This window comes from Haliaeetus leucocephalus, unplaced genomic scaffold (genome assembly GCF_000737465.1).
Source record: "Haliaeetus leucocephalus isolate CR32 unplaced genomic scaffold, Haliaeetus_leucocephalus-4.0 Scaffold830, whole genome shotgun sequence".
Classification (NCBI taxonomy): Eukaryota; Metazoa; Chordata; class Aves; order Accipitriformes; family Accipitridae; genus Haliaeetus; species Haliaeetus leucocephalus.
Window position 1 is genome coordinate 3,768,628 of NW_010973266.1, and position 144,179 is coordinate 3,912,806.

At 38.1% G+C, this 144,179-nt stretch overlaps 5 protein-coding genes across 16 annotated transcripts; 3 read left to right on the top strand and 2 right to left on the bottom strand.

The window, feature by feature from the left end:
- Positions 1 to 13,328: 13,328 nt before the first annotated feature.
- Positions 13,329 to 42,567, top strand: DHX32 (DEAH (Asp-Glu-Ala-His) box polypeptide 32). The gene is made up of 14 exons (XM_010582016.1): positions 13,329 to 13,534; positions 13,680 to 13,779; positions 14,354 to 14,396; positions 15,980 to 16,206; positions 18,976 to 19,169; positions 20,629 to 21,001; positions 23,710 to 23,955; positions 26,215 to 26,314; positions 26,423 to 26,581; positions 36,572 to 36,763; positions 38,446 to 38,595; positions 39,693 to 39,883; positions 40,754 to 40,935; positions 42,236 to 42,567. The coding sequence occupies exons 1-14, from the start codon at positions 13,329 to 13,331 to the stop codon at positions 42,426 to 42,428; spliced, it is 2,556 nt and encodes an 851-aa protein (XP_010580318.1). The 3' UTR covers positions 42,429 to 42,567.
- A 90-nt stretch (positions 42,568 to 42,657) lies between these two features.
- On the bottom strand, positions 42,658 to 54,376 carry BCCIP (BRCA2 and CDKN1A interacting protein). The gene is made up of 7 exons (XM_010581962.1): positions 54,207 to 54,376; positions 50,871 to 50,945; positions 50,101 to 50,181; positions 48,878 to 48,970; positions 48,152 to 48,339; positions 46,626 to 46,803; positions 42,658 to 43,071 (listed from the first exon to the last, which is right to left on the bottom strand). The coding sequence occupies exons 1-7, from the start codon at positions 54,345 to 54,347 to the stop codon at positions 42,901 to 42,903; spliced, it is 927 nt and encodes a 308-aa protein (XP_010580264.1). The 5' UTR covers positions 54,348 to 54,376; the 3' UTR covers positions 42,658 to 42,900.
- Positions 54,377 to 54,444: 68 nt separating this feature from the next.
- UROS (uroporphyrinogen III synthase) lies at positions 54,445 to 76,017 on the top strand. 6 transcript variants are annotated; one of them, XM_010581973.1, is made up of 11 exons: positions 54,447 to 54,462; positions 54,889 to 54,950; positions 60,201 to 60,290; positions 61,007 to 61,090; positions 62,079 to 62,175; positions 63,933 to 64,007; positions 65,252 to 65,326; positions 69,559 to 69,642; positions 70,122 to 70,207; positions 72,174 to 72,272; positions 72,902 to 73,410. In XM_010581973.1, the coding sequence occupies exons 3-11, from the start codon at positions 60,228 to 60,230 to the stop codon at positions 73,046 to 73,048; spliced, it is 810 nt and encodes a 269-aa protein (XP_010580275.1). In that variant the 5' UTR covers positions 54,447 to 54,462; positions 54,889 to 54,950; positions 60,201 to 60,227; the 3' UTR covers positions 73,049 to 73,410. The 6 variants fall into 6 exon arrangements, with proteins under 6 accessions (XP_010580276.1, XP_010580275.1, XP_010580274.1 ...); XM_010581972.1 differs by lacking the exon at positions 54,447 to 54,462 and adding an exon at positions 74,325 to 76,017 and having other exon boundaries at positions 54,820 to 54,950; positions 72,902 to 73,069; XM_010581974.1 differs by lacking the exon at positions 54,889 to 54,950 and having other exon boundaries at positions 54,445 to 54,462.
- EDRF1 (erythroid differentiation regulatory factor 1) lies at positions 63,020 to 104,704 on the bottom strand. Of its 7 annotated transcripts, XM_010581964.1 has the most exons (27): positions 104,584 to 104,704; positions 103,514 to 103,722; positions 101,347 to 101,413; positions 100,296 to 100,421; positions 99,641 to 99,765; positions 99,009 to 99,168; positions 97,632 to 97,733; positions 97,219 to 97,340; positions 96,132 to 96,243; positions 95,275 to 95,422; positions 95,092 to 95,200; positions 94,632 to 94,743; positions 93,277 to 93,537; positions 91,697 to 91,768; positions 91,434 to 91,584; positions 88,990 to 89,178; positions 87,733 to 87,933; positions 87,129 to 87,347; positions 85,089 to 85,312; positions 84,539 to 84,697; positions 84,102 to 84,251; positions 83,277 to 83,430; positions 82,887 to 83,002; positions 81,949 to 82,112; positions 78,861 to 78,966; positions 76,914 to 78,518; positions 63,020 to 63,030 (listed from the first exon to the last, which is right to left on the bottom strand). In XM_010581964.1, the coding sequence occupies exons 1-26, from the start codon at positions 104,647 to 104,649 to the stop codon at positions 78,495 to 78,497; spliced, it is 3,648 nt and encodes a 1,215-aa protein (XP_010580266.1). In that variant the 5' UTR covers positions 104,650 to 104,704; the 3' UTR covers positions 63,020 to 63,030; positions 76,914 to 78,494. The 7 variants fall into 7 exon arrangements, with proteins under 7 accessions (XP_010580266.1, XP_010580265.1, XP_010580267.1 ...); XM_010581963.1 differs by having other exon boundaries at positions 76,914 to 78,966; XM_010581965.1 differs by lacking the exon at positions 97,632 to 97,733 and having other exon boundaries at positions 76,914 to 78,966.
- Positions 104,705 to 108,665: 3,961 nt separating this feature from the next.
- On the top strand, positions 108,666 to 113,913 carry TEX36 (testis expressed 36). The gene is made up of 4 exons (XM_010582017.1): positions 108,666 to 108,716; positions 109,527 to 109,658; positions 112,260 to 112,340; positions 113,665 to 113,913. Exons 1-4 carry the CDS (start codon positions 108,666 to 108,668, stop codon positions 113,911 to 113,913), a joined length of 513 nt encoding a protein of 170 aa, XP_010580319.1.
- Positions 113,914 to 144,179: the final 30,266 nt, after the last annotated feature.

Sequence of the window (144,179 nt, forward strand, 5' to 3'; positions counted from 1 at the left end):
CAGTCATATCGCATGGTGATAACACCTTTATGTACAGAATTTACCAAAAGCAGTGAATAAATGACAAGTCCATTGGTGACGACGTTCACCAATTAACAAGCAGCAGCTGCTTGTCATCTTTTCTTAGGGTACAATTGATTAAAATTGCACGCTTCATTTAAGCAGAATTCTCTTGTACTTTACCAAAGGGGGAGAGAAAACTTCTTTCAAATAGAGCAGTTTATTTTCTGATTTATTGAACATCTTTCCAGCCGAATACAAATTAAAAATCTATTTTGTTTTGTTGTGTGTAATATGCAGACACTATTTGAAAAATCAGAGTTAAAATACTTTGAATATTAAACAAATAAACTGTAACAAAAACCAGCTGGTGCAACAAGTTATTTCAGGCTTAAACTATACGTCCTTTTCTATTTAGTCCACCTGTATATGTACGCAGATACACACACAAACACACATATGTATGTTATATATATGTGTATTAGATAGTATGAACTGACATGTTAGTATTAAGACTTTCTGGATGTTAGATCAAGCTGAGGGCTGCTTGAACCAGCACTGTCTAATCTGCAACGCAACCAACCTGCAGCAAAATTACTTAAAGAGATTTCTGCTTTGTGCGGTTATGTAATGTAAAAGCTTGAATGCAGTTAGAAAGTATCTAAAACCCATGATGACATCTCAGCTCTTCAACGTAGTAGGCAAAGGCAGACTAAGATGCATCGACTGGAGCCTGAAACTAAGGAAGTATACACCAGAAACAAGGTGTACCTTTTTAACAGGGGTAATTAATCTCTGGAACAATTTATGTACTACTGTAGTGGATTCTCCACAGTTATTCCAGTTCAGCCATGAGCAAGAATTTGAAAAAAAAAAATCCTGTTGCAGATGTTATGCCAGATATGAGATGCTGCCTCTAATGATCTGGGCAACTTGCACAATAACACTTTTCAACTAAAAAAACTATTTTAAGGAAGTTCTGATTACTTAAAAAGCTGAAGCTTTGTTATAAATGCATGAAGAAATGTCTCAGCTTTGGAAGAAGTGCTTCCAAACAAATGAAGATGCAGTAAACTTAAGCAGATAAGTCTCTCAAATATTCTATATAACAATTCTTAAACACTACCAGTTTTAAACATCAAAAGCATCCATAAAAACACATGTTCACATTTTAGGGGTGCTCTCCTTCACTGTGGAAAAAAACTTCTGCAATGCCAACTTGGAGACTTAATGAAAAAGGCTCATGGTAAAAAACTAATTCCTGAAGTAATTTCAGGTGTTATCTAAAAATATGCAAAAATAGAACTTCTGAAAAACTTGCAAATGAGTTGCCTGATTCCAAGTAGACATTATTTAAGCCTGAGAATGTTTATTAGAAAAAAAGTATTTACTATTTTTATCGTTAATGATTTTTATCGTTAATGATTTTTATATTATTCTCATGATAGCTGAACATCTGCCAGTTACAGAAGGTAGTCTTGACTCTGTGTGCTTAAGAACACCCTTTATGTAGTTGGTCTCATCCCCCTGGACACCTCCAACAGCAATTTTTAACAACTTTAGAGGCACAACATGTTCAAGGCAAGGTATTCACTGACCAAGGTCTCAGACACCTGAAATGTCACTTATATTCTCAATAAAAAATGTTAAGTAAGTCACAGGAAAGAGCATGCATGTCTACACTTTCATTGATAGAATCATTTCTGGTATCACAATCATATTTTTCCTAAATCCAGCGGACATGAGATAGGCTATGTAAAAATTACGCAACTGCTTTTCCTCCGGCTTACCGTGAATGACTGTTACTTGGCTAAGGAAAAAAGATTTTCAATTTTTTAATTTATTTTTTTTTAAAAGGAGGAAGGAAATCAAGTAACCTTTTATTCTTCATTTTTAAAATTATGTTAGAGAACACTCTAGAGACTATTATAACTACAATTTAATCTACAGAATAACTTTAGTCTATATTAGTTAATCTGAGTGTTAAAGTAAAATTATATGATTTTCCTAATGTCTGCTCAGAAAACACATTTTTTTAAGCATTCCTTTTTTTTTTTTTTTTGGTAAATCTGTCTAAGGAGTCCTTGAATTAGTCACTTCATTATAATTTAAAATCTGTACTACTTTCTAGTAGGGAACACAGAGATAACTGGACTATAAGCAAAAGCTCCTTTAGGACTAGTGACCTTTAATCAATATCTGTAGGACATTCTTGGCTCACAGCCACCTACGACATGCTGTGTAGCACATCCTCTAAAAAGAAAAGAAAGTCTCATATGTTCCTTCAAATATTCCAAACACTTTCCAAACATTTCAGCACACAGCAAGTAATCAGAGATGTTTCTACAATGTTTTCAAAACATATGTATTATCCCTCAAAATAAAATGTCCTCAAGTTCTGCATCACTGCTCCCATACTGATGCATCTGTCAAATCTAGGCACCAAGATATAATCTATATTGAAACAAAATGATTTTTTTCAATATAACCTAAGTCATAAATTAAGACGAGGATACAAGTGCTATAATGACTGTTTTTCCAATTACAGCACAGCTTTTTCAGTTTTGCTTGTGTCCCCAACTAAAGAGATTTAAAATTGTCGCCCACAGGAAAATCCTACTTTGTAAGTAACCCTAACTGTGCCTGTGAATTAGCTGTTCTCATATGAAAAATGGCATTTAGAGACAAGAAGAGACATCTGCACATATAAGTACCTCAGCTGCACGTGTAGTTAAAGCAGTATCTGAATATTATACACCTCTGGCAAGCACCAAAGGGCAACATGTTTTCATTTACAGATCTTCTACAAATTTGAATACTAACATACTTCTAAAATGTGGGAGTGAAGATTTCAGAAAAGCAGTTTTTATCACAAATCCAAAGCGAAGTATTAAACAAATATTTACAACAATTCTGAAGTCCAGCATATTATACCTGCTATTTTAAAAAAAAACCTCCTTCAAAAGAGCTTCATTTATTAGAATTTATTGTAACATTTAGATATTTTTGAATGCTGGGTATAGTCAAAGAGGTATTTATGGAATAGAAAGAAGCCAACTGGACAAATCATAAAAAATGTTAGTACTAATACAGTCTAATTCTGCCACCTAGTGACAAATTCTCCTACGTAAATTTTCGAAGGACATTATGTGTCACTAGAAAACAGTCATCTGTAGGAAATGGACAACAGCATGCAGACTTTATAACCAAACCAGCTAACACGAATTTTACTACCACCAGCTCTTTCTATTTAGTTCAGAGGAAAGGGAAAAAGAAAGACTCAGTACTCATTTGTGACTACCTAAAAAGTGAATATGTTATCTAAGCATATGGAAAGTATTGTTTTGTTACAGGTGACTCCAGAATTGTCAAGAGCTTATTTGGGAGATACCTAACACACAAGCAAGGTGAAAAAACCCAACATCCCCACTGAAGTCAATAGAAGTTGTGCATGTTATCCCCCCATGGACTGACTCTCTCTACGTAAGAAATCACACCATGATAGATCAGAAGAAGGAAGACATGCCAGATTACTAGGTATGGAATAGCTCTGAAATTATTCAGGACTTGCAATGTCCCCTTCTGAAAAAAATCCACACGCAGCAGAGTAGAAAAATGTTCCATACTAATATTTACAGTAAAAATGATATTATTTCAGATATGTATTAATGAATTACTTTAAATGTTAATAATATAATGCAAAATTCTAATTTTACATTTTACTTTTGCAAGATACATTTACAGCACATATTCAGCATTTCAATCACTCTCAGCTTCAAAATGCTTTACAAATTTGAAGACAGTACCACATTAACTTTGCACCTACGTATATATGACTCCGTAAGCATGAAGCATTGGATCTCCTTTCTTCAACTGAATGTTATAACCATCATCCTTATGATCCTCTTCCATCTCCTGCTTTTTCTGGGGCCCAAAGGAACTGCATATAGTGGTGTGTCACTTCTGTAACTGGAGGATGTGGTTTATTGATGGTTCTTTTTCCTAAAAATGAATAAATATTTCAAAACATTACTTTTACAATATAGTTTGTAGAAATACTTTCACATATGAGAAAATGGATTTTGGACATTCAATCATAAATTATGTTATCGTTTGATTTAGCACTTGTACCTATAATAGGTGCTTGGAGAACCACAAGTACACAAAAACTATGCACAAATTTTGCATCTATATCTAAGTAACAGAGTCAACTTTTCAATTCACTATTTGATGGAGAAATAATATCTAAAGTTATTGCATTGGATTACTTTGGAAATCTGGCATGGTTGTCATATTAGCATACTAAGCCTATGCATTCAGTTTTAATGCAGTCTCTACTTCTCACTATAAACCCTTCTATACACACAGAGCTCCTCTTACTGAATTTCTTTTCTACAAATCTGAGATACCACATGTTTGCAGGAAGGCTTTGAGCTACTGTATATCAACATGCAGCTCAAGTCACAAAGCAAGCAAATCTAGGAAGCAAAAAAAGACCAAAAATTTGGAATAACAATTCAGAAGTTCCCCTCTATTTTTCTATTTAAAAAAAAAAAAAAGGCACATATATATACATAATCTGGACAAAAGAAACTTATTCGTAGTGTAATATATAATGTTAAAAAATGATGTAAATCATCATGCACATATGGTCTACAAAGAGCTGCTTAATTAACCAATAAGTGCTCAACCTCAGATACTGAGTTTCTTGGCTGTATAAAAGGAAAATCTCTATTTTCGTGACAACAACAAAAAGCAGAGATGGTCACCCTCCTGCATTTATAGCCTGGATGATGAAATACATGGTGCCCTATACTTGCAAAGCACTGCTTTACAAACACACACCCAAAAAGTGAGGACAACAAAAATCTGTATGCAGGAATTTTAAATTAGGCAAGACATATTCAGTTAAGGTAAGCAATTTTAAAACCCAACCAGCATTTTCATTTCTGGTTAAACTGCTTCCAATAACAACAATCAGGATATAAGAAAGATAATTTTGAAAACAAAACGTGAGTCTTGGTAAGCATCAATATAATGAGAAAAATACATAAATGAGAAAAATATCTGTGCGAAGGGTGAAGAGACAAGGAATGTTGTCATTATACATCTTCAGGGAATACAAGATCCCATAAAAATGGCAGAAGAGTGAAAGATGCATTTCCAATGCTAACAAGAGGAAAACCTCTGATTTTGCAAATTATTAGGATGTCTGACAGTCAGGCTGGCAAGAAAGTACTTCTCAAAAAGCAAGCAGGTGAAAGAGTCAAACTCTGAAAACACCCCCACACCCCTGAGAAGCTGGGATGCCCAATGATATCAACACTTGCAGCTGACTCTAAAAAATGCCATTTTTACATAAATTTGCTTTCATAAAGGGAAAAAAGCAAACTCTAAAGGTGTCAGTATGATAAATATTACCTGAACTCCATAAAAATATTGCTAGGTTTCCTTAAGAAGTTGCCATTTACAGAGGCTGCGAATGGAGTAACCTTAAAAAATTTAAATTGCTCTTCAGTTATGTTTCAAAACATTGCAAGATATACTTACCTGTTTGAAACTACTGTGAGAAAGCCAGTAGTGTTTTCTGTGAGCTATACTACACTGTACCAAAACAGTATGAATACTGTATTTTTTTTAAGCCAATGACTAACATAAGTCCTGTTGCATTTAACAAAAACCACTCATTATTTATTCTCCCTCTGATTCACACTATTCTGCACTCATTCCATTTAAGCCTATGTAAGCTAAATGTCAACTCAACTACTTCTCTTATGACAAAAATACCTTACAAATATATTCTTAACATGTTATTAGTTAATTATACCCCTCGGCTGTAAAACTTCTATCACTTTTGTACAACATGGTAACCACCAAAAGCGCTGGGCTTAGATAGAAAGTAACTAGGTTCAGCAGCATCCATACAGCATAACTAACGGATTTAATGTTCTCCACCCAGGTGGTATAAATGCTTCGAGCAAGTTTTTACATCCTCTCCGTGCAAGACATCCATTTTTCAGGGCACATTCCCTTTCAACACACAGTCTGAATTATTACAGTGTCTAAATTTCCCCTTGTTAGAAGGGCCTGAGCTATCGTGGCAGGTGCCTGCTCTTTTGATAAAACGGTTTCATTTCCCTGAAGAAAAGTTGTCTCTCATTGCAAAGCCATGAAGCAGCATTTAATTTGAAGGAAAGTCCTCTAAGCTTCCTGTTCCCATTATACTTTTACACATTGTCAACTACAATTTGCATAGTTTCCAGACGCGTGCAATAGAGAATGGTATATTAGCAAACACAAGCCTTTAAGACTTACTACCACCTTCAGAAATCCTAAAAACCAGAAAAGGAGCAACCTCATACTAGATGAACGGAGCTCTCCATCCAGCTAAGTTCTTTGGCCAAAGCAGCCTTCAGAAAGAGCTGGGGATCACATAATCCAACCCCTGTTTTATGGTTACATTTCTGCTGCCAACCTCTCGAGGTAACTAGGTCCTACTCAAAGGAACTTAAAAATTCAAACATTTCATGAATGATTTTCAAATCCCTTCTTCCCTCTGTTTATTTTTGGAGCACAGAGAAACAGTATAAACTGTTTTATCAGAATTAGAAAAAATCTTGTCATTTGAATCAAGGAAATAACATTTTCTATAGATGATGAGTGTCTCAGAATTTTCTACACTTTAAACCCACTGAATAATAGTAAGTGCAGGAGAAATAAGTCAATTTTAGTCCATTTTGGGCACTCTCTCTTCAGCAGCCTCTGTGAGCACAATTTGCATTTTGGCCCTAGGCACAGAGCAAAGCAAGCTGGATGCAACACCATTGCTCCTGCTCTGGAGATCAGAAATCATACATTAAGGTGGGGAGAGGGGTTGAAGGATGAGTGTGTGGTTTGGGTTTTTTTACCTCATATTATTCCATAATCTGGTCACTGGATTCCCAACCTAAGAAATCAAAGCATATCTGCACACAGATTTCAATGAGTATGATTTTAGTGCTTTAACTATTCTGAGAAGCTTTACCCCACCACCACTTAAGTTGAATCACATTTGTCTCACTTCACTGTCGCTTCATCAAACATGCATTGCTCTTCATTAAGCCGGAAAGCATATACAACACAGTACTTAGCATTAGATATATTTTACCTACAGGAGAAAGAAACAGACAAAAACCCCTCCTTTATACCTTGCTAGAGCCAAGACTGTGATATATTGCCCCACTTGTATAAGATTGTTTTTAATGATTTATTCAATGAGGGCCATGACTGAAAGTAACTGAAAAGCAAGAGTGCAGAAATAATGAGTAGGTGAATTTCAATACTCAACAGTTCATTCAAAGCTCAGGGAAACATGTGTAGTTCTTGAAAATAAACAATACCATTTAGTCCATCCAACTATACTCTGATGTGTAAACCAAAATACTACCTTTACACTCCTACAAAAAGCAAAGATAATACATTTGCCTCCTGTTTCAGAGGCTCTAATTTTTTTTTTTAATCTAAATATTTATTATTATAAGAGATACCAGATTTCATTACCATGACCATAGAGCCCTTCCTAACATATTGCAGAAAGGTTCTGGTGCTGCAGTTTACTTTAGCACTATCAAAGGAAAAAGTCAAAGCTATCTTTCTGGAAACTTTCGAAGTTAAGATGACATAAAAGGTGAAACTTTTGCAGAAGGAGCAACATAGTTACTGAGAATGAAGAAAAAATAATAAAGCAGGTGTTTTGCTTAATCTACATGTAAAATTATATTTTCTTTCTTCTACAGAGGTAAACAGAAATTCAAGATCAAGGGATCACTCATTATCTAACATTTACTTTTTTGCTTGCATCTGAAAGCTATAATGAAGTTTGACCTCACATAAAGGGTTACTCTACCTTGAGAAAATAAGCTACATTTCCATAATTCTTTTAATCACACATGTCTCTCAGATACATTAACAACATTTTCTGGAAGAAAATTTGGCTTGATTTATATCAATGGCAAAATTCCCATTAAATTCAAAGGCCAAAAATTTAGTTCTGCATCTGTAATGAAGCAGACATTCACACTAAATATTATCTGCATATACAACAACAAGAAGGACTTGATTTGGCAGAGTATAGCCATGCCAATTCACATTGACTTCCCTAATATTTTGGCTTGAATAATGACTGTAGGGTAAAAGCCGAAGAAGGAAGACTGACTCCATTTATGTCTGCAACAAAACTCCTACTGACCTGATTAGGCTTGGAACTTTGTAACACCTCAGGCAAAATCAATGCAAAATGGTGGCCAAAGCAATGACGTGGGAATTTCTGGGTCTCGAGTTGACGATCAGGGCGTTACGACAGCTCTGTAATGAAACCCAACAGTGACAGTGACCAAAAGCAGCTGAGAGGCACTGAGCCAGGGCAGTGTCACATGAAAACAATCTCCTAACATTAAAACAAAACAAACTTTTATTTTAGAGCACATTGATCCTTGCCAGTTCCCAGTGACAGTAACTGTGTGACCAGAGGAAAACAGCCATGTCAACTTCAGCTCAGTTCAAACAGTAATGGAAAAAAAAAAAAACGTTCAACCGCAGCATGCAAAGTCAATCCTTCATGAAGGCCAAGTTCTCATCCTTTTGACTCAGTTTTTATTTGCAGTACTGCAGCATTGTGTTTTGCAGGAGCGCAGTATTCGCTTATCGGAAGACATCTGTAATGTGCAACATTTTCACATCTCATGCTTCATTAAATAAGTTATTAAGTTACAAGTTCCTTAGAAGTTAGTAAGGATAAACAAGTACTAATAAATGAAATCTTTTGGAACATGAAACAAATCAATAAAATTTGTACTTACAACAAAGTAGCCACAAAATACTTTTTTCTTTTTATATTAAGAAATAAACTAGACTAACTTTATGTATGCGTTTTCCATTCTGCGTGATCTAAAGCATTAGAAATCCATACCCACAGAGAAAGGAATAAACCTCAGTGTAGAGAAAGGCAGACACCTGCGACATAACAACACTTCGGGGGGCGTAATATATTTTATCGGGCAAATATAAAAAATGGCCACATCACTCAAATCCTAAAGAGGCAGTTGGAATATCTTAGAATACAGAAAATTAATTATGAAGAGACTTCTCATTCTATCATCCATCAGAGCAGCAATGACCACTCGGAAAGTTTCACGCCTGCTGCCAAAAGTTGTAAAGAAAACTGAAGCCATGAATTCACAAAACAACTGCTCAGCCACACTCTGCTGACACAGCAGGTCTGCTCCTCTCTGCAGTAACCTCTTCTACAGTTGGAAACATCTTCTAAATTTGAGGTAGGTAATCTGAATAGCCCACATAACTCCTTCTCAAATTCTTTGGGTTAAATCATGGCTCCTTTTCATTAAGTGCAAAAGCCTGCTGACTGCTGGGTGACTAAAGGTTTGCCTTCCACTTGATCCCTTGTCAGCTGCCTATAAATCTATCACCACCACTATTTACCACTATCTGTAAAGGCTTCACCTTGTTCATTTTCCATTACATCGCACAGCTTCCTCTTGCATTGCTGAACATCCCTTCTGTATGCTCCACTTTACCTCCCCAAAACCCAGAAATTCATATTCCAGGCCATGAAAATATTTCAGCCTTCTCATTCAAATTAAAATAGAACACCACCACTGATATTTTTACAAACATAGTTCCCAACTTGTTTCAAGAGACTTTCCAGAGAATATTTTTCATCAGCTTATAAAGCAAAAGCACTCTCTGACAAACAGCCTGGTGTTTCTCTATCCCCCGCACTGCTACAGCACTAGTTTTTGTTGCTGCCCCATCAGACATTTTGGCCCCTACCCAAACTTCTTGTCTGTAGTTCCCGTCATCTGGAACAAACTGTACTAATACTGTCTAGCTGACTCTTCATCTCATTTCAAATCTGAGTTCAAAATATCCTTTATTCTCTTCCCGATTAATTATCTCTATTTCTTCCTCCTCCTCCTGCTGTTCCAGCTCTGGAAAGCGTTAAGTCTACAGTATGTGTGAATGTTATTCTAATGAATTGAAAAGAGAATGCTGGTCTTGCTTTTTCTAAACAACATAAAGAGAATAGAAAACAGATGAAGACATCCCATTACATTAAAAAACCACTAATAAATTAGAATAAAATTCCATTTAGGCCTCCTATCATCTGTCTTCTTAAGATGTCTTGGTGTTTAAATAACACTTAAAGCCATTCTCTAAAACAGCTCAGGAAAAAAAGTACTTTCAAAAGATACATATAGCTACTAGTTTGCTTTTCATATCATCATTCAAATGAAGAGTAAACAAACAGATCTGATGCCTGGCTGACAGTTTTGTGGATAATGTCCTAATGCAGCTATGATACAGATAATGAGATAGCCAATGGTTTTATTAAGCAAATGGTGGTGATAAATATGGTAATATACAAGAAAAATTTGGTTTAAGCTGTCTTTTTTTTTTTTTTCTAATTATGAACGTTAAGGGCATTCAGCCTGTGCCTCATACCAAGCTGGTCCATCCTGCAGTCCTTTCCTGGAGATGATCTGGGGACAGAGGGTTCTGGCAGTAACGTCCCCCAGCCTCCTTCCTCACCACCATCTCCTCTTCCCAGTTCCCACCACCAAAACGAACGTGCTTATCAGACTCAGCAAAATCCCAGCAGTTCTAGGTTTGCTCAGCACGTGTGATAATTGCAGTACTAGTGGGAACCTAACACCTGTTACTCTACATGGATGAAATGTCAGGTCTTTCCAGAGGTACTGTTTTGGTTTAAATGGTACATAAATTAATCTTATGTATCCTTATCTACAAAAGGATACCAGATCTCACTAGTGAAAATCATTAAAATTGCTCATGCTACTGATTTGGGATGGGCAGGATACTGAACAATTAATAAAATACTGAATTGTATATTTAATTTACTTTTTCTCCTTTTAAAAATAAAATTTACTTAAACTTCAGTTTATGACAAACTATATTAAGTCTTGAACTCACTGTAACCCACTGGTAGAAATAATACTCAAGCAGTTTACATTTCTTTCCAGTACTGAACTGAGCAAAGTCACTGCATTGTACCCAGAGCCTGCTGGAATGATAAAACAGCTTCTGACCATTAAAGACTCCACATGAAAAGAGAATATTTTCTTGATTTGAATCTTGTAGGATTATACTAATCTCAAACCATCCTCTCAAGTCACTAGCTATTAGGCCACACTTCCTTTTCTTAAAAAATCTGATAGGAATTTTAAAATATTATATTTTTGTTATTATTTTCAATATTATTGAATATGTAAAAAAATTACATTGTGATTTTAAGTGAATTCCAATTTCAATCCACAATTAGAAAACCACAAAAAAGCCCAAGAAGTGTCTTACATACTTTTACTTCACTTTCACATAAACGTGAAAATGAAGAATCTCAACAAGCAAGTATATTGCTTACACATGCACAATTTCAGCTCAAAACCCATAACATGCTCATTCAATACTGGGCAACCAGTGAGTTAAAACTAGATTTATTTGTTTTTATTTGCTGACTTGAAACACTTTGTTCTAAACCAATCTGTCACTGACTGACAGTACTTTTAAGAGCAGTAATGCAAAACTAATAATATTTTCCCGGCCAACAAAAACTTAAGTGGAAATTAAAACACAATAGAAGTGTGACTCATCTGTGCTGCTACAGTCTCTTTCATATGATGGAAATTTTCTATTTTAGTTTTACAGTTTGCTCAATAAACAGTAATATAGTTACAGTATAACCAAGGTTAAATGTTGCTATCAGTAGGCCAACAGAGAAGCTAACAGAGTCTTCAAATCAGGGGGGGGGGGGTTTCCACATTTGTTTGCTGTCAACAGACAGCAGGCACCAAGATTTCATATTCATAGCAGTATAAAAAGCAACCAGAAAAGAAAAAAAATCATGCAGAGACTATTAAAGTGTCATTTTTAGTAATAGGACTCCATAAATCATGGTGATGTTTTCACCTCCAGGTTCTACTCCTGCTTGGCACTGCCTCCCCCTGCCATCAGCTCCAGCGGGTTTATGCACACAGCTTTTATTATACACAAGACGACCCCCGTCCCCATCCCCTGTCCTACTTTTATCTTGGAAAAGCTCTTCAATGAGGATTTAACATGGGCCAACACCTAGCTATCGCCCAGCCCTCCTACTTGCAACACCTGCCTGGGTTGCAGGGGAATGCCGGCACCGCGGTATTGTGGATGGTGAGCGCAGGTCCAGGGGACAGCCTGGGCTTCTCCTCCTCTACACCTTCGCGGCCCTGGAGTCCGACAACTGAGGACACCCAGGGAATAAAGTTAAGCTATCTGGGTAGGTGAAACAGAAAGATGTCTACTTTTGGAGGCCATCGGTCTTCTGCACCGCGTTGGCTCTGCATAACCCTTGCCTGGTTTCGTTAGGAAAAATAATAAGTTCAAACAGATGACAGCTCCTGGTGTAAAGTGCAGGGGAGCAATCGGGAGTTGTACCAGGCACACAAATACAAATATGTTACTAGCATACATCTTTTTTTATGTTAAAAAGGAAGATTAGCAAAGCCTTCAGGACAAATGTAATTCAAGGTTAAGAAAGAGCCCCTCCACTTTCAGCTGCAAAGATGCAGTTCCATGTCCTGGTGGACATATGCAAATGCTGGAGGGATTTGGCATCAAAAGATTGTGTGCTGGAAAATAGGATGGACAGAAGAACTGTTCTTGACAGCATCTGCTGGTTCTCATCTAACAAGAACAAACTATAATTTTGCTTTTTAAAATGTGATATATTTCACATTCATATTTCATATGCTTCATTTGCTTCATTCTAAAGCAAATTTAATCTGAAACCCTCTATTTAAACAACATTCTTGGGGAAAAAAGAAGTGACACCCTTAAATTCCCATTGCTATTGCAAACTATCGCTGCCAAAATGGGGGAAGAAAAATGGAACAGAGAAGAAAGAATTTTGTAATGCCATTGATACTACAAATCCAAATTCTGTATAAATTACACACAGAAAATCCTCCTCCTCTGGAAGATTTAATAGCAAAGCTGCAAAGAGTACCTATATATTAACAAGGCTTTATTAAAGATACAGAATATGTTATGTGGTATTTACTGCTTTCCTACAGCACGTTACCACAAGCGCTTGCACAACAACGTACAATTTAAATTAATACCAAAGTTCTCATTGATATCTTTGAAAGCAGCTTATACCCTAATTTACTAAAAGCACTCATCTGCAGCTAGTGTTTCTGTTATTTATTAGAATTACTTAAATCCTTCTGTATTATGTTAAAAAATATATCTTGTAAATCCTTAAGGGCCTACCTATAATGACAGCAATCAGAAGAGATGATCAAGAAGCCTTATCAGAAAAGGGTGCAACACTCCAGAGGGAAGAAGAGATCTCGCTAAATAGCAAAGCCAAGAACAACTGCAGCGGCACTACAGGAGACAGAATGGTCAGAAGCCAGTGGAGTGACACGGACCAGGACAGAATAGACAGACATCATGAGGTCAAAATCAAGGACTATAGGAGGCAAGACCAGAAACCAGTACTCTGGAAGAATATGCCTCTAGCAAGGAGGCATATTGAGTAGCAAATTGCTACGGCCTGGATGTCTTAATTTGCAAAGGCAATGCTCAATCACGCTCCTAACCCAGTGTTTGGCTTTGTTCATTAGACTCCTCGACTGCCAGAGAAGCTGGCTGCGGAGAGCTGTTGGGCTGGTGCTCCAGGAAGAGGCTCAAAGTACTCAATCAGATACCTGGCTGAAGATCAGGGTAAAGCTTTTACATGGCCCATTTTAGCAAAGATAAATAATGTAAACCTGTTAACAACCTGTTCTGTTAAAACATTCATTATCACAAAAGGAGTATTAGTTTCATAATATTTGGTTTTCAAACAGTAAACATTCTTCTTGATTTGGTAACATTTAAACTTGCGTTCTTCCATTACAGGTACCAAAAAGGAAAAAACAAAAAAATTGCTGTGGTATGACCATTCAAATTTGTTCAATGAACCAGAAAATACTGCTGTCCAATCCTTAATGTTTTGAAGACAAGCCTATACTGGAATTGAGGAAAGCAGAGAGCACATACTGCTGCTGCAGCTAAGCATGTGAAAAACAAGTAAAATGCAGGGTAATAGCAATTCACTGTTTGCTTCATGTCATTTTGAGCTGAATTTCACAAAAAAAAAAAACCCTTCTGTAGGATTGTAGTTTCAGTCCTCTCATGACATTTATGCATTATTGAGTGATTTCAACCACATTTGAGAGAGGCAGAGATCTCAATGGTTGTGAGTTTGTAACCATAAATAGGGAAGGATGTAACACAAAATCAGATAAACCATTAGGTACCAAGCAATCCACCAAGGTCACAGGAGAAGTGGTTTCCAAGTTCACCTGAACATGAGCGTGAAAACTGGTCTCTTGTCATCTTCCCAGATATCACGGTAAGCCATCCTGTCATCTTCACAGGTATCAGGTACATCCTCACTGGTGGTTAGTCCAAAGCATGTTTTGCAGTACTGCAGTGCCAGAGGGGGGGGCAAATAAGTTACCTGGTCCTTTTGCTTTTCAGAGATGCTCCTCCAGAAGATCACGTTGGGTTTTGGCCCTCAAACTGGGCAGTCTGTCAGCCTTTGCTGCCAGCCACTCTAAGTGCCAATAATCAGCCTGTTTTGTGAGCAGCATATAATTGGCCTTATCTCATTTGGATTGAGATATTCAGACTGCTGAACAAAAGATTTTTCCCCTACTTCTCTTTGTTGGTTTTCTATGCTGCTGTCCTCAGAAAATGCATTAATAGCATTGTAGCCAATATGGTCCAAAGCTATGAAACAAGAAAAATTTGTAAGAAGAGGCAATAACTTTTATTATATTACTTAGTGCAGAAAAAAGCTTGATATAGAAAAAGCATACAAGCGTTGTGCTCAGTCTGTTCAAGACATTATCAGTATCATTGTTCAACAGGACATTTGCCTCTGGAACTAAAATAAAAAATGTTATTTAATATTTTTGTTACAGTACAGATCAGTCAAGATTAGGAGACTCTATTTTGTTACTTTTGAGGCCTAAGAGTTGGAGTTAGTTTACGTCAGTAATTTGTTCTTCCCCCATCTTTCAAGGCCACTGCTGGTGCCCTTGAAGGATTAGAATTGGCATCTCTCTGCTTTTTACAATGTATTAAGTACATCTTAGATTTTTAATTGTGGCAAAAAGCTGTTAAAGCCTTGCAAGATTTCCAAGTTAATACAGAGTACACAAAAAGACTCTTTGCTAGTCCGATTTTCTAAACCACTACAAATAACATAAAATAAAAACACTGCCTGTTCCTGACGGATGCTTTCACGCAGCAGTTACCTCCCATTAACCGCACGCTCGCAGCCCCTGCGCTGTTTTTGCTGCACCCATTTTTGGTGAACCCCATTGTGCCGGGATTAGCCGGCCACATGACAATCTCTGCAATCACAATAATCGCCCCGTAGCCTCCTATTCACGGCAGCCGGGGCACAGGCGAGAGTGATAAAGGTCAGGCTCAGCGTGCTTTTTCCCAATTATTCTCCAGCCCGGGCAAGCAGTAGCAGACAAGAGCAAATACACTGGCTGGTACTCACGGTCCGGCTTTAACGTGCTACTAAAGGGCAAAAGCTACTCGGCTTCTGGTTTAATCACTGCTATTTTGAAGAGTTTGGAGGATTTTTTTAAACATGTTTTGTCAAGGTTGTTGAACCACTTGAAGTGTGACAAACAGACCACAAAGGTGGCAGCTGGACCCCAAGACTGAACTTTTAAACTGAAGAGCTGGGAAATACTAATCCTGAAGCAAGCAGAAATGGATTTCCTCAGGTTTAGGGGGCCTGAATGATCAATCAGTACACAAAGGACCCCTTGCACTAATAATGTTTTTTTGCTGGGAATAATATATGTAAGAAAAATGGAGTTTTTAACCATTTCTCCAGAGATCCACTGCTTTTCAGAATTACTTGACTGCAGCGACGGTGATGAAGAGGAAATACTAGTATGCGGAGAAGATTTAGAGCTTAATCCTTTTGATGGTTTGCCTTACTCTTCCCGTTATTATAAACTTATGAAAGAACGAGAAGAACTTCCAGTATGGAAAGAGAAATATACTTTTATGGAAAGTTTGCTCCATAATCAAATTGTGATTGTGTCAGGAGAGGCTAAGACTGGCAAGAGCTCCCAGGTCAGTACAACATACTTGGTTGGGGGTTTTTTATTATTTTTAGAACATTTAATGTACACTTTTCAGAGTTACTATTTTACTAATAATACATATTTTAAAAACAGAAAAATCTTTTGCAATTTACTATTATTTAATATTTATTATATCTACTATTTACTATATATATATATTTACTGTTTTTTTTACTGTTCACTGCTGTTTCCCTTTACTTATGTTAAGCACATCAATATCCAGATTTATATTATACTAGTGTCCAGTTTCTGTCAGTAGTGGGCTATTGCTATGCCGAGTACTGTATGGTATTGCAATACAATAACATCCAGTTCTGAAGAGTTCAGCTGCAGTGTACACACACATAATTGTATTGAGTTTAGCAGTTCTCAGTGTAGAAACAGATGTGCAAGCATCTATTTTAATTTGAGGTGTTAAGGCCAGAGAGGGAAAGTGAAATACAGAAGGCGGCAGAAGACGAATGCAGTCAAATATAGATTTAAAATACGTATATATAAGCATACATTTAAATAACTTCTTCAAATACTCACAAACAATTGGCACTTACTTTACATTTGTCCATTACAAGATGTTTTTACATGGTTAATGATGTCTTTTGGGCTTCCGGGTAAATTGAGCACTGAACAGGAACACTTCTCAGACTGTGATTGTCTGACACAGCTTCATAAACAACTGAAAAATCTCAAACTACAACTTTTTATGTACTAAATACTAAATTTAAAAATATCAAGCCCTTTCTGAACACTGAAGACCACATGCATTAACTACTATAGTTTAAAATTCAGAACCAAATATACACATAACCTTAGAAAAAATCTGTATAAAATTTTCTTGTATCTATCAGTACGTGCACTGGAAATTATTGTTTTGTTTGTACATCTAAACACCACATCTCAACTTGTAAACCTATCAACTATATACTTTAATATGTATTACAGAATGTATCAGCTAAAATCCTTCCCTACTAAAATTACAGGTGTATTTCTACTGTCTTCAGAGAGGCCATGGCTAAGTGTAAAATACTTTAGGATTTATTTCAGATTGCGTTAGTATTTTATCAATAAATCATCCCTTCTACATTTGGCTGGCCACTATTTTGTACATTTGGAGAATTTTATTGCCTCCTCCTTAATAATGACTAAAGTTGTCATTTTATTCTCTTTTTGCCCATCATCACATTGAATGCCCAGTGGAAACAGTAAACTGTAATGCCTGCATTGGATTCAAGGCATATTCTTACTTCGAAAGTGTGTTTTGGTTCTGATTAGTGCTATAACAGGAAAAAAATACAGTGGATTTGCAGGCAGGTCATAAGAGAAGGTGAAAAAAGTTCTGAGGGAATGAAGGATTGAAATCAGTAGGACTGTTTCTCAGGGAGAAGTAACGGTCTTTCCCTCACTTCAGCCAACAGCAAATGCTTTTTCCAAGAATACACAATTACTTTACAGAACTCATATTAAAAGGCATCACTGAAGTCAAGATCTCAGTTGACTCTAAACACACAAATATCCCCTAGGACTATCAAATTCTTTTGTAATAATATATAACAACCGAAGTCTGTTACCGCAGCAAGCAGAGAAGAATTTTCAAGCAAGTGTTATAAGCCAAAAACATTATTGTTTATGATTCGGATCAGGCAAAAACTTTCCTGCAGGTAAAGCTGTAGGATAATTACTGTTGCAGGGCATCTCATATCTGCCAGAGACTTTCATGCTGGACACTGCTAGAGATCACATATGGAAGTAGAGACATCATACTTCTCATTGAAAATTCCTATGCTCCTATAAAAAGGATACACACCTACCTGGTGCCTGGAATATTTTTTGGAGTGCAAAGTCTTTAGCCCTTGTCACTGACTTTAATTTATACAAAACAAACTTTGCATAATAATAAACTACATGCTAAGATACGTTAGCTTTTTCAATTGCCCTTAAACAAATTTAATAAGATGCAACACATTGCTGGCTGTTTTTTAAACATTTTTAGAAACATAAATAATTATACAGGAATAAATTATATGTGGCTGATGCACCTGGTTTATATATGTTGATTAAGTAAAGGATTTGAAACCTAATACATCCACTAAAATAATATTTATAATGTAATTTTATTTTCTCATGACAATAACACATTAGTATTTTCTAATGTTGATTTTTCTACCGTAAATATATAAATTAGAGAGCTACTGCATAAGTTTCTGGAGCAGTTCAGTTTCATTTTTATTTGTTTACAGAGTAATCAATCTGAAATTACATATATTTACTATGGCATCTGTCAGTTTGAAATCCTCTTTTTCCTGGGACATGTTTCTCATGTCAAGCACCTGAATATGATATAGCATGGGCAGTTTTACTACTGAGCCAGCTGAGAAGCCCCTGACAACAACTGCACTAACATTGTTGGATCAATCAGGAGATGCTTAAGAATGATACTGCCAGTGTTACCTGCTCCCCAGAGGCCAATTCTGCCGCTTCTGCAATATATTCAAACTAATCTAAGTCCAGTTGAGAAATTCCCAGGTAAACCTTCCGGCCCATGTCACTCCAACTCTTGACTACTTAAGAGATTCTGGGTCTGGACATTTATCAAGGCAGATAATTTCTGTGTTAGGTGCAGCTCACCCATCAGTAGTCAGGCAGACGATAAGAGATGGGTGCTCAGGTTGATTTAGTTCTTCCACACTGTCTACTTCTTTTGCATTACAGTCTCTGCTAAGTGTGTTAAATACCAAATATGTCTGTTTTCTTATTTACTTAGATTCCTCAGTGGTGTGCTGAGTATTGCCTTTCTGTCCGCTATCAACATGGCGTAGTCGTATGCACCCAGGTCCACAAGCAGACAGCAGTGTGGCTGGCACTGCGTGTAGCTGATGAAATGGATGTCAACATTGGCCATGAAGTGGGCTATTTTGTCCCATTTGAAAGCTGCTGTACAACAGACACTATCCTGAGGTTTGTGTGTTTGGTTTTCAATGCCTTCAAGCTAATATGTAGCCTATAGTTCTCTGCAAGTGCAAAAGTTTGCAGCTGACAGCACTCCAGTCCCTAGCTCTTCATTGCACCACTCCACTAACATGGTCAGGACAGATAACCTAACAACCAGGGGGAAACATTGCTATAGTTGCAAAAGATTTTTGCATACAGTATGAAAACAAAAAAGCCCTAATCTGCTTTATGAAGTTGTGTATAATATTTTAAAAGGCAGATACTGGAGATTTTGTGATTGATCAATAAACTGTAAAAGGCTTGAAGGAGGTATTCTGTGCTAAATTGTAATAGAGATTTAAGTGGGCAAGGTTACCGTCTGTGCAAAACTTCATCAAGCGCCTCAGTAACCTCCATATCATTCCACTTTTTCTTTCTCTGTTTTCCAGTACAGGAGTGTTCATTACCATAAGAGAACATGGGATAATCCATCACAAAGTAAAGCTGGAATTTAAAAGCAATCAAAAATCATGGCTAGAAAACAGTATATTCAGTAACAAGAGAAAAAAGTGTTTAGGAGGATTTTTAAGAGATAAGAAATGCACTTAATGTATTAAATATAGGCAGGTGACAGCAGCAACACAGGGATTCAGATTTTGAGCCTCTCTGAAAGTGAGGAGAGTTATTTTCTCTGGTTCCTTAATATGGCAGGCACAAACTATAACATCTAGATCATAAGCCTTTTTCCCAGTCACTGATTTCCAGTGGAGAAGAGGATACTCTACTCACCACTTCTGATAATCAAGTTCAACCACTCTTCCTTTTGTGTGTCCTTTCTCTTTCACGGAGAACTCTGTAAGCCTCATCCTGCAGCACACCTTCCTGCAGCTGCTCGTGATGTGAAAGGGAGATGAATCCTACCCTCTCCCACATCGAAACTTGGTTCAAGAATTCAAGTCCTGCTGAGCAACACAGCAAAAAAAAATATCATTTAAAAAAACTTTCAGTAGCAGGAATAATAGGGATAAAAGTGAGGATGACTTTACGGTATGAATTAATCTCTCACCTTGGTTTTGGCACTGCCTCAAGTCCTCATGTACACCTTCTTTTCCTCATCTAAAAGTATTAGTTCCTAGCTTGAGAATTGGTTATGGCATGCAATATGCTTAGGTAGTTTGGAAGATGAAAGGCCATATAAGTTATGATTTTAGGGCAGATGTATTTCTTCTTTTGCCTAGAGCATCCTTTCAACCATAGTGCCACTTAGTGTCATTGAATTACATTGAGTTTCTAGCTACTTAAAGAAGGATTTAAACACATAGTTGAGACTGTGATACTGGCTACAAAATAGACCCTCTGTTCTTATCAAATCTTTCTTGTTAGAACAGAAAGAACCAAGCTGCCCCCAAGACCCTGAATTAATTTCTTACAATCAAATCTGAATATTCCAAGAAACTTTGTAGAGTTTTCTGTTTGTATGTTGCAGATACTGTACAGATGATATGCTACAAAGGGAAATGATGTCTACACCTCTTCTGAACTATTATGGCGTTATCATCTTGGATGATGTGCATGAAAGAACTGTTGCAACAGATGCATTAATTGGCCTTCTTAAAGATGTCTTGATATCAAGACCAGAACTGAGGCTGGTAATACTCACTGCGCCTCATATGTCCAGCAAACTGCAGAATTATTACGGCAGCATCCCCTTCATAAGAGTGGAAAACAAACACCATGCAGAGGTTGTATACTCTTGCAGCATTCAGAAAGACCACTTTCTGTCTGCACTAAGACTGCTCTTTGAGATACACCATGCAAAAGAGAAGGGTGATATTGTGATCTTTCTGGCATGTGAACAAGTAAGTTATTAACTGATTCCAACATTTCTGATTTTAATCAAGAAACAATTTACATCTGTGTTTTTATATGACCTATAAATATCTTGTTGCCAGTATCTAAGACACCAGACACTGCCAACAGTTTTTATCATTTCAGGTTTTTTTCTACAAAGAAGCTATGGTATACATAACACTATATTAAATATATATATAGCCTAAACCAATACAAGGAACTATCAGGCTTAAAGAAAGGCCATCATCCTTCTGTGTGATGCAAAAAGTAGCAAAGGCGGCACACAGGGACAAGGGCCATAGATGTAGGGAGTTAATACATCACAACCTATTCTGGCATTGGGTACACCACACTTTGTGTTATCACTGTTTTGCAAGAACGGACAGACGTCCAGTTTGCATAAATGTCCTACTTCCCATGCATGTTTTTGCCTTAAACCTGCCTAAAAGGCTCTTCTATTTGCATTCTCCTTTATGGCTGCAAACTTCCTAACCATTTGTGTACACAACAGCAGAAGGCAAATGTCAATCCGGAGGTGCTACAGATAATGCAGGAATCTGCATGGGCTTGGCCATTCTAAATAGTGGCATCTCTGAATCCCTGAAGACAGCAGTGATGCCCTAAATCCACTGCTGCCAGGACTGCATGATCAGGTCCTACTCCAAAAAATTTCACAGTACTTTATAACTGTCAAAGCAATTTGCCCATCAAATAAACATTCCAAGACTTGAAATTCTTATAAATTATTATTATTTATTTCCTGATAGTGATCTTCAACCTTCCACTTTGTATCATTAAATCTGCTTTAGTGCAACAAATGCACGTTAGTAGCTCCAGGAGATAATGACTTTTCACAAGCAAAGATAAATTGCCATAAACTACCCATGTAGAATTGCTTTTCACTGTAAAAAGCGATGGTCATGTAACACTTTCACTAATGCTAATTATCAGTTGTAAACTTTAGAGACACAAGCTTTACAAATGATGAATTAATGAACTCTCTGTATCATTTCCCATATTTACAATAAGTAATGAAAAGAGACAAAACACGTAGTCTTTCCATTTCGAAGGACTGGGAATAAAGTCTTATTTCTGCTAAAAAATATTTGATGGGCAAATCTGACACAATACTAAAATAATAATTTCTTTCTTGCCAAGAAGAGATTACTTAGTTCTCTCTCTCATGATGAGCAAAACACTCATTATGAACTGTTACCACACAGTTCACATCCCATGCATTCTTGCTTAACTGTGATTTAAAGTTTCATATTGCTAATGGCTCACTGTTCCCTAGCACTCAACTGTCTTTTAAGCTGAACAAAAATATGAATAAACTAAGAACATTAAGATTTATGAGTTGTCTTGGTGCCAGCCTTGCTATTAGATGCCACTGTCGTATCTTCATAAGAGTTTTTATAGAATACTTTCAACCTGTAACTACTATGAATGTAGTGACATTCTCAAATAGAAACTCAATCTGGTTTCTCAATTTTGAAAAGTGTTTGCTAATAAAAATGCTTTTGAAAAAAAAAAAAATCCCTTTCAAACTGAACACGTCTATGAATGATTTTTGTATGCCTTTAAAAAAAAAATCGTTGACAACACAAATGATTTTATATTTTAAAAAAAGACTAAAACAACAACAACAAAAAAACCTTTTACAATTTATATTCGACCCCTGAATTTGTGGACTGTTTTAAAGGTGATGTTCCATTAACACAGCTTAGAGACATTTTACTGACTTTATTAAGCCTTCATAGAGTTTATTAATCATTAGGAGAGACACCACCCCCCACCCCCCCAAACAAAAAAATCTTCACAATACTTATATGTTCTTAAACATAATGATTAAGGTAAAGTAGGGAGGTTTCTGCATACTTTTATCTTTTTATGTATTGTAGTTGGACTAAGAACATAATGGTAGTTTCCAAAGTGCCCCAAAGAGGGGCTCTGCCATTTTAGCCCTTCCAGTGATGGGGACAGTAGGGATTGGAGAAGGTTGGAGCAGTGATTTGCTGTGATCTGTTCTGACTCCAGGAGCATCCGTGCACGCGGCACCTTGGCCAGCAGTGCAGGTCACCCCATTGCCAGCCCGGGGGTGCACCGTGCACGTATAGTGCGCTATCTCCCAGAGGACACTGCCACTCAGGGCACCCCACGTGCATAACTTTGGTTCCAGCAAAAGAGAAAACATTTTGGGCACAGCAGTGGGGTACCTGAGTACCTGCTACAGCATTACCAGCCCTACACACATGACAAATTTGCACCAAACTCTCTGGCACTAAATCACTGATGTGGATGCATCTTACATGTCCTATATACATAAAGTTTAGTGACCTTTTTGTAATTTCTCAGCCTTGCTATTCCTATACTATATTTTTGGACAACTGTCTTCCCCTGGAGGTTGGTTTGGATATGATTAAAGACAGAAAAGACTATTTTGAAAATTGCAGAAGAGAAGACATTTCAAAAAACAGCCCAGCTTTTCCCTGGTCTATAGTTAGCGGATACAGTCAGTAAATTCTCATACATAGTTCTGTTCCCTTTTGTTTTCCTTTAATTATTAATCATGTAAGATTTAAATGTTGTTATACTTTGATACATAGTTAAAATTCATTTTAAAGTAAAAAAGTTGCTTTAAAATTAAATATTGATATTTGTTCTACATATTTGAGAGGGAGGGGAAAAAAAAAATAAATCTTTCTCCTGATTACAGGAAATTGAAAAAGCTTACCAAATGATCAGACAGGAACAGTCTAATTTAAATCCTGACCTTGGAGAACTCATCCCAGTTCCTTTATACCCCACAAGACAAGACGTAATTCCCAAACCAAATCAAGACAAACAGAAATGCTGCAAAAAATACAGAAGAAAAGTGCTACTCACCACAAGTCTTGGAGAATCTTTGATTTGGATTAAAAAAGTAACCTTTGTCATTGATGTCGGTGTTGAAAGAAGAAAGGTTAGTAAAGTTAACCAGAATCAGTATGCCAAAAAATGAACTATGCATAAGATTTTTTTCAGGGTGGGGTAAAGGGAAATGTGCAGCTCATAGATTGATGCAAATGGTTTCTAAAGGATCAAGTATTTTTATATTCTTTCATAAGTCAGATTCTATAATATTTTTAACATTCAAATTAACAAAATTTAAATACCTTTCATGGACATCTGATGTGAAAACCAAGCAAGAAAACACAATTACTTCCTAAATTCAGCCAGAAAAGAAAAGCTTCAAGTTTCTAAAGCCAGATTAACACTCCCAGCTGAAACTGCCATTTATTTGGGCATGAAACAATTGACATTTCACTTGCAAACTATCTCTCACTTTAGTTTGGGCCTATCAGTCATAATTATCTCTTCAGTATCTTATAGATAAAGCAAAATACAATCAGTTCTTGGCTACCTATTGGCAGATTACCTGGTTTAGTAGATTAACCTCATCCCTTGTTTAACAACTTTGTAATCAGTGTAGTGCCACAGATCATATAACGCCACAGGATGCTCACACAGGGAACCACTCCTTTTTAAAGCTGCTTGTGCTCCTTCCGGATACGTGCTTCCATCCAAGTACCTCAAAATGCTGCGATTTATCAAATTAATCTTGACCTTTTACATTTCATTCTATGTATGTCCTCGGTTCTTGTTTTCCACCCTATCCTGGGAAGGACTAGTGCAGCTGCAAACATGTATCTTTTGTTTCTTTCATTTATACAAATCTGATGTCCTAAAGAATGAGTGACTATGTAGGAATAAGTCATTACATGAATTGGAAAGCTGCACTACTACAGGCTTTGTAATGGTCCTACGTGTTTTGCTAGTCAAAATAAATATTGCAGGAATAAGCAAAAGAAACAATATAATACAGTTTCTTTATACAATCCAGAATGGAATCACCAAAATCAAAGTTAAGCGTTCCTGAAATTTTGGATCAGGGATCATTAACCCCGATTAGCCTTGAAAGTAGTTCAGGCAAAAGCTTGGGAACTGCCACTACCTTTCATTTGCAAAAAACTATGTCTAACACTATCATTTTTAAAGGTTCTCATATGGGAGTTTTAAACTAACTCAGCCTCAAGTCAAGGAAAAAAAAATAAAATTGTCATACTTTTGTGTGAAACTAACAAAAGCCTAAAAGCAGTTTTCAATTAGGCCATGCATAACAACTTATTTCTGGAACTACACTTGTCTTGGATGACGGAAATGAATCTCACTTCCACAGTAATCTGAAGCCCAAAGTAAAATTCAGTGCTTCCAGACTTCTGTGAAGCAGAAATATGAAGCAATGGGAACAAATCAGTTTCAACACAGTCCTGATGGCCATCAAATCACCTCTATTGGTTATGCAATTTTTACCCTTTAATTCAACTATTTTGTCCTAACAGCTAAAGTTTAGTCCTCTAATATTGATGCCACAGCAATTCAAATTCACATTCAGTCCACACGGCTAAAAGTCAATAGAACATAGAGGGAAGAGGCAAAATTTTGTGCAGAAAAAAATCCTGCATAAGTCTTGCAGTTGGGATATATAATAAATTTACCCAGAGGAAAAGAAATTTGTCCCCTGCACTGAAGCTCATTTTATCTTTTTTATTAAAGCCCTGCTTAAAGTAGACAAAGTTGATTCAGATGACATGATTAGAAAGTTGCCTTATCCAGATGTTTTATGTCTTGCCATATACTACAGAAGCTTAGGGACATCATCTGATGGTCAGAATAGTGAGTGAATTGGCTCCTCAGTTTAATCAAAATAAAGTACAATTAAGAAAAAAAATAAAATAGGGCATTGTACACCTTTGTTACAGTCCTTGTCTCCTGTACTGAAGTGACAGATTTCAGTATTAAGATAACAATCTGGAGTTATGGAACAAAATGCTATCAGACAATGTTGGGATTCTGTCATTGGAAGAAATAAATAATCTTTTTTGATGCTTTTCTCGATTATACCATAGGTATACATTTTGTGCTTTAGTAAGGTACATTTCTTCAGAAAAAGACATTTATCTTAGAGTATACTTACAGAGTTATTGCAAAACTTAAGTGTCTGTCAATTTATCAAAGTGCTGACTGCTCTCATTTCCAAGCTGGTGAAATATGTAGTATAAAAAGAAATGAAAATGTTACTACACTTTCTGTAAAATGACCTAGACAAAAATTCAATACAGACCATTAATATTTTTGTAGTCTTCACTTATCTGATGCTTAATATCTCTTTCATTTAAAGGTGTACAATCCTAGAATCAGAGCAGACTCTGTTATAACGCAGCCTATCAGCAAAAGTCAAGCAGAGATGCATAAACAAATTCTGGGCATGTCTTCATCAGGTAGAATTATTAGCTCAAAATTTAAATCCATTAGCTCAAAGTATTAATAGAATCAATGTGGTAATGAAAAAAAAAAAAAAAAAGTAATTTTCCTGAAATCTCTTCCAGGAAAACTCTTCTGCTTGTATCCTGAAGAATTTACATACAAAGAAATGAAATCACATCTACCAGCTAGAATACAGGAATCTAACCTAACTAGCATGGTTCTCTTCCTGAAGAGGATGGATATAGCAGGGTTCAGACACTGTGACTTCATAAGCAGGCCAGGTAATGATGATGCACCAATTTTCCATATTTTATTATTATTTTTGCAGTTATTTAAAGATTAATTTTGTCCTGTTATTCACAGTACTGTTTTTTATTGAAGTACTTGTAACAATATTGCTACTGCTTTTACCACTTATCTGCTAGAACCATGCAAAATGCAATAGTTGCACTTAGAAAAATGGTACCATGTATGAACTGTTTGCTCTGAAAAAGGCCATAGAGTATCTGAATGGAATTGGAATGAAAAAAATCAATATTCCAAATATCTTCTTATCTAGGTTTCATATTATTTTCCTGGAAACCACAAAGAAAATTTGTCCCCCATCGTACAAGGCATTGTACACATATCTAATAAAACATATTCCTTTAATCAAAAGTTTACAACCCAAATAAACTACTGTTGTCACCTAGGAGATATATTTGGAGGAAATCAGCTTTCTTCTTATCCTCCAGCATCTCCCACCTCAAATTTACAATAAGCTGTTACTTAAGGACAATATTATTTATAAAATAAAGCCAAATAAACTTTCAATACTAGACAGGGAATACTCTGAATTTTGAAGTAAAAGTGTGAAGAAAGTGGTTGCTTTTTTTTTTTTTTATTTTTCTGACTTCATATTTTAGGGCTTTTTCTATAGAATTATATTCTCCTTTGTTCTGACCTACCACAAAACCCAAGTACCACTGCAAATTCTGCTATTGATTTGAAGCCAATTAAACTGAGGGAAATAGTACTGATTTCACTGGTTTGGGGATCATGTGACCTACCGCTAGCTTCATTTATGATAATTTTCCAGTGTAAATAGGAAGAATTCCTATATTATCCTCCCTTTCCTCATGCACATACATAAAATTAGAACAATCACTTGTCTTCTACCTGTTGTGCACTGTAATTAATCAGTAATAAAGAGTTTAATTTCCACTGTTGCACGTTGTGATAGATTGTAAGTGGAATTTTTAAGTAGAATTTATTCCACTTTTCCCTTGACTGCCTGTTTAGCAGAAACATGCCTAAAAGAAATGTGAAAAAAGCATTGCCAGTCTGAGCAGTAACTCATTCAAGACTGATGAGAATTAGAGTATTTTGGCCCTATGAGTGTCACCTCTTGTGTCGAATCTAGGAAACCTTAATGGAAGATGGTTATAGAATACAGTTGGCTTCCACTCAAATTTAGGCAGTATTTTACCAAAAGAAAAAAAAATAATTCTAAAATGTATTGTTGCTTTTACTGAAGAGAGGTTGTGGATGCCCCATCCCTGGCAGTGTTCAAGGCCAGTTTGGATGGGGCTTTGAACAACCTGGTCTAGTGGAAGGTGTCCCTGCCCATGGCAGGGGGGCTGGAACTAGGTGATCTTTAAGGTCCCTTCCTACCCAAACCATTCTGTGATTCTATGATTTAAAGGCACAATGGAGACAGTTGGTATTCAGAGAGAACAAAATGCTAGAGGCATTTAAGGAATTCACAGACGTAGGAATTCTAAGTTTTGTCTGTATTTTTGAGGTAAGGCAGCTGAAGAAAGCATCTTGCTGATGTGTACAAAATTGTAAAGGCATTTGATGAATGCATCAGCTTTACTTGGATTGGCATCAAATATGAAAAAGTTTTTGCTAACTAGATCAAAAGCGCAAGGTCAAGGTATTGAAAAGTTTGAGGAACTACTGAAACAGCGTGAGGAATGTTAGACAAACTCTTTGACCAAAGAAAAAATCCCACAAACACTGTAGGGGGTCCACTGAAAGGAGATGAGAAAGTCTGCACAATTTCCTCGTCTCCTTCCTGTCTTAAGGCCCCACACAATTAAACATTTGAAACATTGCTTTAATTGTCTAGTACAACGCTTCCTTTATCCTAGGCTAGATCACACATTGGCTTTTTTTGCCTTGGAGCTTTCTTTTTCCAACTTCTGACTGGGCAACAAACCTCTTCCCTACTAATACTTAAGTTATATCCCTACCACAATTCTCCAGAGATGACTATATAGCTCACACTATCGGAATAAAGACAGTTTGAAGTATCCGGTTGGTCTGAAAGAAACAGAAATACTGAAGGAAGCAAATTTGTAAGGGGAGTTAGTTATTGTATTAGACCAACTTACAGAACTCAAAATATGTCAAGCTTTCAAGCACATAAAACCTTCTTTTGGGCCCTCCCAAAAGCTTTGGGTCAATGATCTTAGCCTGTGAAAGCCCAAGTTTTCTTATTCTGCGCTGAGATAGCCCCAACCTGCCGTACACACTCAATGCCACACAGGTCTCCAGTGGCTAAAGAAGCACGACCTCCTCCAGCAGAAGTAGAGACCGAATGTAAAGTCACACCACGGAGTCCTTGCTGCCCAGTTCCAAATACCTCTGGTATCCAGTTAAAGGGTAGCCCTGAAGCTTTTGAAGTGATTGCTATTCACTAAGGTCAAATAGATGTTACACCCTTCTGGATTATGTACTGCAGGAGAATGTTGCAGAGTAGGCAAAGAGAAGAGTTATCAGAGATGGAAAGCATCCTTTCTTGAGCAAGAGATTTTAGCTTCCCAAGAAGGTTTCATTATCTTTGCTGCAGCTGGTTTAGTTGCATAAGCTTTCTGTAACCTGAAGTGATGAAAAATGCTGAGGAAGAGGAGGAGGGCTCTCTGAGATGGTATACAGACCTAAGTGAAAAAGATGAGCAACAAAGCTCACAAAACAAGCAGTGTGGCTTTACTGACCCTAAGAAAACTCCTGGGCATATCAGTTCTTATTCACATCTACTGCCAATGCATACAAAGCCAATTTGCCCACCCTCAACCAAACATGCCACAAGATCAACTGGACCGAAAAAACCTCCCACAAACAAGCAAACAAAAAGACATGGCAGTATTTCTATATGCTCTCATTTGACCTGGCCAAATCATACAGATGCTAAAAACACAAACAGCCTTTCTATTTCTGCCCAGCACAGTTTGTCCTGGGCTTGGCTATTCCGTGTCTCTTCTCCTTGGACTTGATTTCCCTTTGAGTAAAGCAAGTAAACACATTGCAGCATCCCCCATGTGCCACACATGCCACAGGCTTTCCTATCCACCATTTCTGTTCAGCTAACATTCTCAAGTTTTCTTTGCAATTGAAACAGATGGAGCCTTTGGGTTCTTTTAACCCAAGGTGAATTTTTCCTAAACAAAATAATGTTTTCACTGAGATGACAGAGTAACGTATGGACATGAACTACTGAACAAACAAATCAAAAGTACACCGAAATTCATAGCAAGAATTCAAAGAGAAGTACTTCACAGTCCATTCCCTGTACATGAAGTAGAGAACATATAGCAGATAAGTAAAGAAACAAAAATTACATCAGTAAAACATTTTATTTCTGCTCAACAACAATGTGCATAAGGTTTTTTTCTGCTGCTCTTTGAGGAAAAATAAAAGCCTGGATTAACTCTGACTCATTACTGCATTGTGAAAGCAACAAACATGTCAGGCTTACAGCTGCTGCATTTAATTCACACTATAATCGAGATGAGCAAATGCAGTGGACTTGTTACCCTTTTTAGAATTCATGAGCCATATGAAAATGTATTTGGCACTGCAGCTCTGAAGTGCATTATTTGAATTCCTGTGCCACTATCATAGGGATGTGTTTACATTTTTATCAGTTAATCAGCTAGATCTTTACTGTGTTATATAATGGGACAAAAGAACTCCTTTCCCATAGATTGCGGCAGCATTATGTATTTTTGTAAATCACGGGAAAATCCTTATTTTATCCTTAATAAGGATAAAAGTGGATACAGAAGTGGATACAGTAGTGTCACCGAAGCTCACAGTTCTCCTTGTAAGAAGGACTCAGTCTTTGATTAGACAAAAGTGCTTACTCTTGTACTTGGCTTTGAGCATCTGGAGGGTCCCAGGGCCCATTCAGCAAAGTACTTACTTACATGCAAGGGATTAAATCTTGCTCTGTTGAAATCAACAGAAGTATGAGGATAAAAAATAAAATAAGGATAAAAAGGATAAAAGGATAAAATAAGGATAGAAGTATGCAAATCAGTATAAAGATGAAGCCATGTAAAATTTCCATAAGAAATCAAGGTGAAAGCAGTTTGCATATGCTGCATTCATGCAGAATTACCATAAACAATTTTCAGATTAAAATATTTGTTGATGGTCATGGATACCATGACTTTTGAGTGCTATGCTATTATTATAACCCCACTGAGAATATATTTCTAGAATATCCATAACAACAAGAGTTGTATAAATGCATATAATTTCAAACTGTTTCAGAAACAAAATTTGTTTGTGTATCTTTTCATTAGAAACAGACTGTCAAAGACAGAAACTCAATGCACCATGTAAAGTCTGCTCAACAGAGGTCACTTCATGGCAGATTCCTTATCTTAAGTTCACTTGTTGATTTTTGATGTCTTAATTTCTGCATTTCATCAATTAAATAGTATTATATATCTCTTAATGAAAAGCTTTCTGATAGCATAGACATGGCCACATACCTCATAGTCTTCATTGCACAAATCAGTGGAAAAGCATAAAAGGAATTGGAGGAGGTAAGGACCAGACAGCAAACACACACTGGAATCAAAGTATGGACTGGACAACCTGATGCTTAGCAGCAGTCCCATATCTATGGGATAAGAGGCATCAGGAATGACAGTCACTGCAGTATGTATAGCCCAATAACTGAGCACATACCACACTGAATGTAGACAATTGTTTAGAATAGGGAGCTGGTATCACAAAGGGCATCCCAAAAATGAGAAGGGGTAGCCCTCATTAGTAGGTTAAAGCTGGACTACTCTCATGCCACTTACTAGAGAGTAACAAAAGAAACCAAAGTGATTAAAAATATTTTTTATGACATTATAGAATATTCTTTAAATTATACTCTTTGTTGATATACATGTTGCACAGTCACGTACATGCTTTGAGGATGACACAAAGCAGACAGAAAACCAACTTCACTAAACAGTCAGTGCTATCGCTGGTGTGTGGATATTACTCAGTATATTTGTGTTAGAAAAATGCAGGTCAGCCTCTGTTCTGGCTGTCCCTGCTAGCAGAAAAGCACAGTAGGGACCATTACCAGCCAGCTTGGAGGAGTGAAGACACAACATAAGGGGGAATGGAAAGATTGTAAGGTATGAGTTTGGAAAAGTAATTTTTAATCATCAACTATAACTCTAATTTCAAAATAATAGTTATGGAATTGGTGACTTCAGAGCATGACAGACTCAAAAAATCCTACCTCAGAAGCTATAGGGGGGGAAAAAGAGAATCAAGATGAAACCTGCACACAGAAGCTTGTCCTTGCAGAAGAAAAATCTTTGCATAATTTGAAGAAAACTTGGCACTAGATTTCTCCATATCTTCAGTTTGCTATCCAAGGAGCAATGTTAAAAAACAGTAACAGAAAACGCCATTCCCCAGAACTGTTCTCCCTGCAGTAATTACTTTGGCAGTTCTTCATGCCGTTAAGCCTAACAGAAGCTGGAAAAACTTGTGGTTTGCCAGGCAGTGAATCAGCTCCTTAAAGACAACATCCCTTCACCTGAAATTCATGTCAGCTCTAACTTTATAACAGTTATTTCCGTGGAAAGAAAAGATCTGTCAAGGAAAAAGTATTTTACATACTCAACATTTTCACAGAGTAGGAAACCAGAACACAGGACCTGTAGATCCTCTAGATAAGCATGATACAGCAGTTAAATGGACTATTAAAAATCATGAAATTTACATTTCATTCCTATCTCTATCATTCACTTCTTACAGAACTTTGGGCAAATCACTAAATCACTTGCTTCCTTACACAACAAGAATAATACTTTTGTATTTATTTTATCACACCTTAAGCACTTCAATTTCATCCATGTCAGATGTGATACTGAAAAGATTAAAGGTGCAGCTACCTTTAGAAACATAACTTACTCTGTTCATGTCAAAGTGACAAAAAACTGTGAAACAACGAATATCACTTTAAATTAGCCTGAAACTCTCAGAGAAATGATTTCAGTGCTAACAATAACACTTAGTTAAGTATTTGCTTTACTAAGCCTAAGTATGATCAAGAGTAGGATCTGTATTTATAGAAAACTGGTCAGATTTCCTGAAACAAGTCCAGAGCAACCCAGTCTTAAGTAGCCAAAGAACACAGGCAAGGGAAAGAAAATATCAGATAAAGAAATACCTTTTAAACTTCCAGGGATGTGACAGTTTCTTGCTGAAAATACAGGACACATCTTGAGAGCTTCTTTTTAACTTTGCTCCTGTGAAAGCAGCAGTCAAGTCACAAAGCCTTGTGGTTTGCCTCGATGGCAGCAGTGGTTGGCGTTGGCAAGCAGCCCTAAAAATAATGACTCTTGCTAGAAATCATTGTAAGACAATGCAGATTTCTGTTCCTTAAAAAGAGCTTTCCATATCTAAACGCTTACACTACTTCTGTTTTATCATAGTTTTTATTTAAAAAGGAACCATACCATAAAGAACTCTCAAATGAGAGTTTGCTGTTCTTACAATGGCTTTTTATTGAGTTTGTGCCTCAAAATGCAGACCCATACCTGAAAGCCCTATTCTGTTTTTCTTTTTTTTTTTAATTGTTCCTTCACCTGCTGTAATCTACCTTTACTATCTTGTCTTTTCTAGCACAATAAAACCCCAGGAGTAGTCTTCATTTTCTTTTTTTTTCCCTTTTTTTTTTGTAACACTGATAGCAAAATCGGGAAGTAATTTGTGCTTATAAATCTCAAGGCAACTAACTCTAGGGCATAAAAATGCAAATTACTGATGCTACCAGGGGATTGAAAATGGCTGCCATATAACCATATATTTTGTGGGTTCTAGCACAAACTACTTTGTTGATTTCTGGAAATTAGCTTTCCATGATTTCCTAGTAATTACTATATGTCTGAATGACCATTTTACTCTCCCTGTATTTTCAATCACCGATACCTATTTCCTGCCACTGACTCTTATTCTTCATCAGCTGTTACTTTTCATTTCTTTAAACTTCCTAAGTATTTTCTTCTCAGATGCTTTAGCTATTGCAAGGGCTCATCTTTTATCCCATTAAACCTCATATGTCTGATAAGAAATGTTCTCTCTAGACAGAAACCCCTCATGTTATACAGGCAGAGATACGAACTCTAATACTGAAATGAAACAGGTCCACAGTTTAAACAGGAATTTACAGACTCATGAGAGAATTTCTCTAAAAACTAATAGTAAGTGTTTTAAAATTAAGTGAAGTCACAACACTAACAGATTCACAGGCTGGAAAAGTTCTGTAAAAGCTCACATAAGAGAAATTAATAAACTATTTTTTCCCTTCAAACATTAGTAAAAGAAAAGTTTTAAAACAAAAGGTGGTTGCTTGCTTCCCATTTTACCTTTTTCTTTACCTTATTATAACTAGTTAATTACAGTGATGGCAATAAACTAGCAGTTCACTGCTAACAAGTAAAAACCCAAACTCAAGATTTTCCTGCAGGAAGGCAAGGCACCTGAAATGCAGCGTTATGGCTAAACACGACATACCAGCTCCTTACAGGCTTGCTTTTTCTTTTAATCTTCGTGATGAAGAAGTAGCCTGCCAAAGACAGGTTCCCGTTCACACTGAATTCAAGCAAGAAATTATTTCTAGTCATCTACTAATGGAGATAAAAGAACAAATACACAACCTGCCTGTGTGGGTAGCTGCGGTTGTATTTTGTTTTTTTTTTTATTTAGAGATTTTTTTGACATTAATATGCAATGTGACAGCAGCCCACAGAAGCCTGAAAAGTTGCCGGTGCAGTCATTAATTTCCCAGTGCTGGGTATGCTCGGCTGGGGACAAGGCCAAGTCCTGCTGTAGTGGGATTTTTGCCACCAACTTCAATGGGACTAGAATTTAACTTGTTATCCATAAAACAGAGAGAAAATATCAAACAGTCCCTTAAACTGGAATAAGGAGAAAGTTGCTGCAGTGATAGGAGAGCAGTTATGAATTTAAATGAACTGGCGCTCATAAAAGATATTCACCATTACAGTAAGACCTCAAATAGAAAACTACCTTTGAAAAGAGCTGGGAGGAAATAGCCTTCACACTTCAAGAGTTCCCAAATTTCCACCAATGTCCTTCATGCTCTAGCAACTACTTTTTGGAGAATGTAGGCTTGACAACTTCCACTCAGCTTTCAGGTTCACTCTCTCTAGCTGCAGGACTGTAGCCACCGTGGCTGCACATAAAGCTCTTCTATGCTTGTTTTGCCAAAGGGACCTACTTGCATCAACAGCAGATTTCCTATAGACCTGCTTGAGTTCTCATTTTAGGTACCGATTTGCTTAATCCTGTCCTTTCAGACATGTTTTCTTATCACTGCAACTGTGAGGGTCTGAATTCCTTACACCATTCATTCAGCAGAACAAAATGTCACTGAGAAAACACTTAGACTAACTTTTTCAAAATCTGAAAAAAGTCAGAATAACGCTTCAGATTCTTCTGGCACCATCTATCAAAAGAAAAAAACAGTCAATAATAGTAAAAGGGTTAGGGTATACATAAGCTGATTCTGTCTTCCATTGCCTCAGATGCAGAAAAGCAAGAGAAAAAATAGTGGGAAAAAAAAAAGCTAAAGGAGAAATGCAGCATGATACTTAATGAGAGAGTCTTTGTCAAACTCCTTTGTTATTTACTCCCACCCAGCTGAGAGCTTCAGAAGAGCTACTACAAATGCCATCTTTTGGTGTATCAAGAAATAACTGATAAGATGTAATGATAACTGATGAAAGGTGTATTTGTGTCCATGGGGATAAGCCACTTCTCCTGTATCTTCAAATCTTGTGGGTTGTTGATTTCATTCACCCTCATTCATGAAAGAGGAAGACAGACCTATGACTTATGCAGGTACTCCTCATAGAATAAGCTTAATATGCCATTGATCAAAACTGAATTAATTGAACAATTAACTGAATTAATTGTTGATACTCTAGCAGTCTTCAGAAAAAGCACACGGACCACTTTAGCCTGAAAGCTCAGTGTTCAACATATGCAAAGCAAACCTTCCTACCAAACACTCCTGGCAGGCCTCACTTGCATTTACCTAACTTCTAAGACACAAACCCCATCACTTCAGTCTTTGTTCTCCTCTGCTTTCACTGTTCAGATGCCCATCTTAAACGCTAAACCCTAACTCATTATATCCTTCATGTTTGCCTCTCTTCAGTCCATCTCGTATTCATGCTCCCTACTCACTGTGTGGTCCAAATTCACTTATTTCCTACTTTTTTCCCAAATCAGTTTCTCAGCCTACCTAATTATTTTCCTATATTCACTCATTATTTTTTCTGCCTCACTGTTCGCACTTCTAACTATGGAGGTTGTAAGGAAGTTATAACCTACAATAAGGGAAAATTGAACATTTAATTTTGGGCAGTGAGAAAGTACAGCCAATTGCTAGGGAGACATTTTCTTTTACTATGTTCCCATTTTTCTTCTGACATCATGAGAAACTGTGTAAAAAAATAATAATAGCTAAAAAAAAAAAGGCAACGAAGAGAACTCCAAATACCTGCAAGAATGGTAAAATATCTACAACTTCTGTAGATGTTTGTGTATCTCTCAGCACCCCTCAAATGTGACCACCCCTCTCTAAAATGAACGTACACACAAAAAAATACCTGAAGACTACCAATAGTGGAAGGAGTTTTTTACATAGTCTGGGCGCAATACACTATTCAGCACTGTGTCTGGACTTTTGACAAAAACTGTTCTGACACAAAAAAAATCAACAAAGTTATTTGCAGCCCTATAATTGTTAGCCCTTATGTTCTTCCTCTAGAACGTTCTCAGCCTTCCGTTTGTCTCATTTATTACTTTTTCTTCTTACTCATTGTGAAATAATAGAAGCTGACTTCCATTATTTTCACACAGGAGTATACAACTGAAATACTATAATGAGAATTCAGACATTCATTTATATGTAGCCATTCTCAAGAATTTGAATTATCTTTCCTTTTTATTAGCTCCCGAAAGCCTGATGCAGGCTTTGGAAGATCTCGATTATCTAGCAGCCCTGGATAATGATGGAAACCTTTCTGAATTTGGAATTATTATGTCAGAATTTCCCCTGGATCCACAACTATCAAAGTCAATCCTGGCTTCGTGTGAATTTGAGTGTGTTGATGAAATGCTAACCATCGCGGCCATGGTAACAGGTACTTGTAAATAACGTCTTACTGCATGGCTTATGCCACCTGCCAAATCCACGTAGATTCTTTCAAAGTCTTATTCACAAGGGCAACCCAAAGGCAAACTTTTGTTATTCACATCCTGCTTATTTCAAGTAAATTAATAACTTTGGCTGTTTAAGTCTTGACTTCAAGCATGCAATGAAACACAAGTAATGAATCCATAAGTAGCGCTCCATTTCCATGCTTCAGCTGCCCCATTAGCTTCCAACCTTTTGTCAGAAAGCATACACAGGACATCCCTTCAAAATGAACATTCTCATCTCACACACATGTACATTTGTTACAGACGAGCAGCAAATTAGGAGAAACTCTAATTATAAACAATATTGAACTGTTGACATACATAGAATTACTTTGTGATCTGTTTCTCCACTTCAAATATTTTATAAAACTAATATAACCTTAAGTATCCATACCATTCTGTCCTGATGGATCGCTCTGCTCCTACATGGCACTGTGAGACAAACCAGCTGGCCCCAAAGACTGGACACATGAGGTCTGGACTGGAACATTTATATTAGAAGGTTTTTAACTATAGAACTGCTTTCATATGATGCGACAGAACTTTCAACCCAACACATAAACCCCAGAGATTTAAAACTTTTTCATTCTGCGAAAGCTGCTATTGAAATCTTAATACAAAGATGTACAAAATCAAAGATTTTAGGATAGTCGAGAGGAGGGCGACTCCAGAAGTTCAAACAGCAAATAATGATGATGACTTCTCAGGATCCTACCAGACAGTGCAGGACAGGGCTAGACTTACATCCCTTCGGGTCTCAGTGTTACAGTGATGGTGGCTCCAGCAATATTTAGCTGTCTTGCTTCTCTCCACAGCAGCCGCCTAACCATATAGCACTATGCTACTGATTTTACCGCATAACTCTAGTACAGAACCAATGCTTGAGAGCTATCTACTGCTCAACAGCCACAGCTTAACTTTGCCTATAGAGAATGTTTTAGCATGGCATTATTGTACTCTGCCCAGAGGGAACATCTTAGGCCCAGAAATTGGTGAGGAGTCTTAGACAGCAAGGACATGAACACACAGGATACCATGCTGAATTAGTTGTTTTCCTTATAGAACAACTTGGTTTTATGCCTAAACTGGTTTGATTTTTAATAGTGGGCCTAAACTTGTGATAAAATTTTTAAGTACATACAATAAATGTAAACGATTGAGCATAGACACACTTTAGTTTTTAAAAAGCTCAACCATCTCAAAAGACACAATTATGTAGCACAGTACCACAACAGAAGTAAAATGCACTGGAAGGCACAAATTTCAACATACAGGAGCAAGTAAAGGCATTACATCCATAGATTTAGTTTCTTTCTATATTAAAGAAACCATATGCTTGGATTCTGGATAAATTGGAACATGCCATTATGAAGTATTTTTGGCACCAGTCTAGGAGAAAGCTGCTCACCTTCTTTTGTGTTTGCAGCACAAATTAACTAAACAAGATTGAAAGAACATCCACATAAATAAAACCTTAGTGAATGCAATAGATTCAGTTCAGCAGCAATCCAACACTGAAGATTAAAGGGAACCGAGAAAGGAAAAAACCAAAAATACCAGTGGAGTTACTATCTGTGCATGCACCTGCATGTCTTAATAACCACTGGCTTGATTTTTTTCTAAGCTCCGAATTGCTTCTTACACGCACCTCCTGGAACAGAAGAGATCGCTCTTACTTGCTGGCGAAAATTCTCACACCCTGCAGGAGATCACTTCACCCTTATCAATGTCTTCAATGCCTTCAAGGAAGCCAGCGCCAACTCCGCAAACCAATGTAAGTGTACCCATACCAGACAAAATGAAGCACATTGTAACCAATTTTGAAAACACAAAACAAAAATCTGAACGGTCATTGTTAGCATTAATTAATAAACCCTTTTTGAGTGATTCCTTCTAGAATTACTAATTTGCAGGGAGAAACCCAAAATAGTAGACATTGCAAATGCGTATTAGTTTTAGTTTACTAACTAATTGAAAATGACCTAGGGCAGCATACCTCATCCAACAAGGGTATGTAAGCACTATTACAATTGTCATTTTAAGTGATACTGTACAAAAACAGAATGATGGTTCCTCCTGTAAGAGCACATAATCAAGGTTTAAGATGTGAAGTGACAAAGTTGAGGAGGGACTTGATTCCCCCAGCAGCCTAACAATTCTGGTGTTTTTTTCTGACAGCTGTCAACTAAAAGGAAAGTTTAAGGGAAAAAATTGAAAGTAGTGAAGTTCACATTTACAGGAAAGCAAATAAAAGCCAGGGGACTGCACAGCAGACAGCAGCTCTTCACAGCTTTTTCCTGTGCTCAAACATCTTGCTCAGGTTCATTTAGCCTGAGTCCAGTACTTGGAGTGCTAAATTTGCATATACTAACTAAAAACTTAGGACAGAACAGTAGGATTGTTTCATGTTCAGTCATGCTGAATGCTGAAGAGAGGTCCAAGAGAACCTGTCCTTCACCAGCATGCAGGATCATCACCAGCGTTACAGATGTGATTTCAGTTCCATATCCTGGCCTGAATCCAGAAAGCCTGAAAATAGAGTTTCTACTCATTCCATTTGAAGCTATTACTTTTTACAGACCAAATAAGGGATTTTGAATATTTTTATGCAGAAAGATATAGCTAAAATTCTATAAAACCAAGTAAGGATATCGAGTACTGCCCACTTACTTTACGAGCAGTATCAATGAGCCTAAGCTGCCCACATGGCTCTTGGTATCAGAATTTTGGACAGCTCTGACATAGCTAGTCGCTCCAAAATGTTTTTAATCTATTGCACCAGTCAAAGAGCATTTTATAGTGCAGTATCTCTGTGGATAGTACCTATCAGTAAGACTGCTTTAAGCCAAAACACTGTTTTTTCCTCCACAGACTACAGTAATGAGAAATGGTGTCGTGATTATTTTCTAAGCTGTTCCGCACTGAGGATGGCAGAAATTATAAGAGCCGAACTAGTAGAGATTATGAAGCGTATTGAACTTCCCATTTCAGAACCGGACTTTGGATCAAAAGAAAATATACTAAGCATTAAGAAATCTCTCTTATCTGGTTACTTTATGCACGTAAGGAAAAATACTGTGGTTTCATCTTACTGCATTGTTAAGTTATATAGAATGCTGTCAGAGAACTTAAGTTAGGTAGTGAAATCTCTCGATCATCAGAAAGGATAAAAGCCATTTTTCCCAAGTGTAACAAACACTTCTGCCGATGCCAATCTTCTGTCTGGGGTTTAGCTATCACAGCATGAAGTCCACACATTTCCCTGCAAGAGGAAAACTGTCAATATGCCTTTCACTCACAAAACTCTTTTACCTCAAAAAATTCTTTAACTTGTAATATTCTCTCAGACGTTATTTCCTTTTTGAAGATGTTTTTGCGAAAATACCCTGGAAACAGAGAATCGACTTGTTGAGTATGTTTAGATATACATAATATACAGTTTTCTTCATCTCAAACAAATGAGGTACTCTAACTGTAGTTGTAAACATGAACAAGAAAGATTTAATATATTCCCACTCAAAAACATGCTTTCCTTCACATCACTATGCTCCGCCTAAATACAAGAACGACTCCTCCAAACTACACTACTTCAAGTAGTATTTTAAAGTCTTACAATTCTTCAATACATCTGTTTTCACATAGACCCTTCAAAGCCAAGTTCAGATACTTATTGTGTAAGCATGCCCTCATTTGTTGCTGACAGTTCCCTTTCAAATATACTGATCAACATTTTCTTTAACCCTAAGCCTCATTTCATAGTATCCAGTCCCTAGCTTTCCCATAGAAATTTGGGAAGAGGTTTAGGCTCTGCAGTTGAAAGTATCTAAATACGAGTTTAATTCCTGGGTTTAATATAATAGGCAAACACTGATCTATGCATCTCATACATTCAATTAAGTAATGGATAACTCCTTGCATTTTTTTTTTATTAGATTGCTCGTGATGTAGATGGCTCAGGTAACTACTTAATGTTAACACACAGACAAGTGGCCCAGCTTCATCCTTTCTCATCATATTATAACACCAGAAGGATTCCTGAGTGGGTTTTATTCCACGAGTTTAGTATATCAGAAGACAATTCCATCAGAGTCGTCTCTGAGATATCACCCGATCTGTAAGTTAACAATGATGAAACTGTTTCTTCACTCATACCTCTATCACAAAAGCAAGTTAACTTAAGTCACAAACAGGATAAGGATGTGTGTGTACATTGAGAGCAATGCTTGGAGAAGTCAACGCCAGTCATCTCCTTTTCCTTCATCTCTGCCACAAAAATAGCTATCGTCTGGTTCTGTTGAGAAAACATTCCGTGCATAACTGATTCACTCTAGGTATGGATGTGGTTTAAAAAAAAAAAAAGAAAAAAAAAAAAAAAGAAAAAAAAAAATCAGTAAAATAGGCATAAGAGAAGAGGACAATTTTCATACCTAGTCAAGCAACAAGAGGAGTTGGCATCACTGGAAAGGTGAAAAAATTGTTGCTTTTCATACTTTTTATATTCACTAGTGAGTATATATGGGATAAATTTTATTTCTTTGTTGCCAGTATTGTTCTGTCACTGTGTGTAGCTTTGCTTGATGTCTTCATTTTCGTTCAAAACACTCACTGCATTAGAGCTCAGAACTATTAAAAAAGGGAAGAACTGTGATCTCCCACCCTTACTATTCTTTTCATGCAAACGAAAACACCATTTAAGTCAGCCTTTTTTATTTCCTAATGTGTGCTGATCTGTTCAGGTAATGAAGTAAGTCTCAATGTCTGCTGCTGCAACTGTAATCAATTCATCCATTGAAAAAACACCTTACAAGTTGCAAAAGTTCCTTACAAAGTACAATATACAGAAAAAAAAATCAAGGAAGAGTTAACACAGCAAGGTACTCATAGATTAATCTAGCTGGAAATTTCTTTGTTCCCTGAAAAGCTATTTTCCAGCAAATCTTTTTCTCGACATGTTTTATGTACCCAGCCAGCTAAATCATCCCATATCAACTGTTTATGGATTCAAGAAAAGACTACAGTCTTCCTTCTGCAAAAATCTCTTTACAACGAGAATATACATTTCACTGTCCTATCTCTTCTATTTCCAATGTTTATAAGAAAGGCTTTTTCATAATTTTATTGAACCCAAAATAAGTTCAAATCCAGAAAAATTACTATTTCATGTGATCTGCAGCATTGAGAACTGAACGACAATCACCTGAAGTGTAGACTGAGTACATTAAGTGCAAGTCTACTGAAAGCACAAACTACTACTGCATCTTGCAGAGTTTTGGTTTTGAGTTGAAATACCAACTTTGTAGCTTTATGCATCAGCATGTTGCTGATGTCTTTTGTACAAGCCTGCAAATAGCTACTCAAACATTTCAAAATTCAATTAAAAAAAATAATAATGTTTTGTCTTCTTTCCTCATCAGATTCGTGGAGCTGGTACCTCAGTATTATTTTAGCAATCTCCCTCCTAGTGAAAGTAAGGATATTCTGCAGGAAGTGATCAATCACTTGTCACCTGTTTCAACCATGAAGGAGGAACAGAAAACTAACAATGACAACAAAGAAAATGAAAAATTTCCCCAAAGTCCCACTGAACAAAGATGTATTATTCAGTGATTTTAGACTGAACTATCATATATATTGGACAAATATAAATAAAAGCGGTATATGCAATATACATCCCCATCTTAACCCATGTAATTATTTCAAACTTTTGACACACACATATTTAACAGAAGAAACACAGAAAAAGCACTTTTCTCAACAAAAGGAATTGCATGCATTATTTAGTAACAAAAATATACGATTTAGATTTGTTTAAAAACATATTGAGCAGATCTTCAAGTTTTCTTGTAACATTGGGGTTTTATTGACTGCTTAATGATGATACCAAAGCATTGTAAGATAAAATATTTAAAAATATTAAATTGATGGATATTTTTAATTGTACCACCTACTTGTCTTCTAAGTGTACAGAGGAAGCATTTGAGCAGTACAAAACCATTAACTCAATAGCAGTCTTCTGAAAACATTGTGAAATCAGAGTTCTGCATGGCTGCTTTATAAAAAATGGTGTTTATAGGAAAGTTCAGAGTGAGAGATAATCTTTGAGTTTATCCATAATTACATTAATTCCATCAGCTGGAACTATCATAACAGTCCGTGAAGGTTTCATTGGTACATCATCAAAGGACCATTTGCCGCCCAAACAGGTGTCACTTTCCTCTTGCACAGAGTAGCTGAACTTCAGAAGGGCTTTCTAAACAACAGAAATAAATGCATTAGGACAAAAATTTTTAATTAGCATGAAGATATTACATCATCTAAACAAAGTAAAAACGACTCTATTATGCACATGCTTATGAAGAAGTTATTTTCTTCCCTCTCAAAAGGTCCACCAAAAAAACCTAGAAGAGAATCCACTATTAAGTGTTTCAAACTATTTGCTTTTCACAGAATTTATATCATTCATATTAAACTCTAAAACGATTGCTATCTTTATAGTTTGGTATCAGAAAAAAGACCTAAGAGGAGAAAAAAAAAAAAATGCCCCCTTTATATGCTTAGTGTGCCTCATTTTAGATGGTTCTAAGACAGCATTTCATTCCATGTTATCACATCAAGAAATGCCAACCCTCAGAAGCTATTGTGCCAACTGGCAGGGATCCTTGACCAGTAACAGGAATATCAGGTTCTTAACAGACTTTCAACCCCAGAACAAGAGCAAACCATTAGCTGTGTAATTATGAGAATTAGCAGATCAGCCAAAACCCAGGTAAAAGGAACAGCGAGAAGAGTGCAGGTAGAAGAGAGCCTGCATTAAAGATGATAGCTTGGTGTAGGCAACATGTGGCAGGCCTGTAGCAATGAACAGGCTCTGCTCTTCTCATGGCCAACTCTAAAACTGCTCAGAGTCCTAAAAATTAACGTATCTGTAAGAATATGCCATACAGTAATCCCCTCTTTCACACTGCCAGTAGAAATTAAATATTAAGGGGATGGGCACTAATATGAATTCTGAGCAGAATTTCAAAAAGCTCTTGGAAAGTCTCTAGATGGCTGGAGCCACTGAAAGACACACTGATAAAGGATGCTTCTTCAAATAGGTAGGTATCCATAACGTGTATTATTTCTTTTCAGTGATATATACGGCACACAGATAGAACAGTCCCTATTTATTAGCTTTCCTAGACAAAATGCCTGATGGATAAGAAAAACTTAAACCTAACAAATGTTCCTAGTTCCCACACGAGTCAGATTAAAAAGTATCAACTCAACTCCTAAGCAGAAAAACTCATCTAACCTCTTCCCTTTGCAAGGAAAGTTAAGATCCAGCCTCCTTTTAGGCTTGCTATTTACTAACAGTATCTCAAGGTTGTAAATTTAATTTTGGAAGAACCATCATATAATTTGGGTGGCTTTGTGCAAGAACAAACAATTTGAGCAATGGAGGCCCTAAACCTTTAATCAATTCCAAGTCGGCTTATAACAGAGCTTTTCTTCTACTCCCTCAATAACATTTTAAGGAACAGAATAAAGCACAGGGAACTGACAACTGCAAAAAGGCTTCTCTCTGTTTTATAGGGCTCTAAGTGTCCGCCTCACTGCATTTAATACTATTTTATGGCAATCTAATTAATGTTATATGTAATCAGGGAGGATATACAGTCCAACACTAATTTAACGCATATACATTATTAAGTACAGAGACCCACTTAATCTAATATCCTCCATAATGTTTAAAATGAATTTGTTAAAAACACTAGGAAGACTGTTGAAAAGAAAAGCATGTTCAGTTTGAATCTATTCACTTGAGTTGAAAATTATTGCAATTTAGATAAAAGCACACAATTAGTCTTTAAAATGCCACTCAAAATAACAAAACCAAGATAAAATACAAAATAGGCCTTCTAGAACATAACACCCATGGACACATGGGCATCACAGGCTTCTCCCCTTCAGTTTTTCAGTAACATGTTTACATAGAGTTCAAGTTCAGTTGGTAAAGCTGCTATGGCAGGAACACAAAAAGAAAATCCCAAACTGTTACTGCATAGAGGCTACAACAGTATTCCCTATAGCCAACAATGAATTCACCCACTTATATTTTTCTTCTTCCCAAGAAATAAAGTTCCAGTCATATCATAGGCTCTAACAGACAATGTCATGAATGATTACATACAGGAACCTTTGCCATTAACCATATGATGCATGTGCAAGTACTTTATCCTGTAGGCACTGCCAGAAATGAAAAATAATAGTCTCCTGACAAAGCAATAATATTGTAGAATAATATTTTTAAAGCTTTGAAAAAAAATAAAGAACAATGAAAACTTCTTTGCATTTCAAAGTACATTTTAAATTTAATTTCCTGCATCTTCCCCTTGCCTGATCTGGCTTGGGAACAGCAGAATTGTGTAGACAGATTGCCTTAGGAAATAGGAAATAATATTTTCATCTCAGTGTTTTAGCACTTTTTATTAATACACCTGTCCTGAGTAGAATAGAGACAGAAAAGCAAAGTGATAGCTAGTTGTTTGGATCTTCAAAAGTTTTTTATTCTGAGCATTTTTTGAAAGTAACAGGTATCCGAAAAGAAACAGATAAATCAGCTTTCCACATATAACCAACAATGACACAAATGCAGAGCTTTGCATCTGTTAAGTTTCTTGGGAAGAGATCTCAAGAGAAATGCATTTAACTGCATTACCAAATCCAAATAAAGCCTCAACAGCTGTTTTTTTCTGACACAGGACTAACTATGTAGAGGGAAGGAAAAGAGATCTGTGTATTTAAGCATTAACATGCATTGCAGATGCTGATCAAGACTGTAACAAGAGAGATTCCTCGCATTTTTTTAATCTTATTCTTCCAAGTCCTTAAAGATGTGACACATGATTAAGGTAGAGCACCCTTGCAAGTTACTACCTGTAGTTTGAGCTGCCACTCTTAAATGTTTGCAATGTAAATCACATCAGCTTGAATCTTACTGACAGATATTCAAGCTAACCTGCACTTCCTGCAATTCACACACCCACAGTCAGTCTTCCCTGTTCAGCTGACACAGCAATTTAACAAGTCTGTCACATTTCTTATTATTCAGATTAAAGAAGACAACTGCACTGTTCCCCAAACAAAAGGAATTTCAAACTTTCGTAAACTCAGAAGTCCTGGGACATGCTGCTAAATTCAACATCCAGATTTATTACCACTTGTTCGTCCTAAAAATGTGGACATTCCATTCACAGTATTTCAACAAGTCTGACAATTATTACATTCAATTCAATCTCTTCAGCATTGCTATATGAGTAAAGAGATGAAGTTTGTTAATTCTTTGAGGCCAAGACACTGGCCTCAAGACAAAGTAATACCTCACCTTTCCCCTAAAGTCTCTGCTTATTTCAGGTATTCTTTGAATTTTTCCATTATCCTCATAGCACTGGAGGCCCTATCAGGTAGTAACGCTGCCACAGGTGGTCTATGCCATACCATCTTATAGTCAGATTAATTGTGACCTTATACAAATAACATATTAGTAAATTCATGCCAATACAGAGGATTAATTTAATAATTTGGACTTAGGGATGGCACACCTCTCCACAATTCTCTAAATACAAAAGGTGTTGTGTTCAATACATAAAAATAGGTTGCTTGCTCAACTCTCAACACTACTCTAAAAAAAGCTGGATTTAATTTAAAAGATATGTGACCATATCTTATTAAAAGCCCCCCTTGAATTTAAGGTGAAACACCTTTTTTGCTGATATGTAAAGAAAAATAAACATTTTAAATTAAAAGCATCACATATGTTACCTCATAAAAGAATTCTTCCTCTGCATTTGCAAACATTAATTCCTCCTTCTGCTGATTTCTCCCTTCCCTCCTCTTAGAATTGCTCTTTGTAGCTTCTGTAAAGGTCTTGCTGATAAGAAGATAGTAGTGGCACTTTCCACAAGGTTTGTTTGTTCTCTGTGCTTCAGTCAACTCTTTCCTAAAGATAAATAAACGTGTACAGATACAATTTAAAAGTACGTTTACATACACAATTTAAACCCTCAAAAAGTGTGTAAGTAAACCTTATAATGTGTTAGTATCAAAAGGATATTCATATTGCAGCCTATTCTGAGCGTCTCAGAAAATAAAATTTTGCATGCGCATTCCTAGTACTTAAAAATACTATTTGCACTTTAAAACAATAAAAATATGGATGTCTTTCCAGATCTCACAATATAACCCTTTTTTCCCAGAATCTTGTTTATGGTAGAGAGTCTGTGAAATGATTCTAAGTGCAATTCTCCTGAAAATGCATTACACTACCACTTCCATGAGGAACTATAACTGAAGAGCCAGAAAATACTCTTGCCCACCCTTGTGTTAAACATGTTGTCACTGCAACTCTCCAAAACCTTTAAGACAAAGAGGCTGAGATCTCAATTTCAGTTGTGACAAGTGCTGTACTAGTGGTAAACCTCAAAGCTAAGCCATCAAGCACCTTATTTCTTTCTCTAAAAACTTTCCTGACCAACCCTATCTACATGTTTTCTTTCATATCAAGGTAGTAATTCCTTAAAGGTCTATTTTATTGTTTAAATGAGCTATGATAGCAGTCAATTTAACCTGACTTCTACTCTCACCTCGCATGAAAGAAAAGAAGAAAAAAAAAAAAAAAAATCTTCGTTTGATTACTGGAGTTCCTTAACCAACATAATTTCCTGGTTTTCAACACAGCACTAAAACAATGTAATGCTGCATCTCAGTGGATTTATTTATGTACTGTCACCCAGCCTATGATATAAATCCATGCACTGGTAGAGATCAACCAGCACCTAACCTGCTTTACTCATTTACTTGAAACTAATCAAAACACTGCATATGGTTTTCATGGGCCAGAACTCATCCAACCTTGTAAGCCTGTCCCTCAATCCAAATCTTCCATTCCAGAGCCAGACATTAACACAAGAGCAGAAACATCCAAGTTGCTCATTATCAGAATGCTACAAAAAGTTCTCATTTTTAAATTTTCAAAGATCAAGATGAAAATAATCTGCAATACAAAGATAAACTACAATATACATGCAGCTATTTCTGCAATAGAACAGCACATATTCTTAAATTATTTCCTGTATCTTTAAGTATAGAGTTTGAAAAGCCTAAAGGTATTAAAATATTAAAAAATCAACTAAAGATCTTACACAAGATTAAAATAATTTTTTCTGTTCATGTCCCACACCTATAGTATCACCTGTCTTAACATAGTTCTATATACATAAGATTTCCAAAAACATATGAAGAAAAAATACTATTCAACATCCTGTCAAAAAAAACCCAAACAAACTTACTGAAGCTGCTGGTGCATCGGCAGAGCAATCTGCGGTGGTACGTTAATGAATCTTTCACTGAGCAGAAGACCCACAGGCTTAGTACTGTCATTTAGGAGTTTATTCAGTTGTTCAACTACATGCTGTTCGCAGCTCTTCTCACACCGACTTAGAATCAGTTCTTTGATTTGTTCAGCACACTGTGTACCCTAGAATCAAAAAGTATATTTTCTTCACATTATAGAACAATTATTTACACAAGAAAACCTTGAATGTGGACTTCAGGGGAATATTCTACCGACCTATTGGCAATTTCCTTAAGCAGTCCCTAAAGCACTGTACAATTTCTCTGAGATTATTTACCAACCCTGAAGCTGAGGGCAAACAAAGGCTCTTAACCGATAGGAATGCAGCTAGGAGCTGCAACACCAGTAACTCAACAGCAAAACTCAAAAGCTGCAAAAGGTGAAAGTGAAGAAATACAAGAGGCTGACAGCTCAAGTTACCCTGGAACTAATTCTTAGACCTAGTTTTAACACTCTCTTCCACTCTTTGCTTTATGTTTGACCTTCAGCAAATTACACAGGACTAGATCCAAAAGAAAGCTAAGTGATGTGCAACTTTTAAGACCATAGTCCTCCATGGTGGAATTTAAAATCCTGCTGTGGTCTAGGCTTGTTATACAAGGCAGAAAGGCAGGATGCAGCCTCACTTATTACTGTCTAGATGTTAATGAGGAATACCAACCTTCCTTTCCGTTAAGTTTAAGCAGCTTATAAAACCAAAGACTTCATCATCATCTTCATCATCGTCACTACTGTCTTCCTGGACTTCTGCTTGCTATTTAATGAAAGAAAAAGCAACAACTCATATTGACATTCTATTTCCACTCTCTGCAGCAAGAAATGTTTTTCTTTCCAGAAGATGCTCAGCAGATGACAACCATCTAGGTAATCTGTACAAACACACAACCTACAAATTCTGGTTACGGTTATGAAAGTGCTGCATCATTGAATGTCTCTGTGTACTTAGAGTCAGCTATATAGAGCGCCAGGTCATGTATCTTCCACAGCAGGATCTTTTGAAGGGCACTAAAATTTGATAGCTCACATATAATAAGCAGCATCTCGGTACAAGGGGTGGCAATATCTTAAGCAAAACCAATTTTCTTCAGTTTCTAACGTAGGGAAATAAACCTGCAAAGTCTTTAAAACCACAGAGCAATACAGCTTTGATAGAGAGTGAAACAAAAAGCTCAACAAAACTCTGCAATGAAAAACTTGGGGAAAGAACTGGGAGTCATGCAGTTGTAATATAAGGATTGTATTAAACTTGGGCAGGAAAACTGTTGGCGCAGGACAAAAAGGGAATGTATAGCAATGATACCATGCAACACAGTACAACAGCACAACTGTGCCATGGGGGCAGCTTGTTTGGGTTTGAAAGCAACGAGGCCATGGCATCTTGAGCACTATACAGTACTGAACAGCCAGGAGTAACTCAGGAGCCTCTGCAGAGTGCTCCACTGCCATAGCAGAACTTGTTCAGGACTCATTTTGGGATCCTTTCCTAGGCCCAAAGAACTCTGCACAAAAGGAAACCGCATGCAGGATATTTTTGGACTATTATCCCTGTACATCCTGAGAATGTATGGAAATCACAAGGTCCTATTTCTTATGGTGATGGTAACAAACTTCTCCATAGCATTTTCAGCATTATTACTCTACTACACCAAAATTCAGAGCAAAATCCAGCTTTCCATATGTAAAAAGAAATCAACCAAAAAAAATAAATCAAATTCCTTGTCTGATTGAAAGAAGGCATGGAAAATTCCAGCTCCCATAGAAGAATTATTGTCAAAGCAAGAAAGCATACAAATTACAAAGACAGGATCCCCTTCTGAAAGTCTGTGACGTCATTTCAGCATAAAAAGTGTTGTACTTCATTTACAAATGTAAATTCTGTCTTACCTTGATAATACTTCCAATATGATTCTGTTGTATTAATATATCAGTTAATTCAGCAGTGTTAACAGGAGCTTTTAGAAACAACTGGAAAATAAGAAACAAGTATTAAGAAGTTTTAGGCCTGATGATATATCATGGGCAACTTAGTAGAAAATAAAGTCAGTAATTTCTCTAAGTTGTTATGCAATACTCTGTTCCATTTTTAATTTCCATCTAGTGAGTTTGTTTATTTAACTTCCTTCAATACAATACTGTAAAGACTAAAAATCAGCTTCTTGAAGCACTTGCTCCTTGACCTTCCACAAGCTGGCATTTTGCATACCTCGTATCCTTTTGAGTTTGGTATGATCTGAATGCTTGCTGAGCATAGGTTTACAACAGAAACATCCAAAAGAAGACTGGAAGCTGCCACGTTGAACAGACAGATTACATGTTTGTCTGTTTTCTAAGGGCTGTAATTTTAAAAAACAAAAGACAGCTCCAGGAAGCTGATCAACATTGAATGAGGTTTTCTGGGCAGCAACTAACACAATGAAGATAGAAAGATTATACACACTGTGGAAGAACAGCCCTACAGTTCATTGGGTAAAGTTCTTGAAACCATGGTTTAGAAGACACATGTTCTTTGTGGCTGTAATTGTTTAATCATCTTGAGCTGAAGAACAGTAAAACTATGAATCAATACAGATCATGTGAACTGATGACTCTGTGTAACTCTTTAGATACTATTTATCAATGAACATACCAACCAAGCTAACAAGAAGTCAAAATACCTGTTGTAGTAATTTCTTTATCCCATTAAAGTCATTGTCTGATATGGAATGTGCTTCGAATTCAATATTCACTTCCTATGAAGAAGTAAAATAGAGAATATCAAACATACCTGGCAAGAAGCTATATCAAAACAAAGCTAAACTATAAGAAACTTGAAGACAAGTAATGGTCAACATCAGAAATGGAACTTATTTCCATCTTTCAGTAATCTCAGCAATTGTTACAGTTATCACTTCTTCTGTAATCTTTAGAGAGCACCTGTGAAAGTAACTTTTTAAAACTGTGTTGTGAACAAACTTTTAATGCTTTGTTCCTGCAGTCTGGTTCACACAATTATGTTTACCATAGCCGCATAGACTCTTACTGCAGAGAGGCTTGATCCAGGCAGTTAAACTCTTAAAACTGCAAGACTGGAGTGTAACGCCTTGGCTAAAGATGAAGATTGCTGCAGACATTTAAATAATTACACCCCAAACCATACTTCTGCTAACTCCTCAAATCCTAATGGTATCATTAACCCCACTCTGGAAGTCTGCTCAGTAGGCACAGGATGAGACCTCGTCACAGCAAAACAGATTGTGAACTTCTGCTTCTCCTTCCAGAACAAATGCTGTGCACCTACCAAACATTTCTACTGGTATTCTATATTAATAGTACTGCCTGCCAAGGCTGCTTTGCCTACCTATTCTTCTGTGAACCACCGTTTGAGATCATCCACATTTACTTTGCCTTGCAACTGCTGGTTTGGATTCCACTTTCTGAACAATCTAAGCCACTGAGCCTTACTTTTGTCACCAATGAAGACTCGGAACTCTCTCCAGTCCCATATTGAGGTCATGGTCTTTATTGTCCACTGGGAGAAGGGCCTTACAATGTAGAAAGCAGGTATACAACCAATTTTGAGGGGGGAAAAAATACAGATTGGGTGACACACTCAGATATTCTTCTATGGGCTAGTAAAGCAAGGATGCTCTATAGAAGTAATACGTAAATGACTTTCTCACGGAGGACACATGATTTACTTGAGAAGCTACTTATGTAAGAAAACAGATTGTATCTTTGGTGTATACAGCATTCACTCCTGGCATCCAGGAACTTTTTGACTGCTTTGAAATTCAAGGATCTCACTGAATGATTAAGCCAGTAAATTCTGAACAAAACACAGTTTACAGTGGTTCTGAACACTGGGCAAATCATAGCCATAAAATTGATATAAACCATGGGAGCACTAGATGTTCTAACACTGGTCTTGCTTCATGGCTTTTCCACTACCCAAAATAACAGCCTGGTATGAGAGTTTACAAACCCTCCATCTTTCATCTATTAAAAAAAAAGGCAAATAAAGACTCATCATATATTTTGGTGTGTCCTGTCTTGCTACTGTGTACTTTATTCTCGTCCCCCGCCTTGCACCCAAAGCAAAGCAAGAGCCTGCAAAGCAAGCTGTTACATGCAACAACACTCTTCTATGTACAACAATATAGTAGCGTGCAAAGCTCCTTCTCAACAACCAGGCCCTACTTGGCAATCATATTATTGTTCTCAGATTGACAGAATTACACATGCTTCTTTCTATGAAGAAAACATCTGCATGAAGGAAGACATTTTCCTTTTTCCACGTGAAGTGGTAAGAGGTAAAGAAAAAGGCTAATATGGCAAAAACAAAAATGTTGAGAATTACAGGGAAACAAATGTCCTTCAAGTATATGACTTTACAAATTTCTAAGTTTGTACAGTTATAAGTGTTTAGTACATTTCTTTAATATTAGCAATGCACACCTTGATGTCTTATACAAGAATTGAGGGAAAGTCAACACATCTTTATATTAACACTTCCAAAATGAAATAGATGTAATAATGATATATCGTCCTCAAAATCTGGGCTACTAACTTAAAACAAGTGTTATACTGCAAATTTTAGCCAGTGCACAAACAATTGCAAATAAAACATAGTAGTGCACACCAGCGCAGGACATACAGCAACCATCCTCAAAACCCCTGTCACTGAAGACTTAAGAAACTTCATCCACAAACACCACAATAAAAAACACTGTCCTACCTACATTATGCAGGAATGCTGAGCACAAAAAAAAAAAAAAAAAAGGGAAAAAAAAAAAGGATTACTGCCATTAACTTTAATTTCATAGTGTTTAAACACTAGTGCAACATCTTGTATCAGTTTACAAACACCAAAGAGTACAAAAACTACTGGCAGTGCTAGTCAAGAACTTCACAAACATGTCAGCTCAAACTAAGTCAGTACCCATTTAACACGGCACACATTTCTAGCACATGGTAAATGCGCTTTTCCATCATGTTAGTATGACTGATAACACAATCAAACGTACACTTTTTATCATGACATGGTTTATAAAAAAGGTAGGGTTTATTTTTTTTATTTGCTAACATAAGGTAACTAAGGTCTCATCTAAGAAAAAGGAAGATAATTAACTCAAAGTGAAATCCTAGTGAAGACAATCAAGTTAGCAAAGTATTTAATTTGAAATGTAAGTTAAAACCCACAGATACTTTTGTTCTTCGGCCCTTTTAAGCCCTGTGAAAATGACAGATTGCCTAATCACCCAAGGATTTTAATAAGAGTTCAAAGTCAGCGCATATCTCTTCCTTTCCTAGAAAGGGGGACTCCTCCCTCAGTGTTGTGTTTCACAATTAAATAATGCATTTTCACATATGTCCAGGTGCAGATATAGAGAGAGCAAGCAAGCTCAGAAAAGAAATTGTTTGATTTCCGTGAGGTCTGGTGTTTTTTCTTCTCCCCCCCCCACAGCCCCTTACACAAAAAGCAAATTAGAGCAAATCTTTTGCGTTGAAAAAATTATTTTCAAGTGGCTGCCTGCAGTCCCACACAAGCCCTGACACAGACAGGCTACACGCAAGGGCCAAGTCTGTACAACTGACTGCGGCCTCGGGGATTCCAACATTTAAAAAAAGAAAACAAGAAAAAAAAAATTAAGACCCTCCACAACTTTTAACGCAGCAACAGGAACCCACAGCCCCACGCTGGGCCCCCCCGACCCACGGGTGCCTCGTAAGGGGCTTTACAGGGGGACACCCCCCCCCGCGCCTTCCCAACAGCTTCCAGTCACGGCTTCGTGAGCCCGGCTGCTTGTTTCTATCGTTTTAAAACTTATATTAGCGGCGGTGGATCAAAAGAGGAGGGGAAGGCTCCGGAGGAGGGCAGGGGATGGCCGGGGGGGGGTCACGGAGGGGCTCTGAGGGGAGGAATGGCGGGCGCGGGCACGGGCACCGAGGGAGCCTGAGGGGAGGGAAGGCGGGCGCAGGCCCCGCGCGGGGCCCCGCTCCCCCCCGCTCACCTCATCGATCCTCTCCTCCTCCTCCTCCTCCTCCTCCTCCTCCTCCTCAGAGTCCGACTCGCCCGACTCCGGCTCCGAGCCGCGCTCCTCCTGGGCGGGTTGGGGCTGAGGCCGAGCCCTCCGCTTCGCCGGCGTCGCCATGCTGCCTTGGCGCGCAGGCGCTCCCCACAGCCGGAATAGGCCGCGGCGGAGACAGCGGCCGCGGGCAGGCGCGGTGCCCGCTCCGGGTGGCCCGGCTGCCGGCACTGCGCTTTAGGTGAGCGCCGGGTCGGACACCCTCAGCAAGGGCCCGGCGGGAGGGCTGTGGTCCTCGGCTAGGGCCGGACACCCTCAGCAAGGGCCCGGCGGGAGGGCTGTGGTCCTCGGCTAGGGCCGGAGCAGCGGCGGGTGCGGGCCTCCGGCTGTGTGGTGACCGCAGCGCGGTAAACCTCCTCAGGGCGGGAGTTGGGGTTATGTCCTGCCTGCCCGCCGTGAATCTCAGGGAAAAGCTGTGTTAAACGGCGAAGGGACGGGGGTTGAGGGTCCCGGGGCCGGGTCTGTCCCCGCCGGGGCGGCTGAGGAGCTGGGGGGGACGACGACACGTCCTGGTCCGCCCCTCTCCTCGCTCCTAAAAAAAAACCACAAAAAACCCCCAAAACTTGGGATTCTCTCTTCGTGCTGCTGATGTCACCTGCTTTAAAAGAAATAGAGTATTCTGGGAAAGTCACCCGGACTCTGCCGTGACTCCAGACACGCCTGGAAACGGTATGTGGAAGCGTGGGTGCGTGTGAATCGTTGTTGCTGCCTGCCCTGTTTAAAGGCAAGCGAAATAATTGACCCCTGCGACAAATGTCGTCAGGTTTCTTCCACCCTCACCACCTCTGTTCTTGGCCTGTTTCTGTTGAACCTGTCCTTTACACCGTTGTGACGAAAAGAAAGCCAGACAGAGGCTGAAGTACAGTACAGGGGCCTAAATATCTGTCCTGAGCATCTATGACATTAGTCAAACTGCCGAAAGCCGAATTAAAAAAGGAATCAAGTGGTTACTTAAAAAAATAATTCCCAGACTTGTTACATGTAATTCCAGGCAAACAAACAGAAAAGGCAGTGAGGTGGAATACAGTAAACACAACGTAAATGTGGCTTTCATAAAAATACTCATCAGGAAAATGTGTTGAAAAATGCTAAGCACTAAAAGCATAGAAGTGGCCATTAATGTTTGAGCTCATTCATGCAGACCATGTTCCATTTAAGTCTTCATGTCTAGTTAAGAAAGGTAGGTGTTAATGAGGTCATTTGAGGAAGAGGATTGGGCATTTGCTACTGCCAGCCAGAAGAAATGCAAGGCATTGGGATGTAGGGCCTGGGATGTAATTTTGGCTTTATAAATATAATCCAAATGGAATTTACGTGTCTCTTTAAAGTATCAAATGTGTGTGTTTATTTTTTTAATTATTTTTTGAGAGCTGTGTATGCTCTGGGAGCACTTAGGTCATTGCCAAAATACAAATACTGATAGACAGGGAAAGAATTAAGTGTGGAGAAAGATATATTGGCAAAGCCCTTTACTGCTGCACTAAAACTGCCTCTGTGGGGATGCAATGTATATCTATATACAGTTTTCCATTTTATTTTTGAAACTATATCAGTCAAGAATGACACTAATTACTAACATTGCTTTTGGTAAAAGTCCATGACGTAGTAGAAGGATCTGAGTCCTTTGCTGCTCCTCTGGATTGCCACATTAAAGAACCAGTTACGTTGTTGAGTTTTGCAACATAGACACCCAAACAGTAGGAATTGTTGTGAAATCTTTTGGTGGTTGTTGTTGTTACTTGATGATACAGGTATTACATTATATGTGAATTTGGTAGATTTCTGAACCATACTTCATGGCAGCCTTACAGGTAGGCTTTTTTTTCTTCTCTGGTTATTAAACCCACCAAATCAAAGAATATTGGTAAGAAATGCATAGCATCAAAAATCCTAGCCCAGGGATTTTTAGAGGTTTTTTAAAAATCATATCTCAATAGTGTCTCTTAATTCATTTCCATTTATGTTTATGATGGAACAGACAATTCCCTTTGCACTTGGCAATCAAACCTTATTGTGTGACCCATAGAGTTGCTTCTAATCAGAATAGTGTTAGAAAAGTTTAATATATTTTGCAGCTCTTGGTGTCAGGTAGCAGCAAGAAACAAAAGGACCCATTTATTTCTTTTTACAGGCTGTCCTCTGTTAGAGATAGTTGGCAGTTAGTTTGGGGACAGCTTTTGAAATCAAAGTTGAGTGACCCACAGGCATGTTCTTTCTGTACAATGTTGTATATAAAAAATCTGCAAAGGTTTTTTTAATATGAAAGAGTATTGCTCATTTTTACTGCAGTAATATCAGGGGGACACATTGTAATTAGCTTTATGTTTTAATTGAAGGCACAGGGATGTTGAATTTTACTGTGTGATGCTGTGAATGGAAAACATTTCAATTATGTCTGTAAGCATAATGTTCTGAATATGCAACGTGACCTAAAATTACCCTTCCTCTAGATTAAGTAAGGTGGACTTAAGTAATGTGAACTCAGAGAAATAGCACCAAACTGGTTTTAGCCTTCAGTCGTGATGTAATGCCTCAGACACTCCAGTCACTCCTGTAGTTTGTTATCGGTAGCTAACTGGATGGTTCCCAAACCTCAGATTGACTAATACAAGTTTTTCTTCATCTTTGTGTCTGTGTGCTCAAGACAAAAAATCTTTTATCTCTTATTAGCTGTCTTCAAGCATAATGGGTTTTAAATGGTATTTTTTTAACATTTGAAGAACAATCTTTGCAGGGTTGTTATTGGTGCTCAGGCAAACAAAGTGCTTGTTTAGTGAGCCAAAAGTGGGCAGTGAGCATCATCCAATAAACAAAGACTTGGCAGTGTAAAACTTATTAAGGTTATTCATACACATTCTATTTTCCAGATACAGATTGAGCACTGCTGGACTCTGCTAAGTCCATTCTTTGTTCTAAATAGAAACTTTTAATGGTTGTTCAGAAGTTTGTGCATACCTCTGATTAAATATATACTATATAAGATATAATTTCTAAACAAAATATATAAGATACCTAAAGTATATCTTTGTATTGTAAGTATTTCCTTCAGAATACATAAAAAATTACCAAAGATGCTGCACGTCTTCTTTATGTGCTTTCTCTTAATGGTCTTTTGTTCAAGAGGAATGTTTGTCAGGGTTCTTGACTCTAAGTGTATTCAGCAGAAAGCTAGCTGTTTGGAAAATTGTATTTCAGTCATTTGTAGGGCACTCCTTGGTAACATCTCAAGGACACAAGTAAACCAATAAATATACTGTATTTCTCTTACCATTCCCAGTGCAGTGGGACCCATGCATCATTGCAAGTCACAAAAACTTCTCTGTACTTTTTTTTCCCCCAAAAAAGAATCCATCATGAAGTTTTAACTTGTTCACCCTTTGAATGTATATTGGCATATTTTTGGTTTGAAAATGTGCTCATGTGTCCTTGTTCCTCCTCGGGATCTTGTCGGCCTTCTTTTCTGCCTGCCCGTTCAGATGGCCTTTTGCCCCGATTAACAGCGATGTGTCAGTGGTGGTGGGGCACGCTTGCTAAGAAAGCGTTGGGTGTGATGGCCAGGCCTTTGGAAACGGGTATATTCCACCAGTTTTCCTTTGGCCACGCCTGTCACCAAATGCGTGGGGACCTGTCTGAACTGCGGAGGCAAAAAGAACAGAACGGTCTGAGAAGTTTATGGCTGTGGAAAAGGAGACTAATTTTTTCAGCAGTAAAACCAAATGCAGTCAGAAGGTAGTTGCAGATCAAAATACGTGTTTTTCATGAATGCACAAACTTACAGATTCTCTAGGTCAAATTTGTCTTCTGTTGGACAGTTGCAGCCCCTTTTTGGGGTCGATAAACGAGCTGCCTTCTGGCAGAATTGAAAATAAGCCAGTGGCTTCTAGGAGCGCCAGAGCTGTGCAGTCTTGCTCTTTATACAAGTGAGCCAGATGGCTGAGTCCAAAATACAGCTTGTATGATTTCTTTGTAGAGGAGACAGCTAGGTAATTGCATCTGGCAGTAGTTCATGATATTTTATGACTTTGTAATTATTGTTTGGTTTCAGTATATATTTTGTATGCAGGATCTAAACAGAATAATTTGATTATTGTAAGTCACCTTGTTAAGCATGGGTGTTTACCCATTTCTTATTGTTATTCATTACTTGACACAGTAATAAGGCATAGGATAGGAAGTTAATTTGTTCTAACTACCTGAAGTAATTAATTAGAAATCGGCTTTCCCCAGGTGTACCTGAATTAACTCTCTCATGTCATCTGGGGGCTTTATTACAATATTTTTGGAAATTGCTCTTTCCAGAAAGTATTGTTATCTTGTATTATACAGTTTGGAAGGATTTTTATTTTTTCCTTACATTTATGTTTTGTTGACTTCCTAATGTTATTAAATCTTGTGTATTTTGGAAATAGGAAGGTGTGGTAAGTTAGAGTTAACATTTTTATTGGTGCTGTTAGACTTTAAGAGTACTAATAGAAATGTAAGTTTATCATACTTAGAGCATAAGCACTGAAGGTGGAGTTACAGGAAAGATTGTTAGTAACATCAGTATCAGAACAACAATCTATACTACAAAGAACTACGGGCAAAGAATGTTTTTACAAGAATGCTGGATTTTTAAAGTGAAGACTGTTACAATGTTAAAGTAACTGAGAAAAGTCACTTAGCCCTGCCTTCTTCAAGCTACTAGCAACTGAATACTCAAGTATTTGGGTGTCCAACTCTTGAAAGCCATGGATGAGATCTACTTTGGGGTCTACTTCAGCGTTTGCTCTAGTTTGAAATTGGCGAGAATTAGACTTTTTGAGAATATGGCCCTCGACAAAGTCCTTGTTTCTTCTTCTGTGTGTGTTTTTAGTCGCTCCCTTTGACTTCACTGGCCTTGGTATTTCAGAACTGCAAAGCCCTACTAGTTCCCATTGTGCCAATACTGAGCGCTAGAAGACTTGTGGAAACGAGGACTTCAGTGTCTAACGGTTAAGACGTTTTGTCTTTGATGAAGTTTTGAGGATTTGAATGCATGTCATGCAAATGAATCAAATTTGAAATATTCTGTACTTTTGAATATTCATAATTATTAATGTTAAAGTGAATTTGCTAGTATGTAATGTATCAGGAAAGTAACACATATATAGTTAAGGTAAATGTGCAGTTAGAGAATGGATTTTTGTTTGTTTGTATTATCACATTTGTTTACTTTGATGCTTGCTATATTTGCTTACGTGTTGTAGCAGACTTTGAATTCAGCACCAAAGTCAACTTTTAAGGAACTGACAACTATCATCTTCTATTTTAATGACAGAATATATTTTTTCAGTCTTGCCTTGTTTACTATAGATATATCAAAGAAGGCATATGAATATCATATATATTATATTCAGATGTATAAATGTGTGTATATACACGCACACATATGTTTGTATTTTTTTAAAAAAAATTGAAACGCTGCCTTGCACGTTTTCCCCCATGAAAAGGGTGAGACCCCAAATGCATCAAATTAAATCACTTGATACATAAGCCCTTGCATACTCATTATGATGAGCATAAGGTGGAAACTAGCATGGAAATGAATAGAATAGAATAAGTTTTTATAGATAGGAGCTTCTTACGTTGCTGAACATGACTGCATTGTAGGGGTTGTTACTTCTTTTACAAAACATTCTCCTTTAAAATGTACTCTCCTTGATGACTTTCATTACAGCTTCTCCCTTAAGCAGTATTATCTAAAGACAGCATGTTATTTGTTGGTCTTATCAGGGTGGATGTTCATGCCCAGAGAATGTACGTTAACTGCTTACTCATTGTATAGAGAGCAGTGCAACTGTTAGCAACCCAGTTTCTTTGAAGCTGAGCTATTAAAGTCGCTGTTGAGTAGAAAGACGTCTAGATCTAATTTAGATAAATTCTGTTATTATATTTCAGAGTTCTTTTGCAGTTATTTGGTAAACAATGAAGGTTCTGTTGCTGAAGGATCCCAAAGACAAAGATTCAGGACCAGATCCGTATATTAAAGTGAGTAAATTTTTTAAAAAGTAAACAATTGTGTCATTCAGCAAGAGAGATTAATTTGATTGTTTCAAGTGAAAAAAGTGCTTAAACAAAATTACAAATGCATGTCTGAAATTATGCTAAGAAAAAAAGTATGCTAGAAAATTTGTTGTTACTGAAAAAATTATTTTAGTTGTGGGGCATTCATACTGAATTCACCGTTAAAGCTCTTAGCAAAGTACTGATATTAAAACAATTTCATTTTAATTAATATTGATTACGTTCATATGGATAGAATTAAGATTACAAAAAATGTTAGTAGTCTTACTGGGAATGTAATGTGAAGAAGAGGTTGTGGTCCTTTCTGCTGTTGCCTTTAGTCATGTGAGTAGGTCTTACTTGTAAGAGCAGTTCTATTGACTTTAAAGAATTACAGAGATGTACAAGAATATTTGCAGGACTAGGTGATCGATTGTCACTTAGGTACTTCAGAGTTATGTGCTGGTGTATACTGTAACTATTCAGTAGCTATATAGGAGGCCTCAGTTTCACAGTTGTTTGTTTAGTATTATGTTGTAATACTAAATAACTAACAAAACCAGATTCACTAGTAAAAAGAATTAAGATGCCTTTGTATTTTACTTTAGTAAAAAGAAATATTTGTGCTTAGTTAATTCTTTGAAAAAGAAAAAACTGCTGTTTGAAATCTATTTCAAGAGCTGTAAACCTTTTTTTGGTAGGAATTAGGATTATATGGATTTGAAGCAACTTTGATTCCAGTTTTGTCATTTGAATTCGTATCTCTTGAAAGCTTATTTGAAAAGGTAGGTTTTAAATTATTTCAGTTGTCTTATTTTCAACAAAATTTAGGCCATGGTTCCTAAGATGCCATGTCTTATCTTGACTTAATAATGCCCTCTGTGGTACCTTTTTTTGTGTTTCTACAAACACAGTTGTACACAATACAGTATTGTATCCAACATCAAGTATGTTACCCATACTTGTTGAAGAATTAAGTTGGTCAGATAGAAATCATGTTTAGGGTGATGGAGCACAGGTAGTCATAGGTTGGGGCATTTAGTCACAACAAAAAATGAGAAGACTGTAGTGACAGCTAAAGGTTACCTGAGGTTTACCCTTGTGTTGTACTGAAATAGTGTACTGCATCTCCTAGTTACATGGCATAAAATTGCATAATCAGTGTTTTCTTTCTACTCTTTCTTCAATGTATATGTTTCATTTTAAAATGTTGAAAAGGTTTTCTAAGGAAGGTTCCCTTTACTGACAATCTCCAACAGCACTGAACTTTGTTAGGTGCTTGAATGTATCATGATCTTCATCTACAAGTGATCCAAGAACATTTTTCCTTTTTTTGTACTGATCTTTGAGAGCCCCTTAGCAATCTTAACTGTTCTTTGAGGGGGCAGGGGGCAAGCAGCTGTCTGGGTAGTACCCTCTGTGTTACTGCTTGGAATAACAGTTCATTTCTGTTGTATGAATTTTTAAGTACCTCGTATGTCATTCGCCTATCCTTCCAGCTCATTTCAGTGACAGGAATCCTTGTCCATTCCTACAAATTCTCAGAATTAATATAATCTGTGCAAGTTTTGTTCTGAATTTAAGCTTTGTTATAGATTTCTGTTATAAATACTCTGGCTACTGATAGTAATGAAATATTTGCCCTTTTCAGTTTCAGACACTTATTGAAGCTGGTTTTTTCTTCACAAGTTTATAAAGAATTGACCAACTTAATTTTTAAATTTATCTATTAATTTTTTAAATTTACTTCTTAAATTTACTGTTTGTAAGTAGCTCTCTCATCCAGAATGTTACGGAGGCCTAGTTTTTACCAGTCCAAGAGCATTAGAAGCCATCAAGCTATGTTTAAAAGAGAATAGTAAAAATGAAGGTAAGTGCATATTTATATTCCTTAGTCTTTCTGTTTCAGTATTTTATGGAGTCTGTAATTTTATTTCACCCACGAGTAGGTGTTTGGAGTATGCCTTTTTTAAAAAGCTGTATATCGTAGTTCTTTTGGCATCATAAAGGCTTCATGAAATTGAGCTTTTAAGGGGTTGAGGGCTGGGTTTTCTGCACTTATGCTGTTGTTAGAAATGAGAGCGCTTTTGGTGCAGATTACTAATTAGTGTGAGCTCTTTCAGTTGTGGTTATCTTTGCTAAAAAGAGTTGTAAACAGAAACTCATGCGCGAGGAGTATTTTGCTGCAGTGCCTAGTTTTGCTTACTAACCACTTTCCTCCCTTAAAGAGAGGAGCATTTTGTAGAAACTGGCCGCTGCTATTTCTGTGTAGACTTCATATGGAGTCTTACAGAAAAACAGATTTCTCTGTCTTGAATATAAAATTTTTCAAGTGAATTTAGCATTAGCTAAAAAGCACTGAAGACATGGTGATACATAAAAGCCAACAGATTAGTTGTAAGAATCCTGCAGAATGCCAAATAGAAATTACCATACCAATGATCTATCGAATCCTTGTAAACTCTTCTGAATTCCTATGCTAAGTGTTAACTACTGGCTTTGGATTTATGTGTGCACTTAAATTGTATCATTACTTTATCTGCTCCATATTTTGGCTGTAGTCATACTAATCAATGTACAGTGAGTAAGGTTACACTCTTGAGTAAATACACTGTCAGCTCATTTTAGCATTTTCAACAGCAGAGGGCTATATTTTAGGATTTTTGGTCAAATGTAGTATCTTACCTAGAGTTCGTCTGTAGTTCTGATTAGTAATTTGGGGAGTCTTTAGTTCCTATTTGGGTTCCTTTCAAAGGTAATAAATCCTTTTTCTTCTTTAGAATAGTTTCCTATGATTTTATTACTGTTGTAGTTTCTATTTCTAATTTTTTTTCCCCCAAGAATACTAGAAAGGAACTCAATGTCCTATGCTGTACTGTTTTAAGACAAGATAGTAAAAGACTTAGTGTATCTATTTTTGACCCGTTAGGATTTCAGGCATAGGGATCAGGTAGCTGGATCCAAGAAGTGTAACCTATAAGATACAGTCTGAAGGAGGAAAACCACTTCCTAGTAATTTTATTTTGGTCTCTGGTAGATTTTATTTCTGAGCTGATAACTTATTTTTGGTGTATTTTTAAAATAGAATCAGTTTCTATATTTTTCTTGTATAAGAAAGAGGTGTGTTATAGAGTACTGTAGTGCATGAATATAGATTTTTACCCTTTTATTTGTTGTCATATAAGATTATATGTGGGGTTTTTGCCTAAGCCTTCAGCTTTAAACCACCAATTTGTATGTCTAAATCTCCCTTTGTACTATGTGCTGTTTTTTCCTATGAGTTTTGATGCTTTTTAAAATTCTTAATGCCAAAATATAAATTAACATTGCAAGTTGCGTGTGATCTGGCATAGGGCAAGCATGCATTAAAAATGCTGCTTAGCAAAAGCGGCTAAGAACTGTTTATTCAAATTAAGCTTTTAAAACATGTTGTAGACTGCTGTTTACACAATGAAAAAATACATTAAAAATTCATTTTGTACGTCCAGATTTGCTGAAATATGTAGTGGAGTATTAGTTGTTATTATTATTATTTTGCTGTATTTGTAGATTAAACAGAAGTCCAAATACTCATTTAGCATTTGTATTTTGTTGCCACTTGCTTAAATTTAATTTAATGTTTTTCAGCCTGGTCAAAATCTCTTAAACAAAGATGGAATACCAAACCAGCATACGTGGTAGGAAAAGCTACAGCTTCTCTAGGTAAGCTGGGGTTTAAAAAAAGAAATCTTAGATAAATCTGTCTTGTAAAGTACATTTTTTGGAATATTGGCTGCTATTCAAGGGTGCTTAGAAGAAAATATAGGGAAGTTTTATAAATGGATAATTTTGAAAACAGGTAATTGTATACACATTAGAACTATATGTGCTTAGTTCAGCTAAGGTTCTAGCTTCTGTTTTTTCATTACTTTTGTATTGTGATGGTAACTACTTTAAAAGTTTGGTCAAAAAAAGAAGAAAAAACCCTTTGTTCTTAATTTGCATGTGGGTTTTTTTCGTTCACTTTGGAAATTAAATTGGATGAAGGTGATGGTTGTCTGAGACTGTACAAAGTGTGATGCACTGGCCCTTCATTCCTTCAGTGTTCCTGTGAGGCATTTGCCAAATAGAAGTCAGCAGTATACTTCCCATTGACTTCAGTGGGTCAGCTGCTTTATTCGGCTTGACACTGGTTTTAATTTGATGCAATACATATTTTATGTACATAAAAAAAATGCAACATAGATTTTAGTTTATGAAAGCCTTTCTTATTGTAAGAATGCATTGTAGCTTTAGCTTCCACTGAACCACACAGGAAATATTATGAAAAGACTAGCATTTGAGAGTTTTAAGGGTCTTGATGTTTTTCTGCTTCTAGTACAAAAATAGTTCAGATAAGTACTGGCTACCTCTGTAAAAAGCATATTTTTTCAGGCACATTGGTAACAACACTGAGTCACCAATTGGTAACACCTAACAAGCATCTTGAATCAATCAAGTCCCAAACTAGTTAATTTATCAGGAATTCATCTTAATCCTACTTACTGGCTTAAGAAAGACCAGTGTTATACTCAGATTTTCTGATAATATTTCAGCTTTCACTACAAAGAAGAGCGATACGCTTGTTGGGAAGCTACCTGCAACCGTACCATGCCAGGAATTGCAGCCCATTCAGCGCAGTGAGACAGTGCTTTCTGTTTCACCGCTTCAGGTAGGAGAGTTTAGAAACTCTCCAAAACAGCTTAGCTATCCCCAGAATTCTTCTTTCGTACTTTGTCTTTCTAGAACCAAAATCAAATCTTTCATAGCATGTTACTACTTCAAAGGCTCTGATTTTTTGCTTTTCAAAGAAGTATTTGTGAGTGTGGATCAAGTTGTGTCTCCCTTTTCAACCCATGTTTCTGTGATAGTAAATCTGAATTGTTCTCATTGATTTAAATGTTTTTCTTTGCTGCTTTTGGTTATAGTGGAAGAAATTGGTCTTACTCCACAAGGAGAAAAGTCTGGAAATGCTGAAAAATTAGCTGAATATATTTGCTCAAGTAAGTATCTAAAATCTTCTACTTCAATTAAGCTAATGTACCTTCCGTTGTTTTGGAACTTCCTATAAATCAAGTGTACACTGAAGCGGAGAAGTACTTACTGCATGTATCTCTTCTATGCAGAACCCATGAATCAACTTCTGGTAATGCAGGTGATATCTTTAAAAGATGATAAAAAATACTTTGAACTATCTATGCAAAATACTAATTTACATGAAATCTCAGACTCTGTAATTGATTAATAATACTATATGACCCAGTAGACAAAGTATGTTTTTACTAAAAGATCAGAGCTGTAATGATTGGAAATTGCTGCTTAATCCTAAGATTTAAATGATTGTGACTGTAGGTGTGCTGCTTCTCTGTGAACTTTGGGTGACCTGACTTCTCTTGCTTCAAACCAGTTGATGCTGGGGATTTTTCACCATGCCATAGTTCCAGGTAGATAAGGGGAACTCCTTTCCTCAGAATGAACATGTGGTTTCAGAGGAATCTATTTTTCAGCACCAAAGGAGAGTGGTTTTGAAGAAGTTGCAAAAAGGGTTAGTTAAAATGATAGTTTGTTTTGTTTAACCATTTTGTTATGGTTAAAGCTGGATATGCCGATCTGTTTGCTGCTTCTAAATGTATTATCAGATTGTTGGGTAATTTTTAAAAGTTTAGTTAGTCTACTGCCTTGGGGTTTTTTTACTGTAGTTTGTTAAAATTTCCAGTAGTAATAAGAAACATTTTTAGGCTTAGGGGCTCATTATTTTTTGAGTGGTTGGGTCAGTACAAGCTGTGAAAAAAGAGGCTGTGTTTTTGTACAGTCTGGGATATAGGAGCTGGGTGAAGAACGTCATCAGTGGGAGCTGCCAGTGTAATGAGTTTGACCTCGGAGCTTCTGCCACACGTGGTGGTGTTCCAGGGGATCCACGACTGAGGTGCATGCTGCCTTCGAAGTGTCCGTCTTGAGCATCGGCTGGGAGGAACAGTTATCAAAAGAAGTCAGCAAAATTAGTCCCCAAGCACTCTGAAACTCGTTGTTAAAATAACCTCTGTACCAGGTGAAAATCGCACCTAAGGTTCAGTATCTCAGCAGCAACCTGTTAGCTGGCAGATTCTTCTCTGTACTTTTACACGACCTGGGGTGCATCCCCGCTCATGTAAGAAAGCAGGGAGCTGTGTAGTGGAGCCTCACAGTGAAATTGGAGGGTAGCTTTCAGTCTGATACCAAGGTATGTCCTTCGCTGAAGGACTGTCTGCCCCAAATTTAAAAGGGGGAACAGAAACCTTCATCTAGAGGCTCATGCAGTGTCCACTAATGGGACAGAGAATGACCAATGCTTTGAAAAGCCATGTTATTCAGTCAGTCAAGGTAAATAGTCTGCCTTTGGCTAACCCTAGTCAGAGAAACAAATGACAGTGCAATTATTCTAGATGTTGGATGAATTATTGTATCTGCTGGTTTAAAAGCCCTACTGCTGACCACGCTTTATGAACTTGCTGAATAAGGTGCTAGGTGCTTCAGTAGTGGAAATGATGTCAAGAACCCCGACACGTTATATTTGGCTGTTAGGCATGTTAGATGTGAAAGAGAGTGTTGATTAGCAAAGTCTGCATAGTAGCAGAGATTTATAGGTAAAAGAAAAATTGATTTGAGCTGGCAAGTATTGTTTTTTACGGGCAGAGTGCTCTGTTATTCATTGGCAAATAAAATATTTTAACTATATGGAATATTTCATGATAAAAATTAGAGTTGCCAACACAAGATTAAGTAATAAATTCTGAAAATTAAAAACAAAATTTTCAACACAAAAATGCCATAAGTGAAGAATAACCCACATCTACTCTTCAAAAGGTATTTTAAAACAGAGACTGGTTTTAGCTGATTTTTTAGTGCTAGGAAATTTACTTCTGGTAATGAATTAATGTTTGCCAGTTTGCAGATGGAGGGGTTTTTTGAGAAGGAAGATGAGAAAAATACCTGTCTCTTTTGTTGCATGATTGTGAAAAAAACCTAGGATCAGGTCTAAAGAAAACAGTGCATGTAGTACCAGCAGTGGAAAAATTCCTCATTGGTGCACCTGTGACTGGCACACCTACTGCATCATAACATCCTCTTGGTTATTTTCTCAGTCCAGTCGAGGATCATCCCGGTTCTTTCTCCTCCCTTGGGAGCTGCTTGGTTCACAGACCCTGTTACTTCTGACCATGTCTGATCCTGTGGCTATTTCCCTGCTTTGCCTGCACCCTCCTGCCGAGGTAGGAGCTGGCAGTCACAGAGGGAGCCGGACAGGGAACAGCACTTTCTGGTGAGAGCAGAGAAATTCCAGAGCCAGCAGCACCTTCTGGTAGCCACCACAGAAAGAGAGAACTGTGTGTTTACAGCCTTTTATATAGAGTATCCTGAGGGCAGTTTCATACCGGAACACCAGCAGGCTATTTAAGTTAACACAATGTTGCAACATTTCCATTATCCTTGCAAAAATGACTGCCTTTGAATACCCTTCGGTTTCGATAACCGAACAGTGAATTTCAATCATTGGAGACTGCCTGTTGTTGATACATATAATCATACTCAATGATTTATTGGATTTTGCATACTTATGCACTCTCAATTTATCAAGTGGTTTATAACAACCTCTGAAGTACAGATTAAATTACATCATGTTCCCTATTATGTATGTATTTAATTTTGTTTATGCATAAAATGATAAGTAAATGAAAAGAATAGCTCTAAATTTGTTATATCATTAGAATTTATTGTCAGAATAAAAATAAAATCTGAAGCAATGAAATTTCTTCTGGTATTCACCTTTTGTGTTGTGGTACCCACTTCAGCTTAAGTGATTGGGAAGATAAAGGAATTTACTCCTTAACTAGCTAGTTAGCTTTGCTCTCTTTTCAAGGCAAATATTTCTTCAGTTTTATTACAGTGTAACATTTGCATTGGTTACAGAAGTAGGGGATACCATGAGGGCCAATGCTTGTTGTATTGTTCAGGCCTACTAAGGAATTTTTCTGTGCTTTGTAAACACAAGTCAAAAAGGATTAGTGTTTCTTTACAGATACCATACTGACATTTCAATTAACTGACATGAGTTGCAGGAGGATTAATGCTGAAATATTTAGGTTTTATCTTATTATTTTACAATCTCTTTTACATTCTGTCCCAAGTTCATTCTTCCTTCCTGTAATTTATTACAAGCATTTCTGTGGCGTCTAATAAAACCTCAGTGTGCATTTAGGACAGTCAGATATATCTGTGTTGACTCCTGCTAGGGTCTTTCTGTTTGATTTTTACTATGCTGTCCTTCCCCCCGCCTCCCGAGGCATCTCTGATGCCTACTGTTATAAACCAAGAATCTACTTCCAGCACTTTAAAAAAAAAAAAGCATTTCTTTTTCTAGTAGTCGTCTCTTAAACATTTGTATTAACGTATCTGAATTAGTAATAAAAAAATGTGTTGAGGAACTCTCATTTATTTTGAAAGATGAATGCAGCTGCATAGAATTTAATCTTGAAATTTTCTTCTCTCTATTTGTTATTTATAGGAAAGGCAAACTCTGTGCAAAAAAAGCCTGCTGTTAAATTCCTATCCAAAAATCAAATTCTTCCTTGATTAAAATGCTCTTTATCTTTTGCAAAGTGTTAATATTCACTTTTATTAGATAAAATCTAGCAGTGAAAAACTTGCCAAAACAATTAGTTTAAGCCCTAAACTCAGCAAATTATTGAGAATCTCATACAGACAGTGCTATTGGCTAGTTTCAGATAGATTGAAACTTTTCAGCACAGTATTTCTGTCCTCTTCTTTGTCTGCCTGAACATTCTTTTGTATAGAGCAAGCTGTCATGTATTGAGTGGGACTAAGATTTTAAATATAAAATTGAGGAAGATTGTGTTTCTGAGGAGGAGGAGGAGGAGATAACTTGCACAGTACTTGCTTTGTAGAATGGCAAGGAGAATAGAAACGCGGTTTATCTTTTGTGCAATCTTTTTAGCCAATGTATTCATATTATAGTTATGGAATATTTTTTAATTTACATGCTAAGTAGCCTCTGTCCTCTGAATTGTGGATGCAGTTGCACTGCAAATGTTCTCAGTTATCTTATGGCTGTGTCTGTGATGAAGCATGCAGCATTTACTGCGGTGTTCAACATCTGATACCTTTAAAATGTATTAAATGTATCATGTTTACTCTTTATTAAAAACATAAGTAATTAAAGTTCTTGCTTGTGTATTTACAGGAGAGAAACCTAATTCCTCAGCTCTTCTTTTTCCTTGTGGAGCCCTGAAAAGAGAAGTACTTCCTACAGTACTTAGAGAAAAAGGTTGAACTTCCCTTGGAGCCTCATTTTAATTAGTCAGTTATGAGAAAAGTTGTATCTAGAGCTTGTGAACCAAATTTGAATAACTAAAAATTGAATTTGCTATTAAGTTGGCTAGAAGTTAGAGGATGGGAGTAAAAACCGCGAGGTTGGATTGCTGCCCACAGCGCTGGGACTGAGCTGTAGCATGACGTGAGCAAGGTTATTTGCCTTGTTCTTCACCCACGTTCTCTTCTGTGCGATGGGAGATAACTCCCAGAAACGCTGCAAGGCTTGCCAGTTTGCCAGAGTGCTTCGAGGTCCTCTGATTACAGATGCTTTAGTACATCTCGAAACTCTAGAAGTACCTTTTCTCTATCTTTTTAATCTTTTTAGCCTAAAATAGTACACTTAAGTGCAGTTAGCATGTTGAGAGTGGTTTTTTGAAATAATAGAAATTTAATGAAACCCTGTTTAATTATGAATGTATATCCTGATTCCAGGTATACCTCTGGAAAGCCTTACTGTTTATCAAACAACCCAACACGCTGACCTGCAAGAATCTTTGAGCAGTTACTTCTCACAACAGGTATTGGATGCTGATGTAATCTGAGGTTTTTCTGAGGTATATGATAATACCTAGCAGAATGTACTCCTTTTTATTCAGCTGTCTGTAAATGGTAATTGTGGTGATACAGGAATATCCTGCATGGGCTTCTTGTTTTGTTTCCGTGTTGACTACCAAGAAAATCTTTTAGCAAAAGTTTCAGACAGAAAGCGCAAGTCCCTCAGTTATTTCTTATAAAAATTGTAAACGAGCCCAAAAGACACAAGAAAGAAGAAAAACAAAACTTTTCACATTCTGTCTAACTTTCAAAATACATGTATGTTTCAGAATTACTGCATAAATAATTACATATTCAGTTTATTTCTTTGAGCTGGACAAGACTGCTTTTTAAGCAATACTATGTCAGAAATTACATTTAGCGAGGATATTTATTGAACAGCTTTATTATTAATTTTTATTAGTGTAACTGAAATATCACTGGACATCTTTGCTGTATACTACAAATCAGAATCCAGTAGTAATCTGCCCTACATAGTTTCAGTGTTCCTTCTCTGATTATCCAATCTATGAATGTAGTATTCTCATTTTAAGTGTTAGAATTCCAAGTGGCATGCTCTTGACCAGTGTATTGAGATATATTTGCTAGAATTATCAATATTGTTCTCTTTTTAAAACACTCCAGTAAATGTCATTAATCAAGGATCAGTGCATAATAAAAGATTTGAAGGTACTAATAATGGCTTTTATTTTTTCAAGACTGGCTTTCTGAATTTTCCATTTGTAGGAGCCTACATGATATCTAGGATTAATTTTATTCAAAATGCAGGCCTCCCTTCTTACAGAAACTTGGCCTCCTGGAGCGTGTTGCACCTCTTTTTAGAATCTGTGCATTAATGTCTTGTTAAATTACATACTGATTCTAAAGTTCTTTTTCAAGAGGTCCTAAAAGGTTATGGTGCGGGCAGTCTAACCAATACACGGTAGTATATCCTGGTGTTCCCCAGTGGATATGGCAGTTCTGAACCCCACAGTATTTGGTTTATAGCAGTTACAAAATTGAGTCAGTAGTGCATATGCATTTTGTAACTGTCTGAACTCTTTTTATGGAACTCCTTGCTTGCCGCAATTAGATGTTAGTTTCAGTGTAAAGCTGCTAAAATGTGTTTCTCATGCGCTTTTTAGTTGTTCTTAACTGATGATATCGTGGTTATATATTTAGTGCGTGGAGAGCTGACATAAAACGACAAGTGTTTAGCACTTGATGAGACAATGAACAGCACTGTGTTAAACTGTCATTCTGGCCTCCATGAGCTAAGGCTAGCTTCCAAGTCATGCGCTATAAAATAACAACAGATGTAGTTTGAACTAGTGTATCTTTCTTGTCAGACAGAAAATCATGATAAAGGAGGCATGTGCTTTGGGTCCACAGCTCAAGAGCTTGGGCCCTTCATTCCAGACCGAATTTTGCAGTTTTCTTTTGGCTACAGAAGGTTTCTGCTGCTATCTTAAGGCAGGCTTATTCTGAGAGCAAGCGAGCCCTTCCAGGGGTCTGCAGTTTTAAGGCAACACCTCATCTTTGCCAGAGCTTCTCAGGGTGGGCAGAACTTGGGGTAAACCACATGAGCTAGGAAACAGAGAATGTGCGCAGAACTGAGATAGATGGGAATGGATTTAGGGAAATAGCTTGCTGAGTTTTCTTGCTGAACAGGAAAATAAGTATGGCTGCAGAACACTTTCAGTACATTTATCAGCAAGTGCTTGTTTGACAAAGTATTTGTTTCAAGTCACACCTGAATTTCAGCGTTCTGTGGTATGGCAGGCTGTCTGCACCACAGGAAACCCTTTCTGTTGGCTTAACTGCTGTTCCTCATTAATAAAAACACTTCACGTCCATATAGAGACAGTTGAAAGGATTTATATGAATGTGTACTGATACACTGCTGGAATAGTGAGTAGTATATGCCAACCTATGGTTACTTTTACTCAGGGATTTCCAGCAAGCATCGTGTTCTTCAGTCCATCTGGCGTCAGATTTTGCCTCCAGCACATTCAGAAGCTTTCGGGGGATTTAATCTACCATATCAAGGTATCTTCTCTTTAAAAGGGGTGAAATACAGTAGGGAGGAAGTTTGGGGTGGGCAATGAGAGATAGGAAGGCTGTTAAACCCTTTACAAACCTTTGTTTTCTCTTTTGTTTGTGTTTTATTTCTCTGAAAAAACAGATTATAGCACATACATAGATAGCAAATACAAATGTTATTATATAGCTGAGAGCCTTTTTTTTAAAAAAAGAAAAAGTAATTCTTTTCACCTAGAATTTTTTTCCCCAACTAACTTGCCCAGTCTCCACTGGGTATAGGCTTTTTTTTCTGTTAGTGATGTGAAGGTATGAACAGTTGTTGCTTGAATCGGGCTGAGGCATATTAAAATTCCTCTCACTTTTCCTGTTTTGTGGGACTAAGAGCTTTAAATGTTTATAATGGCAAGATAAATAATAATCTTTCCTAAGTAAATTCTAAGGAGCTCGATTGATAGGCGGTTTTTAATGCTGAAAATCTTCAACCTGAAATGGTTAGTACAGTTTAGTAAGCTCAGCCATGCAAGTCGATACACTGACAATGTCAGCAAAGAAGGAAGGATATGTACCTAAGTAACTAGTAAGAGTTGATGCGGTAACTGACTACGCTATGATAACTGTAAATAATGTCATTTCAGTTTGCTGCTATCGGTCCAACAACTGCGGAAGCCATGGAAGCAGCAGGAATCCCAGTTAGCTGTACTGCAGAGAGTCCAACTCCCCAAGACCTCGCTGCTGGGATCCAAAAAGCACTTCACTTACAGAACTGCTGTTTAGCTAAATGAGAGCACAGCATGCGTTCGACGGTGAATATGGTGCTGTAGAAGACTTTTCCATTTTGCAGACCTGTTGTCCTGCAAGAAAGTATTTTTCAGGACTATGCAACACTGTCCTTGTAAGGGCCTTGTGTGAGAAGCTTGCATCTAAATGTCTAAGAAATCTAGAATTTGTCCAGCATATTTTAAAGCATCTAGCTATTCCCCTTTTTCTCATGTGTGCAGTGTAAATATTTTATGTGGGCATTCCTTGAAAACTAGTTGTGAGAAGCTAATCTGCATCAGAGTAGTATACTGAAATAAATGTATCACCTCAGGTATCTCCTAGCACACAAGGTAAGGATTTCCCTTCTCTGTATTGTCAGTTTTACATGCACTTGTAGAAGAAGAGCATACTTACAGTGGAGTATTTTCTGCTGTAAAGCTTACTTCTTCATTGTTCTGCTTTTCAAACATTTATATTAAAGTGATGATTGTAGATTCTCAGTGGAATAGGACAGTCCTTGAAGTGAAGTTGCACTGTGTGGAGCTAATAGCAGGTCAGCTGTTGCCACTCAATATCCTTACAGTACAGGGTCTTAAAAAATTAGGTTTTGGTTTCTATTTCTCTAGTGAAGGATGATTTATTAACAGAGAAATAAACTGGCTTATCATCATTAATAATGGTGTTAGAGTTGTCTGTTTTGGATGTGGTTTATGCTTTAATTGTTTATCTGTGAAAGGAGAAAAAGTAATCCTATTTAGTGCTAATGCTAAGAAATTCGTAGAAGATTTAAATCATAATATACTCAATTATAATCCTCATGGAAGTCATTCATGTTGTTAGTATAGTGCTGAGGTTCATAGAATAACAGAGAAATCCTTATTTGCTGTAAGTTTCTGTTAGCTTATTTCTGAGTATATGACCTGAATTTCCAATTAGGTAAGATGCTCTGTACCTAGAATAAGAACCCAATTATGTTAATATAAACTGAAGTAATTTCAAATTGTGTATGTGGATTCATCAGTCAGACGGGGCACAATAAGACAACCATTTTGCTTTATAAAGCAGTTCAGTTTCTTGAGATGAAATAGAGTCTCAGAAGTATACTAATTTCTGCAAGATAATGTTGAACAGTGGGAGGAATACTTCATCATTAAAGAACATCCTGTAGGATACCAGAATCGCTGTGGTAACTGGATGTAGCTGCAGGATGGTGTAGACATGCCCCAGGGAAAGAAGGAAGAGAATGGTTATGCAGCAACTGTTGACTTTGCCCCCCCCGCCTTGTTTCTTTTTTTTAAGATGAGTGAAGTTAAGCTGTTGAACATTCACATTCAGCTGGGTAGCTTCATTATAACAACGAGCATGCAGTACTGTTCATCTCTTCCTTCAAAAATAAATCCACGGCAGAGTGAGGATTTGGAAGTCTGTTCAAGTCCCCTGCAGTACTACTCACATCTCTAGTGTCTGACACCGTAGAGGGCAGCTGGGAGAAGTTTTGTGCGAGTTAGTGCCTTGGGGAAGAGGAAGAAGGGGAGACGTGGTCAAGAGAAGAGGGTGAGAACCGGTAACAAGCCAACCGTAGGCTTGTGCTCCCTTGCACTATATGGCAAATTCTTTCGCTAGCACAAGTTACATCTATTTGTTCGTCTCCCTCATCAGCCCAGGCCTATTTCTACATGTCTTTCCAGGAGAAACAATCAGTAGCCATCATGGCCGAGTAACACGTACTCATCACATTTAATAGAACAATGTAAAACCAAGACTGCAAAGGGCTCTAGGAGGAAATCGGGTTGCCTTGCTTCTGTCACACCAGATAGATAGCATGCTCCTTCTTGACCTGTGACAAACAGAAGATAACTCAGAGGACTTGACCTGCAGTAGGAGAGGTTAACCTAAGTAAGTGAGGTGTAGCTGGCATTTGCTGTGGGATGTGGAGGCCACGCGAACAGTTGCTGTGACTCGATACCATCTCTGAATCTGAAATTCAGACATACTGTTTGTCAATGAAAAACAGCAGCTTGAGAAAACACCGGTTTGAGACTACCAGCTCTATACCTTGGTTCATGGTAGTATGCAGTAATGTATTGCAGTAAAAAGAGAAAAGGGAGTAGAATTGCAGCAGCTGAATGGGTTTTTATCCCTTTCCATCCAGATCAGCTATGTAGAGGCCTGGCTTGGCTTTACCCAAGGAACCCTCCCACAGCTGAAACCACCATTCCCAGATCACCATTGCTACCGAGTTCTTCCCAGGCTGGGGCTGGGGAATTCATCCTCATGGAAGATCCAGACGACAGTCCATACGATGGGCCCTTGGCTATTTTACCCGCTACCGACCTGGCTTTAGAGCACTGCGCGAGCCTCCTCCCCGCACACAAACGCCGCTCTAAGGAAGAGACCGCGCTCCCAGCCGCTGCCTTTCCAATGCTGAGTCTGCCTGTGTAATTAAGAAGCAGGAGATGTTTTCCTGCAGAGGATGAGTCTTACCCAAGCGCTGCAGCATTCTTAAACCAGGGAGGGCTTAAGACTTTTATTAGTAAGTAATTTGGCAGGTTACAGACCTGATCTATTCTATGTATGCGACTCAGTGAGGTACTGTAAAATAGTACTTCCATTTTGTTACAAGGAAGCAAGAAGAGGTTACACAACTTCCCCCACAACCACAGGAACAGACAATTAACTGGTTCTCGGGGCTTATGCTGAGGCTTTTCTCGTCAATTGGCTGACAGTCATGGGCCTGCAGAAGCACACAGTGGTATCGATGCTAGCAGCTGCTTCTGAAATCAGCAGGATAAGGGAAGGTGTAAATGGTGTTTTTCTTCTGGCTACTTTCTACAGCGCTCATTTTGGTTTGGGTTTGGTTTTTTTTTTTTTAAATTGCAGAAAAACCCACTGCCCCTACAACTCTCACCCCTTTCCATTCTCCTGTATTAGGTTTACGTGGCAAGATTTTGGTAGCTGGGGGGGCTACAGAGGTGGCTGCTGTGAGAAGCTGCTGGAAGTTCCCCCCATGCCCGACAGAGCCGATGCCAGCCGGCTCCAAAACGGACCTGCTGCTGGCCAAGGCCATGCCCATCAGTGATGGGGGCAACTCCTCCGGGAGAACAGATTTAAGAAGGGGGAAAAAAACCTGGGCAACTGGAGAGAGGAGTGAGAAGATGATGTGAGAGCCCCAGCCCTGCAGACCCCCAGATCAGTGCAGAAGGAGGGGAGGAGATGCTCCAGGTGCCGGAGCAGAGATTCCCCTGCAGCCCGTGGGGAAGACCACGGTGAGGCAGGCTGTCCCCCTGCAGCCCAGGGAGGTCCACAGGGGAGCAGATCTCCACCTGCAGCCCGGGGAGGACCCCACGCCGGAGCAGGGGAAGAGCGAGGAGTCCTCCCCCTGAGGAGGAGGAAGGAGCAGCAGAGACAACGTGTGATGAACTGACCCCAGCCCCCATTCCCTGTATCCCTGTGCTGCTGGGGGGTAGGTAGAGAATTCAGGAGCAAAGCTGTACCTGGGAAGAAGGGAGGGAGTGGGGGGAAGGTTTTTTAAGATTTAGTTTTTATTTCTCATTACCCTTCTCTAACTTATTACCAATCAAATCAATTTTCCCCAAGTGGAGTCTGTTTTGCCTGTGATGCTAATTGGTGACTGATCTCTCCCCATCCTTATCTCGACGCACGGGCCCTCTGTTGTATTTTCTCCCCCCGTCCAGCTGAGGAAGGCAGTGACAGAGCGGCTTTGGTGGGCACCTGGTGTCCAGCCAGGATCAACCCACCACACCTTCCTTCCTAAAGTGTGCCTGCTCCCTCAGATTTTCTCAGGAGAAAGCAGTGCCTTTCAGCGTGGATCAGTGCAGTGCCTGTAAAATGCATTCAGGCAGGCAAAATCTCTTAAAAAAAAAAAACTTCAGTAGGACCAGAGATTACACTCTAGTCTGACACTTTTCTTTGGGACAGACCTTCTAGACGGTCCCTCGTGAATGAAGTGAAAACTGCAGCACTGCGTGCACTGACCTCTTGCATTAAGACAGCCTGCTAGATCGGATCTGATCAATGGGTTTCAGCTAGAATTTCCCCTTACCATCAGGAATCTGCCTGCAGCTGTCAGAGCAGTAGACTGTTCTCTAACCAGGAATCTCTCTCTTCTCTACAGCCAAAACACTGTTACTGATCTCAGCAGTCTTCCTTAGCCACCCCTCAGCTCCTCTGCTCTGAAGAGATTTTTGTCATGAACATATTTCTTCTACCCCTCACCCTTGCCAACCTTCCCAATGACAACAATTTGAAGCTTAGTGCTTTTAGCCTTCTTACTTCAGAAACCCACTGATCAATTTTCTGCAGCTTTGACCTCACCAAAAGTGAGGGGATGTAAGGGGTGTTGCATGGAGCCAGCCCTGAGGAGGAAGGCAGGAAAAGACACAGAACCCTAAGGCCCCAGTCTGCTTTCTTTTTCAAGTCAGTCATTCCAAATTGGAAGCAACAGAACAGATAGATACATACGATCTGTCCTCCTTTCACAAGGTGCTTTTGCTTCTCTCAGGTGCATTTGTGCTCTGTGTTGCATCAGAAAGATCTGATTTCTTCTGAAGACAGATCTAAGGGTGCACTTGTAAAACCATGTTTAAATTGTCAGGATAGAAATGTCTACAAACTGGGGTTTTCTGGGTGAAAACACACCCCATGCAAAAAAGCATTGGTCTGTATCTCTCACCATGAGAGTAGGAATCACCTCAAAACAAGCAGCTGAAACAGTGAATTCATTACTTGTGTCTAAGTATAGAGATTAAAAAAACAACACACATGCATGTGTATACACATGTAAAAACTGTTCCTACCTTTAAATAAACAGTGTGTTTTATATAATATGCACGACATTTGTAGAAAAACATTAAGACATCAGATGTTATATTTTTGAAAACTTTAAATAGTACACATTTCCAAAAAACAGAGTCCTCGCATGCTGAGATAAGACTGCACTCATTTGTTAGGCCTGATTTTACAGATTTTTTCCAGCCCCCACTGCCTTTCAAATAGTTTTAATTCTGTTGAGCAGTTTGCTTCTCTGATGAGGGTCATAAGTCATAAACAATAAAAACAAGGCAGACCAATTCATGAGTTTATATTTAATAAATAAATTTTTATTTAAAAATATGCTCTCATTTATTCACAGTTTCAAGTCTGAAAAAGATAATACTACTCTTGATCGATTCAAACACAGCTAAAACCATTCACTTTCTGGGGTAAATGAAGTCCCAGTGATGGCTAATATTTGCAAGAGTCTTGCATCAAAGCTAGAAAGGCACACATTTTTGTGCAGGATAGTAACTGTAATAGAAGTAGTGTGTCCACATATTCAACAGAAATTTCCTTGTGGGACTTCGGTTCATGTTACTGGTTAAAGTGTTTCAATGAAGCCTTGCTTACGAAGTATATTTCATTAAATATCAAACCAGAGCAACTGTGAGATTACATTTTTATGCAAAACGTTTACATCACTGCAAAGCCCATTATCTGTAAGAGAAAAATCATGAATTTCTCCAACGTGAAAAATTGTTATGCTTATATCCAGAACCCCAAACTGGCATTTCAAACAAAGAAACGCTAGTAACCGAACCACTACAGAGTTCTTGCAGGACAGAAAGGAATTCCTGTTCTTTCCCAGATGTACAGTGTAACCACACAGGCGATATTAATTGCCTTCAATAAATAACAAATATCACATGGGAAAAAATACCACTGATCCCATGCTTAGCAAGGCACTGTTTCTGCTATTTTGCAGCATTTCAGTCACTGAATTCCTCCATTACTAGCTTCGTTATTTTGAGCCAGCTGTTCCAGTAAATTTAAGATTACCTCTATTCGTTCTAGCAGAGTCATACTTTTGTTAGCAGTTGCACGCAACAGCAGGGAGTAAACTTGCTTGTTTGTTTTAAGAACAACTTCTTCTTCATTAATGCCCCTGAAAAGAAAACAGACAATACAAACTATTAACCTGACCACAATATTTTATTCTGCAAATTATCAAAACAATTATTACATAACAACATCGATGACCATCTCTGTGAAACCACATGGCTGGTGTTTTGATTTGAGTCTCTTACCATTTCACAGCACTGCAGTCAGAGCCTCTGTTTATACTGCAGGAGGGATAAGGCGTTCTGATTTTTATTCGGCTTCAGTCCATTTGATTAACTCATAATCCCAAGTCATGTCATAAACCCTCCGAATCTAGCTCTCCACGCCAAAACTCTGTACTTTTGTCTACGTTAGTGTCTGATCAGATCATGCCAAACACAAACAGACACCTGAACACTCAGGAGACACGGTCTCTTTGCTCCCCCCCTGCCATGAGCTCTCCCCTCTAAACCACTATGGACATCATTTTCCCATTCAAGACTGAAGGCCATGATCTGGCCTCATTCTCTCAAGTTCCATACATCTAAGCTATTTCCCTACGATAGAGACTTTTCCATGTTCAATACCTCTGCACAAAAGAGCTTCTCTCTTTCACCAGTCTGCAGTCTAAGCTTCCACCAATTTTCTCCATTTGACAAATATCATTGTAAATCCCTTATCAGACATGTGCTGGTCTTCTGCTTCAGCGCTGTCACCCCTCCTCTCTGCCACCCTGCTCTGCTACATTTAGTGTCCAAGACTAATAAGTAAGTGACCCAAACCAGAAAAAAGAAAAATAAAAATGCTGCCATTGATATTATAAATAAATAAAGCATGTATGTGTGCAAGCAGCAGTCAGTTTAATTGCAAATGCTTTGGGAATTACCAAGAAATGGTGAAGCAAATTAAATTCATAACACTTGGCAGAAATCAGACAGGTTTGTTTATTAAACAGAACAGGTAGTCAATAAAAAGCCACTGAAATGCAAAGTATTTCCAGGATAAGTTACAACAATTCCCAGAATGAAACATTACTTTCAATTACTTCTTTCCTCCAATTTACATAGCCAAGTTCAGTTATGCTTATGTATTTAACTTTTAGAGGGTAAAACTCTGATTTCATCCAGTTTTATTGCTAGTCTGCAAGTTTCACTATCAAACATCAGTTTTACCACATGTTCTCCTGTTCTCTGCCAAAGTGCATCTGAGACCCTGAAATAGCATTCATGAGCTCCAATTTCCTCCCTTTTCAGCCTATTATTAAAACAGAAGGCAGACGTTATCTTCTTTTACAAAGCAGAACTGAGGAAATGTACGCAAGATGTACACAAGGTACTAGAAAGGTTGAACAAAAGGTAGTTTTAAGCTTAGCCTCAATCCACCATCGTTTAAAAGAGTTTAACATGTTACAGCAACACTCCCATTTCACAGTATTCAAATTAAAACTGTAATGCGTTCCATATATGGAATCTTCAGTACAAAATCCCACTTGGGAGAGACAACAATGAGGAAGTAAATGGGGAAAAAACCCACAAAACAAAAAAACAGCAGTTTTTTGTTTTACAACATTTACCCATATCCTAACAGAACTAAAACAATTTACTCCATTACTTGGGACATCTGCTTGGTTACATATAAATTATACTTTAATCCTCTGCATTTCACATATTCAGATTGCCACCTTGTGGAAGGTCTTTTTTAAAAAGTGAAAGCACCAAACAATGCACCTAAACCACTGCTAAGAAAGCACACAGGCTTTCTTCTCATCTCATGTTTTTCTATTTATCAGTTTCCTACTATCAGCAGACAAGTTACTGTGCAGAATAAATTCATTTCACAGTTTACTTCTAGCAAAATACCACTTGCATCAGCAATGCTTCAATCTGAAAAACTATTAACTTCCAACAATAAAAGAATTCTCTAGAACTATATACTAGAACTAATGACACATTTTCATAAATTAACTTTATAGAACATTAGAAACAGCAGTAGTATGCTGCTGTGACTTCTGCAATCACACACATTTGCTGCTCAGGGAATAAAAGGTATTTTTTGGATCCCAAAAGCAACAACACACACATTCAAATCTAACCAACAAAAGCAATAGTGGTGGTGTAAGGAATTCCACTGCCGTACCTAATGCCAACAACACTTCAAGGTCAACACAAAAAGGAGAAGCCACGTTTGTTTTCAATTGCAGCAGCAAGACAGAAGATTGTTTTTCACTGCACTCCATTAGGCATTAGAAAAATTCCTTAACGCCCACAAGTATCTTCCCCATATACATCCCTCTCTATTTACAGCGTTACTGATGTGCCTACATTTATTCTGAAGTATTTTGCTTGCTAAACTATGCTGTCACTGATATATTTTATCATCAAGATCTATCAAAAGATCAGCAGTACACAGTAGTTTCTCCCCCACTAACTTTGACGTGCTCTGTCACGGATGAAGACCAATGTCAATTAAGATAAAGGACACCATATACATGTACCTCATTCCCTGAACAAACATTTTGATTAAAAAAACAAACCAGTCAATGGGAAGTATGCCAGCAAAATTACGGCAGTACAAGTTAAACTGCTTTGTGTATGAATTTATACCTGTGAAGGACACAGGATTTATATCCTCTAAAGGGTAAGTTAGATATCACAGAGCATGATAAAGCATCAGTGATTCATAACTGTACCATGCATTTCAGACAACAACTACAAACTATTATTTTCCTATCTGAATACAGCCATTCAAGTCTGACTTCTTTGTCCTCGCTCAGTCCTGGACTCCCATCATGAAAGAGGAGAGAAAAAAGCTGTCTAGACACACTCAGTAAAGATGTTTCCTGGTCATTCCCTCGATTGCACACAAAAACATAGAAAACTTGCAAAATTTAGACAATCAAGGCGTATCTTGCCTCCTTCTCCACACAGAAGAGTCACCTCCATAAAAGAATAAGTATCACACTGTCTAGCATGCTTAAGTGTACATAGTTTGTATGGATTTATGGATGAGAATCACATCTACACACACATATCTAGGTTCAACTTACCCAATTTTTTTTTTGGTTGAAGTTAACAATTTAATGGATTGGAGGAGAAGGAATGACATTCTGGACTCAAAAATACTAAGTAGTTTCAATACTTCTTCTTTGTTAAGGCCAGTAGGGGAATCATTAGGTGACACATTCTCAGCACTACTTTTATCCTTGCTTTTCTACAAGAGGAAAACAGAAACCATTTCACTCAACCCCACCATTGAAATGCACTGCAGTTAAGTCATACAACCACACTTGCAGGTTAGCTTACTCTTCACAGGAGTGGTACCAACATCACAACTGCTATGACACCCTGTTTATGAGGCTTCATAAAGTAGTACAAGTAGTTAACAAGTAGCTAACAAGTAGTTAACTTGTGTACAGTGTGGATATGAGTTATGCCAACTGCCTGTGTTGTACTTGCATATTGGAGTATTTAGTTATAAAAATGTCAGGAAAATATGGACTTGACTACGACATCTGTTGCTCAAATTGTCAGCAAGGGATGAACACATGTCAGCATACATTGCAAGTAATATAGGCATCAAGAACCTATTAAAACTAGCTAGAGATAACCTTCTACACTTTAATATTTCAATATTAAATATACTATGTAGCGACAATCCCCATTTATATTGTACATACATTCTTAAGTTCTTTAGGAAGACTTTTCAGGGATAATACAGAGTTCCACAGAAACCCATTCACTCAGACAGTCACTCAGTATACATCCATACACAAACATGTTTTAATCCACCTCCAGATCATGTTCTAGAGTATTTTTTTTTATCCACTTCCACTTAAAGGCTAGAAGAGAACCCTGTCCACACTATTTAAGCAACTAGCTCTACTGAAAAGTAACCAAGCAATAACTTAATTGCCAGATGACCAGTTTTACATGAATGCAAGAGATACAAGGGAGCAGATAATCAGACCACTTGACTTTTTTTTACCTGCTCACTTTCTGCCACTAGCTCCTTTCTGATGAGCTGGAATGCACCCTTCGCTTTCACCATTATATCTAGGGCCCCAAACAAAGTCTTTAATTTCCCAGCACTGCTATTCTGACCTAAAAAAAGGTAAAAACAAAGGACACAAATGGCTTATGTTATGGAATGTACTTTTTCTTCCATCCAAAGATTTCAAGAGTTCTCATAAGAAAAGCACGTACTGTCCTAGTCAACTGACAACTGGTAAGATAAAAATGTCTCTTCTCTCTTGAAGAAAATTCTATTCTGAGAAGCAGATTACTTCTACTCTCATATACAAAGTTATCTAAAAACGAAATTAAATAGATAATGGTACTTTGGAAAACTGTTGTAGTAAGACAGAGCTAGACTTACTTGCCATCTGGAATTCTGCAAATGCCACTCTTTCCAGCTGCACACGAAGAAACTCACAGGGTGCATCCTTCAAGAGTTGGAAGAGTCGTACTGCCTTACTATAATGAAGATCAGCAAGTACTCGGTGTTGTTTCCTCAAATGTTCATCACCAACCTACACTCAAAGTAGGGTACATAGTAAATTCCAGAGAATTTGTATGTCCATGAGGTAACCATTAGAAAAAAAAACTGCATATGTTGGTACATGAGGTACGAACAATTGTTCCCCAGCTCATTTCAGAATGGTTCATCTAAAGGTCTGCACATTTCTAGAAGACATCATCAGCCTGCCATCTTTGAAGCTATTGTAATTTCATAGCTAATGCTAACAAATTCACACCAAGTTGAATTAAGTTGAATAGTAATTTGGAAAAAAAATTTTAAAAAAATCAGAAAGTGACATGCAAGTGTACACTAAGGTGTTAATAAATCATATGCTAATGTTCTAGCAGAGGGCTGTCTGCTTGTATGTCAGAAGAGTGGCTGGGATGCAAAACCAAACCAAAGAAAATATTTATCATCAATGCTTCTGTTATGAGAGAATAGAACTACTTAGAATATACAGACCCATAAAGCTCAATACACTCTATAAAAGACAGACTGCTCTTAAAAGTAACATTATATTTCACAATGATTTGCAAATAAACCACCTCATATTTCTTTGGTTAAATCCTTTAAACAAATATACCCCAACTACAGGTAGAAGGATAAATATCAATCTCCACACACATTGGACATGTTACGTGTGGAACCTATACAGAAAAACAAAACAGTTTGTACTAATACCTGGTTTCTCAGGCAACTGTGGTACATTGAAGCAAGCCTGTGGTGGATGGTTGCAGCCCTGTATTGGCAGAGAGGCTGTCGTGCAGACACTGTATCAACATCGCAGTATTTCAGGGACTTCTTCATGGCCTCACTAACTTCTTTCTCTATCTACAAAATAAAACAAAAAAGCGTAGTGTGATTACTTTGAAACTAGAACACCACTATGTGCAAGTGTAAGGGTTAAATCTCTATTTGCGGCATTATCTTTTCACTAAGCAAAACCTTGAAAATGCAAGCGACTAAACATTTTATAGTTTGCAAGAACTACTTCACAAAAGTTCTTCAATCTAATGAAGGTTTACAAGTTATTCCAATATCAATTTTGCTCACTGTTTAGTTTTTCAGGAAGACAATAGCGTATTTTACCAGATGTTGACACAATTGCTCTTCGTTACCTGTTCCTGAGCCTTTCGAGATAGTGGAGCATAATCCTGCTGTAGAGTTGCCATAGTGAAATATGTAGTAGACAGCTCCCAGTTCACAGAATCCCAAACGGCTGGATGCACATCTCTCTTACCCAGTGATCTTAATGCCTTCAGATAGTAGTCAACAGCCTACAGATTATAAAATAATATACACACATGGTTACCGCTTTACTCATTCTCAAGGAAGCATTCCAAAATAATCTGTCTGAGCCTTCTTCAGTATTTTCCTTACACCCATTTTGGTCATAACTTTAATCCTGACCATGCATTTCTGTCTGCCTTCTGTGTGGTATTGCAGTCTGTTAAACATCAGGATCCGAAAGTCACAGCGTTTCATATATCACAGCAATGGAAGCAAACCTCAGCAACAATACTGAAGCCTATACAGCAAGGATTAAGATAATATGAAAGCAGGAGAGGTATCCCAAGTTATTACATCAAGACTTACAGATATTTACAAATGTTCTATGGTAAAAGGCATATTAAGGTATGGGCCATTCTAAAAATAGTATCATGTTACCTTATTATAATAAAGCGCCTCTTCTGGGGAAAACTCTCTTTTGAAGTCACCTTCAGTTGCACAGTGCGCTTGAGCACAAATTCGCATCAGTCTTCCCGTGTTGCACAGCAGCAGAGCAGCATTGGTTGCATCATCAATTGACTCAAAATTCTGAATTCCTTCTTCAAAGCAAGAGAAGCTTTTCTTCCAGAGTTGCTGCTCTGTCGTCGATACATTTTTACTCACTAGGGTTAAGACACAAGGCTTACCACCTCATTCAAATTCTTCAAAGATACTGAACAAACATTTCCATTATGTTCTTTTTCTCGTTTTAGAGTATAAGGGTGGTAAATGATTCTGAAGACCCAATTCATGGAAAATACTCTTAAGAAAACCTCAAACATTAAAATCTTAATACCTAAAGTGCACTATTACACATACTATACTTTCAAAAGAATTGTGATAACACGACAGACAAAACCCAGGGTAAATTAACAGGATAAACATAGTTGTTGGGTTTTTTTTCTCCACAGTAATATCCCGGATACCAGTGACTTCTATAAACATACAGTATGAAACAAGTAAAAAGTGACTTTTACAGGCAAGTGACATTCAGTATTTGAGCTTTGACTTCAGCTAAATAGCAGTTCTGCAAAACCAGAGAGATTATGAAAAATTACAAAATTAAAAGTCCAACCCCAAATCCTTCAAATATTAATTGGACAAAGGTCACAGAAAAAAGCCAGTATTTGCGAGACTGGAGCTGTTTACAATGGACCACCGGCATCTAATTTGTACTAGCTCATGTAAAACTCTTACTTGTTGTCCTGGTCTCAGCTGGGATAGAGTTAGTTTTCTTTTTAGTAGCTGGTATAGTGTTATGTCTTGGATTCAGTATGAGAAGAATGCTGATAACACACTGATGTTTTCAGTTGCTGCTAAACAGTCAAGGATTTTTCAGCTTCTGATGTCCAGCCAGCAAGAAGGCTGGAGGGGCACAAGAAGCTGGGAGAGGACACAGCCAGGACAGCTGACCCCAGCTGGCCAAAGGGGTATGCCATACCATGTGATGTCATGCCCAGTATACAAACTGGGGGGAGTTGGTCTCGGGGACGGATCGCTGCTCAGGAACTAACTGGGCGTCAGTCAGCAGGTGGTGAGCAATTGCATTGTGCATCACTTGTTTTGTATATTCCAATTATTTCTTCCTTTCTGTTCCAGTAAACTGTTCTTATCTCAACCCGCAAGTTTTACTTCCCCCCCCCCCAATTCTGTCCCCCATCCCACTGGGTGCTGGGGGCTAAGTCAGTGAGCGGCTGCGTGGCGCTTAGCTGCTGGCTGGGGTTAAACCATGACACTTGTAGACATTATGGGTTTTGCTTTCAAAAAACAAAAACCCACCAAACACCTTACCCTACCAGGTTGCCCTTAGGCAACCTCCATTTCCTAAAAAAAAACCAAAAAAAAAAAAAACCACCAAACCAAACAAACAAACACACCACAAAAAAACAAACACAAAAAACCCCAAACAACAATACAAAACCCAAAGAAACAGAAAAAAAAAAACCCAAAAACAAAACCCAAGAAAACCCAAAAGCAAAGCCTCCAAGGATTTACTTACCAAAAAATGTATAGACTGACTTCAGTGAAACTATTCTTACGTTTAAATTAAGTTTACGCTTGTTCATGCTGGGCTAAACCGAACACATCAAGAATGCAACATGCCCTCCCCTTCTATAACTGAGTTGGTTTAAAGTTTCCATCATGTTTTTTGAGGGCATTCTACACACTTCAAAAGAATTTCTCCAAAGCTATAGATTCCATTATTCAGTTTAGGCTCAATTAAGTACAATGTACAAACCACAGTAAATCTACTGTAGACAAATATTTACAATGGACATTAAAGTTACATAACATCAATTACAGAAAAGTATTTACTACTAAGTTCTTTAAATGTCATCTTTGTAATCAGAAATATTCAAGATTTCTCGCACTATTAGTGAACATGATCATTATTGTAGCTCCGCGAAATAGTAAGAAGTGGAAAAAAAGAATACTTGCCCAGTCTCTCAGTCTGCACTGCAGCAGCCTGGTTCATGTAAAACACTCCAATCTCGTTCCTGATATTGCCCATCCTCTTTAGTACCTGTATATGCTGCTCTGGATTTTGGTTTTTTAGATTACTAAAAAGTAAAATTTCATAAGCTGCTTCATAACATTTACAGCTGACAGAAAGTTGGCATTCCAAGTCTGTAGACAAATCTGTAGCCCAGGCAAACACTAGAAAACAAAATGCAAAGCCTGCATGTCAAACAATATTTCCAAACAAACTTACATCTGCGATAGTCTAGAGGAAAATGCCAAAAAAGATGACCAAGTATAACAATCATGTCAGAACAATCCCACAATTTCTGCAGATACGTAAAATTTACCCATTACTTAAACAATGTCTCCCATTATTTTACAGCTTCAGGCATGTCATACAATACCTTGACAACCTCCTTACGTATGACAGGCACAATAAGCTTTCTCTGAAGAAAACAGAACTGAAGCTTAATAAACCCTTCTCCAGAAATGTTACTAGTGCATGGTTTTGAGGAAGCGCAATGAAATTATGTCTGTCACATAACTGCATTATGACAGTTATCTTGTATCAGTATCATACCTTGGCACCTGGATTCTCTATGAAGACTGTGTAATATTTCCTGATCTTCTTTTGTCTGGTAATTATACTCTTCAAGATATGCAGCTCTGTTGTTTGCATTCTGAGCAAGCATTAATTGGATATCTCCACAAAGGGTTAAACACTGACAAAGAAATACTAACACTTCAGGAAGCATGCTGGCGCAGAGACAACAGTAGGTATCTATTAGAAAAAAAATTCCATGGATGAGGGAGCAGGAAAGAAAAGCATTAAACATCAAAAGGTTTGACACAGACTGACAATATAATCGGGTTTTATGTAACCTGTCACACTTATTCTCTGTATGCAGACAACACATGTTCTTCTAAGAAGAACTAACCTATTTTAAAGTCATAGTTGCTCTGCTGACAGTTTGAAAAAGAGCAGCTATGGTGACCAAGATGAGCAGTGAATCTGGTAATTACAAATGCTAATCTTAGATTTGACTGAAGGAAAACCGACTTTCTACAGATTAACTCAAATGAGATATAGCATGAAAAATTAAATTCCACAAGGTACACTTTAAACTCAATTCTCAAGTCTTTAAAAGCCTGAAAGCTGAAGAATGCTTTGAGTTATTGATAAGCATATTGATGCTTTGTGTTAAGATCAAGCACTCTTGCTTTATAAGCCTCCTCCCGCCCCAAGCCCTACAAATACTGAAGCAAAATAGCAGCACTACAGTACTAAGCTAATAGCATTTTCTGATTAGTTATTCTCATTATGGTAGTAATATTCTGAACAGCCTGATTTTCCTTCCTTCATTTTCCTCAGTAATACTTGAACATGTATTTAATTTTAGAGGAGTATCTAATTCAGCTGATGAACAAGTTTGGTATTTCTGAGTCAGGAATATATTTAAATCAAATGGGAACCACCAGGCATTTCCAGGCAAAAAAACATCTGCTTGCAGCAATAGCACTTAGACCACAGAATACTGTCTTGGTCTTGGCACCAGGACTGACTCTCCCAGCTTCAAATGCTCTGAAGCTCCAAATCTGCACTCTAAGTTTCCCAATCTGTCAAAATGGGAGCACCTTTCTACCAGTGACAGGAGTTATTCTTACTACAGACTTCCCTGCTGAATAATAAGCTAGACGCTTAGTTTAACTAAACACACGGTTGTCAGACTTGTCACTGCACGCCACTAGGATAAATCATGCACAGGAGAAGTATTTGATATCATGAAAGGTTTATACAGGCAATGGTATAGATGACAAACACATTCTAGCAACTTACCATGGCACTGTAAAGCCAGCTTGATGTATCGTAATGCTCTCCCATATTTCTGTAGAATCATAGCAGCATCAGATAGGACATAATAAGCCCTTGATGACTTCAGAATGAGCTGGAGTTTCATTTTATATTGCCACGATCCAGGAATCATTCCTGACTGACTGCAATGCTTACCCTTCTGAAATGAGCCCACTGTAACATGGAACAGAACCTCATCAGTAAATCTCATCTCCATAACATATGCCAGAGGTTGGACACAACTTCATCAGCATACAGACAGAATGTAAACTGCCTTATTACAGCTCTGCACAAGTAGAGTTATGCCAACTTGTCTGCCACTACATTTTTCATCTGCAAAATGGACCCATTACTTGGAACTTTTCCACATACTCCACCTGATAGTGGGATGCTTGAACACAGTAAGCACAGTGACAATGCAGCTAACCTCTCACACTTTAAACAGCCACTGCACCTGTGTCTCAAAAACTAAGACTATTCCGTTAGGTAGCAGTAGAAAAGAACAGGAAAGCCACAGGCATAGTTTGCCATGTTCTCCACCAAATCCTTAGGATATATGCTCTGCTTCTTTATGAACAGTCTCAAAGTGAGAAAGACTCCATTTGTGGGTTTAGCCTCCAGCACAGGAGGAACTGGATAACCCGGTCCTTCCCACAAGAAAAAACAATGTCTGTCTCACACTCATTTCAAGACATTCTCAGCATGAGATTATGAAGGTTCCCTCTTCAATGCTGCAGCAGTTATGGAACCAGAAAGAACAGGCAACTGAGTTTAAGTGTACCAATGGACAGAATTTTGTCCTGACAATATTTGCACACAGAAATGAATCTCTTGTTTACAGGTGGCCCTACAAGGCCTGACTTGCAAGCCCGCTATCTTTAGTAAGCTATAGAAGAACTACATGTTTACATTAGGACAAAGGCAAATCTAATACAGTAACACCTCATGCAGTTGAAGACACAGAATGCACATATACTGTATCTATATACTAACCAGAAGTAGTTTTCTTCGAGAATTAAGAGCACTTATCCTTTCTGTATCTATGTAAACATACACATGTAGCAGAAAAACTACATAATTTGCATGGCAGGCAATAAACCAACCCACACAGTGGAGAAGCAAAAGTTTCTCCCTTCTGTTTGAACTATTTTTCTCTAGGCTGAATTCAATCCTTATGACCTAAGCAAGTAGCACCATTGCTACTTCAGGGAAGAACTCCAGCACAGCTCCAGAAATCAACCGAAGTATTTTTTTCTGATCTGTGCTATATTTATCTCCTACAACCCCCAGGAAACACTTGTTTCTAAACAGAAAAGGTTATCGTGTGGACATTCTCCTTGCCAGCTGTCAAGCAGCCGCAATGTGTCATCAGTTCCAAATTCTTCTGAAGGCAGAAGACAAGAGCCTGGCTGCAGGAGAGCTGAAATAAGCACACTGTTCTTGCTGAGCTGACCTAGGTAAAATTTCTCAGTAGGTCTCAGTAAAAATTAGTCTCACAGTCCATATTAACAGTACCGTGCAGAATTTATGTAAGCTCAATATAATAGAACTTTCCGATGGAGGTGTTAAATTCTGTGGTCACATATCTGATAAAAACTAAGAAAGTATGCATACATCTCCAGGTCATTGACATTCAAGAGACAATCACAAAATTGGAAGTGAAACATGAGAACACTTAAATGAATAACTCGGAACTGAACTTGCTTACTATTTAGAGATTTTCAAAGGGGGAAGGGAGGAAAAAAGAAAGAATAAAGAATTGTAAAAATATTGAAGACTTAAATTTCTTCCTGAGTTACGCTTGAGAGAACTGCAGAGAACTCTACTACCTTCAGAAGAGTCTATGGCACTCCAGAGAAAAATAAAGTACAGACTATAGTCTGAAACTTCTGGAGTTTGAGTATTTAAGCAAACAAAACATCTTTTATTTTCTGCTTCCTTCCACAATTGTAGAGGTACAAGAAAGAAAACAAAATCCTAGTTAGCATTTTATATGCAGTTCAGAAGCAAGCATAATGTAGCAGAAAAAACTGCCAGAAGTAAGAAGTTCTTCCACAAAACTTCCAAGTCACAAAAAAAGAATGAAGCCTGTTTTTAAAACAACTCACACAACTGACGGGGCTCCACATACCAAACTCCAAAATACTAAGCCCTCATGGAAGTCATCTGCAAGCCATATCTAAATAGGGTCCAGTAAAATTATGTGTTTACTAATAAAGGATGCTTTGATATGCAAAAATATCCCAAATGAGCTATTCTTTTCATACTTAAAAAGGAACAGACTGTTCTCCAATTCTCAGTATACTGCTTTTGCTTATGCAATCGTGTAATTAGTGACTTCTAAGTACACTGTTTTGACAATCAAAATAAAGTAGCAGCAGTGTGTGTTGGCACTGGAAATGTCTTATTTGCACAACAATACAACTTACTTTTGTCTAAAAATAATGCCATCTGTTTTTCCAGACACTCGGGACCACCACTGGTGGATTCATCTTCATATTTCAATGGGATTGGTGTGCTGGGGTCAGCTGCAGGAAGGTCACCCTCTTTTTTAACACTGCTGTCAACAGACTTCAAGCCCTGCAAGAAGAAATCCTTTAATTCACCTTGAAGGCAATATCTAGCAAATACAGAATACATCAAGAGTTGGGTACTAGGTGAAACATCATTAGAAAGTTGATGGTAAATTTACCTCCAGGACATAGCTGAGCACTAGCCTGCAGCGCTCCTCGGTGCCATGGCAGACAGGAAATGCACAGCTAGGCTTCATTGAGGGGGCAGCAGGGAAGGAATAAGAAGAAAATTAGTGTTCAACACGTGAAACATCAAAATTACTGGCTAGAAGATACAAATGAGAGACAGCATTAAGAAAACCTGTTAAGGGAACTGAACTCTACACTATGAAGTGTCACAGTATTTCTTTCTTTTATCTCAGTGAGCAATTCATATAGCTGGTCATCTACACTTGGTCTCTCCTGGTAATCCCAAAGACAATGCAAAGAAGAGAAGAGATGAGATGATACTATTCCATAACAGTAATTACAAAAGTATCCACAGATGGTCTGCGATGCAGACCCAGGAAGACAAGCAGATTCAATACTATACAGAAACCACTTCCTCAGCCTATACATCCAAGTTGCACTTTCATCACCTTTGAGCAACTCAGTGCCTTGGGTTTGGGGTTTTTGGGGGCAGGGGGAAGGGTGGGGGTGGTGTATTTTCATTTTCTTCTGGGATAGAGTAGAAGGGGGAGAAGGAAGGGGAAATTGAGTGCTTCTGCACCTGTACAAGTTGTTGTATTTTCAGCTGATGGACCTTGAAGTGTTAGAAATTAAGATAGCAACAAGAGTTACAATTTTTTTTATTTTTTTTTTTAATTTTTTTTAGGAAATCTTGTTCTTTGCACAGACATTAGAAAAAAGGCTTAGCTTTTCACCAATGAGAGTCATTTCATAATCATATCCCTATATAGGTAAGACAAGCAAAACACCAGAACAAAAGTAAAATTCTATGAACAGTTTCTTCACTGATCTTCCCAGTTTCTCATATTCTTCTATTTTGTTTCAATAATAATGCACAGAAAGTGCAATGAAGGTAGCAGTATTACACTTCTGCTGATTCGCTTATGAAGCACATGTATGTCAATGAAGTTTCAGATATACTTACGGTTATGCACCCAGCTGTCCCCTTAGACACAATATACACACATGTGCAGAGTAAAGCTCCATCTCTCTTTTAAAATTAACTATAACCAGAACTTCAAGGAGTCAAATTGCTGTATTCTGACCAGTTACCGTGGAAAGACAAATCAAAGAAGGAAATCAAAGACTAACTCTGTGGACATGAAGTAGCTGATGCTCCCAGAAAAAAAACCCCAAACGTTAATATTGCTCCAGGAAAAATAATACTAAAATAACCTAGGTATCCACACAAACTTGTGGTCATCTACAGCTCGTACACATGGCCACAGTTGGCAATATTTTCTCTGCTAGAGTGACAGGAATAGTTTTTGTGTAGCCAGCTACGCAGAATCGTGTTGCAACAGACACGTGCAAGGTGGCAGAGAAAAATCTACATTAAACCTGCTACACTGTAAAATTCAAAGACCTCAAATTTTATGAGCAGCTCACAAAGTGTTTCTTTCCCAACTGCCTCATGCTTCAGTTCACCTGAAGACAAAACTAGCAGGTAACTGAATTTCAATAACAAACCTTGCTACATGAACTGAATCTTTCAAGAAACCCTTAAAAAAAAATCCATGACTTCACTTACACGTATTCGATGAACAGACTTGTATTTTTCTGGTACTGATAACTCTCCAACAGATTTGATTATAGCCACTGCTTTATTGTCATCTGGTGGATCAGAACTGTTACTGTAAGAACCATTTTCATCACTGTCTGGCATTTCTTCCTCTTCCTCGCTATAACTTTCATCAGAATTTCCATTTATAGGGAAGTCTGTACTGTCTTCTTTTTTAGGTTCATCCAACTGAAAAAGCTCTGATAACATGTAGTTTGCTGAAGCAATAATCTTTTCAAATAAGAGAAAAAAAGTAGTTTTTTATTTTCAAGTTAATTTTTTCTTTTGAGAGGCAGCAGCATGTAATTTGTCTTAGAATAAGGAGTAAACAGTACATGCAAGTAGATATTTGATAGGCTGTAAATACAGCCTGTACGCGCACATGCACACACACACTGTATGACTGTTTGTTTTAGCATTGAATTTTTAACAATATTTAAGAAACAAATCACTGCAGACAGTATGTTGTCAACTATCTGTATACGTGCGTGGAGCCCCCACAACCAAGCTTGCCCACGCTTGGTTTCAGCCCCCACCTTACAAGGTCTTCATCTCCTGTTTTGCAAGTGAGGGCATAAAGGTAAAATTGGGAATACAGACACCTTCGCCCAAGACAGCTTTGGTTTTTCCCTTTAAAAGAAAAATAAATAAATAGGGGCAGCTCTTGATCACATTCCTTTCTTCTGCTTCCCAACATCCTCTCTACTTCTGACTGTTCAAAAAAGACATTAAATTTAATGCCACTGAAGCCCTCTATTTGAGGTTCTTTTTCTGAATCTCCCACCCAACACAGAATAGCTGAGGTTGGAAGGAACCCCTGGAGATTGTCTAGCCCAACCCCCTTGCTCTAAGCAGATTGCTCAGGACCACATCCAGTCGGGCTTTGAGTATCTCAAAGGATGGAGACTCTATAAACTCTCTGGTTGACCTGTCCAACATTCAGCCACCTTCAGAGTAAAAATGTTCCTACATTCACGTTTTACAATGTCTAGCTAAGATCTGCTTCAGTGTCTGTACAGCTTCCAAACACAAAAGTGGTCTTTAAGAACAAGGGCAAAAGAGCAAATGTAATGACAAGTTCCTTTTTAGAGCAGGACAGAAGACTCATGCAGCAATGACGGTCAGTGAAGGCTACTTACTGAAAAAAAAAAAAAAAAAAGTCTGGGGCTTCTTTAAACATAAGGCAATTTCTAAGTTTATAAATAAATTTAAATTCTCTCCCTTGCAAAGGGAGGAGGAACCACACAAAATATTACCAGGTGTATTACAATGACGGCATTTCTACTATATTTACACAAAGCTACAAGAAAACACGTAATTCTTACTTGAGGATGTCTGCCATTGTCCAATAACTTAAGACAATTAAGGAGCAATGTTCTGATAGTGCCATAGTGTTTCTTGTTCTGGTTTTTCTTCAGCATCATATTGCAAGCAACTCTAAAAGAAAGTTGAACAAAATAGTAAATCCCTGGATAAATTATTTGTGCTCGAAGAAAAAAAAAAAAAAAAAAGAAAAAAAATCTTTAAACAATACTACTGCAAATGTAGAATTCCCAAACTTCAGGATGGGTCTACAAAACTTACTCAGCAAGAGTGTAATTTACATGGAGAAATGGTGAAAACGACAAAGTCTGTTTTCATTTGGTGAGACTGAGGCTTACCAAGCTTATGTGTAAAAGAAGATTTTAACTTGATGCATTTTCATTTCGTCATAATTTTTGGTCTGTATTCTTAATACAACTGCACCAAGAACTAAGTATTACAGCAAAAATTATAAAAACTCACTTGTATAGAAGAATTGCCACCGGCATTGTAAAAGGGTTTTGGTATTTGTCTTCTGTCTCTTCACAAAGTGTGGTTAGGTCATAGAGCTTTACTATATCACTCCCACTTGCTGGAAGGTAAGACCTTTCATTAATCAACGTGACATTAACACAAATCTTTTCAAATTGATCTAAACCTACTTGCCTTTAAATAACCAGTAAGTATGTCCTTCTTTGGTGCAATTTGATTTCAGAAAAGATAAGATATTTTGAGCAATATCTTTTATCACTTTGGTAGAAAAATTAGAGTTTTCCAAATTGGGAATATCTTCAGTCTTTATCATTTCATATTTCTGCAAGAAATATATGTTAAAGCTCAAGATTAGGAGGGTTTTCTGCCACCTACCCTCCCAAAATCTACAGATCAGTGTCAATGGGTAAAAGAAACAAAGCCTACTATTATGATAGTGTCATGATAAACTGAGTTAATTTCTACGATTTACTTTAAAAGCAAGCACATCTTGATTATACTACTCAATAAAAGCTTTAAAGAGGATTCACTTCTGTGACAAACATGGTAAATGGAGAACAAAAGGTGAAAAAAAAAAGTGGTGAAGGTGCAACATCTAACTCTTACTTCAATGAAACCTAGTCAGCCTAGTAAGCAACTATATGCTACTAGGTACAACGGAAAGCTGGTATGTGTGGTCTACTGTAAAATAGTAAAAACAAACATGCATCTGTCTTGGCAAGTTAACATTATGGATTTTAAGATGCAAGAAACTGATGTATTTCTGCTGCTACATTTTTTATTTTTGCCTTCACTCATACATCAGGTGAAGAAGGAATCTTGCATGCATGGAAAGGAAAAAAATAAAAAAAACACCACAATATTTTTGGATGACTGTTGCAAGCTGCATAGATGCTTCTCACTCTGCAATAAAGGATTTCTGTAATCTTGTTGTGAAAGCCGTAAGATTAGAAAGAGATCTGTTACAACTGGAGCAATTTCAGAAACTGAAGAATGGCTTAACTAGGCATAATGCAAAGAGCCAGACTTACCTGAACAATTCCATTAACATGAAAGCACATCACAAGCTCTGGTACATTACATATTAAGTTGTCCAACCAATAGTCAATTCCTGTTAGCACATTTATTGGCTTGTTGTTATCCCTAAAAACAAGTATTTCTAGTGTTATTTAAGTCTTTACTTACTCTTCAGAAAAAATAAGGGATGTTTACTAACAGAATTAAGATTTAAGTCACCCGAGAGTGGATGGAAACTAAAACAATTATTTGTGAATTGTTATAAAGAGGCAAACAATGAGTCATATCAAACAAAACAGATGTACTGATCTCTCCAATAGAATACACTCACATTCCCTCAGCAGTTTTGAATTTTTGCCCACGCTTACACTGAAACTTTAAAAAGCTTCAGATGTCACATTATTACCAAGATAATAAGTACGTGAGAAGTTCTAAAGGAATATCAGTATTAGCTGCAACTAATTATAGCACAAGCCTTCTCCCAGACCTTCCAAAATTGTTGTAAAGCAAGGTACTGTTAATTCCTAGATACATCTCGAAAAGATGACAATTACACCAAACAAGTTTCAAGTTTTTGCTCATTCTTACCAGAAAGACTGGTAATCAAGTGATCAACATAAAGCAAACAGTAAGACAAGTCAGAACTTAGAACTACAGTCACAAGTTTTAAGTACTTACGCCCTACTAGCAGTTATTGAAACTCAGAATCCCAGTAGGAGAAATATTACTGCCCTCTTATAAAAATAGCAATAGAATGAAATTAAAGACTAGATGTACAGAAGCGTTTTAACACTTAAGAGTCACACTGAAGTCAGGAAAGGTTGCAAACAGCCAGTACTTTCAAATACAGATTTATTTAGAGAGCCAGAAAAAGCAGCAGAGCATCTCAAGTCCCAGTGCAGTGGCATGGCTTTGGGACTGCTTCTGTTTTTCCTGCACTTTACAATGCCATCACCACTTAAGTCTAAAGCATGAATTTTATTCCTTAAATTGCACATAAAAATTAAGAGTCAACCAAACAAAATGCAGATAGCTAAACAGGAAGCAAAGCAACAAGTCAGTCAAGGCTGGCATGTATATCTCATTAACTTCAAAACTCACCTGAGACGCAAGCTCACAGCAGGGTATCTCCCACCTCCAAATATAGGCATATTTGATCCTACTAACATGTGGATATCTTCAAAGGTCCACAAGATATTACGAACAAAGTCATTTTTAAGTCCCTTCGTTAAGAGAAAAAAATTGGTCTATAAATCACTAGTATAAAACTTGTTCTCTATAACATTCTGTGGAATTATGAGAAAGCCAGAAGCAAAAGCAGCAAATAAAAGACAACACATAATGAACTATGCTACGCATTCACATTAACTTAAAAGACTGAGATCACAGATGCCACAAAAGCTACTTCTACAGGGGACTTAGTTTTTTTCTTGGTTCCAATTTAGACCAAATTTTAAAATGTTTGATTAAATTGGGTGTTCAGTGTTTGAGCTCAAATTTCACATATAGCATACCTGACTGTTTTCCCCGTCATTGAACAAAGTAGTCAGGTTTTGTTCTTTGGGGGCTGAGGCCACATGCCCCACTATATATGAGGGTTCAAGAGGCACACTTCCCTGTGAAAAGCACAAGGATAAGGAGTGATTCTGCTGCTGAGGTTAAGTTAGGCCATTAAAAAAAATCTGAACAAAAGCATATGAGGAAAAAATCTTTACCTCTAACATCTTTAAATAAATATGTATTGAACTACAAAAAGCTTCTAGTCAGTGACTAGAATGCTTCTTTTCTACAGCTAGTACCAAAAATTTGCACTTTATATTCTCAAAGGCTTTGGAAATAAATCAGAAAGTTTTTATAGAAACTCTTTATTATCCCAGGGTCAGCACCAGATTATCAGTCTCCAGAAGTAAAACCTCTATCCTGATATCTTATTTATAAATTAAAGGACACTGTAAAAACGCACAACAGCTCCTTTATGATAAACAGTCTGCTGTATTAGGCAACAGCTCCTCAAGAAGGTGGAAGAGAGAAGTAGTCCTTTTTCAAAAAGCTTTCAAGTACTGAACTATTTCTCCACTTTAGCATATTACCACACTGCAACATACACATTTACAATTTTATGGATAATGTAGGTTAGACCCTTCATAAGTGAGCTGACCAAGTAATTATTTGGCATACCAGTTCATAATACTGTCTACACATAACTATAGCATCATTATTACATTAATGTAGACTAAATACAACAGATCTTTCAACTTCTCAGAATTTTAATCAATACCTGTATTATATTACTCAAAACCCACAGGAATTAACAGTTTTCATAAATAAGCTTAGCCACAGATTGAAACCTTGGATTACAGCCTAATACTAATCATAGTTTGTTGCATAATTACTATCAACACCTTCATCCTCCACTTGTGTAATCTCATAGCAAGTAGTTGTAAATGTTGCTTAATTGTTTTGCAAACATTTTCACAGATCTTCATTTTCCTCTTCACCTCATAAATTCAGGGCCACAACAGATTCATTTTAATGGCGGATTTAAGAAGAAAGGCCAAAACCTTAGGCTTCCATACGCACCTTCTTAATATCAGATTTTCCTACTTTTAGGTAAAGTCATTGATGACTACTCCTAGCCTAACATTTTGTTTCCCAAAAATGCACAGATAAATATGTAGTTAGCACTACAGTGACAGAAAAAAAAAAAAAAAATCTGAAATTTGGAGCTCTGAAACACTGGCATAAGCTAAACCGCACGTACTGCCAAGTCCTTCTAATGACTTAGTTAATTTCTTTCAGCAAAAAATACTGCAGCAGCACCTTTAAAAACCTTTCAATATATATGTCTCTACGAAAACTAAGGTGCCATTTAAAACATTACAAACACTAACCTGGTTAGAGGCACCTGGATCTTCAGATAATGAAGAAGGCATTTCAAAAGGAGCTGGCCAGGAGGACCTTCCTGCTTCATCACTCTCACCTGAAACAGGACCCTCCTGATGCTGTTTTGAAGTGGAAGGAACAGGCTGAGCAGCTCCATCACCATTAATACTGACAAAGCAACATTAAAAAGTTCAGTCGACAATATGCAAACAGATCCTTTCTAGAATTGTTATATTCGATGCCCTGTTCTCAAAGAATGACTTTGCTAATATGGTAAAAGATTGGTATATCAACAAGTTGTTCGTTGCTCAAATTTGTACAAAGTTACAGCAGGTGTCACAGTCTACCTTGCATATTTTAACTTGTTCTTCCCTCAAACCCATAAATATTGAGATATGCAGTTAATTAAGTCATGCTGTTTATTTTATTCTTTAATACTTCAGTTTTACTTTAAAATACTTCAAATTCTGTTAAAACATTTACATGTCATTTCCTGATGTCATCCCTCAATTTCCCCTGTATAAGGATAAATCAGTAAATAAGATAGACCATAACGGAATTTTAGCATTTACTTCAAGACAAGAAACTAGGCAAAAGCAAGTGATGCAGAGTTCCAAGATTCATGCAGACATAAGGTTACCTGTAATACAAAAATTTAGAGAGTATAGCCTTCTGGTACCAGTGTTCTTTACTCTTCTTTTTTCGTTGCCACTTCTGATCAATCAGCCTTTGATAAAACTCTTTCAGCCATGTCCAGTCCCCTGTCTAGGCAATATCATAAATACAAAATTAATATCAAGAAGCATCTGGAAAGTAAACCAAGTGCCTCACTAACTTATGAATACTCATCCACAACAACAACAAAAAAAACCCAGAAAATAACTTCACAGCTAAAGTCTTGAATTGGTCATTTACTGAAAATGTTTCTTCTAGGAAAGTTACGTTCTTACTGAAAAGTTGACTTAATTAGAAAGTCAGATACATGGTAAGAGGTTACACAGGTAACAAATACTAATTAATAGTAAAACTAATAAAATAGTATAGCAATACTAAAGTAATTACAGGAAAGTGGGGCATGGAATTTTAATCTTACAATACCATAAATATAGGACATCAGATGCAGTTCGTGGGTAAACCAACTGCTGCAGAGTAGAGCACCTTTTCTACTCGCATATGATTCTCAGGCATTTTGATACATACATGCTTTCTTGCTGGCTATAGTATTCTTGAAATAATGCATTTTGACCATACGACATACTTAACAAAAAAAAAAAAATTAAAAAAAAATGGTTAACCTGAGATGATCTCATGAAGAGTTCTTGAATATCTAGCTCATCCAACAAAAGTGTCCGCCCAATGCGATGTACTGCCATGCTCACATGTGACTTGCTATAAGGTATCTTCAGAAGTTTTTTAATATTCTTGCAGGAGAAAAGAGAACAGAAATAATACTCAATACAATTATACTGCATTGTAAGACAATTCTCAGGAAACTGTAAGCAAAGAATACACTACTAAAATTGGAGAGGCACAAGCACGCAAACAAAACCTTGTAGTGCCAGTGATTTTAAGAAGGCCATTCTACAAGAAGTTGCATTTGTTGAGGTCAGAGAACATGAATGACCATGATAAAGAGACAAAGTAGTCGGTATAAACCACATACATGGTTTAAACATGGTCTCTCTTTGGATCATCACAACCAGGCAACATCAAAAGTGACAAAAAATACAAGTGGATGGTTTGGATTTTAAAAGCTTTATCTTCACCACAGGAATACCAACACTTTGTCAGATACCCAGAGGAAACTGCACAGAGATCTAAGTCTGAATAAAAATCTGCCAAACATCAACACTGAGACAGTAAATGAGTATGTATGTTTCCTTTTCTGAAGGGCCTCATCTGAATTCTACAAGTATCACCAGCACCAAAAAAGCTGACAAAAATCAGAGGAAAGAAGGTGGCTGAAGGGGATCTATTTCTTCTAGAAAAGAATAGAAAAAAAAAATCATCTTGAAAGTAATAAGTCACATTAAAATAACCGATTTCAAACACACAAGACAACTACACTGCAAGACTGATGTGCTGCATTCACTAAACCGCATACTTTAGCTGAAGATTATTTGTAGAAATCCACAGGAAATACAATTTTGTCTGTACATTTCTTATTCAGTGATCACAACTCCCTTAAATGACAGAGCGAAAGTTAGGTAATCTGTTCGTGTTTCACTATGGGATCTTTACTTGTTCTCAAAGGACACAAAGATGACAGAAGCCATGACAGTATTTTAAAATAAGGTTTATACAATGTAAGAGTTTGAATGATAGAACATAAAAAGTTATACATACCTCTGAATCAGACACAACATCTACATCATTTCCAACTGAGTCAATGAAGTCATATGCCATCCCAAAGCTATTTAGAAAATATTACAAGTTAAGACAAAGGCAGTGTGACATTAAAGATAGACCTGTTTTTTTAAGTTTATTAAATCTTTGAAAGTTTTTTCTTGTCCTGGTTTTGGCTGGGATAGAGTTAGTTTTCTTTCTAGTAGCTGGTACAGTGTTATGTTTTGGATTTAGTATGAGCAGAATGTGGATAACACACTGATGTTTTCAGTTGTCACTAAGTAGTGTTTAGACTAAGTCAAGGATTTTTCAGCTTCTCATGCCCAGCCAGCAAGAAGGCTTGAGGGGCACAAGAAGTTGGGAGGGGACAGCCAACCCCAACTGGGCCAAAGGACTATTGCATACCATGTGATCTCATGCCCAGTATATAAACTGGGGAGAGCTGGCTCAGAGGCGGGGAGGGGGGGGGGGAAGGCAGATTGCTCCTCGGGAACTAACTGGGCATCCGTCAGTGAATGTGAGCAATTGCATTGTACATCACCTGTTTTGTATATCCCAATTCTTTTTTTATTAGTATTGTCATTTTATTATTGTAATTATTATCATTATTCCTTTATTCCTTTCTATTCTATTAAACTGTTCTTATCTCAACTCACAAGTTTTACTTTTTCCCCCCCTGATTCTGTCCCCCATCCCACTGGGTGGGGGGGAAGTCAGCGAGCGGCTGCGTGGTGCTTAATTGCTGGCTGGGGTTAAACCACAACATTTCTTCATAAAAAACAAAACAAAACAAAACAAAAACAGTCTAGCTAAAAATTACCAGGTGTAATTAGATCTAAGTTAATTAACAAAATCATTTAATTTTTACATTCTGCAAGTTTTTCAAAGATATCTTTGGAAGTGCTTAGATCCAATTTCAAGACGTTCTAAGAGGTAGTTTAAGTTTTGTTAAAATCAAGAAAATCAGAACTATTTAGTGTTTGTTAAGACAGCTATGGGAAATTGGAGAAATTCGGGTCTTAATTTTTTTTTAACACTAAAAACGAGGACAGCTTTTCAAAGAGTTTCTCTTTAAGGCAGTAAATACGTTAAATACTTTCATTTTAGCAGCCATCATTTTATTTTACCTCTTATTTATGTTTTCTAAAACTGGCCTACATGTAACAGACACATCCTTGTATCTTCATCCACCTTCATTAAGGCCTCTCTAAATTACAAGCTATTAAGTTAGAATATTTCAATGTACAGACCATTCTTTAAAATTAAACCAGATATTACTATAACCCAAACAAATACATCATGTGCAAGTGTCCAAAGTTATACTTTCACTATTAGCTTTTTAATACCAACACTAGACACAGAGATTAAACTGCCAGCCTCTATTTGACAAACAAACATAATATCTAAAATAAACAGGAAAAATTCATAAAGCCCTGGGGAACGCATTACTCTGCTCAAAAACATACATGTCCTAAAACAGATTATGAGGATTTCAACACAGACCCTCCACAAACTGTTAGATTTCACTAACTACTTGACTTAGTGTGAATTTGCTTGTTCAGCGCAGGATTTAAGCCTCCTATTTATAAACACTCTGAACTCAACTCATCCAATCATTTAACAAATATCCATACCAAAAGGTTAACACTGCTTTTTGGTTTTACCCCTTATTTCACCTTCTGCATTCACTCTTGACATGACTATGAAATTTCTATTGCCATTAGTTAGCCAGGTCCAGTTTCTGAAGATCAAGAAGAGCCATAAATTGGCTCTGTAACTTTCAAGAGGAAGCACACTTTTTCCATTTTCACCTGTTACCGGAAGCAGAATGGCTGGCTGAACCAGTCTAGTTTGATTTTGGCCAACCGGCAACAGCCAACCAGGAAAGAACATGAAGTCAGTTTGACTTTGTCAGGCAAGGTGTCAACATGCACTTGAAAAAAATAATAATCAACAGCATTACCAATATCATTAATCATTTACAAAGGAGTCAAGATTATGGCGTACAGGCAAGAACTAAGGATGAAAAAGTAGAGGGAGAATGGTTAAAAAACCCAATAGCTAGTTGCTATGGTAAAGTCTGTACTTTATACTTTGAATTACATAGGGTCCAAGTTCACTCTTAGAATTATTCTTAAAGGCGTGGAAAGAGCCTGCTCTTATTTACCTTGAAAATGGTTTACTTTTTTTGTTGTTGCCAAGAATGGTTGTACCTGCTGGTCCCAGCTTAGCGCTTTCACGTAACCAATTGGCAGGTGGAAGTTTCAAGTCTGTTTTCTCCTGAAGACGAGCAAACGCTGCTTGCGGTGGGGCAGACGAGTATTTCACCACAGCACTGCTTTTCACTTCGTTGCCTCCAAGAAACAACACTGACCCCTAGTTTTCAAAGGGAAATATTTGCTTATAAAACAACAGAAATTAACACTATCAGACTTGCTCTATGATAAGCTGTTTTTAATGGTAACCGACCAAAGGCTGGTGCTGCATTCACGCGTGATTGTCTCCTGCACACGTTCACGACTATTTCGGTTACCCTGATTCCAACGCTTGCGTCAAGCGTATGCTCCACTTCAGGAGTTACAAGGCTAGAGTGCTATTAAGGACAGCTCCCCACGGAACGCGAAATTACTCAGAAAGGCCGAAACCAAAACACAATTCCCAGTAATGCCGCAAAAGTTTGTGAAAGTAAGTGTTCACTAACAAACACCGGCATTAAAGCTAAAGAGGCTTCTGCCTTTGTAAGTAAGCCTTGTGACCACACATCTCTTTTCAAATACAGAGAACGTGCAGCCGTCACACTCGCGTTAAGAGCTGTGAACCGATACACGTTAAGGGAAAAAAACAGATCCACAGGATACTATTTACGTAAACACAACGCAGCACACCGCACTTAAGCGTAACAACAGAAATACCGCTTACAATTAAGGCTTAATCATAATTAGTACGTTCCCTACTGTACTCCAGTCCTGACAACAGCGTTCCCTCACTGGCCAAACTGGAAAGAGGATGCACGCCTGTGAGGCAACCCAAAACATTACTGTGGGCTGTGTTTACAGCCCCGCGCTTGCCGCGGTCAAACCGGCAGCGCCCGGCGCCGGGCTACCAGCGGCGGCACCGGCGGGCAGCTGCGGGGGAGGCTGCGGGACACCGGTTACCCCTCAGCCCCGGGACCGATCCCCGCTCCCGCTGTAGGGCAGGGCGGGTGGGGTCCCGTCCCCCCCACCCCCCCGCCGTTACCTGTTTGGGTTCCTCCGCGTCTCCCCTCAGAGGGGCAGCGGCCCCCACACCGCAGAGCTCCTCCATTTTCCGCTCCGCTTATCCAGTGCCAGCCCGGGGCTGGTGCCGCGGCCGATGGAGGGAAGGGGGCGGGGGGCACGCTCCCTCAGGCGGGGCGGGAGGCGGCGGCAGGCCGGGGGCGGCAGGGCCGCTGTCAGCGCCCGCTGCCGGCCGAGAGGCGGGAGGCGCGTCAGGCCGGGAACTGCCACTTCTCGCGAGACTCGCCCCTCCCTCTCTCCTTCCGAGACAGTCCCAGAGAGGCGTTAGGGGTGGGGAAGAGCGGGCTCCTGGCCAATAGGAGAGCGCGGAGGGTGGGGCTTGCGGGAGGGGCGGGACCGAGGCGTGAGGAGAAAAGGCGGGCGAGGCGGGAGATGGCGGCTGCGCGGGGTCGCCTCACGCCTGGGTTAGGCGCGGGTTTGATTTCTCTGGGCTGCTTCCCGCTCCTTAGGGGCGCTGAGCCGAAGCGGGTGATAGAGGTGGGGGCTGTACCACCACGACCACCACCAGCTGGTCTGGCCGCAGCTGAGGAGTGAGGTGCTGCGGCCCTCAGGTTGTGCGTTTCTGTGTGGCAGGGAGCTGCCGAGCCTCCGGGGCCTGCTCATGCCCACTGCTCCCAGAACCCGGCTGACCTGGCTTGTCCCAACCCTGTCCTGAGAAAGGACTGGTACATTGCCGTGTTAGGTAGCTTAGGTAAGGGAATGGGCCTGCGGGGCTTATTGATGGGGTTTGTAGGTGTGCTGAATAACTGTAACCTTAATGAAACCAGTGGACACTTGGTGATGGGGCACCTTAGGGTGTGTGGGGATCAAGAATTGTGTGCCAGCCGCTGCTTATGCACTGAATTTGACAAAAGCTTAGCTGTGATGGCCTATTTGAAGGCAAATGGTGCCTTGAATAGTGCCCAAAGGGTTTTTAATCTTTTTTTTTCCTGTTAGATGACATTCTGTATTCTCCATGCCACAAGAGATGGTACAGTTTGTGACTGGTCAGGAAGTACAAATGCTGGCTGCCTGTCATTCTTCTAGACAACTGTCATAGTTTAACCCCAGCCAGCAACTAAGCACCACAAAACCACTTGCTCACTTCCCCCCCCCACCCAGTGGGACAGGGGAGAGAATTGGGGGGAGGGGGGGGAGTAAAACAGGTTGAGATAAGAATGGTTTAGTAGGACAGAAAGGAAATGATAACAATAATAATGAAAGAACTGGGATATACAAAACAAGTGATGTGCGATGCAGTTGCTCACTTGCGGACTGATGCCCAGTTAGTTCCCGAGCAGCGATCTATGCCTCTTCCCCTCCTGCCCCCCGCCCCCCCCCATCTCCCCCCAGTTTACATACTGGGCATGACTTCACATGGTATGGAATATTCCTTTGGCCAGTTTGGTTCAGCTGTCCTGGCTGTGTCCCCTCCCAACTTCTTGTGCCCCTCCAGCCTTCTTGCTGGCTGGGCATGAGAAGCTGAAAAATCCTTGACTTAGTCTAAACACTACTTAGCGACAACTGAAAACATCAGTGTGTTATCCACATTCTTCTCATACTGAATCCAAAACATAATACTGTACCAGCTACTAGAAAGAAAATTAACTCTATCCCAGATGAAACCAGGATAATAACATACATAGCACCTGGGCCAGGGCCTGCCTTTCTTCACTAGTGTACTTTTCTGACCTGCCACTGATCCTCATGGAGCTTAGATGATCCTAGTCATCTTTGAAATTCTTTCTTTCTCATCAAAGTTGATAGAAAATAGCCTGAAGACTTGAAAATTATGATGGGATCTCAGAGACAGAAAGTGCAGTTGCATAAGCCTTGCTTCCTTTGTAAACCAAGCTGAAATACTCTAATTTTGCATACTTTTATTAACACAAAGCATGTCTTTTAGCAGTAACAACAATATTATAAATAGAACAATACACTTTGGTATGCAAATATACATATAGAATCTATTTAAGAAATATAATTATTTCAGATAATGTTTTAAAGCAGCTTTAGTCAAACTTTTATTATATCGGACCTATGCATATTGCCATTGCAGACTGGCACAACTCTTTCTTAATTAATTATTCCTTATGTTTCGTTAGAATCCTTTTATGGGGTTAGGATGGGACCTCTTAAAGTTTCAACTTGAAACGTTTTCAGCTTTACCCATATCTCACTGGAAAACAGCAGTAAATACGAAACTGTTGCAGTTCTTCAGAAAAAAAGAGATTTTAGTGGAGTAGTATTTTAAAAGCCAAAGTGCTGCTTGTTTGAATTTGCAATAATGGGCCCCAAGTTACTGAATCTGAAAATGAGTAGAATGGAATGAAAACAAACTGTAGGTTCATCTGCCTGTCGCATTTTTTTATCCTTCTCTAGTTGTTATCCTTCTCACTGGCTTACTCGGTCTTAAAAATAGCCTGAGTTATCTCCACAGCCTTCTGAACTGATCCTGGCACATTCAGATATGGGCATAGTTCATTACGGTCAAGGCTGAGATGACAACACAATCGTGAAAGTGTTTCAAAACATGTTGCTCTTACAGCTTGTTTATAGTTGTTCTTTTTTTTCCTTAACCAAAATTGCATTATCTGGAATAGCTTATTTTTCATTAGCAAAGTTTACATTATCCTCTGTAAATTGTCATAAAAGTAATTTACCTACTTTTGTACTTAAAAATAACTTGTGGCATGGCATCATTAATAATAACAAGTTCCAAATAATTGCTCTTATCTGTATTATCAAAAGTTCAGCAGATACTTAGAGAAACAAAGTAGGTCATTTAAAAGAAAGCCTTGAAAAATTCCATGATTGCAGCTAGTATTCCCAAATATCATTACCTATGTCTGATAGTAAGATGGAAAACTAGATTTTCCCGCAGGAACTTTGTAACTGCACTTTGTAAATGGCTACAGCTGTCTGAATCATTCATACTTAACTAATACAAGTACCATATTTTTTCTTGTTCTGTTTGCCAGCCATGGTATCTGATTCCCACGTAAGTTAGTCTTGATTATCAATGTATTGGAAAACAGGCCACTTGCCATGTGAGTGTCATGGACTTTACAGTCTGTCAAGGCCTGGGAGGCAAAGTCTTGGTTTGTGCTTGGTTTAGTGAGAAGTTCTGCCTTGTCTACAGCTCACCCACCAGCTCATTTCACAGTAAGCAAGGGCTTTGTGCCTCAGTTTTTCTTTCTGTGAAATAAGCCTTGCATTTCGGTTGGTTCTCCACTTCCCCATCCATAAAAACATGTTACAAAACGTTATACTTAAAAAAAAGTCTGCTACATTCATCTTGGAGACTATGTCTGTAATACGAATGAACAGACTAGGGACTTTTTTGGCCAGCAGGCAAGTGACGTGGTGCAGATGGCATCCATGATCCAGTGCTGTCTGCCACCCTGCAGGGCAGCCACCCCCAAATTTCTTGAGGGACACAGTCCCCGATGCACCTCCCCAAACGCCTGCCAGGGCAATGCTTGCTACCAGAGTGTGCCAACAGTTAAATGTTATGGATGTTTACAAGTCAGTGCTCAAACTCGGAGGCAAAATATCCTTAAGGTGCTGTCAGGGTTTGTTTTTTTTTAACAAATATCGTGTATGCAATTAAGATGTGTGTATGTGTAAAGCGATTTTAAAAAGATCATGAAGTTATATCTTAAAAATAATATACCTAATGTCCTTGTTTTTTTCCTCAAAAATGATCCTCCTTTCTTCAGATATTACCATTCAGATTGTAAAGTGTTATTGAAGTAGTGGTGCAGAACTAGTTAATTTTTGAACCGGACTCTATTCCCCTCCCGTTTGAAGACAGCATTCAATACTTTTACCAACTTTCACCCCCCCCCCCAAACGCAGTCGAAGGCCAAGAGCACCGTTGCCTTCGCTCCTCCGGCTCTTACTGAAACACCAGATCACTTAGTGACGCAGTCAGGGAGGGTCTGAAGTCACGGCGGGGGGGGTTCCCGTTCCTCTGTGAGCTGGACAAGCGGCCCCCGTGGCAACCGGGGTGCCCGGGGGGGTCCCGGGCAGAGCGGCCGGGCGCGGCGGCGGCGCGGAGCCATGTCCAGGGGCCGGTGCTCCCACCCCAGCGAGCAGCGCACCGGCGCCTGGGTGAGGGCAGGGGGGGAGCCCCCGTGTTCCCCGCGGGGCTTTTTTTTATCCTTAAACTCTCGAAAAAGTTGAGGGTGGCTTTGTCCTGTAGCCAGAAACGAGGTTTCCCGTTCCTGATGTTTATGAGGAAAAGGTGCCCTAGGTATTCAGAGGAAGTATGCTAAAGCAAACTCTGGCAGGATTTTTTTTTTTTTCCTCCCCTCAGTTTTCCAACAGTGCTGGAGGTCTCTTCTTTTATATTTAGCCCTAGCTAACTATCTTCTGGAAAATGCCAGCTGACGTTTGCCTCAGTTCTCGCCCTCAGGAGAAGTGCCCTGGCCCCCGTCGGAGGCCCTGGGCTGGGACATCTGGGCATCCCAGGGCACTGTGACACATGCCTGGCACAGGCTCTTCTTCAGTCTCTCAACCCCTGGGCCTAACGTTTGGCTGAGCTGTTCCCCAAAAGTTTTGTGCTTTCAAACCTACGGTCGTACAACAGCAGGAGTGGCATGGGCTTAAAAAAAAGACGTTATAGCATAAGTGGGTTTGGTAGATGGATTATCACTATATAAAGAATTTTTGGAAAGTTTCTGGAGAAATAATATTCTTGTCAGTTTTACTGATGTATGTCATGAGGTCTTTATGGTAGGGGTTGTGTTATGTGGGGGAAGCTCCTGATTTTTCCAGAGGCCGCTAGGTGCCGCTGCAATCCAAATAATAAAAAATAAATGGGAAAAGGCGATTTTGCCAACATTTCTGATCCTATTTATTTGGGGTTTTGTTGTTAGCTTTTTTTTTTTTAAATGGGTCGCAATTTTCGTTATTTTCTAGTTTGCTCACGTTGGAGTATGCCAGGATCAACCTGAGTCAACTACAACCTCTGCACTAAAACAGGTCCAGAACTCAGGAGCAGCTCAGTACGTTGAGGATAGATTGCCGCTAGCATACAGAACTCGGGAGCAGGTGAGTTACTGTGGCAATACACTCAATCTACAGAGCTCTGTTTTGCAAGATGTCACTTGCTAAGTTATGAGTAAGAATAGCACTTACGGTAGTTAGCAAAGCAGTCACTATGGACTGGCAGACTTTGTGCCTCAGGGAGTAAAATGATTGCTAGCTGTGCTAAGGAAGAAACATATTTTGCTGCTACTCAGTTATAATTTTGGATACTCAAAAGTCCTGCTGTAGTTATTGCTGATTTCCAGCATCAGTTACTTTTCCCGTTTATTAGCTACTATGGCTGTTTGAGGCACGTTTATGTGCCAGAATATATTCTGATGAATCTCAGTCCAAAACCTGCGTGTAAAGCCCTGTAAGAATGTTTAATTGAAATTTGATGGTCTGTTTTGAATTAAATGTCAGAAATTCTGTATATTCGAGCAAAAGATTTTTTTGTTTATCATTAAAAACTTAGAAGCTTCCCAATTCAAACATTTTTAAGGCTTGCTTAAAAATTCAGAGATTTGGGACAATTTTGGAAACAAACAAAACACTATTTTAAAATCACGAGTATTTAAAATCTTACAATTTCATAAGCACATTTTTATGGCCTGATTTTATCATCACACTGAGCTTTGCTTTACCCACCCACTTTGTGCACAGAACATTTTCTATTTTCATTTTCTATAAGCATAGCAATTATATTGAGTTCATTTCACAGATTTTGCTATAATGAAGAGCAGAAATGGGCTAGGAAGGAATATTTAAAAGGGAAGCTTGGGGCTATTGAAAAGAAAAAGGGAAGATTATACTGTAACATGAGCATACATTATGTTGATATTATGTATACCTTTCTGTGGAGCATCTGGCCTTAGCCACTGCCTGAAAAGGAGAACCAGGTTAGATGGACCTTTTATCAACACTAGTATGACTGTTCACCTGATGTTTTATGTCTTGTATTTACCAGCCCTTCACTGTTAAAAAGAATTAGTGGGATTCCTATCTGTCATAAATCAAGAATTAAAATGAGATCAGCGGTGAGAGCATGAAGATGCATTAAAAGCTAAAATGTGATGTCACAGAACAATCTGAGGAAGTTTGTTTATGTGACACTTAAAAAGTGCTGAATAGAGTGTTTGAAGCTCACTGCATGTGAAGCTGGTTGTCTCTAATCTCTTTGTATGAGGGAACTCACTGGCTGGGAGGTTAATTAATTTTCTCAGTAATATAGTACTGTTTAAGCTTATATTACCTCTTGTTTCTTACTTCATGATAGTCCTATAATTGTTCTGTAATAGATTTTTTTGACCATTAGTTAACATGGGGAATCTTTCCAAGAGCTGATACTCAATATTTACCATCTTGGTTTTCAATTTTCCTGCAGCATATAGACACTAGTAATAAACACTATTCTTAAAATGTTAAGATTGACGTGTAATTGCAGTAGGATATTTTAGTAAGTCTTACATTTTACTGACTTAGAAGGTGCTTATTTTTAAACACATATATGAGAATGTATCCGTTGAATTTACTTACCCATTGAACTACAGTCTGGTTGAACCTGTATGAGAAAACAAGTGAACGTGTGGCACGTACCTAAAAAAGGTAGAGAATCTGTCTAGTATACTAAATACCCTAAGATACGATTATGCAGCTGACTCCATGCAGGCAGATTTTGTATTTGGTGATTCTTCTTGCCGGATCAGGCCTCCAGTTACATTTATCTTTAGAACTGATTCAGAGTCACTTACTCTTGAAACACGTTTTTTAAATTGTGTTACATTAAAACTTGCTCTCCTGTTTGGAGGTGAATATCATAGTTGGAGGATGAAAAACATATTCCACAATGTTAAAAGTAAAAATTGCTAGAGCATTTACAGAAAAAACAAAAAGTTCCCAACATGAAGCAGGAAAATAATGCTTGGGGAAGAACAGAAGCAATCTAATCTAAGTCTGGAAGAGTTTTCAGTGTTTCAATTTTTAGCTATTTTAATAATATTGCAATGATATGTAATAAACAAATGTAAAAAAAAAGTTAATTTACTTTCAGAATAGTTCTTTTGCAGTTGTCCTTTTTTTCTTCTAAAACTCTATTTTCATTTTAGAGACTGGATGAACATTATGTTAAAGAATGAGATTATAAATTAGTTATGCAGTTAATACCTCCTCCACTTCCCCTGCAACAAGCAGTGTACATGACATTCAGTACATAAATCATAGATTAATTCAGTTTTGAGGTCCCTTTTGTAGTTCATTTTAATTAGCTTTAGGCTTACTAGTGAATCAAATAAGGCAATCCTGACATATCTGGTATTTTGCTGCTTGCAGACAGAATGTATAATTTCTTATTTGAAAATTCACACTTTTATATTAATCATGTATATATTCAGCAAGTCAAGGGAACACAAACCCTCCTGATGGTTTTGTAAAAAAAAAAAAAAATATACAGAGGGTTCACATTGCCCCTATAAAATTATGTGCAGTTGAAGATTTAACATGACTTCTGTGTTAGAACATAGGCAGCTGTAATTTCAGCATCTATCAGAATATAAACACTAAGACTAGTAGACTCCAAACAAGATATGTGAAAATTCATATTTTTTTCCTATAATTTCTTTTTTTCAGAGAGCAGTGAACAACAATTTCCCATTTTCTTCTCATGACAACAGACACTGTCTACAAAATGTAGGAGAGTATTTTGATTTTGTAAGTACCCAGCACTGAGAAAAATCAAGCAAGTTCATATCTCTCAGTCTGCCAGAGATTAAACAGTGTATCTTTTCTCTCTCTTGTAAATATTATAGATGCTAAAAATTGTGAGAAGTGAAAAATGTAAACATCAAAGAAAAACATACTTTTTATTAGTATAGTGGTGGGACTCCTCTGGGGCTGGCACAGGTATACCTCAGCACACATGGTCATTGAGAGTGGCAGAATTCAAGGGGAACAACAAACTCATGATTTGGGTCTCTGACCGGCATCTTCTAGTGGTCCTGGTTGTTATGTCTTAACATGGTTTTGTACCCAGTTATATGTCCTATTAGTCTGCTAAAAGTGATTTGCCTTGTGATGAACTTTTGTAGGGGTCTCAGCCACTGATAATTCACAGTCCCACATATGTGGTTCAGACTCATCTTTATCATAGTTTAACCGAAATCCCTAGGACACCCACAATATATCTTCAGAATGTATGATTTTCCATTCCACATCTCTTTATAATATACCTGTTTAAATATATATTGCAGAAACCACAACTTTGAATAGAATTTAAATTCTTTTGGGCTTTTCTGTATGTGCAACATTTTCGTATTTTTCCACTTTTCTTCAATTGTTGACGTCTTTCTAGGCAGCAAAACAAATAGTGCAGTTCACAAGATGATAGGTAGAGGAGGAAGCAGTGAATTGGGATATGGAAAGTTTGTCTGACTTTGGGCTCTCTTAGACCTAGATTTTTTGGTATTCATTATTTACCGAGTAACCTCCATTTCTGTGTACTTTGTGCAGTGTCTCATAGTTTTAGAGATACTGATCAACCATAATTCCAAATAAATTTCCTACAAGCTATGGAGTGTGAAAATCAGGCTCTGTCTCTCTGTGTTTGGACATAAAAGGGATAGCATTGAAGATTCAGATTTCATGGTCTGTCTCAGTTTCTTTATTGCAGTCTGAACATAAAATTATTAACCTATCTATTTCTTTGGGTTGCTCTGAAGATTCATTTAGCTGAGTATAGCTAAATAGGCTTGAGTATATAGTATGCTACAGAAATGCAAAGTATAAGTGGTTATTAGTACTAAGAGGTGGAAGGTGAACAGATTTTCCATTATATATGCAACCAGAAATGTTCATGCAGGCAAGTCTGACAATATTATTTTTGACTTGCTAAAGATGAACCATGAGTTCTTGAAATCACTGTGGTAACAGCTTCGTTAACTTCCCAGTGGGGTAGTGACTGTTAAAAGATTCATCTGTGAAACTGTGATTGTAAGTCATATGTTTAAATGAATTTTTCTTTCAATTTTTTTGCTAGGGCATGGGCCGGAGGAAGGTGGAACCAGAGAGACGGCAACAGAACTCACAGAACTTCTTCCTATGGGGTCATGAATCAGTTCCTAGCAGTGAGGATGGCTTAACAATTTATCAGACATCTTTTGTGAAAGGTCAAAATACCGAGAGTCCATTTTGTAGGCGTTATCCAAAACACCACTCAGGAAAATGTTGCACTGACAAACCTGTTCCTGAGAATGAAAAAAACCTGCAGCCAAACAAGTCATCTTAATTATAAAAACACCTTTATAGCACTGATTTACCATCATCAGAGCCTTTTCTTGAGATCTGAACTACTTGTTACTCAAATGGATGATGAAATAAACATTTGTGTAAAGCGAATGTGGTAGTACAGTTGAGAGTTCATTGAAATCAACAATCATATGTTACTCTGAAGACATACATTACTATAAAAATTTTAGTGAAGAGGAGCATGAAAAGAAGGAAAAGCATGATTGTACGTATTTTTAGAAATATCTCGATTAGGTGAACAGAGGTAGTGATTGTACTTGTGTTATCTGATAACTGGTTGACCCTCATCTTGATACAAAAGCTCCTTCAACTTCAGAATCAGTGGTGTGGCTGTGCCTCAAGCAGCTGACAGGATCTGTGTTGACAGAAGTGTATAATGGAACTGGATCCTTGAGGGTTTACCACAATAGGGAGCCAAAACTGCATGTTCAGGTAAGAGATAAACTTTTCTGAAAGGTTTCATGGCTATGAAAGCAGGTTACTAGCCATTAGAGAAACTAGATAAAAAAAGAAGCTGCACGTCACATTGCTGTGCAAAATAACTAATGTTCGGTTATAACACAGGAGTTGTGTAAGTAAAGAAAGAAAGGATGTTGTAAAGGATGTTTGCATGCCTGTGCGTGCACTCACAAAATGTGAGTGTACATACGTATGCATCATTCATTGCAGTAGGGAGAAAAAAACCTCAAGCTGAACGTGGAAGGTTGCATGAACATTTGAGTTTGAGGTGGACTGGATCTGAAAAAACCTCATGATTTTATAGTTACATGTCCCCAAGGAAGGGAATTCAGAACAAATCCTCCAAGCACTCTGCTCCCAGAATACTTACTGGCTTTAGGATATGAAAGGCGTTAGAGTCAGACCTCCAAATAATGTGTTTTCCTCTTCTGGATTGTTTCCATTAATATCAATAAAATAATAAACCAAACCGCGTGTCTTAAAATATACTAGAAATAAGCTTGTTGCCATGCAAAATAATGTTGACTAGTAAAATTTAAGCATAAGTTTATGGGATAATTTCCTTTGTTTACAAGATAAATGGAAAAATAAACCTCAAGCCTTATAATTTCCTGCATTGTAAGACATGCCTTGAGAATGAGCTATGTTAAGAAATTATTTCTGCCTTTCAGTGAACACATCTATCTTTTTGTATGAGCATGCAATGGCTGACTTTTTGTGTGCCATCAAAATAGATTGTATTAGAATATTTCCCCAAACGTATAGCAATTTTATTAGCACACGCTGAAATAATAAACTTTTTTTATGAAGTTCCCCCTACTAAAGTTCTTGGGGTGCTGCACAATACATAGAAATGCAAAACATTAATGAACAATGTAAAAACAGATAAAAAGCCAAGTAACATAGTGTTATTAAAAAGAATTATTTTTTTTCAAAGTAAAGACAGCCTGCCTGACAACTCTAGAGTCACAATTTCCAGAGCTTTAGCCAACAATTTCATCTCCAAACTGATTCAAAACTAAAGTGTGTGCCAATCACATGGTAAATGAAGTACCCCATGCTGTTTGGCATACTCAAGAGGGCAATCTTGGACCTCCATCAGAAGGAAGAAACACATTCTTGCTACATTAGTAATGTTTATCTGTGGTGTAGCATTACAACTGGGTATGGTGAAATAAATTACTGTAGTTTGTTATGCCTTAAAACACCAATAGAAAGATTCCAGATTTCTCCCCCCCCCTTTTTTTTTCCTTCACATTTTGACTCAAACATGGATTTTTTTTTTAAAGTAACTGTGGATTAATACATGTTCTCAACTATATTGCGATGCAGATTCCACAGGAGAAACTGGAGAGACCATGAAACCTCTGTACAAACTGAAATACACTGTGTTGGGTTGAATAAAACAGGTGATTCCCACATATCTCATGCTCTGGCTTTTTCTTGGGTAAATAACATGAGATACAAGACACTGAATTTCAAAATGAATGATAAATGCCCTAGATAAATTCCAGAAAGTCATAGCCTTGTGTTCTTTGGGTAGAAACCATCAGTTTTGTTTAATCTTGTGATAATAATGTCTCTAAGAAGGCCCTATTGAGTTAAAATATTTTTGCAATACAGAGTTGTTTTTTTTTCTTGGTGGATGGAAGAGAGAGGAGGAGGGCTGGTAACTCCCATAAAGGTTCCTAGTCAGTGCAGGAAAGTGGTCCCAGCTGGTAGTTAATTAGGATCAGATGGGTGTTGGTAGGCTCAGCAGAATGAGCATACTATGGGTTAACTCAGCCAAATAGTATTCTGGAGAAGTAGAGGTTATGCTCTGAGTGATGCTGATAAAGATGGACTTCTTTGTACCTTGTTTTAGTTGGGGAAAAAAAATCCAAAAACCAAGCAAGTTTGTTGCAAAATTTCCTTGAACACTATTATCAATAATTTGAACACAGCCAAAACCTCTTTAGAGAAACAACAGGCTTCATACTATAATCCTTTTGAATGAGCAGGTATCTTTGCCCTGTTTTTATTCCTGAGCCTGCATCAATTTAGGGACTGTCTATACAGCTTTCTTAAGAAGTGTCTTTCACAATAATTTAAAAGTGTTTTCAGTATGTTAGCTAAATTCACAGAACTCAAGCAAAATTGATTAAAAATATTAAACCAAGGGGCTGGGCAGATGGCTGCAAGTTCCTTTCGTTTAATGAGTTGCTACTTATCAGCTGAACCCTGTGTCCTGGGTTAGCAACAGGCTAAGGTTGGTGATTAATATGGCTGAGCTGAAGAGTAGCAATTTTGTCACTTAACTTCCCATGCCCTGGTTGAAGACAGCTTGCTTCTGGGGTTGCATTGGTTCAGCTGCATTGGAATACAGTCTTATGCTTGCGTCTGCATGGTTATGTCCACTTGTTTAAAGTGTGTTTGGTTTTTTTTTTCTTTTTTTCTGCCCTGGTTGCTGGTAACTAGATCTGAGAAAATGGTCTCATTCAAAGCTGCTGTCTCTTGGACCGTGTGGGCTCCTGGTAAGCTGGATTTCAGTTTCTATAGCTGTTTCATTTATGATGTGTTGTGACCTATGAAATGCTTTTAATAGTCATTTTCACCCTGATAGGAAAACTGCTGATGTTGTATGATAGCAGATTGGTTTTGGTACAATAGGAGGCAAGATTTAAATTTTGCCTTTTGTTTACCTAAGTGTCTAAAGAAGCTTAAAGAGATGCTTAAAGCCTGAACTGCCTGGCCTGTGGGGAGGGTTGGGTGGAAGGGGGAGTGCTGCTGCTCCTGGAGCTAGAAATTCAATGGGGATGCAGCAGCTTGACTTCCAAGTCATCTGCTGCTAATCTAATAATTCTGTGTTCATAATCGAATCACTCTGTGTAGCTGAAATGTTGTTTCTTAGCATGTACTCTCAAGGTTAATCTGAGTGAAGTAACTTGATATAGATGGTGTACTGAAGATGAGCCCTTTTCCTTCCCTGGGCTACACAGTAGTAATACTGTCTAAACCCAAAACTGGTGCTGATTTATTTACAGTGATATCGTTCAAGTATGGATAATATTAAGCTTCTATAAACGTTCTTACATGGGTTTAACTTTTCGCTAGCTGAGCAAAATACTGGTATAACTGTGATGGTGCTAATGTTGAAGCAAAAGGATAGGCCTGTATCTAATAGAAATGTTTATGTTGATACAGTGGCCGTGCTGGTTGACAAGAAATAAAATTCTGAAATTAAGTAGAATCTTTGGATTAGGCATCTCTACCTCTAAATCACAGTCTGCAAACTTTTTTTTTATTATTCCTTATCCTCCCCCCTGCTGCTGCATTATCTAAGGAGCAGTAGATGGCAAGTACAGAGACCCGTTCCACTCTGGAGTGTGAAAGGACTATATAGAGCTGCCTCATCCCAAGTTTCTTGTTTTATGCCTGCCTCCCCAACAAAGTAATAAAATAATGAGCTGTTAAAACATTATCTCTGGACTATCTAATTAAAGGGAAGTCTATTCAACAGGGAAGTAATCCTAACTGACGTTAAGTTGGATGTATGGCAATAGCGGGTGTGAGTGAACCATTAAAGCACCCAATTTATGATTCAGGCAGGCAGCTGTGTAGCATTTATGAAAAGCATGTTATCAGCTTGCTCTCTTGTCTGATCATGGTTTGTTATACTTCAGTATATTCACCTGAAAGTGAAATATCTCAAATTATCATCTCTTAAATCCGGTGTACAGAAAGAGGTAAGTTTCAGCCAAATAGAATCAAAGAAGTGCTGCTTGGAGGGGACCTCTGGGACATGTCTAGTCCAGCTTTCTGCTCAGGCCAGACCCTTGTTAGCACAGGATTGGCTCAGCCGTGACTTTGTTGATCTCGGTCTAGAAAGTCTCTAAAGAGAGAGCTTGCACAGCCTCTCCAGGTGACCTGTTCCAGCACTACAGTGCAGTGCTAGAGAACAATATTTTCCTAATATCCATCCCGAACCCCCCAGTCTGCTCTCTGTGACTGCTGACTCTTAGTGCATCATCGGGCTCTACCAAAAAGTTTGTCTGCATCACCTTTGTAACTGTTCCTCAAGTAGTCACAGACTGGTCTTAGCCTCATCTTCATGAGACCAAACCAACCCACTTTCCTTAGCCTCTCCTCACAAGTCATGTGCCTCTGACCATCTTACTTTTTGCTGGATCCTGTCCTGTTTCACTGCAGCCCAAAGCTGGTCACAGTATTCTAGGTTCAGCCTACAATACTGAGGAAATAATAACATCTCTCAGCCTGCTATGGTAAGTGATTCTCAAAACCTTAATCTCTCCTGAAGCCAATGGGTTGAAAACATCTGTTTGGACAGCCTGTAAAACAGGGTTTAAAAAAAAAAGCAGCATGAGCTTGCATTTTCTCCTTCTTTCTGAGGTTATGCAGCTAATTCTGTATGTAGCAAAAGTGGAAACTATGTAGAATTTAGAGACTATATATATTTGAACTTCTGTTAATCTGGTGGCAGATGCTAGAGACACCCAAGTCCCAGAAGTCTTCCATGGGTGCTTAAAATGCTACTTCTGGACAAGTCTAAAGTGCTTTAGTCTTGACAGCACCAAGTTCAAACTTGTATCGGGGAAAAGATCCACAAATTAATTATTCTCATGTCACCACCGTGCTTTAAATTGGAAGAATACTCAAACACATCAAGTTCTTCAGAGGGTACATGAAGAGCAGCTATTATCATGTCTGTGTGTAAGAGCTTAATTGTTACAACAGCCATTTGAAATAGGTTCTATTCTTTCCTCTATTCTTGCATTGTTTCAGGGAGAGGGTTATGGCTTATTACACAGTGGTGCAAGTTTTCTTTACTTTCCTCTTCCTGCAGCTGTCTCGTGCATGGAATATTTAGGTGTTCATTAAATCAGCAAGAGAAAGTTCACATGTCTACATGAGTGAGCATGATGATCTAGCCCAGGTGTTAGGACACCCACCAGAGACGGTGGGTTGCCTGGGTCAGGGTCCTTGTATGGCTTTTAAATTTGAAGTAAACATTAACTGAAGCAAGGACTGGAACTCAGGTCTGCCTGCTCACAGATGCCTGCTTCAGTGCCCAGACCACTGAACTAGAGAAAACCCTGTGCTTTCTTTCAAGCCCAGTGTTTAACTATTTCATAGAAAATGTAGCAGCTCTGGCAGAAGGGGTATAGAGTGGTCATTTCTCCAGGCTACCTGAACCTGTTCAGAAAATCAGAAGAATCTTAGGAATACGGGGTTTTTTCTCCCCTTGCTGTGGGATGTCTGGAAATGGTGATATGATGATCATAAAGCACTACCCTAATAGCAATGAATTAATCCTTACAGTAGCCCCATGAAGTATTTAAGTAGTAGTTCTCATTCTGCAGATGACTTAATTGTGGCATGCTGTACTGAGGGTGATTGCTCAGTCAGCAGCAAAGCCATGACTATAAAATGGAGGAGTCCTGACTCCTAGACTTTTGCTGTAACCAGCACTTCTTACCCTGTACATAGATTTGCTATGGAGTATTTAGAGCTTTGTTAGAGACCTACTTGCCTGACAGTGTATTATTTTAAGAAACTAATGGCTGTGTGTATGTTTTTATGATCCCTTTTGATATTCTATGGAATGAGAGACAAATTTTGTAACTCGAAGCATGCTATTTCTGAAACGGAAGGGGTTTTTTTAAATTTAAAATGAACACCTGCTCTTCCTCTCTCATCCCCCTCACCTCCAAAAATAAAGATTGTGTTTAGATTGTCTAGCATATTCTAATACCTACAAATGGCAGTGCCTACTATGCAAACAGACTAACAGAAATATCAAGTACTGTGCTCAGATGTAAATTCTTGTGGGATCAGGCTCTATAATACTAACCAGACATTCATGCCTCAAATGGCATTTTAGGCATGCATTAATGACCCTAAGCGACAGACCTTCTCATCTTATTGCTTAATTAATCAATGGCCCAGTGGCACATTGGCAGTGCTCTTTTTCAAGCTGTGCCTCCCCTCAGATGGTAATCAGATGGTATATGGCTGTATCTACTTATGGGAAAGTCAAAACCCAATAAATAAAGTTTAATTTCCTGATTCCCCTGGGATATAGTGATTCTTTTTAACAATGCTTTTTCAGTTGAGTTGAAATTAAAAAACAGCATGATCAACATATTGCGTAATATTTCAAGGATGGAGTTAAGTACCAGGTTTAAAGACTTTAAAAAAAAAAAAAAAAGACTGGTGGGGGGAAGACTGTTGAAAGACTGTTGATAGAGAAGCAGAATATTTTCCATCAAAAATGCCTAATCCTATTTTTATTACTGGTGTTAAACTCTACATTGTCAGCTTTTAAGCATTACTGTGAAGGTTTTCTGTACATGTGTGGTGGCATTAATTTTCATTCTAAATTAAGTTTGCTATCATTCGGAATAGAATTAACATTTAATCTTAAAAATATTTTGTAACATGCAATACAGTTAGGTACCATAGGAGGGCAGGTATGTTGAACGGCTTTGTTTTGGTAGGAGTTACATTACTGTAAGATCTACTGTAGTGAGTTGAATTTTCGGAATTGTACTGGTATCAGCGAGCTCTCAATCACATCAGAGAAATGGAACAACTTGATTTGGACACAGGTGGCAATATGTAAGTCTCATGGGTTTTATGGATTTAAATATCTTTTTCCAGTTGTTCATTTTTGATGCTTACAAAGTTCAAAGATTTTTCAATCCACAGTTATTTTGTTTTGCCTTTGAGAGCCTATAATCTGACTCCAGTTACTTATTTAATCACCGACAATATCCATCAAATTAACAAAATTAGTTCTTTAGTTTACAACTTAGATTTAATTCAACTTTTTATTTTTCTAATATCAAGTTTTCAGTATGTGCTAATTTATGCTACAGTTTTCTTTATGCTTCAAGTTAAATTTGGGCTTAAATATAAAAGAGCTTTAGCCTCTGCATTAAGTAATTTCTTATGAAATTTGAAAATCCGTTCAATCTTTTTCAAGTGAGAGGAAAAACAAATGAAACTTGTTTTGTTAGAGGAAGAAATGTGTGCACGTACTTTCGTGACTTACATGATCCCGTCTTGCAGAGTAATTGGGAGGGACCCTGCTACAGTGATGGGTTCCTACGCACTGAGCTTGTGCCGAGGTCCCCACTGACAGATGGTTAGATTCAGAAACACTGTCTCAGAAAATAGTTGTGATCTCTCCAGTCTGTCCGTTTGGCTCTATTTTTCCTGACCCCTAAGTATCACAAAAGGGAGATCCCTGCTGAGTTGTTAGGCAGAGGCTGTCCTGCAACCTGGGAGTCCTGCTTTCCTGTAATGATTGTAGAACGAAGGCTTTCAATGGGCAATACTATTTCTTCTGAAAGTGGAGAAAAATTTCCAGCATCTTGAGCTGAAAGAGTAAGATGAACGTTTCATCTATCTCATATAACGAAGTCCCTGAAGTAGAAGAGGGCTTGTTAAGCAGTGAAGACATTAAGAGGCGCAATTTCTAAGACAAATCCAGTCCTTCAGATGCAGGAATGACCGTGTGGCAGCCTGACCCTTTCTTGCTGTTCAGCTGACCCCACTTCTTCCTTCCGAGACTGGCCGAGCCTCTCTCGAAATACACGGTAGTACCTGCAGAAGGGATTCTAACAGATTTCCTGCAGCATGAAGCAGCTGTAAACTGCTGTGGAAGCAAATATTCTTAGGTCACAGGAGGATGATGTGGAAGAGTGGTATTCTGTTGTCCTCAGCCCCAACAGCCCACAGAAAGCAAACACTACTATGCTCTAAAAATAAGTTGTCACGGAGTCTGTTAGCAGATGGGTCAGCGCTTGCTGCACAAGTGGACACTTTTGTTCCTTATCCTTCTACAACACAGCTTTGGACTATCAAGTTGTTCCAAAACATAGTTTTGGGACTATACCTTAAGGAGGAAGATCCCCCTTACTTGCATTCTTTCCCTTATTCTCTGGTTCCTCTTATATTTAAACTATCCAGATTCTGATCTTACTGCCAAAGTAGATATCAGAAGCCAATATGGCAGCTGTCATGCAGGCAAAGATCCTGCTGAGATCTGTAAGAATAATTCATGTGTCAGAACACAGGCCAGCTGATAATTTTATTTATCTTGATGTGCAGGTGTCCTGTTGGATAAATTCAGAGTAATCTCAGCCCACTGCCCAGTGTATGGTCTAAATGCTCATATCTAAGGCAGGAATACAATCTGTCACAACTGTTGATGTCCTTAATACACTACACATAGGAAGTCTGTCTTCACATTTTCTTTGCACTCTAATAACGAGTATGTACAGCTTGCCTCCTGTAATGAAAACCTCTCTCCCATTTTCCTGAGTGGCATGACTGTAGGCTAACGTGCCAACATTGCTCTTTTACAAAGATGCTAAAACTTTTATAGCCAGCTATATGTTTTGCTATTTCTTCCCTACTTCTCCCCACTCCCCTTTAACTCCCCCCAGTAGGATTTTTGCAATACATTTCTAGAAATATTGTATGCATTCTGACACAAAACAATATCTTCAGTAGTAATAATAAATTAGACGCAGTGGGAATTTAAGCTTGTTCTTTTGTCCGAGGTGATATAATGGAAGTCATTCATAATGAAGAAAAAAGTAATTGTTATGCAGCATTTTTGTATTAAACATGCCTCCCCAAATTATCCAGAGTATAAAAAAGAATGTTTTTAGAGCTTTGTTACAACCATGGTTGAGCAAAATGCATGTGAAAGTCCTCTTATTTGCATAAATAGGATTTCTTAAAATACAAACCATTTGTATTGTGTTAAGCTCCCTCGAGCCTTGCTACCTCACAAGATGTATCATAGTTTTATCATTAATCAAAACAAAGCCCAAATCAATAAACATGCATAATCAGGAGTCTCTGATTCCAGTATGCAAATACACTACATATTGATGAAATGTTTCTGAATCTAAAATAGTTTTACTCTTTTTTTTTTTTTTTCTCTCAGAAGTCCCTGAGCCTTTTAATTTTAATATTTTATGCATAGCAATGCAAACAGTATGACTTCACGTATCGGAGATAATAAGTTAAAAGATAAATGTTGGCTGAATCTCCTCTTAGTTTTTGTTTACTTTGTTGACTTTAAAGGCAGTTTATGCTTCTGAAAGGCTGGTAATTAGTTGACCTTGAAAGGCCCAATCCTGCAAAAGCAGTTGCTCTGCCGTGCACTTTCCAGCCGGTATCAGAGCAGGGGCAGCCGGGTCCCCGGGCCCTGTGCCAGGGCCGTTTGTTAATTAGTGAAAACCAGTTGTTCCTTACGTGTAGGGCGATCAAAGTGTTACATTACAGGGGGACTGATATGTTCAGTCAGGACAAGTCTATGTCCTTGGCCCGTGGCTAAGATAGTGATCAGTACCTGCAGCTTCACGGAGTGAGGGCACTGTTTGGGGGGGTACGAGCTCTGCTTCTATAGCCCTGCTCAAAGCTCAACTCTTCTCACACGCTAGCAGATCATGCAAATCATTACTGATACGTATTTAGTTCTGCCCTCTGTAGTTTTAAATTCCTTATCAAACATATGCACATTATGATACAAGGAACATTACAGTCTGAAGAGGGATCCAAAAATAAACATTTCAAGAAGTGACTCAGTAATTTCATGTGTTTCAGGGGCGTTGCACCACTACAGTTAAGAACCTTGGTCAGTGCGTGGCTCAAATTAATGCTGCAAATTCCTTTAATCTAAACCACGGTTTTCAAACAAGTGAGCTGTGATGGGGTAAATCTTATCAGCAACTACTGCTTACCTCATTCTGAAGCTGTACGTATCCATAGCAAGTACAAAACACAGACCCAGGAAATGGGCACATCAACAACCAAAGGATTAAAATAAAACAAAATTCTATGAAGGCCGAAGTTAAAGGAAAAGAAGGATGAAAAAGATCAGTGGTAGAAAAGCCAGGCTGCAATTAAGTTGAAAAAGTTCCTTGTTTGCTAGTCAAATAATAAGCCGTGTCAGAGCTGTAGAATTGGCTATTCTGGCGTAATTGCGTCTCTTGTGTATCTGTGGGACTCTGTTAACCACAGGCACGATCCTCTCATGAGAGTCATCCCCTCTGAGCTGATTTATTAGCAATGTGAAAAGTTTAAAGGTGTGATGTTTATTTTATATCCTAATAAAATAAATGTGGCAGCGATCATAGATTAGGAAGCACAGTTTCAAACTGTGAGAGTCTTTTAGGCTTATTAATTTGCTGTAGTTGGGTTTCACAATGGGTATGTCTATTTGCCAAGTCATGCTTATTTACATTTGCTCAATGCTTGTTTTCACAACCGTGGAGTGTGGAAAAAAATTTCTTATGCCTTTGGTGGGAATAGGTGCTCACCTGAAGAGAAATGGTAGATCCTATGTGTAGCTGCACTCCCTATTTATGGAAGCAGCCCCACAAAAGTCAACAGGATCATGTGTGTGTATATACGCATACATACAGATAGATATCTAAGGTGATGGGTGCAGTGAGCTCCTCAAAGTCAGTTACTTCTTGACTCTCATTTCCTACAAGGATGGTTTACGGGAAACTTTGTAGTTACACTTTTTTAACTGATTCTTCAGTGATCTGATCTGAAACTTTTATTTTAAAAATAGGGTAGCAGTTTTAATTTTCATGGCAAATGCCTCCACTAAGGAGTGTATTTGGCGAAGGGAAGAATAAAGGTTACTGCAGCGATGGGTTGATGATCAAGAGGAACTGACGTTTCAGGCCAGAACATCTCTTGATGATGTTCTTCACTTAAATTGCTTTACTGCTGCTTCATAGTGCTTGGCACGTGTTTGCCTACCTCTGTGTGCCTTAACCACTCTGCTTTTAGAGGATGGTGGTCTCTGGCAGCAGTGTGCTCTGCCAGGATAACTGTGTGTGCTAACAACGTTCCAGAGAGTGTGGCAAGTTATTCCTCAGCATCTCCCTCACTACTTAATTTTGCGAACCAGCAAAAGGAGTGAGAACTGTTTATCTTTGTTTCAACCTTTGCTTATACAGTGTGAGGTAGAACTTAACCTCTAACTTTTTCCTTCCTGATTTTGGTAATTGTAGTGGATTGCTGCTGGACTATAACATGCTTACAGTGGCTGTGTCTGCTTTGTCCACTGTCACTTAATAGACTGCATGCATGAGATATAATGTTGAGTCTTCTACATATGCTTGTTGTTTATTTTAACTGTAATTTCTCATTTTGGTAGGTCTAAGGCTAATAAGTAATTGTTATGACCTGATGTACCTTGCACACAAGTTCCGCTTTACATCTTTTTGTACTCGGTTATCTTCAGAAAGGAAAAAGAAAAATCCATCAGCCAAACCAGGAGAAACAAACTACAAAGTCTATCTGGTTCTGGCAAGGATGGTAGAGGAAAATACAACTGAGGCCTTTTCCTTATTGCTTGTGTGGAAATTATTCAAACAAATAAGAAACTAGACAGAATGACAGTGGTGATGCAAGCAATTAATATTTTTAAAGCTCTTGGGTTTCTTTGGCTCAAACTTTCTGCAAAAGGGTGGAGTATTAACATGAATCACAAGCAAGGACCTTCAGTCTCCAGGACTGTCAATCCGGCACCTCTTCTCATTGCTGCATTTAAAAAGGAGGGAATAAAAAAAATTATCTGGTGATCTTGCAGGAACATTGCAGAGGGTAACATGCTGTGGGGTAAAGGAAAACACGATCTCTTCATATCCAGGTCTGAGGGCTGTAAGTTTTAACATCTGTATTGCAACTCAAAGGAATGAATCTCATTGGGTTTATTAATCTCTAGCTACATGGACTACCACTTACGTTTAGACTCGTACAATGTTTTGTGTTTTGAAAATATTTTTCACATGAGACTTCTGAAGTGCATTGAAGAGAATAAACGGACCTCTCTCCACCCTGGAGAGGTATAATTAACTACTTGGCAAAGATAGGATTGGAACCAAAGAAACCCCTCGCCTTTATCTCCTTACCCAGCTCTAAACATTTTCATGACCTTTTTTGGAAAAGTTTTGCAAAAGTAATATCAAACAGAGGACTTTTTTCCCATGTCCTCCTCTGTTTTGTTGCACAGTGTGGTCTGTTTTAAATAAGCTCTACAGTGCAGTCATTTAAGGAAATGAAGATATTTCATAGCACGCTTAGCATTTGCATTTGAATATAGGCCACCCTGCTGTTTGATTAAACTGGAGTTTAAGAAAACTATAAGAATCGAGGTTCATATGCAGTGCAGTACTTCACACTCAGATTGCAAAGGTTGTTGAAGGAAAAAAAAATGATAATATCCTTGGAAGTACATGACTAATGAGAATATATATAGCACTTCTGAGAGAGCTCAAATATATAATTATTGTGAAGATTTCACAGACACATAAATATAATGATCTTCAGCTAAGTAAATTGCTACCTACCAATGAAATAAATATGGTCCCTTCAGAATTTGAAATAATTCAGTACTGTAGGTGGTGGGAAATGATTCACCTTAGCTGTTATCTCTGGAACAGTAATATAGAAATATATCTGCCAGTACTGTTACATTTACATTGTTCTTCATATCCTGTGGAGTTTGTCAGAATATCTGTGGTCCCTGCTGATTTCCACCCCCTTATTTTGATAAGGCTCCACACAGCATGGCTCAACAATGGGTTGGAGCAGCTAATATTGTTTACCACAGTAGGCATCTCAGCCATAATATTTTTCCAAGAAACACTGATGTGTTTAAAGGTCAGGTTGATACTGATTTGACTGCTAAACATGAATTCATTTTTCTAGGAGTAGAAGGGTGTACATGCCTTGGGATAAAGGTTAAACTGTTGTTTATGCACTCAATAGGTGGAAAACACAAGGCTTTAATACACAAATCATAATAGCCTATTCTGGTCAGTCAGGGAAATGTGGTGCTTTACATTTAAATGGAAGCTTTGAATCCACAGGCGTTCTCTGACTATTGCTATGGAAGAAAACTCATTGAAAACTTCAGCGCTTGCCTGGATGATCTAGACTTTGCAACCAGTTTAAACTTTTTTCTGAGCATGGTAGTCCAGAACTCATCCAGGTCTTTCAGCAGTGCTGGTAAAATAGAATTTTGCTACGTCTGATGAGGTACCAGAGACGGGCCCCTCTTGCTACAGTAAGGGGAGTGAAAGGAAGGAGGGAGGGAGAGAGGGACAGCCCTACAAGTTTGGATTTGTTGTTCTTGCCGTCCTCAGTGGAGAGGGAATGGTGCTTTTGCCAAAACGAAGGTCCTGCTCTCCCCTTGTAGCTACCATGTCTCCTGTTCAGGTGCCTCTTTCCATAGCAATGAAATCGTGGTCAGTAAGGCTGGCTTAGCCATGGACGCTTCTAGCAGGCAGCTGCACTAGACATTTGGATTTAAAGGAAGAGGTGATGTGTTCTGATAGCTTCAGCTGGGCTGGCTGGGCTCCCTGGGAAGGCAAAACTTACAGACATGCTCAGTTCCTGATTTCTTAGAGGTGACGCATCAGATGGAAGTGTTAGCACTCAGTGCTGACCTGTGCTCTATCTGCAGTTCCCTCTGTGCTTGATCTGTGGTGTTCTCCAGGCTAGGTGAAGAGGGTAGCACATCCCAAAGCTGAGAATGAGCCTCGGCAACATGAGTACAAACAGAGACCAAGGATACACAGGCACATCCACATAGGTGTCCATCTCATCATTCTTTCCTGGGTTCCATTTTCCAGGTACTTGTTCTTATTTAAGTATCATTTCCTCCAGCCTCTGAAAAATTGTGCTGCTCTCAAGAGATTTTAACCAGACCCCATGCTTGTTTTTGTGGGAAGTGTTTTCTGCTCCCTTCAAAGGGTGTTCTTTGCCAACAGTCTCCTTTCTTTCTTGCACTGTATCCACGACAGTCACCCCCTCCTTCACTGTTCCTCTCCTTTTCTCTTCCTCCAGCCTCTCAAGGTCTGAGTCACCTCATTTACCCATCCTGTTTATACCTTTCCTGCCAGCTTTCTTCTTTCTTTCTGTAATGAGAAAATCTTTAATGTCAGGTTAGAAAGAGGCGATGGTAGCCATGGGGGAGGTTAACATACTTTTAAAAAAAATAACCAATGCTCTCTGATCACACTATGTATTTCCTTAGCCACACCTTTTGATATTTTCGGATAGGGCTTTTGGGGCTGTTTAGGCGTGTAGAGGGGACTGTGTCACACGTTGTCTGGTGCTGTTTTCAATATGGTATTCAGCTTCTGTCCTCACTGGGGCAATGGGATGCCTCTGCAGTAGACCAGCGCCAGCTCTGAAGATGTATTTTAAGAACTCAAGTTTACTATCAGCGCTGAAGAGCACACAATTTCTACTTTTAACTTTGCCTTGTAAAAGCATCAGTTATTTTCACTGTTTTTTTTTTTTTATTTTTAACTTTCATTGATTCATTTGGGTTACAAACTCTGCTTGAAAGCCTCAAAGTCCACCCAGGATTGTTCCTATTGAATTTTCTTATAAATGTTTTCTAGATGTGGTGGTGTATTTTGTTTCTACAGATTTTGTCTCTGCAAAGACTCCAGTCCTGACACAGCAGCTCAGGTCACTTCTTTCATCTGGTTTTCAGTGGAATCTTCTGACACCTTGACCATCTTGGCATTTGCTTTGAGAGCAGATGGAGAAAACAGTCCATAATATGCCTGTTGGCCTAAAAGCAGAGAATCTAGTAGTGCCATAAGTGGCTTGCTTGCTTACATCAATAGCACAGGATGCTGTATTTGATTAGCTTTGCTTTCACAAGGAAGACCCACTGTATTGTTTTGAAGAATGTGTTCGGTTGTTTTAGCAAACTTAAAAATCCCCCGTGGCTACAGAAATAAAACGTTCAAGTGAAATGGCTGCCATGTCGGGGATAAAAAGCCTTGCAGAATGTTCTGTCTACAGATCACCCTTAATCCTAAAGCTGTATCAGTTCAGAAAAACTTCTGGATTTCTTTTTTTCTTTCATCTTCTGAAGACAGATAAATCTAGAAACCCTGCAGGAGGATTTCTGACTTAGCAAACAGAGCTTGACTGCATTTTGGTTTGGTATTTTAGCTCAGCATTACAAATACTTGTGTCAAAGATCTTGGCTTGAATCCTGGAATTATTTCAGATGCGGTGGTGTGATAATAAGAAAAAAATCCTTCCTAGTCTTTCATGCCTGCCTCTTATTTCTGCCAGGTTGCCATTACTCTCTTACTGAAGAGGAGACGTTGAAAAGCTGACATTGTATTCCTGAGGTTTCTTATGGGAAGATGTTTCCATGGATGTTGTTTAAGGAAACTTCTTAGGAAAACACAACACAGGAGAAAAAAAAAAAAGGTCCACTTGAGGAAAAACAGCACCAGACTGGAAATGAGAACTTTCATTTTCTCCCTGCTGTATGTTTTTCTTCTTCCACCCCCGCTCCTCGGGCCAAGGAGTCCCATGCCCTGTTTCCGTCCTTAGTATGAATCAGACTGCACTGATAACTTCCAATTGCTTTCTTAGAAAGCCATTCCTCTGACTTCCTGATAAGTGGTGCCTTATCCTTTAAATGTTGAGCAGTAGTGACAGCCACATATTAGATTAATTCCAGATATGGATTTTACAGGGGTAAGTCCATATTTCTTAAACATTTTAATAAGTATTTAAAAATATTATAAAAAATAGATATTGTATGTACTATCTACTTTTGTTGGTCTACTTTTGTTCGTCTACTTTTAAGGAAGTTAAGTGAGTGTTTACATTTGGTTGTTATTTTAGAAATATAATCCTACAGATTTTTGTAGAAAGCAGAAAATTGAAAAATATGGGATAAATATTGTTCCATGTTACAGTTGTTTCAAACCAGAAAGAAGAAGAAAAAACAGCTTAATCTGTTAGAGAGATGCTAGGTTTCTTTTCCTTTTTAATAGCAAGTAACACACATTAACCACAAAGTGTTAGTTTAAAATATTAATTGTACAAGATAGAGGATACAATTTGATTTCCTATTTACTGGTGAATTTTATATCATCCCCATTACCACAGTGTCTGAGCATTTTTGAGTCACCCTTTAAGTGACATAACTGACATCTGTCATAGTTTTCATGTCTCTTCTTATGGAGATTTGTTTATGCATATCATACTTTGGATTGGTACAGTCTTGATTAGGTACTTTCCCCACCTCTGAAAGGTACTCACCAGGCAAATAAACCACATACTGTGTAGTGAAAGTAGACCATGAAGTGTATGATGAATTTTTGGATCCTGAATTGCTGATCAGAATAGTAAGTTGAGTGATGCCTTGAGTCTGAACACTTCCTAGCTTTGCATCTGTTTTTCACCAGAGCATTTATCATTGCTAGATAAGCGTTTTCTTTAATGGAAACATAGAAAGCATAATGGGTAAGGAAGACATAAAAATACAACATAATGCCTGGTTGTATAGGTTGAGACGTAGTATTGCACTGCTATGTTGACACTGCCTTGAAAGAAACTAAAAAACCTAGTGCTTTCTCAATAATAGCACAATACAAACCTTTAACTATGAGATGTTGCCTGGGCAAGTATAAGGCCTATTTAATAGTAAAAGGAAAACAAACATCCCAGATTTAAAAGAAAAAAAAAAAAGTGAAAAGGCTGTGGTTCTTGTTAATAGTATAAGGCAAGGATTGTAGACACCTTCAGATTGAAAAAGGCAATTAATATTTATTTCATATCAAAGTAGATTGCTAATTAGGGCTGTACTCTTCCCATCCCCCAGGGAAATAATCAGATGAGTGAATCTCATCTGGAAAGTTCACGTATGGCAATGAGAAGCTCATCATGAAGATAAAACCAGAAAAGAACCTGGACGACCTGATGAGATGTTCAGCCTATCTCATAGACTTTGCTCTCTAATGGGGTTTAAAAGACCTAGTATTAGTGAATTTATTTTACTGGTTTTCTGGTGACACTTTCTAAAAGGCCATGATTATATATAGCTCAGTCACTTGTCAGTGTCCTTTCATTAACATGCCTAAAGAATCTTAATTGCTCAATCAGAATAGCAGATTTTTCCTCTGCTGGTAAAGTTTAAGAGGTTATTCAAGCCAAACAGAGGAAATGGAAATCCTGCCCAAATGGATCCAATAGAAAGAGCAAACTATTACAGGAAAAAGTCAAGCAAGACTAAGAAGGAAATTGAAGAGCAAACAACTGAAGATAGAAAGATAAACAAGAAATTATTTCAAATATACCAAAAGCAAGAGTGGCAGGGGGTAAGGGACAAAGGCAGTGCTAGATATTGATATGTCAGAAAATGACAGAGCTGAAATAAACAAAAAAATTGAAAAACAACAGATAAGCTAGACTAGATGGACTTCAACATTTAAATGTTTGAACTATTAAATAAAATACGGAGTCTTTCCTACCTGCTGGGTACAGTGCCATCCTATGGGCGTTCAGTTCTGTGTACCTTTAAGTAAACACCCAAGTGATTAAGTAGGCCTGTCTTTGCTATAATGATGAGTAGGAATGATGTAAAATTTTCTGTTAATGAAGAATGCCCTCTTTTTTTCTTGACAAAATCTTGTCTGTATGTGTGCAGAAGCAGTTTGTTTTCCATTGGAAAATTTCAACTCTTGCCAGCCTTCCCAATTGCACCATCAAGGTCCCCTCCATTGAAAATTGAATGTTTGGGTTTTGGATGAAAAGCTCATATTTCTGTCTTAAAAAAATTTAAAGAAATTATTTGGGAAAATTGCTGTTTCCAACCAGATCTAATCATAACTGCACTGTAAGACATTTGGGAAAAATATAGCTGCTTTGAAAACCATGCCTTTCTGATCTAGTAGAATTTTTTTTTTTTTTTGTGGTTAACTAGTTAAGATAATAAATTTGGGCTTTCAAATGTCTATGATAAGCTGGGAGAAGAACTAAGTTGTCAGGGAGAGCGCTAATTTTTCTTCAGTTTTGTAACTACTTTTTAATCTGAAAAAAAAACCCAACAAAATCATCAGAACAACAGTCAACTTCTAGTGTGACAAAAAATCAGCAGAGATCTATCCTAAGGATTCATACCACATCTCATTCAATCTCTTTACATTCAGGATACAGTGTGAACAAAGACACTAGAATTTACAGATTAAACAAAATAGCTACTTACTGAAAACTAGAAAGGCTGATGAAACTTTGAGGGAACCAATATACATTGGTGTTTGGACATCATAAAAGAAATGAAATTAGGTGTTAAAGTTGCATTAAAGCATATTTAAAAGAATCATTATAACTAATCACACGGCTGTAACACAAATAGTTTCTAAATTCATTCCAGACCCTCAGGAAAAAGATGCAGAAGTCCCTGTAAGAAGATTAACGGATAACCTTTCAGATGTATAACTTTCAGCAGTTAAATACAAGGCTGTTTTCAGAAGTGCATAAACGTAAAACTGAACTATTATAATGTCTTATGTCCATTCTACGCACAGCATTACCTGGATTGCTTTACTTGATTCTGATCAACCTGTATTAAAAAAAACTTAGTGGAAATGGAAGAGCTAACATATTATTACACCTATGGGAAAAAACTTCCCCAAAGAATTTGAATAATTAATAATAAACTCATGTAAACAAAAAGCCTTCAAAATAGTTCAAATAAAACCTGGTAAATTTAGTAAAAGAACTATGCAATTTTCATGATGTTTTCCTGTGTGGGTGTGTATTTAAACTTCTTCAAGTTGATTCTTTGATGTTTTGTATATTGTATTATGCGCTTTGAGGTATTCATGTGAGGAAAAGTGAATGGCTGGAATTTTTTCTTTTCTTTCTTTAAATGCCCTGTTTGCTATTTCAGATTTAACTGAAAGGTAGAGGTTGTCTCCTAGAAGCTTAATGTTATTAAATCAGGAGCAAGATGTCTGACATGGTTTGGCATGGTTCTTAATAATTAGACAGTGTAGTAGAGTCAACCCCAGTGGACTACAGGTATATCTGCTTTATAACCTTTAAGACACGAGTCTTAATTACAGTGTGGCAGTAGTCACTTCAGCACTTCGGTCCATTTTGCTGGATGTTGACCTTACCAAATTATCTCGTGTTCTAAATGCAAAGTAGCTGATTTTTCCTAAATGCATTTCTTGGCAACCAAGAGATAAATTGGTCTGGTTCCATTTTTAAGAAGGGCTTTGTCCTTTAATAGTCCTTAAATTAATCCGGTAATTCCACCTGAGAGGATGGCACTTCTAGAAAGCATATAACAAAATAGTGCATTGTATCGCTTTCATGCATTTACAAATATTCTGTAGTCTGCTCCTGTTCACACAGAAAAGAGATTTCTACAGTTGTTTAAGAACTGATATATAAATAAGTTAATAACATTAAAGAGCAGCCTTCCTGTCTTTGAATTTAATGGTAGAGCTTTAGAGGAAGTGGAGGACAGTTTGTCCGAGAAGAATGTGAGTTCATTTTCAGCACAACTAGATCACTTAAATTAGGTGATAGTGATACATTTATAGGTATACAACATAAGAATTTTTAATACATCTCCAACCCACATTCCTTAGTCCATCTTAATTCTTAGACTGATCCTTTGGAATAAGAGATTGTTAGTAACCTGTCTTATCTAGTGAAGCTATAAGGATCAGTGTTTGGGGATTTACATCCTATTGCCTTTCCTCCTTTACATAAGACAATTTTTTAGGCTCAAAATTTCAGTGGCTGTTCTGGGATTTAAAAAAAAAAAAAAAAATGTGTTTAGGGGAGCCGGAGCAGAACCCAAATCTGTCGCTCATTCCCAAAGTCTCTCCACAGAGTTGTTTTTTTTTTTAATATCTGTGATCTCATAGGGCTTTGCAAGTATTACTTTGGAGAAAAGTGGATGCTGTGTTTAACAACACGGAAGCCGTAGCACGAGAACTGTTAAAGAACCAGACCTGCAAGGTACTAATGCTAAGAGCTGGGCTGGATGTTCCCACATCATACGATGCAGCCATGCTTTCTCCTTTCCTTCCACAAACATAGATACTACCTCTACCTCCACCAATCAGTCTGCAGTTAAAGTAAGGCTTTTGTCTTACACCCTGTGTGCAGGGAAAGGAGACCGTGTTGCCTGTTTCTTCCTTTCTAGTAACCTGAAGGACTGAGAGAGTCCAATGACAGCCTCAGAAGAGAGATCTAAACGTAGCACTGACTTCATGAAAGCCCCTCTGAGCATCACGTACAACAGTGGACAACGTTTACCACTTGAAACTGTTGTCACAACTTTGCCTTTCTTTACTTTTTTAATGCGTAGAACGGATGCATGTGTAGTATGGACTGAAGGCATTCTCCAGCAGATGGGGCTGCTGCAAACTTTTGCATAACCCAGCACACAGCTCATCCCTCGGGAGGTACAAAGAGGGCAGTTTGTGTACACACACTGTCTTAGGGCATGGATGTTTATCACAAATTTCCTGAAGCAGTCTTTCCACCTGAAAAGACTCCAGAAAAAATATCTGCCTTTACTTAACATAGCATAATGTGTTTTGAGCACTGTAATTACAGCTATGTATGCCAGTAATAAATAAAGCAATGCAAAAAGTTACTCGGCTATATAGCAGCTCCATCATTTAAGATTAGAAGGACATCAATCTTGGTGCCTTCAAAGAAAGACTTCCTTTACTGGCCACAAAAAGGAACTAAATCAATATAAACAAGCTATTAATAAATCTGTAATAGTGTATCAGAAAAAAGAAGGGACTCGGCATGCTCCCTTTCACCTGGTTATGGTATCGGAAAGTCTTTATAGTGTGGTATACAAAAAAAAACAAAAAACAGGGCTTGAAGAGTATCTGTACTTACAATCCTTCTGTCTGATTTCTGTAAAGGTAATTATTTACAGTTCTGTGATTCCAGGTTAAGACAAATAAGTAAGGTTAATAACAGTAGTTCAAGCTCTCTTCCTGACTGCTTTTTCTCTGAAAATTTTAATGTTAAATTTCCTTCTTGGCCACACAAGTAAAGAGGAAGGAAAGAGCTCTTAAAAGAGTTAAACTTTCAGTTCAGTTTCTGAACCTTTCTCTTAAAGTCCAGGATAGTCAATGGAGATGTTAACACTGTCCTTAATCAGCAGGATCCTAGAGGCCTCAGAGAGTTTGGATTTGAAACAGGGAAGTATTTATCAGTTAGAAGATTAGTAGTAGATTAAAGTGTTGCCTGCATCAGACTTTCGCAGTTGTTGTAGATAAAGTTAGCATGATATGCTACTTTTAAATGAATACAGCTACGGTCCCATCATACCTCACTTTGAACAAACCTCGTATCAAAAACTGAGCTGGACTTTCACCTCTCTGCTGAAATGCCAATTGCAATGAGGGCAATTAAATAAAAAGCAAAAGCCACAATACTGTTTTCACTTCCGTCTTCCTGATTTAGAGTTCTGCATTCATTCCTTTGGGAATGGAAGAGTTTGTATGGAATGGGACCAAGACTTGGGAGCAGAGACCTGCCCACATGGAATAACACACAGAGATAGGCAGAGCCAATGGTCCAAAGAGAGACTTTTGTGTGTGTTTGTCTTCCTGGTTGTCTTTGATGGGAACAGTGCAATATTACAAAGTAGTTAAGAATGTATTTTGCAACTGAATTAAAATCGTTTAAGTCCATGATGCTGCCAAAAGGAGGATCTGGGCTTCTTCCTGGTTCTCAGGCTCATGGTCCTAGTCTGTCCAGAACTGACAGCAGTGCTCAAGTTATTATGCAGATGCTCAAATCAACAAGATGCTGCTGCTAAAAGCACACTCATCTGAGAAAGGAAAAGGAAAGTTTAGTTTCTTGCATGGACCACTAGAGCTGAAAGCAGCACTGGAGATGTACAATCAGGATGAAAAGCAGGTCAGGATGACCCCTTTCAGAGCTAACATAGACTTAAGTACGCTTCAGCTGGCTGCCACACTGTACCCATAGGCACCTAAATATTAAGTAAAATTTACTGGCTAACTCCAGAATGGAGTTCCTAAAAACTTTAACTTCCTGGCTATGTAGACCTGAAGATGCCCAAGTCTTTAAATGCTTCTGTTCCTTACCTGTGTTTGCTAACTGCCCGAGAATCATCCTTGATCTCAGTATCAGCTTTGACAAGACCAGGTGAAGAGCTCCAAGCATAACTCAAACCTGATCCCCAAAAAGATTCAGAGCTGCAGCTGAGGAAGGATGGAAGGACAGCAGAAGGAGGGAAGTGATCTGAACACCAAAATGTCTTGCAAATAGCTGTGATCAGACTACTTAAACAAGTAAATGTCATGTGTTGCATAAATAGAGAGGTATGTCCCATTTCCTCCTTTGAATAGTGAAATTCAAATCTCATCCCTCAAGTGACTTATTTGAGTTATAGATTGATGGGGCAGGAGCATTACTAATTTTTCCTGTTCAAGATTCATTAGTCCAGTGAACACTAGTAGGAACATGAGTCCGCAACCCGGTACATAGGGTACTGACTTTGAAAGGGGAAGGGCTGAATGGGATCTGTCTTAAATCTAATGACTGTTTGGCTTGACGTACAGAGGAGAGAAGCTCTAAAGGCAGTCTAAAACCTATTATCTATTGAGTTGCTGTGTCTCTGGGAAGTTATCAAATCTTATTAATCCTAAAATCAGACCTTAACGTAATTTATTGAGGGATCACAACTTGTGCATTTATCTGCTTGTCATACTATTTGCAATATAGTGCTCTGTCTTTTTATGACCCTCTGTGGTGGTATCATCTGATTAAGAATACAGCAAGCCCTCGGGCAGAATAATTGCTGTAGGTTAACTTTTTGCTATTGTGTGTATGAGTGTTTGCGCTGTAGCTGAATTAGCCACCTACCAGCACAGCAGACAGCTGGAAATCTCAAGTTTCAGGCAACCCCATGTGAGAAGTGTATGTACAGAAATGGTTTTGGTTGATTCTGCTGAAAGATTATTTGGTTCAGTCTGAACAGTGACTTTTTTAAGACCAAATGTGCTTCGGAAGCATTGCTTGAGAGATTGAGGTTAGAGGGTTGGTTGGTTTTATTTATGTGGGGTAAAAATAGGGGAGATTTTAGAGGGAATGGCACTATATGCATAACGATGTTGATTTTAGTACAAACTGAGCTCTGCATCTACTTCTGGAAGATAACAAAAAATGGGACTCTTTTCCCATAATTGTGGTTAAATAACTGCCCTGTGGCTGCATTTCTGATGTCAAAATTAACTAAATATATTTTGCATTGCTTTTATTGCCACTGGCAAGCGAGCAAGTCACTAATAGTAACAGAGCCGTTGTGTAATCAAAGCTAATCCTTACTCATGGTAAGAATCGGAGTCAAAAGCCTATAATCCTACTGTAGGCTACATTCCTCTGTAGGTTTCCTCTTAATATCTCTTGCTTTTTGCTCCTTGTGAACTATTTTCTGTATTTTTAGATTAAATTCTTGATCTAAAATTTGTATTGTTATTTTTTTGAGGTTTTTTTCCGTGGGGAATGTGTTGTTTGAGTTTGCCTCAGTGCCCCCTTCATTGCCTAGCAGTCTGCTGTTATGTCTTCAAAGACAATCACAGTACTGGCAGTGCTTACACATTTCATTGCAAGCCTTGCTCTGTTTGCTGCATTGCTCACATTCCAGATTTTTAGATTCCTCCTTTATTTCTGAGAGCCTCAGCTTTTATTTAATAAATTAAGAGGAAATAAAGTCTTTGTGACTGTGGAGAGAGGTCTGCCATAGAGGCATATAAACCAGAGAAAAATAAAAGAACTTCAGATTCAGTCCCATGTTTTTGCAGACCTGATTCAGAAGTTTTGAATGCTTCTTCCAGCTTCGTATCTTAATGTTTGGTTTACAATGGATTGTGGTTAAAAGGGACATTGTGCACATGCACACGTAGGTGTTTGCAAAGGCTTTTCTTCTTGCTATCATTGAACAAGTGCATCTAAGTCCTCTGCACTAAACCATTCATTGGTTAGTGGTTCTGGTAACAGTTGCTGGAGATTAATTATAACTCTTTAGTGCCTGTATATGCTGATTTCCTGACATACAGAGTTTATCAAATCAGTAATTAATCAGTAACATCTGTTCTGTGGCTTCTTGCACAGAGTTATTTTTTTGGAATGATGTACATCAGTTGTGATCCCCAACTGTAATATATGGCTTCGGTGCCTATACTGGAATAGACTGTAGATCCATTGAGTGTGCTAACTAGTCCTTACCAGCGGCTAACATCTCAAATTGGAGAAAACAGACCTCAGGCAAACCACAGCGCTCACAGACCAGCTCAGTGCATGGCTGTGTGGGAAAATTCTTCTCTGAGACCTGTCGGCAATCATCTTGCAGCCTGGAGCATGAGAGTGAATACTTCTTATTATCTTGATTTGAGTGGACACAAGCTCTATAAAAGGTAGAGAAGTCCCCCACCCTCCCTTGCTTGTGTGCCTGACCTGGGGCAGGAGGGCTCTCTGCAAAGGCAGTCTGCCTCTTTGGGTAGTAAGATGTCTGGAAGCAGTGGAGATCGGCACACCAAACCAGCTCAGGCAGGCCTCACTGCACTCTGCCATGAGTGGATGACTACTGTATCATAGAAGGTGGTGCTAAAAAGGAGAACTAGCCAGAAAAAGCATTGCCTAAACTAAACCAGAACATTTTCCTCGCAATTTTTTCTTCTTCCTTTTGCCAAATGTGCGTCTCTGATTGACTGACCCAAATAATATGAGAAGTGCAATCCTGAAGTGGCAGCACATTAACTAGCAGAAGGCTCACGTAGCAGCCAAAGCAGTAGGTTACTCTTGTGCATCTGTGTATATGGCACAATTCAGTCATTAGATCCCTTCTCCGCTGCCCCTGGAGGCAGCTCTCAGAGGTTATGCTCCGAAACATGCTGCTGAGCCTCTGCTCTCTGTTCTGCCTTCCTCCATGCCCAGCGCTCCTTCAAGTTGGGAAGGAGATCCCTGGACAGGACCTCTTGTGTAGGGGTCACAGTTCCTGCCTCTGGACTGCCTTTGCTATTACCATTAATATGTTTGGGCTTGGTGTAACTTGTTCTGTGGGAAGGAAGAAGACGAGCAGTGCTACTTGGCATAGAGGGTTACAGGTAGGGTCAGCACTGTCACATTAGAAGTTCCCAGGTGAACTTTGAACAAGGACAGATGGACTGTGGCTCTAGGCAGCGCTTAAGCCCTAGATCAGGCCTTCTGAAACCACCAAAAGTCAATTTATTGTTTTTCTGTCCTCTCTTCCTTTCTTCCTTCTCTGTTTTTCCTATAAACTACTTGCTCGTTTGGGGGTATTTTTCCTTTCTGAAACTTCTTATAATTCTTGCAGATATAATCTTTGGTATTGAGGGACAGTAAAAGGAATCACAAATTGCTTTGTAGCCAAAGAATAGCCAGTATGTGAAACAAAGCTGCTTTAAAATCTTTTTTTTCTGGCTAAAAGAAAAAAATGGTTAAAACTGGGGGGAGACTACAGTGTTATCAATGATAAATTGAATGAGGAAGTTTGCAGATGGACATGCATTGGTGATTAATTTGATCAAAAAAACAAGATTTATGACCAGTCTGCAATGTACTCGTACTGGTTTAAACTTTATTGCAATTATTTAATCTTGTATTAAAGCTATGTAATGCTGGTGCAACTGAGATCGATATTTTTCTTCCAGCTGTTTTAGGTGGAAAAGAAAAATTAAAAAAAGTTTATTTATGAAGTTTTGAGATTGTTAGAGCTTCAGGTACCAAACTCCCAGTCGGATATAGTGCCATACTCATTCTTTCACCTGCAACAATCAACACTTCATTATCACTTGCCTTATAATCTGGAAACTTAATTACTACCACCGAGCAACAATTTCCCACCACTTACCCTTCCCTAACACAATACATGTACTAAACTCCATGCCTAATGTAGAAATTAAGTAGAAAACTTTCCATGGAGTTTCAGACAGGTATTTTGGATTTGTCTGTTCATTAGAAGTATCCTGTAATACTGCATATTGTTATATGCTGCCTCTTGTGTTTCCAAATAAACTATGGTAGTGAAGTGTGAAACCAAAAACACTTGATACACTGTGTCTTGAAGTCACAGGGAATTAAAATAAAAAGCTTTATTGTCTAACAAAGAATGCTTGTTGCTTGTCATCAGCAACAATAGATTTTTTCCTTGCTCTTAGAGTTTGAAAATCTCTGCCAGTACACGACCATGAATGAAGAGTTTTTACACAGCCCCAATTTTTTTTTTTTTTTTTTTTTTTTTTTTTTTAGATTAGTAGGAGTTTTGTGTATTTTGGAATGCAGGACTTCCCTTGAAGGTTTATTTTAAATCATTTTAAATCTAGAGGGGCTCTACAGGATGAGTGATACACAAAGCATTGCAATAGATCTTATAGAGAGGTTGTGGCATCTCCATCTGTGAAAGCTGGTTGGCCTCAGAAGTCACTAGGTATCACGATCCTGTTTGTGGCTTGGGATGAACCAAATGACCTCAAAAAGTCCCTCAAAATTCTATTATTTTGTGATTAAGCAGTAACTTGCCAAAGTTTGCTCTCATACACATCTTGTATAAACCCAGGCTCCTATCACCAGTGAGATAAGGATTTATACCAGGATGTTTCAGAAGCAAATTAGGAAGCCCTGCAAAAATCCAATGGCAGTTGTCTCTTCTGGCACCTCATTTGTTTTTTGACTCCACAGTCCTCAGAGGCAATGAAAAAAAAAAAAAGACGACACATAACTATAAATATAAAGACATCAGATGAAAGACACAGTGGATGGGTATAATGAATGGCAAAAGATGATTCAACAGGGAGGAAATGTCCGTATATATTATACATAGGAGACAAATAGCTTTTTAAATCAACAGTTTATTTTGCTGAACTTTGTTCGTTGCAAACATGTAAGCAAAAGGATCAAAAAGCATTAGAACGCACTTCATCTCTGTTAGCGTCTGATAATAAAGATTGAATTGGTGAATATTATGGTGAGTTTCCACCAGTTCAATTCATTGCCTTTTCTTTCGTGTACATGTATTTTCTAAACTGTAGCAATTAATTAACACTTGTGTTTCTGAACAACTCCCTTAATGTGAATAGATTATTATTTTTTTTAATATTAAGCTGAGTTGCATATAATACATCTCTTTTGCAAATGGAGGTGCTTTGGATAGCGATAAACATCCTCTTCCTGCTATCAAGAGTTTGGCCCTGTGATCTGTCTTCATCTTGTAGCTGTCTTACTCTTGTGTAGCTGGTGATAGGAGCTGGTGTTTACTAACTCTGCAGACAAGGTGAAACACTGAGATCCAGTAGAAAATGACAAAAGCTCCACCGGAGACTTTGCAGCATTTTGCATGCATTTTATTGTGCAGAATGGTGTTTTACTCTATTCTAGCTTTCAAGAACTGACTGAAGAATAATTTAGTATTTAAACTAAGTAGACATTTTAAACTGGCTAAACTGCTTTATCTGTCAACATTTGTGCCTCCTGTCAAATGGCTAAACCTTGCCCTCCAATGTATTTGCAATTTCCTTTTAACTATCATGAGTTTGCAGAAAGTAGGTGGCCCATATGCTACTTCCGGCAAATCTGTTACTTCTTTTAAGCCAGAAATGGTCATTAGATCTAGTTTAGTCTTGTACGTAACATATAGTCCAGGATTTCACCTGGCTATCTTGTTTTTGAGTGCAGTCATTTTTCATTGAGGAGGAAGAATCTGAGTTCCATTTATTAAAACAGTCTTTGTTCTCATACAGGAGGAGAATATAGTCAGAGATAATCCTTATCTCCCAGTCTCTTGATATTACAGAAAAGCAGCTATCTTGAGAGCTGGCTTTCAAGTAAGATGGAAATATCAGAGATTTTTTTTCCTCATGAAACTTCATTTTTAATTTTTAAGTAATTGGAAAATATGAACAAAAAATAATTGGAGGAGGTCAACCATTTGTGATCACTGCAAATAAACTAAATAAATTACAGATGGCTTTTTTATTAACAAAATGTTCAAGATGCCTCAATTGACAAATATATTTAGCTAGAGTGTAAGATAAAGTGATGAGCAAGTCAACAAAGCAAACCAAAAATAAGAGATTATTCCTTTCGGAGATGATGCACACGAATTGCAACTGTTGATAGAAGAGCACAGTAATCAGAACCAGCGGATTAATCTGCACATAACGAGGACTAGGCTCAAAGCAGGAGGAAAAGTTTCAATAACAACAATGGGAGCATTGTTGGGAAAAATGCAGAAAACCCATCTGCTGAAGACATGTGACTGAGTGATACACAAGAATGCAGAGAACTGTGCATCCCAGAGAGCAATCTGGTACTCAGCTGAGAGAAGATCTGAGCTAGAGAGAGGCTGGACCTGCCTTCTTGAACACCTTTCTAATGGGGGAAAAAAAAAGATCCTAAAAAGAAATTTCAAATAAAAAGTTCCCACTTGTTCAGTTGATGGAGTGACCTTTCCAGAAACTCTTACAAATTTCCAACCTCTGAGTCTTAGGTTTGAAATATGAATTTAAAAGGGGGAGTTGGGGTGGGGAAGGAGGTAGAAAGGGAGTGTGTCATTTCTTTTGGTATTTTGTTTCCAGCTCTATCCTTTGATCTCTGCAGCAGTGTAGTTCAGACAATCTGTAGAAATATTGCTAAACCAAGTTACTTTGTTATATTTTACTTCAGCCATTTGTCAGCATATGCCATAAAAATTTTAGTTTTCTCTCTTGATCTTTATCAGAGATTGCTGTTTCTCTTTGATGTCTCCCTCCTTATTTGACATTTGGGTCTGGTTTCCCATTTAATTATCTAACTCTCTATTGCTATTTTAGTTTAAAAGTTCACTGCAATATTTTACTCCTCCTGTTTCTCAGTCCATTCCTCTGTGCTCCAGCTGAGGCACAAGAAAATGATGAGGGTAGTCACCATGTCAAGGAGTTTTGTGCCTGAGCCCTCCTGTGAACAGAGGGGAGCACAGACCTGTTGGTCAGTGAGCATGGACTGCAAATGTAAACTCAAAAGCTGGGTCTCCTAAATCAAAATTTCCAGGGGCCATTCTTTAATTAAAAGGTAAGCTTAGACCATTTCATGTAGGTTTGAGAGTCTGAAATGTAAACAGAAATGTAGTCAAAATAGCTGTAAAATACGTCATTTAATACAGTCACAGTTCCTACAAACCACCTTATGAAAATACCATCCTCACGGGTTGGCTGTGTCAGAAAGCAGAAGGAATTCCTCCCATTTTGTAGCCTAGCCAAGAAGGAGATTTGCCCTTAAGAGAGTCAAACTGAAGCAAGGTGGACATTTTACCTCCCCTCCGAATTTCTAGGAGTGGACTGAACTGGTGAGGAGCTGAGACTTAGTGCGACAGTCCAGCAGACATTAGGTGTCTGTTGTACGCACTTATTCCAGAAAGATGTCTCGTTATAGCTGGAAGCTCTTCAGGTCCGCTGGTTCTTGGGGCTGCTTTGCAAGCTGTAGGCCATTGAACTAGGTGGGGGTGACCAAAGAACAAAGGATGACTTGATCTAGTCAGTTAATTGCTGCATAGTGTGGCCACGTGAATGTGATACATGAAGGACTGTCTGTCTGCTGGCATGGCTGGAGAAGTGCGTGTAAACCAGCGAGGTAACCATGCCATGTCAGTGATGTGATGAAGTCCTGGCAAGCTCCTACCAGGTCAGCAAGTGGAATAGAGAAATATCAGCTTCATGCAGAACATGACAGGTTAGAGGAAGAGAAGTCTGGGCACTGTTTCTTGCTCTGGGGTATGGGGCACATTAGAAAAACCTCTCTATGGGTGCTCTGAGATAAAGGATGAAAATATTTCCATTGATTATTATTAAGAGCAGAACCGGGGCCATGTACAGCTACAGGGTAAGTCCTGCCATATGGGCTGAGGGTCTT

Coding starts and splice junctions, on each gene's coding strand:
- TEX36 (XM_010582017.1), top strand. CDS start 108,666: ATGTCCAGGGGCCGGTGCTCCCACCCCAGCGAGCAGCGCACCGGCGCC. Junction 109,659..112,259: donor CATACAGAACTCGGGAGCAG/GTGAGTTACTGT, acceptor TCTTTTTTTCAG/AGAGCAGTGAACAACAATTT. Junction 112,341..113,664: donor TAGGAGAGTATTTTGATTTT/GTAAGTACCCAG, acceptor TTTTTTTGCTAG/GGCATGGGCCGGAGGAAGGT.
- BCCIP (XM_010581962.1), bottom strand. CDS start 54,347: ATGGCGACGCCGGCGAAGCGGAGGGCTCGGCCTCAGCCCCAACCCGCC. Junction 46,804..48,151: donor CCGATGCACCAGCAGCTTCA/GTAAGTTTGTTT, acceptor ATTTATCTTTAG/GAAAGAGTTGACTGAAGCAC. Junction 43,072..46,625: donor AGGAAGAATTCTTTTATGAG/GTAACATATGTG, acceptor TCTGTTGTTTAG/AAAGCCCTTCTGAAGTTCAG.
- UROS (XM_010581974.1), top strand. CDS start 60,228: ATGAAGGTTCTGTTGCTGAAGGATCCCAAAGACAAAGATTCAGGACCA. Junction 64,008..65,251: donor AAAAGCTACAGCTTCTCTAG/GTAAGCTGGGGT, acceptor TTTTGGTTATAG/TGGAAGAAATTGGTCTTACT. Junction 72,273..72,901: donor ATTTAATCTACCATATCAAG/GTATCTTCTCTT, acceptor ATGTCATTTCAG/TTTGCTGCTATCGGTCCAAC.
- DHX32 (XM_010582016.1), top strand. CDS start 13,329: ATGACAGCAATCAGAAGAGATGATCAAGAAGCCTTATCAGAAAAGGGT. Junction 26,582..36,571: donor TGACTTCATAAGCAGGCCAG/GTAATGATGATG, acceptor CCTTTTTATTAG/CTCCCGAAAGCCTGATGCAG. Junction 39,884..40,753: donor TATCTGGTTACTTTATGCAC/GTAAGGAAAAAT, acceptor TTTTTTTATTAG/ATTGCTCGTGATGTAGATGG.
- EDRF1 (XM_010581963.1), bottom strand. CDS start 104,649: ATGGAGGAGCTCTGCGGTGTGGGGGCCGCTGCCCCTCTGAGGGGAGAC. Junction 95,201..95,274: donor TACTTACTGGTTATTTAAAG/GCAAGTAGGTTT, acceptor CTTACCTTCCAG/CAAGTGGGAGTGATATAGTA. Junction 87,934..88,989: donor GCTGGCTTTACAGTGCCATG/GTAAGTTGCTAG, acceptor TTTTTCTAATAG/ATACCTACTGTTGTCTCTGC.